The 143,782-nt window shown below is 47.9% G+C and overlaps 1 protein-coding gene across 1 annotated transcript; it reads left to right on the top strand.

Annotated features, from left to right (window-relative positions):
* The first annotated feature begins 65,560 nt into the window (after positions 1-65,560).
* FRMPD3 (FERM and PDZ domain containing 3) lies at positions 65,561-127,702 on the top strand. The gene is made up of 14 exons (XM_070290964.1): positions 65,561-65,708; positions 69,658-69,760; positions 73,142-73,187; positions 83,152-83,256; positions 87,953-88,060; positions 90,924-91,055; positions 93,012-93,131; positions 96,581-96,717; positions 97,017-97,143; positions 99,235-99,324; positions 101,365-101,544; positions 112,684-112,828; positions 121,495-122,316; positions 123,892-127,702. Exons 1-14 carry the CDS (start codon positions 65,561-65,563, stop codon positions 126,843-126,845), a joined length of 5,217 nt encoding a protein of 1,738 aa, XP_070147065.1. The 3' UTR covers positions 126,846-127,702.
* Positions 127,703-143,782: the final 16,080 nt, after the last annotated feature.

Genomic DNA, 143,782 nt, shown 5'->3' with positions numbered 1-143,782 from the left:
GTTCATGGGATTTTCTAGGCAAGAATACTGGAGTGGGCTGCCATTTCCTTCTCCAGGGAATCTTCCCGACCCAGGGATCGAACCCATATATCATGGATTGGTAGGTGGATTCTTTACCACTGAGCCATCTGGGAAGTCCCAGAGAGAGAGAGAGAGAGGTCAGATCCAAAAGGCATCAAAGGCATTGGTATAGCTGGTAAATCACCAAGGAGATTCTCTTGACTTGTTTTTGTCTTGGGCTTCCCTGGTAGCTCAGATGGTAAAACAAAACAAAACAAAATAAAAAAATCTGCCTGCAATGCGGGAGACCCAGGATCAATCCCTGAGTTGGGAAGATCCCCTGGAGAAGAGAATGGTAACCCACTCCAGTATTCTTGCCTGGAGAATTCCAGAGACAGGGGAGTCCAGTGGGCTACAGTCCATGGGGTCACAAAGAGTTAGACAGGACTGAGCAACTAACACTTTCACTGGTCCTGGTCTTTGTCGTGTCAACACCCTCCTCTTAGCCTCAGTATTTAGAGTCTTTTTGCCCCCAGGCCTCAGGGCCCTCCTGTGGTAGAATTTTACTGGAGCTAAGACAACAATGAGTTAATCAGTTAAGAATAAAGTAGATTTGCACCTGGGGCCTCCTTGCTATGGCCTGAAGGAGTGAGCAATGGGGAGTCTGGCCACAGAATCCAGTGGGGAAGACAGCTGAGCTGGAGTGCTGAGTCCTACATTGACAGGAAGGCTGTTTTAAGCTCCTAAGACCTGTGAGAGCAGAGACTCCTTTCAACCAATGGCCCTGGTAGAATCGGATTGAAAACTCCTCTCAGCACTTGGGATCATCCCAGTGGAGGTCACACCTGTGTCAGAGCATGGTGAGAGCTACCACAGCACTTTAATGCCAGCTGGAGCCCTGTTGTTACAGCTGGTATAAGGGAAATAAATGAGGATCCCACAGGTGGGTGGGAGGTTGGCTGATGGTAGAGGCCTCTGCCTGCTCATTTTCTTCCCCCATCAGCTCTCCCCTCACTGCCCAGACCACTGAATTTCATCCCTGGGTAGGTGTCTGGACCAAGTCCCCCATCCCTGGGTAGGCGGGGCATAGGGAACTGCAGATAAAGGGATAGCTGTAAGACCTGAGCCCTCTTCCTCTTACTGGTTCTTCTTGTTGGAGACAGTGATGCCTTCTAAAGAATGAATGGAGAGTAAGTCTGCGCAGGCTGCAGGCTCCAAACCACCAAGAGAACTCAGCTCTGGGGGCAGGGCCACCCAAACAGGCCTCTCTTTGCTCTGATCCAAACCCACTGGGAAAACAGGAACAGATGGCTAGATTGGTGGATGAACATGCACGCACACACACGCATGCACACACACACAGTGTAGTCTGTGTGCTAGTGGTCTCCAGCATTTTCCTGCTGGAGAATTGTGTTCTGATTTCTGATCAGTCTTCCTGTTTGAGGTAGGGGTGATGGCTGGATAGAGGGTGGCTGAGAAGTGTGCAAGCGTTGCAAGTGGAAGATGCTCGTTGAAGTGTGGGATGGGAGGAGGGAGCACGAGTCTCTGACAAGGGCAGCTGTCCCATCTATGACTCTTCATGTGGAAAAGCCCATTAAATGCAGAAAAGAAGAGGGCATGGTGGTGACAACTGGCCTAGGAGGCAACCAGGAAAGTGTCAAATCCTCTCATTTTGGAAATCCTGCTGCAATCTGCACTCACTATTTCCCAAGTTTTGTCTTTTATCACTCCATTTCCCCTTCAGTAGTCCTTCTCTTTATCTTCCCCCTTCTAACCCAGGCCCAAGCAAGTCAGTTACAGATCAATTTCCAGTTAACACAAGGGGAGACTGAGGTGCCCAGATTATTATTTTTTTCTCCTTTTTGGCCACACTGCCCACATGGGGGATCCTAGTTCCCCGACCAGAGATCAAACCTGCATCCATGCAGTGGAAGCATGGAATCTTAATGACTAGACTGCCAGGGAAGTCCCACAGATTACTTTTGAATAGGACTTGCCTTCACTTCTGTATTCAGAAGTCCGCATCTTGTGTTTGTAGGCTGGGACTTTGAAAACCAGCCCACTCACAGGGCTGGCAAGGGGGCTGTGTGTCTCACTGGCTCTGTTGCCACCATCAGTGAAATCACAGAGAATGCAGATATGATTAATAAAGTGAGTGTTGTTCCATATTCATCTCATCACCTGGAGTCAAGCTGTAATCTTTCTAATATATAGGGAAATCACTCACTGACAGAAAAAGGAAGGGGGGGGGGGTGTTTAAACAGAGCCACCAGCCTGCTGCTGCCACACAGTTTAGTGTCTGTCACCTGCAAAGTCCAAATCAGAATTGGCTGTTAGGTCTTTTTCCTTTTTTTCACTCCCCTCTCTCGAGTGGTTTCCACAGTCAGTGTAAATACAGCTTGTCCTGCTTTGGAATTCTGGGTGACTGCAGGAAATGATAAAGCCTGGTCTTTAACCTAAACTCCAGTTCCATTTCATGATTACCTTTAAAGGACATCTTCTCTTAGGAGTTTACCATCGCTTTAGATTCATCACAGCTAAAACCAAACTCAGGATCTCTTCTCCAACCTTTCCCTCCACGCTGATCCCAAGCCCCTCCCTGGATCTCTGCCTCTATTAGTGACACCATCACCCTTTGAAAAGCCCATATTCTGAGCCTTGGAATCACTTAACCCTTCCCTTTCCCATCAGTCAACCAGCATGCCTTGGCAGTTTGCCTCTCACAAATGCCTCGTGAATTCATGCCTTCTTCACTATCCCCCTTGCCACTATCATAGCCCAGGCTCTCATCACCTCACACCTGGATTCCTGCAGCAGCCTCCTGACTGATCCCTCTGCTTGCTGCACCCTCCCCTTCCTGCCAAGTGATCCTTCAACACTGCTGCCAAAGGAATCTCCTTAAAACATCTTTCATCATGTCACTTCCCTGCTCAAGAGCCTATAATAGCTCCCTTTTGCTTACGATGTCAAATAGAAACTCCTCTCCCTGGTATCCAAGGCCAGCCTTCCACAACAGCTGAGTGTCACCATATAAATCTATATTCCCTTTGACCTATTTCTTCCTGACCCCGAAGCTCCACTAGTCTTCTTACTATCCATGCCCTACTGTACCCCACTTATAGCTTACTCCTCTCTGTGTACTCATCTCCCTGCTGTTGCCCCACCTGCAGCTCCCCCCCCAACTTTTCTCCATCGCTGCACATCCTTCCGTTGCGTCCTCTAACTAAGAAGCTCAAGTCCAGCCCCTGTTGTAAAGCCTTTCTTGGTCAGTCTACCCCTCATTGGTTGCCCTCCTCTTTTTAATTATAAATTTTCCCTGATGATACAAAATAATACCAATACAGAGGGGAAACCTCTGAGAATACAGAAAAATATGGGAAAAGACATTGTCACCCACAGTTCCCCCTCTTCCATTTTGGAATTTGGACCATTTTTCTTCCACCATTTAACACTTGATTCCATCATCTCTTATTACTTCGACTTCTTGTGTCTTCCCCTTTCTCTTCAGCTAGGGGATGAGTTCTTCAGGGGCCTCTTTGATGTATACCTTGCAGGATGGTGCTGGACACACCATTAGGGGCTCAACAGACCCTCGTTTGTGGATGGGGGGAGATAAGCCGTACATCATCTAGTCTGTACCCCTCCCTCATCACCATGGGGAGAGCAGGTCCCTAGGTAGGTGGTGCTGCTATTTCCTCTTCCAGGAAAGGAATGCAACCTGAAAGAGGGGACTGCACATCCAGAGAGACAGCAAAGAGGCCGGGGTTCCTGGTACCCTGGAACTCTGCTACCTCTAATGACACTACCCCCTTGCACATTGATGGGTTTTCTCCCCTTCAGGAAGCCCCTGGCTTTAACGTGAGAGCGTTAGTTCATCCTAGTGGTCAGAATGAGTCTTTCCTAATATGTTGGCATTAAATTGTGAGGATCAATAATTGTTTACTTTGTCCACACTATCAAATTGAAATGTCTTATCCTGGCCTTGGAAGGGGGCTTTCCCTGGTGGCTCAGTGGTAAAGAATCCGCCTACTAATGCAGGAGACACGAGTTCAATCCCTGGCTTTGGCAGATCCCCTGGAGTTGGAAATGGCAACCCACTCTAGTATTCTTGCCTGGAGAAACTCGTGCACAGAGGAGTCCGGCGGGCTACAGTCCATGGGGTCACAAAGAGTTGGGCACGACTGAGAGACTGAGCATGCATGTACGGCCTTGGAAGACCATCTGCCAGTTCACTTTCCTTCCCCATCACATCTTGCTAAAGTATCTCTCATGGTTTCCCTTACAAACCCCTTCACTTGAGCTGAGCCAGCCAGAGTGCCATACCCTCAAAATCCTAATTCCCCAGTGAAAGGGTATCTGACAGTAGGTTATTTGCTACCTACTATCCCCCCACCTGGGCCCCAAGCCCTGCACAACCTGACCCCTGTACATGGAACCCTATCCCTGTTTCTCTTCACTACTGAACTTCATAACCCCATTGATCCATGCTGCCACTAACCTCAGACTCAGCGTGCAACCTCCTCAGTCCTTGTGTAATGATTTTCTATTAAAATATGTGCTTGCCATTGTATTATTATATCAAAGTGTGTTGCCCAGTTAGTTCCCATCTGAGTTCTGGGAATAGTGTTAGGCACAGTATCTACTCTGGAGCCAGCCTCACCACTTACTGTATTCCATGGTTTCGAAGACACAGTTTGAACCTTTCTGAAACTGAAATGCTTCTTGTATGCCATGGTGCAAAGTCAGCGGCATCTTTTCTTCATCAGGGAAACCTAAGAAAATGTTGTCTCTAATATCCAGAGTCAATGAAATCTGGTAGTAAGTTATTTAACCTCTCCGAGCCCCAACCCTTTTCTCTGCAGAATATGTACTTACATCAGAAGGCTGAAAGATAATATTTATATAGCACTTAGCACAGGGCCTGACGCTTTGGTGGAAGCTCAATAAATATCAGCCATTGTAATTCCCCAACTTTATAAACTGTAAACCCCTCAAGGGCAGGGACATACTTTTTCCTCTTCTAGCAGATGGTGTGATGTAAAGGATAGAAAAAGTTCCCTTTCCAAATATATCTCCTTTACTAAACTGCCAAACAGGTGAAATTTCAACATTAATCACTCCTTTGAGTTAAGGCATTATCTCTTGAAGACCTCTGTTAAAATGCAAATATGTCACTTGGGAAAGTAACACATTAATTCATTAGCATTCATGATCCCATTAGTGCAGATTAGTTTATCAGATCGACTAGATAGCACCAAGCAACCCCTGAGGGTCCTAGTAAGGGGGATAGCAAAGTACAAGACTCTAGGTGGGAGTGGAGAATTGAGGCTGACAGCCAGTTCAGAGCTTGGGCCACCTCCCACCTGCTTTTGCCTTTTAGGGTTAGTTTTTTTGGCAAGAGTGTGACTCTGATCTGCAATAAACTAGGAAGGTTCTCAGTGACAGACAGAAACAGGGGACAGAAGGAAAGATGAAGTTGGGAAGACAGTTCTGAAAGATCATCTAGTTCAGTCTCCCTTTCACGTTTTCACTTGGCTAAGTGTGCCTACATGTCTTCACCCTGGGTTCATAACATTCAATACCAGTCCAGGACCTAGAAGAGGCCTTAACCCATTGGTCTTGCAGCATCTCAGTCATCAGTCTTCGGTAACACTCCAGTTTGTCAGGGTGCCTCTGAGGGGTCCTGTGCAGAGCTGAAAACAGTCCTCTCAGGGTCCTCTAACCAGCACACAGTAGCCACTGTGCTTTTATGAACAGCTTGATATTATACAGTTCTCACCTTTGGAGAACTCTCAGAGAAAACATCTTGTTCTCAGGTAACCTACCCTTACCAGGACTGAAACAGGAAGGAAGGGAGCAGGGCACAACCTTTAGAGTGACAAAGCCATAGGACAGAACAAAAACTGGTTAGAACTAACTAGATCCAAGATGGCAGATGATATGACTTCCAGTGGTTCTTGAGCCTCATTACATGCTCACTGTAACACATTAGCATAAGCTAAGTGACACACCCACTAGCACCATGACAGTCCTGAGGCCAACCATCAAAGATCAAAAAATGGGCAGTGGACCAGTTCCTGAAAATCTCCACCCCTTCCCCTCAACAGTTGGAATATCCCTCCCCCTCAGTAGCCTATGAAATTACTCAGCCCATAGAAACTAACCACCCCAAAGTGAAGGGATAGTGCGGGAGTTTGGGATGGACATGTACACACTGCTATATTTAACATGGATAACCAACAAGGACCTACTGTATAGCACAGGGGACTCTGCTCAGTGTTATGTGGCAGCCTGGATGGGGGGGGAGTAGGGGAGAAGGCATCCATGTGTGTGTATGGCTGGGTCACTTTGCTGTGCATCTGAAGCTATCACAACCTTGTCAATTGGCTATATCCCAATACAAAAACAAGTTTAAAAAAAACTGGGTGAAATGTCAGAAAGAGAAAACCAAATATCATATATTAACATATATATATGGAATCTAGAAAGATGGTTCTGATGTACCTGTTTGCAGGGCAGCAGTAGGGATGCAAACATACAGAATAGACTTGTGGACACACTGAGAGGAGAGGGTTGGAGAAAGGAGAGAGTAGCATGGAAGCATACACAGGACCATACGTAAAATTAGACAGCCAGTGAGAATTTGCTGTGGGACACAGGGAGCTCAAATCTGGTGCTCTGTGACTAGCTAGAGGTGGGATGACGAGACAGGTGGGAGGGAAGTTCAATCATGTTGATGTATGGAAAAAACCAACACAACATTGTAAAGCAATTACCCAATTAAAAATAAATTTAAAGCAAAAAATAAATAAAAATAGAGTTTAAAAAACTAAGAAACTACATAAAATACAGAATTAAGTTAATAATAATGTAAAAATATTGGTGCATTAGTTGTAACAAATTCACCATACTAAAACCAGTTGTGAGTAACAGGAAAGTTAGGTATGAGTATATGAGAAGTCCATTCTCTTTGCAGATTTTCTGTAAATCTACAACTACTCTAAAAGTTAATTAAAAATTTAAAAAATTAATTGTCCCACATTTCAGGGCCTCTCACCTTCTGAGATGTTCCACACCTGGTGGAATGTGTCTCTCTCTAAATATAAATCCACTTCTTACCTATCACTTTGTCTCTCACTGAATTCTTACTGTGATGAGACATCAAGAACCTGAGCTTCATTAAGTCTTGAGACCAGATGTAATCTCAGTTAAAAGATCCTGGGTTCAAGTCCCAATCTGAGTTGCACAGTTTCAGGACTAAGTCACCTCTTTCCAAAGAGCTTCTTGCTACCCACTCCTCAGCTCACCATGCTGAAAACCTCTCACTTCTTTCATCAGGAGCTAGTGGAGTTTCCCTGTGGGGACTGGTCTGGTCAGGACACTTAGTAGGCCAGCAGAGGAGCAGTGTGACCAGGCAGAGCCCTCAAGTTCTCTGCACTGTCCCCATTTTCTCAAGTCTGTGCACTGTAAAGGAATGCTTGGTTTGCACATGCGTCTCACACCTGGCCCTTCTTGAGGTAGCAGGCCCAGGGGGGCTTTGTAGGATGGAGTGTGGGGGACTGGTGGTGTCAGTGAAGAACAAGGTCACAAATGTCAAATGCTTCAGGAAGGAAGGAGTGTGTCAGCATGAGAAATAGGCACGTCTTGGGGAGCCAGGCTCCTATCTATTCCCTTCATGCCAGTCACTCAGACACAGCACAAAAAAGATAAATAGTAGGTACTCGGGACTGTATGGGGCAGGAGCAGGCCAGCTGCTAAGTAACAATCACCTGTAATGTGCAACACGAGACAGCCATACCACCCAGGTCATCTGGCCAGAAATATGTTTCTTACAGCCTGGTGGTTGGTTGAGTGTAGCCATCACCACTTGGGCTAACTGTCTGGGCACTTGCTTTCCCACTATCACAGTCATTCTTTCAGGTGTAGGTGTTAGAGACTGTTGTTAAAATGCAAGTATATTATCTGAGAGGGGAAATACATCCAGTAAAACACTACTCTTGGGACTTTCCTGGTAGTAACAGTCCAGTAATTAAGACTCTGTGCTTCCATTGCAGCAGGGGGAGGGTTCGATCCCTATTTGGAGAACTAAGATCCCACAAGCTGTGCAGCTTGGCCAAAAACAAAACAAACAAAAAACCCACTCTTGCAAAGTGAAAGTGAAGTCGCTCAGTCGTGTCTGACTCTTAGTGACCCCATGGACTGTAGCCTACCAGGCTCCTCCGTCCATGGAATTTTCCAGGCAAGAGTCCTGGAGTGGGTTGCCATTTCCTTCTCCAGTACTCTTGTAAGCTGCTCTACAAAAAAGAAAAAGATTCTGTGGCTAGATCCCCCTCTTAGATCTTCACAGTGCATCTTAGCATATTAAAGGCTCTGAGAAGTCCCGCAGTAGAGAAACTACTATCCTTGTTTAAGGTTTTCAGTACATATTTGATCACAGGCCACCATCTTTCTCTTTTCCTCTTTGAATACAATCTATGAACATCCATGCAGTAGCTATGGAGGATTCAGCTTTCAGCCCTGACCTGCCATTTCACACCTGGGTGCACAAATGACTTGCTGCACCCAGGGTTCTGCAAAAATGACACCAGGCTGGGGAAATCTGGTGGTGGTGAGAGACAGTGAGAAAGCACTGGGTGCCTGGGAGAAGGTCTCAAAATGGGGAGAAAAACAAGCCAGGGGCTACCAGAGACTAGCTCCACCTACTTCCCAGTTTCACCCCCGGCCCGCCCAGCTAGATGCTCAGCTTTGAGCCAGCCAGTGAGCAGAGCAGAGTAGCTTTGGCCAGGCCAAGACCTTGCAGGGCCATTTGTGGTCATTGGCTTCTCAGCTGGGGTCTTTCCACTTTCATTCCCCGCCCGCTGCTCTCCGTTTCCTCCCTGGGCCTCTGGCACAGTTTCAATTTCTCAGACTACTAGTTGCTCCATTTCATTTGGGTCTTGTTTTTTCCTCTTCCCTTCGGTGGGACTGAAGAGGGTTTTGAGTTCTCTGCTCCCCAGAGAGGGGAGAAACAAGAGGATGGAGCGGGGTGGGAAGGAAAAGAACGTGACCTCTTCTGCCGGACCCCTGGGCGAGTATAGTCTGCATTTTGTCTGTGTTCTAAGAGCAGAATGGGCGGGCACCTCTATAGCCATTGCTGGGCCTTGAGGAGAGAGCAAGGATACTCCCAGAGGCAGAGACAATTCCTGTCTCTTATCAAGAGACTCTAGGAAGCGCTGAGGGTCAGAAAGGCAAGGGGTGCCCTCTGGGAACCAGCGGGACACAAGTGTGAAGGAGTCCAACTGCTAGCTATTGAAAGTAGCTCAGGTTGGAGAGACGGAGCCAGAGAGGGAGAGAATGTATTTGAAGTATACAGACTACACACGTATTCATGTACATGCCTGTGTGAGTGTGTATTCAGTCGCTTCAGTCATGCCCGACTCTTTGTGACCCTATGGACTGTAGCCCACCAGGCTCTTCTGTCCATGAGATTCTCCAGGCAAGAAAATTGGGGCAGGTTGCCGTGTCCTCCTCCAGCCGATCTTCCTGATCCAGGGATCAAACCTGTGTCTCCTGCAGTGCAGGCAGATTCTTTACCGTTGAGCCACCAGGGAAGCCCACATGCCTCTGTGTGTGTGAGAGAGAGAGAGAGAGAGAGAGAGTAAATCCATAGGCTTGTCAAAACTTTCCTGAGTGAGGAGGCCTAGGGGACACCTGGGCCCTTGCAGGGGCATCAGGATCACATAAGTGACTTGGCAGTAGGGAGAAGGGGTGAAATCTCTGGAGTGCAATAGCCCCTTTCATCCTCAGTGAAACAGACAAGAGGAAGCAAGGTCATTCCACTCCACGGAGGGTGCAGGAGTGTGAGTTGGCTGAGCACACACACACGCAGCTGCCCCTGGGGACTGACCGTGCAAAAGGCCTCTCAGTGGATCCATCTGAAGCCCCACCACCTCCCCCGCTGCCCACAGCCTGGATGGCTTGCTGGTATTGATAAAACCCCCTTAGGATCTGATCTTACCTAGTCTGAATGCCTCTAATGCCAGTGACTCAACCTCCTTGCTAGGCAGTTTATTCCGCTGCCTAACTGCATTAAGGTTCGGAAATGGGCTTTTTCCTCTCACTAGATTCTTTCTATTTTTAGACACGAAGACCCCAGGCTTTCCTTCTCTTCTCTCTCTCTGTCTCCCTCTCTCACGCCAGGTCACCGAGGCCTGCAGTAATAACAGTCCACATTCCTGCTCACATAGAGACCTCCAGCATTTGCTTTGAAGCCTCAAAATGCCATGACCATGCTGCAGTTTGAATACCGTAAATGGCTCTCCCCTCACCCTCTGCTCCACCACCAAGATTTCCTGTTCTCTGACTTACGTGGGCTTCAGCTGTTGCCTATCAGGGTAGCCCCTTCCATCTTTCCTTTTGACTTTGCTGTACCATCTCCCCTGCAAAGACCATCTCCACTACCCAGGCCCTGCAGAAAACCTGCCAAACTCCCCACCCCATCCCGATCACCCCCTTGGAAGCGCTGAGACTAGAACATCATGCACTAAATAAAACCCATGCCACTCTGCAGCTCCCATCCCCAACAGCCCAGGAAGTTGGAGTTAAATGGGTGAAAACCACTGTCATGGGCAAGACATCCCAGCAGTCTTACTCCACACGTATGGTCTCAGGATTTACTTACATCCTGTGTTATACTACATGCCATGGAAAACTGAAGACTGTGACATGGGTTTTGCCCTTAGGACACTTGTTCTCAACTACTTCTGGGAAAAAAAACAAAGAAATTCCAGGTGAAACATCATTTTTGCTCAACCAACAAATATTCAGTGAGTATCAGCAATGTGTCTCACTATGTTTTAGGCACAGGGGACACAATGGTGAACAGGATAGATGAAATCTCATTCCTCGTGGTATATACATTTCAGTGGGAACACGTTTGGTTTTTTAAACTTTTTATTTTGTATTGTATGCTAAGTTGCTTCAGTTCAGTTCAGTTCAGTTCAGTCGCTCAGTCGTGTCCAACTCTTTGCGACCCCATGAATCGCAGCACGCCAGTCCTCCCTGTCCATCACCAACTCCCAGAGTTCACGCAGACTCACATCCATCAAGTCAGTGATGCCATCCAGCCATCTCATCCTCGGTTGTCCCCTTCTCCTCCTGCCCCCAATCCCTCCCAGCATCAAAGTCTTTTCCAATGAGTCAACTCTTCACATGAGGTGGCCAAAGTACTGGAGTTTCAGCTTTAGCATCATTCCTTCCAAGTTGCTTCAATCATGTCTAACTCTGTGACCCCATGGACTGTATCCTCTATTCATGGAATTCTCAAGGCAAGAATACTGGAGTGGGTAGCCATTCTCTTCTTCAAGGGATCTTACCAACCCAGGGATCAAACCTCGGTCTCCTGCATTGCAGGCATATTCTTCTTTACCATCTGAGCCACCAGGGAAGCCCACTTTGTATTGGAGTATAGCTGATTAACTATGTTTCAGGTGGACAGCAAAGGGACTCAGTTATACATATGCATGTATCCATTCTCCCCCAAACTCCCCTCCAGTCCAGGCTGCCACATAACATTGAGCAGAGTTCATGTGCTATATGGGAACATTTTGAAAGCAAACAAATAAGCAAGAACTACTTGTATCAGTGAGTGCCAGGAAGGAAATTAACAGTGGCAGGGATGGGGAGTAACAGGAAAGGCATTTTTGCAGAGGTGATGTTCAAGCTCAAAATGGAATAGCTTGAGCAGAGTCCATGCTGTGTGTTTCAGACAGAGACTTCCTACCAACAGAACAAAGTGGGGAGGGCTTTCAGGAGGAGATGGGGTTTGGCTGGGTGGCATGCTTGGCACAGAGCATTGACCACTGAGAGCTGCACTTACATCCAGGTAGAGTATTCCTAATCTTTGAATCTTAGAGAGGAAGGGTCTTCAGGATTTTCCCAGATGATCTGAGTATAAAAACCTTTCTATGTCACACCTAGTAGTTTCCAGCTATAAATATTGAGGCTTTCCAGGTAAGACAAAACAGGAAGATAGCTTATCAGTGGGAGAAAATCAGGATTTATTGGAGCTAAAAGTAGAAGTTACATCGTGGAGAATAGAAAAAGATATGTGGACCAGGGCCAAATTATGGTAAAGGCTGTGAAGAGGACTTTGGACTTGATCCAGTAAGCAGTGGGTAGTTGCTGTCAGTTTTTGAGCAAGGTAAATAGTTGTGAAAAGAAGGGAAGCGAAAAGCAAAGGAGAAAAGGAAAGATATACCCATTTGAATGCAGAGTTCCAAAGAATAGCAAGAAGAGATAAGAAAGCCTTCCTCAGCGATCAATGCAAAGAGAGGAAAACAGAAGAATGGGAAAGACTAGAGATCTCTTCAAGAAAATTAGAGACACCAAGGGAACATTTCATGCAAAGATGGGCTCAATAAAGGACATAAATGGTAGGGACCAAACAGAAGCAGAAGCTATTAAGAAGAGGTGGCAAGAATACACAGAAGAACTGTACAAAAAAAGATCTTCATGACCCAGATAATCATGGTGGTGTGATCACTCACCTAGAGCCAGACATCCTGGAATGTGAAGTCAAGTGGGCCTCAGGAAGCATCACTATGAACAAAGCTACTGGAGGTGATGGAATTCCAGTGGAGCTATTTCAAATCCTAAAAGATGATGCTGTGAAAGTGCTGCACTCAGTATGCCAGCAAATTTGGAAAACTCAGCAGTGGCCACAGGACTGGAAAAGGTCAGTTTTCATCCCAATCCCAAAGAATGCTCAAACTACTGCACAATTGCACTCATCTCACACGCTAGTAAAGTAATGCTTAAAATTCTCCAAGCCAGGCTTCAGCAATACGTGAACCGTGAACTCCCTGATGTTCAAGCTGGTTTTAGAAAAGGCAGAGGAACCAGAGAACAAATTGCCAACATCCGCTGGATCATTGAAAAAGCAAGAGAGTTCCAGAAAAACATCTATTTCTTCTTTATTGACTATGCCAAAGCCTTTGACTGTGTCGATCACAATAAACTGTGGAAACTTCTGAAAGAGATGGGAATACCAGACCACCTGACCTGCCTCTTGAGAAACCTGTATGCAGGCCAGGAAGCAACAGTTAGAACTGGACATGGAACAACAGACTGGTTCCAAATAGGAAAAGGAGTACGTCGAGGCTGTATATTGTCACCCTGCTTATTTAACTTCTATGCAGAGTACATCATGAGAAATGCTGGACTGGAAGAAGCACAAGCTGGAATCAAGATTGCCGGGAGAAACATCAATAACCTCAGATATGCAGATGACACCACCCTTATGGCAGAAAGTGAAGAGGAGCTACAAAGCCTCTTGATGAAAGTGAAAGAGGAGAGTGAAAAAGTTGGCTTAAAGCTCAACATTCAGAAAACGAAAATCATGGCATCCAGTCCCATCACTTCATGGGAAATAGATGGGGAAACAGTGCAAATAGTGTCAGACTTTATTTTTGGGGGCTCCAAAATCACTGCAGATGATGATTGCAGCCATGAAATTAAAAGATGCTTACTGCTTGGAAGAAAAGTTATGACCAACCTAGATAGCATATTCAAAAGCAGAGACATTACTTTGCCGACTAAGGTCCATCTAGTCAAGGCTATGGTTTTTCCTGTGGTCATGTATGGATGTGAGAGTTGGACTGTGAAGAAGGCTGAGCGCCAAAGAATTGATGCTTTTGAACTGTGGTGTTGGAGAAGATTCTTGAGAGTCCCCTGGACTGCAAGGAGATCCAACCAGTCCATTCTAAAGGAGAGGAGTCCTGGGATTTCTTTGGAAGGAATGATGCTAAAGCTGAAACTCCAGTACTTTGGCCACCTCATGTGAAGAGTTGACTCATTGGAAAAGACTCTGATGCTGGGAGGGATTGGAGGCAGGAGGAGAAGGGACGACAGAGGATGAGATGGCTGGATGGCATCACGGACTCGATGGACAAGAGTCTGAGTGAACTCCAGGATTTGGTGATGGACAGGGAGGCCTGGCGTGCTGCGGTTTATGGGGTTAAAAGAGTTGAACATGACTGAGTGACTGAACTGAACTGAACTGAACTGAATGCAAGGAAGATAGAGGAAAAAAAGGAAAGATTCTGACAACTAGGAGTAACCAGAATCCATCCTTTTGCCCAGTACATGTGGGCTCCCCTAGTGCACATGGTTATGACCCTGGGCTCATATCTCTGCTTTGCCACTTACTGACTTTGAACTTGGGTAAGTTACTTACCTCCTCTATGCCTCAGTTTCCTCCTCTGTAGAATGGGGTTATTGTGAGGATTAAATGAATTAATCATTATGAAGTGCTTAGACTTTTTAAAAGATTGAATTATAGTTGATGTATGATTTAAGTTACAGGTATATAATGTAGTGAATCGTAATTTTTAAAGATCATAGTTCACTTATGGTTATTATAAAACATTGGCTATATTCCTGTGTTGTACAATATATGAAGTGCTTCGACCTTAGCTACTGTTATCCAAGGACGAGACTGGTATGAAGAGGTACAGTGTGGATGTTGCCATGAACCTTGAGTTATTCTGGTCACAATTTGATCAGCCCTGCATTGCCTGGGCTCAGGGCCCAATGTATACAAAGCAAACGTGGGACTTCTTCCCCAATAATCTTTTCTGTTAGCCTCGTACCAGTAGCTAAAACCATCACTGTTCTTTAGTGGTGAGTTAGAGGCTCAAGCATTTTTTAAAATACTTTTAAAAATTAATTAATTTATTTACTTTTGGCTGTACTGGGTCTTTTTTTGCTGCAATGAGCTTCCTCTAATTGAGGCAAGTGGGGGCTACTCTAGTTGCAGTGTGCAGGCTCCTCATTTCAGTGGCTTCTCGTTGCAGAGCATGGGGTCTAGAGCGTGGGTCGGTTGTGGTGCACAGGCTTAGTGGCTCCTCAGCATGTGAAATCAGCTTGGACAAGGGATCGAACCCATGTCCCCTATGCTGCCAGGCAGATTCTTATCCACTGTATTACCAAGGAAGTCCCTCAAGCATTTTTAACTAAATTAGGGTTTCTTCTTGTCTGGCTGTTAAAAAAAATCAAAACATTAGCTCATTGGCCATTGTTACCTGGAATAAAGCAGAGCTTTGAAGGAATGGGACACAAGATGGTATATTAGTTATCCTTTGCTGCTAGATAAATGGCCCAAACTGAGCCATTTAAAACAACAAAGTGATCATCTTATAGTTTCTGTGGGTCAAGAATCTGGGAGCATCTTGGCTGGGCAGTTCTAGCTCAAGGCCTCTCCTGAGGTTTTGGTCAAGCTATGGGTCAGGGCTGTAGTAGCCAAAGACTCCACTGAGGCTGAAGAATCTGCCTCCGAACTCACTCATGTGGCTGTTGGCAGACTTAGAGTTTTAGTTCCTTGTCATGCCTCTTGGCCTCTCCATTAGGTGTCTCACAACATGGCAGCTTGCTTCTTCCAGTACAGTTGATCAGAGAGAGCAGGTACGTGACCAAGGGTAGGCCAGTCCAAGGCAGATGCCACAGTCTTTTGATAACTTTATCTCGGAAGTTACATCCCATCACTTCTGCCATATTCTGTTCATTACATGTGAGCCCTGAGATCTAGCCCAAGCTCAGGGTGAGTGGATATACAGAATGTAAGTATCAGAAAGTGGAGATTATTTGGGCCATTGTAGAGGTTGCCTACCATAAATGGATGAGGATTGATGGTAGGTGATAAAAAGGCCTCAGTGAAGTGGAAACTTGGAACATCCTGGCCAATTCAGGGTCAGCATAAAATGGTTACTGGACTTAGTGGTGGCCAGAAATATTGCATACCAAAGAGGCAAAGGGAGGAGCAAAAAAGTAGCCTGGGTGGTAGCTAGGAGGTGTTTGATCCACAACTGGGGTTGCCAAATGTCCCGGGACCCTCTGCTCCAAGCCCAAATGTTTCCAGTGGTATCAGCGCCCCTGCCCTTGCCCACCAGGCCCTCTCTATGGGCGTGGCCAGGGAGAGAAGAGGGAGCTGGGACAAGGTCCAGGAAGCCCAGTGGCAGCCGAAGCAAGAGAGGGGAATGCAGGTTCAGCAACTGCATTTGTTTGCAGTGGGGAAAGTTGTTAATTTTAGCCTCACACAAGGGGCTGAAGCAGGAGGGTTTGTCATTTCTGCTGAGCTAGCCCTTGGATGCCTCCCACAGGCCACTGCAGCCATGTCAGCTCCAAGACGCTGTTTGCAGGGTGGTGAGCTTGGCTAACAGTGAAGAAGGGCTGCATGGACTGTGGGCTCCGTTGGGTGTGATGGGTCTGGGCCTTGGGTAGGGGCTCAGTCAGTAGTGGTGCGTGTAGCAACTATCTGCCAGTGCCTCCTCCTCCGTTTTGGCTTCTGTGTTCTCATCCTGGCTCTACCACTTGCTGATTTCCTGACCTAGGGCAAGTCTTTTCATTTCTCAGTGCCTCCATTTCCTCCTCTGCAAAATGGAGATGAATTGTCCCTAGCTTGCAGGGTTGCTGTGAGATGTTGTGAGCTCCTGTAGGGAAAGTAACAGTAAATGGTAGCTGCTGTTACTTATATACCTGGCTCTGACCCAGGGCACCCAACCCAAATGAGGCAGATCTCTCACAACACAAGACCCCACTTCCCAACCCAATCAGAAAACCTCTCTGAGTGTAAGTGTCTTCTTCTCGGTCAGGGCTTTACATGGATTTCTGTGGATTAGGCACACTGACCATTTCACATAGGAGGAAACTGAGGTTCAGAGAGCTGAAGTGATTTGCTCAGGGGTGCACAGCTAATAACAGGTAGCAGAGTTGGGACCATAATCCAGGTCATATTCCCAAATCTGCCCTTTTTTCTATCCTACCCACAGTTTGTTGGCCCTTAGACCAATTTCAGGACATGATGGGGATAGACAGCCAGACGAAGGAAGGCTTGGGGTACAGATCATACAACCTTTTGGAGCCCCACAAACTTGACTTTGCAGTGCAGTTTCTACTCCATCTCCACATGCCTAAGCCAGGAGTAGAGGTTCTCCTTTGTGTAGCAACACTCTCCCACCCCCACCCCCAAAATACACACACACTTTTCTACCAAATAGCTAATTTTCTTTCAAACACATTCTGAGATGAAGAAATGGGGAAGTGAATGCGGATGTGTTTTGAGGACCTGTTCGAAATGCTAAGCTCTAAGAGCACAGTCATTGTCACAGAGAGATGCACTCCCCTCATCCCTCCCCTCGTTACCAAGGGAAACCGCGGTCCCTGCGGTGGGGCCCTGAGTAAGCTCAGGATAGACTCCTCTTCTCCTTTATCTGCACTCCTGCAAAGAGGGAAGTGCTGGAAAGCTTTGGTACTTGAGGCAAGGAATACATAATGGAGAAGATTCTAGAATTGAGGCTTGGTGTGGAGAGAGAGGGAGGCAAGGTGAGGCATATGCAGATCAGAGAGGTCAAAAGAGGACAGAATAGAAAGCACAAGGATTGAGAGAATGGCTAAGGGAAAGGGAAGAGAAAATGAAGAAAGAGTGGAGTGTGAGAGATGTGAGGAATGGTGGAAAATTAAGGAATAGAGTTGCAAAATGCAGAGAAATCCTCAAAGAGTGATCTCTGCAATGGTCATACAGGATGAACACGGAGGGGCAACAGTCTCATGGGTAGAGAGTTGAGAGGCCTTGTCTGGAAGCTGCCTTTACACATGGTTTTCACTTAGGGTACATATTGTTGGGGGGGGGGCGTAGCTTGCAGAGGGCAGATGTTATTAGAGATTGATGAGAAAGTGGTTTCTCCCCCATCCACCCATTGGCCCTGCTGGCACTAATGAGCAGCATTTGTATAGTGCCTCCTATGTGCACATGAGATTGAAGAAAATCAAATAGCAGGAAGTAAAGAAAAGGGAAAAAAGCAGAAGGGTCAGTATCCAAAAGCTGTGTGTGCATGCTAAATCACTTCAGTTGTGTCCAACTGTTTGTAATCCTATGGACTATATCCTGCCAGGCTCCTCTGTTCATGAGATTTTGCAGGCAAGGATACTGGACTGGGTTGCCATTTTCTCCTCCAAGGGATCTTCCCAACCCAGAGATGGAACCCCTGTCTTTTCTGTTTTCCTGCATTGGCAGGCAGGTTATTTACCACTAGCGCCACCTGGGAAACCCCTACGAAGGCTGCAACAGGTTAAACGGTCCTGAAGGGGATAGAGGGCAGGGGAGCTGATAGAGACTTTCTGCTCAGCAGTCCGAGGAGGACACGTTGACTAAATCAAAACCTGATACAGGAGATGCCCCAAAGAGAATGGGTGTATATTCCAGAATTTTATTTTAGAGAATTATCAGGCCCACCTCCACCAAAAGTAGGGCTAGCTCTGTTACCGAATCTCTCTCTATACACACACACACACACATATCTGTGTGTGCTCCTAGAGAGGAACATTTCCTCTCCCTGTACATAGACACATTGCACACCCATGGATAACACACAGAGTGTATGTGAAAGGGATTATGCACCCTGTCTGCTATCCAGGGGACAGAGGATCTTTCATTGGCCTGTGAAGGCCATTTCATCTCAGCTCCCTTTCCCCCCTGAGCTCTGTCAAGTGTCTGCTCTGCTCTGTGGAAGAGGGGCCCCAGCTGGGAATATGTTTTTGTATTTTGCAGTTCCTTTTTCCTCTGCCCCAACCTTAGCCTGAGCTGCTATTTCCTCAACAACATCCAAAGGGGGAAGCAGTCATTGGTTTGAGAAGAATCTCTGAGCCAATGAGATGTCAGCTCAGCCATTGTTTCCAGATGCCTAAAAGAGAATTATCCATAGAAGGAGTGAAACCTCTGTTGACCAGAATATTTGAGAATGGGCAGATAATAATGCAGTTTTCTGGTGGATTGGGGATTTTTATTTTGATTCATTGTTGACATTCTCTCCAAAGTCTGAGGCCCTTTTCTTGCCTTAGAATGTAAGGCTCAGTGAACTGGATTCTGTTTGATGACTAAGGACTTTGTTTTCTAAATATCAGCCCTGATGTTTGGGGTCACAGGAAGATAGTATAGTATATCAGTCAGAACACTGATTTCTAGAAGTCAGAGGATGTGGGTTCTACTTCCGATGTAGACACCCACTAGCAGTGTGACTTTTGTCTATAGCTTATCCTATTAGAGCCTTCATTTCCTCATCTGTCAAATGGAGTTTTGTTATTTTTATAGGATGGAGAAAATATAGTTGAAAATCCTGAATCCAGACTATTTCCTGAAAATTACTTACTTGAATCTTTCCTTCATGCTGGCTTTATTTCATTATCCTTTGCCTTTTTTCCCAAACAGCCAAGTGAAGAAAATAATGTATATGATCACTGATGCATTAGAAGATTGGTCTTTTGTTGACTGAAATATCACCATTTGTCCCATTTTTTAACCCCTGAGGATACACACTATATCCACTGCACACCATTTGAACCCCTTAGCTTCCTTCCAGTTCAGTCACAAGCACCTACCCAATGCTTAGTCATCTTTCACAGTGGTGCCTTGTTGATGCCTTCATCCCTCCACCACTGGCCAAGCTGCAGGTTCAGACAGAATCCCTGCTTTGAGATCTGGACAAATATAGGGCTTGACATTCAGTGAGTGCTTAACACATGGTAGTTGCTTGTCGTAGTATCATTCTTCTTTGGGGGCTACCTAAAAACTGGAGAAGATACTAGGAATAAACATGGAATCACCAGTTCCACTGGGACTGCTAGAATTGTATTGTAGTCATAGCAAGAATAGCAGAGCTGGAAGAGACTTTACAGATGAGGAAACAAGGTCAGAGGCAGTACACCGGTGGAAAATCTAAGCACCATCCCTTCAGAGCAGATGGGGGAAAGGAAGACGGAGAGGCAAAAGCTGAAGAAGGTTGTGGTCTGGGTTCCATCTCCTCCCTGGTCCTTTCCCATCTGCCTGTTAGCTGGGACTACTTCACCTGCTTAGACCGAGGGTTGAGGATAAAGGAGGGACTGGCCTCTGGGGAAGGAACCCAGGCCTAGATGACTTGGGAGAATTTGGGGTCTTGAGAGGGGAGAGCAGGGACGAACAGGGGCACCCAGGCTAGAAAGACAACCAGAGGGCATCTAGCCAGGGATGGGGGCAGGAGGTGGTAGGGGTGGCATACACATGTCACTCCTTAAAGACATCCAGCTTCCTCCCCAGTTTTGTCCAAGGATACTGGAGGTATAGGGTGCTGGCTTTGTCCCAGGGAATCCCTTTGGGGACCCAGGAAAGAGAAAGAGCCAGCTGAGTGCCCAGGGCTCTTGGCATCCTGGCCTTGTGATTCTACAGACAGAGCTCAGTGGGGGTAGGGGCAGTACCTATTGCAGAGGGAACTGTGGGGAGAGAGGCCAGGCAACCAGCTCACCCAGGATAGGACTGTCACATAGAAATAGTCCCATCTGGATAGTTCTAGAGAAGCAAGTCTGGATAATGATAAACTATGAATTTTATGCATGAGCTGAACATTGAAAAACTTCAGCCCCAAGCTCCCGGCTAGCATCTGAGCCAAATCCCACTCGCACAGCATTTAATCAGCTTCCTGACAGATCCCAGTAAAAGAGAGATGAATTTACGAGATTGATTAGCTAATACCCAAGTATTATGCTTACTCCGTGATCCAAGAGCACCAGGCTGGGGCCTCCAGACATTCTGCCACTCAGATTTCGCAGCTGCTGTGATGGCAGGTGGGCCTGGGGGGCTGCCCCCGGAAAGGGACTGAGCTGGACTGTTCCTGCTCTCAGGCTCCCTCCCCAGCCTGGGATGCTAACCCTAATCCCCAACCTAAGATGGTTCTGGGCCTCGGGAAAGTTATTCTATTCTTGGTCCTCCATCTTCTATTATGGCCTCAGCTCGTTTGTTGCCCATCTCCACCCCATGCCAAGGATGCTCTCTCCATGTCTCTACTAATCCAAAGCATGCAAGTCCTTCAGATCTGCCTGGAGTCTCCCCTCCTCCAGGAAGCTCTCCCTGATTATCAGGGCCCTCAGTGAGCTTTCCTGTCTCCTAACTCCAAAGGTTAAGAATTGTCCAAACCACAAATACTCACAGACCGTGGTTAGAGCTAAACCAGAATGTAGCAAGTTCCATCCATTCCCACTTGTAAATCATAGATGTATTTAACCACAAAAGTCATGCATGCTCATTACAAGTAAAAAAAAAAATCCAGAGAAGCTTCTAGAAAAAAAAATTATCCCCCACTTCTGCCCCTCTAATCCCATCCCCTCAGAAAACCAATATTACCAATCTCTTCATTCTGTCTCTACACTCATACACAGCTTCTTCATTTTATCTGTAAGGAAACTGAGGCCCAGAGACATGAGGCAACTTGCCCAAGAACACACAGCTAACTAGTGGCCAGGCTTGAAGTTAAGAACCCAGGTGTTCAAGTTCCCAGTTCCCAGGGCCAGAGCTATTGTGAGTTAGTTGCCTCCTTAGAGAGTCTTTTCTCCCCAAATGAATTGTAAACTCGACTGAGGGTAAAAACAAACAAAACAAGAAAACCCAAAAAAACTCTGTTGCATTTCCCACAACACCTAGCAGAGTTTCAAGCATCTGGTCCAGGGTGTTTACTAAATGTTTGTCTCCTCGTTTTAAATCCTTTCTGAAACAAGACACAGTATAAATAAAGAAAAAAGAAAATGTTTGACTCAGTGCCTGGTTGTGCTAGACTGCAAAGCCAAGCTGTGCAATCATACCAAAGTTGATTGTTAAGATGGCTGGGAAAAAAGCAGCCAAAAACTCAAATGATTGGTGACTGTGCACAGATATCTGAAGGCAGAGACAAATACAGACACCAAGGAGCTCAAATATTTGAGTGAGCTGAGAATCTGGTTTGAGGAGAGGTGGGAGCATGCTAGAGGTGGGGAGGGAGGGCCCTAGACACCCCACTTTCTTTGGGACCTATTGCTCCCTGGGCCAGTGGCCACATTGGTGGTCTGATAAAGGCCTCCTTGGCATGGCTTCTCTCATGCTTCAAGTCTCGAGAACCTACTTTATATGGCCCTTTTACTCCTTTGTGGAGTCAGTCGTTGGATTTGTACAGATTTATTTGATATATTTGTGGGGGAGGTTTTTGATTTTGTTTTTGTTTTTCCTGGCTGCCCTGGGTCTTTGTTGCTGCACATAGGCTTTCTCTAGTTGTGGCGACTAGAATCTACTGTCTAGTTGTGGTGTGTGGGCTTCTCATTGTGGGGCTTCTTTTGTTGCAGAGCACGGATTCTAGAATGTGGGCTCAGTAGTTGTGGCACACGGGCTTAGTTGCTCTGAGGCATGTGAGATCTTCCCAGACAAGTGATTGAACCTGTGTCCCCAGCATTGGCAGGTAGGTTCTTTACCACTGAGCCACCAGCAAAGTCAGATTTGATATATTTGTTGATTGTTGATCAGGTATAAGGGTAGAAGAGGCAGGGCTGGAATGAAGGCTCTCACCCCCCAGGAGTGTCTCGCTGCCTTGGGGCACTGGGAAGGGGGTGGGGGGCAGCCTCTGGCACATCAGCTGATCTGGAGGTGGAACCTTTTGGAAAATCATAAACAAGAATTGAATTTTAGAGCTGAAACAAATTTGTAAGATCGTCTAATAACATTATTAATGCCTCACATTTATCCACCACTCCATGGTTTATGAAATGACTGGATGTGACTCATTCCCCTCATTTTACATGTAGAGAACCCTTTGCTTATTTAAGAAGACCCTGACAACTGGGTAGCAGATCGGTAATTGTCTTCAGTGTGAGAATGACATTGTGATTATGTGGGAATATTCTCATTCTTAGGAGATGAATGATGAAGTATTTAGGGGTGATGCATCATGATGTTTGAAACTTTAAACTGATACATCATTTCAAAAGATATAAATAGGGGTTGGGAATATGGGGAGTTGTTTAATGGGTATAAAAATGGATGATGGTGATGGTTGCACAGCAGTATGAATGTACTTAAAACCATTGAATTGTACACTCAAAAATGATTAAAATGGTAAGCTTTATGTGTGATATTTTACTGCAATAATAATACGTATAAATATACATACAGAGATAAAGCAAAATGGCAAAAATATTAATAAATGTTGAATCTAGGTGATGACTACAAAGGTGGTTATCATACTGTGCTTAGGGCTGCTTTAGCAGCTCTCTATAAATATTCATAATAGAACTCAATGTGAGTAGGCTTATCGAGAAATGGACACATGATTGTCAGAAGCAGCCAAAGATTGTACCAGAGAGGAGTCATGGGCCTCATGGGCACAGTACAATTTGGAACCCATGATGGAGCGGAGACAATGAATGAGTTGCTGTGTGGTTGGCCATTGTTAGTTAGTTGGCAGGTAAGATGGCAGTTTTCTACTCTGGATGTCATGTGGCGTATGTGATAGGAAAGTTGTTATGTAGAGAGTCCCTAGATTGCAACAAAGCACAGCTCAGAGTTACAGGTATCTCAGGGGCTCTGAATTACTCAGAAGCCAGCTGTCCAGTTTCTGCCTCACCCCTCCCTCTGGACCATGGGCATGCTTGTGAGTCTTCCCTGACTGATTGACACAGAGAAACAGAAGCTGTTGAAACTGTCATCAGTTCATTTTGGTTGGTTTTGTGCAATTCTTCACCACTCTTGAAATCTTATCAAAATATACATCCTCTAGGTGGGCGTCAGAATGGCTTGCTGAAAGTTAATACATAATGGCTTGGTGGTCCAAGGTTAGGTGAGAGGAGAAGTCAAAAGGAAAGACTTGTGATTCAGTCACAAGTATTCTGTCAGCCACTTGAACCTTTACTGATGAGAGAGAAGGATCTAGAAGGATCTAGTGCTGGGGAACCTTCCAGATGTTCTTGCCTGGAGTATGAAGGTGCCATCCATCTCACTGCTGGCAGGGGTTAAGGGTCAGTTCAGAACTCAACAAAGAGAGCCATTAGGGTGGGATCTGGTCCTCCCAAACAGGACAAAGTGGAATTTGTTGTTGTTGTTTTAATATTTATTTGGCTGCACTGGGTCTTCGTTGCAGTACAAGAGACCTTTAGTTGAGGCATGTGGGATCTAGTTCTTTGACCAGGGATGGAACCCATGCCCCCTGGATCAGGAGCATAGAGTTTTAACCATTGGAACACCAGGGAAGTCCTGACAAGCTGTAATTTGTAAGGGTCACATCATCCCCAGCATACAAGGATAGAAGGGCTTCTGACTGCCCCTCTCAAGCCACAAAGGAAAGGGACAGGGACTTAATTTGCATTTTCCCTTGGCCAGCATTTGCCTGGTGTCTACATTAATCACCATAATGGATAAATGCTACCAAGAGAATGGAGCAAGCCAGGGAGAGAAAGAACGATAGAGAGAGAGAGAAAGCGCTTGAGCAAGCAATAGGGCCTAGTGGCAGGGGAGCAAGGTGGTCTGGAAAAGAGCTGGCCAGAATGAATCCTCAGTGAGCTCTCACTTCAGCCTCTGGAAAATTGGATTCCCTTCCACGTCATGTTTGATGGCCATGCTCCAAAGTCATGGAGACTGAAGCTGCAAGAAATCAGGCTGTAAGCAGGGCCTGACGCAGTGTCGTCATAACAAATGAACGCGGGTGGGAGATTGGACAGAGCAGGATTGGCTAGAATGCTGGAGATGATAGATTAGTTCAGTTTCCTTCCGAACGGTACACAGAAGGAACCTGAGACTCAGCGAGGGGAAGGGACTTACCCAAGACCACCCCGCTAATTAATTAGTCCAGCCCCTGAATCCTATTCCAGTCTGCTGTGTATAAATCATAACACACGTTCTGGCAGGCAAAGCCCGCATGAACTGAGAGTTCTTTATTCTCTCAAACATCTCTGCGAGGAATTGGAAGAGGCCCGCCCCTCCTCCCTTCCTGTCTTACCCAGCGAGGCAGCCGTACTCTGGAGTCAGGCCAAGCTCCAGTAGGTCCTCACTCTGTCTCCAGCCCTCTCCCCCTCCCATGCCTTTGTCAGCAGAGACTTACTGGAAAGGCCACTCTGGAATGAAGGTAATGTCAGTGAAGTGCTTGTTAGCAGGTAGCCGCTGCCTGACTACAGGCTCAGCTATCTCCCTTGGTCCCAGGTTGAGGCCCTTGATCTCTGCTGTACCTGGCCCAACTTTTACCTTCAACTCTGAGCACAGGGTTGACCAGATTCTGCCCTGGGGCTCATATTTTTTCCCCACCTCAGCTTTCAGGAAGATCTCCTAAAGAAGGGAATGGCTACCCACTCCAGTATTCTTGACTGGAGAATTCCATGGATAGAGGAGCCTGATGGGCTACAGTCCATGGGGTCATAAAGAGTTGGACATGACTGAGCGACTAACACTTTCACTTTCACCAGCTTCCCGCCTCAGGACCCTCTGTTGAGTTGCTGGAGAGGAGGGGCCAGGAAGCAAACCTTGTGACAGGAGGTGGGACAGGCTTTTCAGAGTTACAGACCTTCCGAACAGGAAGGGACCTTGATCTGCCTCCATTGTATAGATAATGGAACTGAGGGGCGCTGTTGCAATTTAGATTCCACTTGAGAACAGAGCAAGAGGGAATGGGGTCCCCAGAGAGTTGGCTTGCATGCCAGCACCTTTGGGCAGGGAGGTTATGTGGAGGGCTCTGGGGGTGGGGAATGCAAGGGAGAGGTTGGTAAGTGAAAAAGATATGTACATTGCACAACAATATGAATGTACTCAGTGCCACTGAGCTGGACACTTAAAATGATTAAGATGATAATTTTGATGTTAGGTATTTGTTGTTGTTGTTGCTAAGTTGCTAAGTCATGTCTGACTCTTTGCTATCCCCATGGACTGTAGCCCACCAGGCTCCTCTATCTGTAGGATTTCCCCAGCGAAAAATATTGGAGTGGGTTGCCATTTCCTTCTCCAGGGGATCTTCCTCACCCAGGGATTGAACCTGCATCTCCTGCATTGGCAGGCAGCTTCTTTACCACTGAACCAACAGGAAAGCCTGATGTTATGTATACTTTACCACAATTTAAAAAATAAAAAAAAAATATATAAAGTAATTCCTAAATAAGTGTTGGTGTTAGAATAAATATAGGTTTTTGTGGGTTTGTATTGCATTAAAAATCTTGACCCTAAAGAAGATGTGGTACATATATGCAATGGCATATTACTCAGCCGTTAAAAAGAATAGAATGAAAAAACACCATTTGCAGAAACATGGATTGACCTAGAGAGTGTCATACTGAGTGAAGTAAGTCAGACAGAGAAGGAAAAATATCATATGGCATCCCTTATATGTGGAATCTAAAAAGAAATGATACAGACGAACCTACACAAAACAAAAAGAGACTCACAGACTTAGAAAATAAACTTATGGTTGCCGGGGGGAAGGGATAGTTAGGGAGTTTGAAATGGACATGTACACACTGCTATATTTTAAATGGATAACCAGCAAGGACCTACTGAACAGCACAGGGAACTCTGCTCAATGTTATGTGGCAGCCTGGATGGGAGGGGAAATTGGGGGAGAATGGATACATGTATATGTATGGAGGAATCCCTTTGCTGTTCACCTGAAACTATCACAACATTATTTGTTAATCACCTATACCCCAATACAAAATTAAAAGTTTAAAAAGTATAATAAAATTCCCAAACCAAAAATCTTGACCTCTAAAAAACCACACACACACACACATGATACCTGTATTGCTTCTATGACAGAAAAAAAAAAAAAAAAAGCACAGTAAAAACAAAAAGTTGCAAAGTTGTTTATGGGCAGAAGGACCTAGAGAATAACTCCCCCAAAAAGGAAAAGATCTATCTCCACGTCACAATGTAGCCTCCCACTGGTCTGGTAACCCCACCAGGTTCACCATCTTCCCTGTCCATAGGCCCATCCCTTTCCTTCTAACCCAGTGAGAATGGGATGCAGGCAAGGCTTTCAGCAGCTCAGTCTCCATGCACCTCAATATGGAGGAGGAGGGGAGTTATTTGTTATAGTCTGGGTTGCCATGTACAGTTGTGCAGGTTGTGAACTGCATAAAGGTGATGACTGGACAAAATAAGTAGGAGAGGAAATCCCGCTCATGCTCTGCTCCCCACATCATGTGTCCTCCTGGAGGGCTGAGTCTACCTGGATAAAGGGGTGCATTTTTCATCTGACAAAGCCATATGTTCATGGAGCTGTGTTTACCCAGAGAAAGTAGCTTTTCCTAAGCTTTATACACAAAAGCACTGAATAGACTACTTGTGGTTCTGGCTGCCATCAGCCATGGGCTCCTGTGCTCCATGGTGACCTGCCCTTGGGTTCCCAAGCTCCCCCCTGAGGCCCTTCTCCTCCCTGTGTACCCCCTGGTCCCAGGCTTTTTGTTCTTGCCAGCCACCTTCGGAGCCTGAGGGTGGGAGATCTAGTGAGGCAGGCCTCTTGGGGCCGGGGCCCGCCTCAGGAACACTCCCAGATTTCGCAGCTCTCTCAGCCCTGCATTTTCTGCTCCTGTGCTCTGCCCACCTGTTTGGCTCAGCCACCACATCTTGGATGCCCGTTCCCTTCCTGCCAGTCTGGTGCCAACTGTTTGTCTGAATCGTGACTCTGACTGCTGTGTCCCCTCTTTTCTGTGCCCTGCCCTCCCAGCTGCCCCCTCTGGAATCAGTTGTTGCAGCCAGAACACAGCCCCTCAGCCTGTAGGGCACTGATGCTGGGGCAGGTGAGGCTCACCTCCAGCACACCAGCTCACTCTTGCTCCCTGCCTGCCTGCTGATCTGGACAGAGGCCTCCTGTTGGTGCTTTTCTCTGTGGAAGAACAAGTGTACGAGGTGGGCAGGGAGGATGACGGTGGCCAGGGGCTCTCAGCTGCAGAGCTTTATCGTCACCACATAGTGCCTATCCAGATCCCAGCAGATAATCTCCCTGTCCTCCCTGTGGCAGGTCCAGGAACAGGTAGAAACCTGCGTGGTTGGGGGTGGGGTTGGGTGGGGAAGACAGCTTAGTCCTTAGGATCCAGCAGCTCCTTCTCATGATGCTTAAAGTGTCCCCTCCCCCACTTCCTGGAGGCCCAGGCCCAAGGCTCCCAAATGAGCTCCCTGGGACCTCTCAGAGACCAGGGGATTATGGGAACAGATGGGCCTGAAGTCCACTGCCCAAAGTGCTTCTGGGACAAAGAAAGGGGCCTCAGAAAGGGGCCTTGGATTAGGACCAGCTTGGGGGGTGGAGGAGGCAACAGGGAAGGAGCCCAGTTCCCTAAACCTCTCCACTCTGACAAGAGACGAGTGTCCTCTCAGCTGAGCCCCTTCAAGTGAGGACCAACAAAAGCCCTTGAATCAAGAATGTGAATGGAACAGCTAAGCCTTTTCCCTCTCTGCCTCCTCCCTCCTTCTCCAAAACCCAGAGCTGGAAGGAACCAGACAGTGGAAGAAGGGGCGGGGAAGGAAAGCAGAGGGCCTGCCATCAATCTCCTGCCCTGACAAGCTGCGTCATCGCTGGCTCCAGCTGGCTCCCCTGGGGCAAGAGGGAGGGGAGCTGGGTGCGGGTCCCTGCCAAGAGGAGCAGGGGGATTGAGATGGGGCACAGGCAGGTGCTGGGGCTTAGAACCAAGGGCCAGGGCAGAAGGAGGGGGTCTTGGCCCAGGGTGCATAGAGACCCAGCAAGCCCGGGACCTTTAGGAAATGCACAAACCAGGGCAAGTACAACTCTAGGTGGATACCAGCTGGACAGGGCCCCAGGCTTTGAAGAGTTCAACAGTAGTCCTGCTGCTGCCTCTCATGGAAATCAAAGCTGCTGGTTTTCCCAGTGCCTGCTTCAGCACCATCCTCAACCTTCCAGACTTCTCAGAGTTCTATCTGCTCCCCAGGTGTGGGAGCAAATCCCCAAGGAGATGTTTCACTAATTGGGAAGGCCAAAGATCTGGTCATCCCAAGGTGTAAGAGTTATAGAGTGGAGGGAACCCCAGATCAGTTTGCCCTTAGTCAGAAATGTCTGCTTCCTGTTTCTTCCTAGAAGAATGTTCTAATTTAGTTGTGCCAATGGGCTTAGCCAACCAAGTAATTTGGTGAGGAGAAGGGAAAGAGGCAAGCACCCTGGGATGGAAGGACTCCTTGTGCCATGGAACTTGGGTTCCTCTGCTGCTAAGGCAGGTCTTGAGGGATCTGGTTTAGGGCTGGCTGAGTCCTTGAGGAGGTCTCAACTACAGGAACTGGTCAGTTGAGATTTTCTTTGCAGGGATGGGAATCACAGGGACAGCGACACCAGACAGATGCGGGGCAGGGGAGCAGACAGAAAGATAGAGGCAGAGTAGAGAGTTCGCAAGATAGAGGCAGAGTAGAGAGTTCGCAAACAAGCAGCTCCAGTCTTCGGAGAACAATCCTGGGCCAACTTAGATGCTTACTCCTGCTCAGATGTACTAGCTGTTTAAATTTTGTTCAGTGTTAGAAATGAATATCCATCGGAATGACTGATGCTGAAGCTGAAGCTCCAATACTTTGGCCACCAATGTGAACAGCCAACTCATTGGAAGAGACTCTGATACTGGGAAAGATTGAAAGCAAGAGAAGAGGGTAACAGCGGAAGAGATGGTTGCACGGCATCACCAGCTCAATGGACATGAGTTTGAGCAAGCTCTGGGAGTTGGTGATGGGCCGGAAGCCTGGTGTGCTGCAGTCCATGGAGTTGCAAAGAGTCGGACACGACTGAGCGACTGAACCGCAACAACAAATGTTAGAAAATATGCAGGTTCCTTCCCAGGTTTATTGGGCTTACTAGGTTTGAAGTAGATGTTTTTCCTGGAACTCTTTTGCTTTTTCTACGATCCAGCAGATGTTGGCAATTTGACCTCTGGATGAGATGGTTGGATGGCATCACCGACTCAATGGACATGAGTTTGAGCAAGCTCTGGGAGTTGGTGATGGACAGGGAAGCCAGGTGTGCTGCAGTCCATGGGGTCACAGAGTCGGACACAACTGAGCTACTGAACTGAACTGACTAGGTTTGAAAAAGCATTCAAGTTCTGTGTTTGATAAGACAGGAAGCCCAGTTCGGTGAAGGAAAGGGTCAGCAAATTAACAGGTTTCATTCTGACGTAGAGTTTGCAACCTGTTCCATTCGAGCTTCTGCCTCTGAATCAGTCAGCCTGGGAAAAGCAGCTGTGAAGACAGGTCTCTGGTAGCCTCTGAGGCCCAAGGGTCTCCGGAAGCATCACCTTCTCTCAGACTCTCCCTGTGTGAAGGGCAGGAGCGCATGGAGGGAGGGGCCTAGGGGAAGGAGGACCATTCCTCCGTGGCGCCATCCTGCTTAATGGTTTTCCCACTGGAAAGTGCTCATTTGTCACATTTAGCTTCAGGAGGTGTGACAGAATGATCCATCCCTCGGGCTTGGACCTATAAAAACCGGAGAATTGGCACCTGCAATCTGCCTTTCCCTGCCTGTCTTCCCTGGCGAAGGCTAAAGCGCCAATAAAATGCTGAGTCCTGCCATGTCCGTGATGGAGTGAGCTTTTAACAGGGTAGCTTGGCCTGTCGAGCTTATTTTCTTCAGAGCTGTAGCAAACAATGAAGGGGTAAAGAGCTAGAAGGGCTGGTGGAGAAGTAGGGAGGAAGATGCTGGTGGCTGGGGGCCAGAAGAGCCCCGTGAGGCTGGAGGATGGCTGGACCTTTCCTGGGTGCCGTCTCCAGTCACCGCCTGAAGAATGGGCCCAGCTGTTCCTGACATTTCTTCTACGTGCATCTCCAGTCATTAGCTTCATGGCTAGCCATCTACTCACAAAGTGTGCTTTGAAGTTGGGCTTCCCTGGTGGTGCAGACGGTAAAGAATCCACCTGCCATGTGGGAGACCCAGGTTTGATCCCTGGGTGGGAAAGATCAGCAGCTACTCGCTCCAGTATTCTTGCCTGGAGAATCCCTTGGACAGAGGAGCCTGGCATTGCAGAGTCATACACTACCAAGCAGCTAACACACACACAGGTCCCTTTCACCCCACAATATGTTCTCCATGCTTTGTCATTATTGTTGTGAGTCTGGGCATTGTCCTCTGAAGACCTTATACAATTATTTTTTTTTGGGGGGGGGGGGTCCAAGAAAAGTTTTTATATATCAGATTCACTGGCCTTTACTTGTCAAAAGCAGGCTCATGAACAAAATAGGATCCAGGGCAAATAATGCTTGATGGGAAGGGGAGAGAAGTTACGTTTGCAATTAGGAGAAGCATAATGGGCTAGCTGAGCTGGGAGTCATAATTACTTGGGCAGGGAGGAAGGACTGGGCAGCTGAGGCGCAAATCAAACAACTGGCATCAGTTATCCGTCTAATCCAGGTCCTCCCTGCCCAAAAGATCCTTCCAAATTGCCGTGCTCCCAGACCCCTGCATTTCCAGGAAAGGCCTCCTTTCTCCTCACCCCCCACCCACCCCAAGCACCTGGTTCTCCTGAAAGAGTTCCATCTGGAGCAGTGGTTCTAAGCTTTGACTTGTGCAGAATCACTTGGGGAGCTATTAGAAGCCTTGATGCCAGGCCCCACCCCAGACTAATTACATTAGAATCTCTGAAGGGAGGCCCCAGGGCCATCCCAGGTTTTAGAAAGCTCCCTCAGGGGATTCTGTCTGGTAGCTTGCACAAACAACCGGAAACGTAAACTTGGGAATCCTGGGCCTTAGGCCTTGGTCATTTTCCCAGTCAGGCTCCAGCCTTCCAGCCTGTTCCCCAGTCCCCCTCTCTTTCCTCTGTCTACTCCTCTACTCTCTGCTTCCCCAGCAACCCCCCCCAAGTTCTGCTCACTTTCCCCACCCGGCATTACGCTCCCTTTTCTGTTGCCTTGACTGCTGCCTACCCATGCTGTCAAGGCAAGTAGCTTATCAACATCTCTTCCTAAAGGCAGTCCCAGTTCTCTCCTTAAGAGGGATCTGGTGCCAGCTGATGAGATGATTGAAATTTCACCCCAGATCCATTTGGTTTTGACAAGGACCCTGGATGGCCCCTTCATTCTGGCTCCAAGAACCACTGCAGACATGCACTCTGCTATTTCCATCCAGAGAAGCAGGGCCCACGTCTTGCAGGGGAGGCCCAAAGTTGGCACAGCATGTGTAGAGTGACTGTCTGTGTATGCACTTGAGGGAGTCTTTGTGTACTTGTGGGTGTCTAGCCCTTATGGCTAATATTCAAATTTGGCCCGTTTGCAGAGTTGACGGGACTTTCCCAAGTGCTGAGAAAAGCATCCTTGATTCATGACCTAAAAAAATAGATAGATACTGTTGCTACAAAACTACTTGAGATGAAAAAAATGCAATATTTTCTTCAGTGGATATGTATTGGGCACCATCGTCTGCCAGCCACTGGACTAGGTGTTTTTTTGGATTTGATGTTGACCCAAACCTGCATGCCTGTTGCTGGCAGTCTAGAGGCTTTTAGTCATCTTGTTTTGTTGTTTTTTTTTTTTTTAACTACTATTCCTGAACAAAAAAGCACTATTTTTAAAAAGAAAAACAAACAGGTTAAACTGAGTTAGGAATTTCCATACACTGGATATTCTCTTCAGCTCAGGGGTGGGTTTCTGCACACGGGCCTGAACAAGTTATTTCCCTTTTGTGTGTGTGAAATGGTGATGAGTGAAAAGGCACATCATGCCTTTTACAGGCCTGTCTGTGATTTTCATGTTGGACTGTAAGGGCACCTTGACTCCTATGACTTTACTTTCCAGAACTCTCGAAAATTCTCAGACATTGACTGGCTAGCTAGCAGGTTCTCAGGTATTGGTGCTCGCAGGGCACCAGGTACTAGGCTTGCTGCTTCACATGCATCGTCTCTTTCCCTCCTCACAAGGGAAAGGTGAGTAGAACGCTCATCCCCATTTTGCAAATGGCAAAATGGCTCACCTACTAGTCAATAGCAGAGCCAGGATTCAAACCCAGGACTGTGTGACCCCAGAGCCTTTCAAACCACACCCCCTTCCGATGCTACTGCCAAAGCAGGGCTGAGGCAAAGCAAGCTCCCTCAAGAGCAACGTTATCACTGTCCTCATTGTCTTGGTCATTGTCATCCTGTCATCACATCAGCTATCATTTGTCAACTGCTTTCTTTGTGCCAAGTAATTGCACTAAAAAGCTTTTAATAATAATAATAAAAGAATACTGTTGAACTGATAGCAGTTAACAGTTACTGGATTCCTGTTCTGTGGCAGGCACTGTCCTGACCAGCTTACCAGGATCACTCTAATCATTTCCTCACCAAGTTGCTGGGAGACAGAAAATCCCATTCTTAACCCTGGTTTTTTTTTGTTTGTTTGTTTGTTTATTTTACTTTACAATATTGTATTGGTTTTGCCATACATTGACTTGAACTGGCCATGAGTGTACTTAACCCTGTTTTAAAGAGGAGAAAACTGAGGCTTCGATGAGCTTGTTTATCCCATGGCCTCACAGAGTAACAGAGCTGTGGTGTGGCCTCCATCTGACCCCCAGGGCAGGAGTTCCCATCTCTTGTGTTTTCCAGTTTGGAAGCACCATCTGGCTTCTGATCATTGGAGAGCCCTCTCGGATCCATGTGCTAATTGGGAGAGGGGCTGGAGTGACAGGCCACCGTGGGTGTGAGCAGATGACCTCCTGCATGAACTGACAATCCAGACCCTTTCCATCTGGCAGCCAATGCCATGAGAAAGAGAGATCTGCCCAGAGAGGGCGTCGTGGCCAAACATTTTGTGCCACAGAACTTTGAGAAAATACATAGCTGAGACCTGTACAGGTGGAAGCCAGTTAATCAAGATGACTCTTTGTATTGTCTTCCTCCTCATTCTGAGGTTGTTTTTTTTTCTTTTTATTACCTTCAATTCTTTTTTCTTATTTACACTGTATTTTATTTATTTTTTCCTCCCTGCTTTATTGAGACTTCAGTCAGTTCAGTCGCTCAGTTGTGGGTCGACTCTTTGTGACCCCATGGACTGCAGCACGCCAGGCCTCCCTGTCCATCACCAGCTCCCAGAGTTTACTCTAACTCATGTCTATTGAGTCAGTGATGCCATCCAACCATCTCATCCTCTGTCGTCCCCTTCACCTCCTGCCTTCAGTCTTTCCCAGCATCAGGGTCTTTTCAAATGAGTCAACTCTTTGCATCAGGTGGCCAAAGTATTGGAGTTTTAGCTTTAGCATCTGTCCTTCCAATGAATACCCAGGACTGATCTACTTTAGAATGGACTGGTGGATCTCCTTGCAGTCCAAGGGACTCTCAAGAGTCTTCTCCAATACCACATTTCAAAAGCATTAATTCTTTGGCACTCAGCTTTCTTTATAGTCCAACTCTCACATCCATACATGACCACTGGCAAAACCGTAGCCTTGACTAGACAGACCTTTGTTGGCAAAGTAATGTCTCTGCTTTTTAATATGCTGTCTAGGTTGGTCATAACTTTCCTTCCAAGGAGTAAGCATCTTTTAATTTCATGGCTGCAGTCACAATCTGCAGTGATTTTTGGAGCCCCCAAAAATAAAGTCTGCCACTGTTTCCACTTAATTCTTTTTAATAACTAATTTATTTATTTATTTGGTTGTGCCACGTCTTAGTTGTGGCATGTGGGATCTAGTTCCCTGACCAGGGATCAAACTCAGGTGCCTTGCAGTGGGAACACAGAGTCTTAGCCACTAGACCACCAGGGAAGTCCCAAGGTTGGATTTTATAGACTGTATATTTTCTTTTCATTGCACTTCCAGGACACCCTGCCCACTAGCATCACTTACTGATGCCTATTCCTTCCTCCTCACCCCAACTAACCCCTGAGTCCCTTACCTCCTGTCTGCTTTCAGTGCCATTTGCTCATCATCTCATTTCATTGCTCTTTCGAAAATGCCTGCTCCTCTCTGTTCCAAATCTCTTCACTTTTCCCTGCTTTCATTTCAGCTTGAGCCACATTAATGTTGTAAAAGCACTTTGGAAAGTGGTGAGTATGGCAGGATGGTAAATAGAGTTTTATGATATTTCACTGTCATTGAGCTTGGAATCTTTGAAAACCAATGGCAATTCACAGCCCTGGCATACCTTTGTCTCTGCAGGGCCATTAACCAGCCCTAGATGAAGTTTGTGGCCACAACCCAAAATGTCGACTTCTCAGATGATGTGAAGTCACTCCAGGTAGAGTAGTATTAGCCTGAACAGCACTCCCCAATTGGCTTCCACAGTGTGTGGGATTAATAGGTACCATGGGAAGAGAAAGGTTTCCAGGTTCAAATGAGTTTGATAAATGCTGGGTTAGATAAGCTAAACTTTACTACAGGGTCTCACAGAGCCCTTAACATACTAATGAGAATCATGAATCTCCAAGAGGACATTTAGAGCCTTGCCACCAAAGTGTTGTGTGAGGACTGGCAGCTTGCTGGGAATGGAACATCTCAGGCCTCTGCCCCAGACTATCTGGGTCACAATCAACATTGTAACAAGATCCTCAGTCCATCTGTAGGCACATTAAATTTGGAGAAGTACTGATTTGGAGTCCTAGGCATTTCTTAAACTTTTTGTAAATGGAACTCCTTTATGGAGCCTCTTGGTGTTCCTTGCAGCATACTTTGGGGGAAGTGCCAAGAGTGGAAAGCCAGAGGAATTTCTCATTGTCCAGAGACTCCATGGAAAGACATTCGCCAGAGCAACAGAGACTGGGGGACTGATTCATTATACATTACCCAAAGTCTCACCTTTACAGAGTTTCAAGTCTTGTGTTATCAGATAGCCTTCCAATTACCTCCATGGCCCCAATTAACTCATTTCCTGGGGAATTTTTAAACCTTGCCTCAGCTGTGCCACTTTGTCTATTCTCTGGGCCAGATCAACCTGTTCATTTCTGAAATCCAGCAACTTCTCCAGAGTGCTAGAACTCAGGCTCTGAGCCTCCAAATAATGTGCCTGGACCCCGCTGTAGAACATTAAAAAGGCAATTTTATAGGAGCTGGGCAACTTTTCAGTCCGATGTGTTCTGTTCAGTTAAGCTGTCATTGTTTTTCTTTGGGGCCTTTAAGCTACTGTGCCAGACATCAAAATAACACTAGCTATTTTGTATTCAGATCTTGCCACTCATTTGGGGGCACAGTTAATATTTTATAAGAAAATTCTCATTTTTTGCCATTCACATTTGTGATTTTTCAAGTGTGTTGCTACATCGCATTCATAAACATGCTTTTTATTAAGTCTCAGGGCCTCATTTTTTTTCTCAGAGAAACACATCTTCAATTTTATGTTAAAAGTTAAATGGAAAATAGGCTTTGATATGTGAAGATTTGATTTCTGAGAAACTTGTCCAGGTTGCAATCATTCCGTACAATAAGGGGCTGACATGCCCAAGCTCTGGTTAGGTCATGGTGAAGCTGTCATTGAAGTTTCCTGGATGTCGTTACCAAGCACCTCCTCAGAGGCTACTTTCTCTGGCTGGCCAGGAAGTTTTGTTCAGAGTACAGGAAAAGGATGTAGTAGGACCAGCAGGATGATATGCGTGAAAGCAGAAGACACTCCCACTATTAGGCTTCTTGGGTTGGAGGGCCTGCCAACCATAGAGGTTGCTTGTTCTGGGTTTGGAACCATGATTCTGATCTCTCCCATGCACCCATATGAACAAAAGCAACAGAGTAAAGGGAAGAAACTATGGAAACACCTCCTCACATCTCTTCAGAAGATCCAAGGCTTCATTTGAATTTCCTACCTTCTCAGCGATGCTGGCAGTGCCAATTGATGGCACTGCTTGGCTTTCTAAGTAATGGGTTGGCCAAAAAGTTCATTCGAGTCTTTCGGTATGATGATTACCTGAATGAACTTTTTGGCCAAACCAATATCACTACCCATTTGTAATGTTAACAATGTAAGACACTCCTCACGATGGTGATTCTACTTGCATTTTTCCCCCTCTCTCTACTGACAACCCACAGTTGGTATATTTGAGAATTTTCCTTGCAAGAAATCCACAGGCTTTTCACGGGGTCCCCAGGCACACAGTTGTCTCTAGAGTTTATACGTGGGTGTGAATGAATAGTAGCAGCTACTGTTTCTTGAGCACTGACTATGTGCCCAGCACTGGGCTCAACATGTCACATGCATTTATTTCATTTAATCCTCCCAATACCTTATTGCGTTGTTTAGTCACTAAGTTGTGTCCAAATCTTTACAACCCCATGGACTGTAGCCTGCCAGGCTCCTCTGTCCATGGGATTTCCCAGGCATGAATACTGGAGTGGGTAGCCATTCCCTTCTCTAGAGGATCTTCCCAACCCAGGGATTAAACCTGGGGCTCCTGTGTTGCAGGCAGATTCTTTACCATCTGAGCCACTTAAGGAAACTGCCAAATACTTTATTACCTCTGTTTTAAAAATAAGAAAATTGTGGCTCATAGAAGTACATGACTTATCCAGAGGGAGTCCTACAGCTGGTAAGAGGCAGAACCTGGAGTCGAGCCCAGACCTGTTGGACCCCCAAGCTGTGTTCTTTATTTCTGAGGCTATGGGACTGGCTTTGCTGGCAGAAAGCACTGAAGAGGCCCCAAAGACTGGGGAGAGAGGAGCAAATGGGCTCCCGAGGAGGCAACAAGAAAGGACTAGGGGGTTGAGGAGAGACAGAAGCGTTTGCCTCATAATTTTGCCTAGAGCTAGTTCTGCAAACCAGGTTAGGGTGACCCTTATAGGCCACTTGGAGAGGTAATGGCAGAGCCCATTTCTGAATCCGCTTCTATACATAGAACATTCTCTCAGACAAACTCTTCCACCAGCTTGACTCCCTGTCAGGCCTTGGTTGCCTCAAGCAAGCTCCATCCCCCGGCTGGCACCTGTGCTGTTCCTTGTGCAGACAGACTCTCACCCTCTCATACAGGCCTTTCTTGACCACCCTATTGAAAATGGCAGCCACTCGCTCCCAATTCCTTGCTTCAATTTTCCTTCCAAAGCACTTTCTCACTTTCTAAAATATGATGTAATTTTACTTATTTATTTGTATATTGTCACTAGGAGGTAAGCTCCATGAGGATAGGGATTTTTTTTTTTTGCTATTTTGCTCACTGCAGTGTCCCCCCAGGTCTAGAACAATGTCTGGCAGGCAGTAGGAGCTCAATAAATGCTTGCTGAATGGGACTGTGCAGATAGCTTTCAACATGGCTCCCTACCCTGTCACAGCTACAGAAACACACAGGTCTTTTGAAATAAAACAAAAGGTGAGCAGATAAAAGAATGTGTCCCTTCATGGCTGAGAGGACATGAAATGGAATACTCCATGCACAAAATACCCACAGTTCTCACAGTCTGTGCAGTCTGTCTGCACAGTTCTCAATCTGGCTAAAACCAAGGACCCATATTCTGGACCCTTCTTACAGTTATTTAGACCTGGGCTCTTTTGACTTTGCTTGGTAACACAAAGACATCAGGCTTCCCAGGTGGTGCTAGTGGTAGAGAACCCACCTGCTAATGCAGGAGATGTAAGAGATGTGGGTTGAATCCCTGGGTTGAGATGACCCCCAAGAGAAGGAAATAACAACCCACTCCAGTATTCTTGCCTGGAAAATCCCATAGACAGAGGAGCCTGGCGGGCTATAGTCCCTAGGGTCGCAAAGAGTTGGACATGACTGAATTGACTTAGCATGCATACATGCATGCATCCACTGATTGAGAAATATATAATGACCAGAAAATCTGAATATACGATACTTTAAAAGGAATTTCATTACGACATCTGCCTCACATCAAATGGTGGTACACACACGTATGAGGTATTTTAGGATGGTGCTTAAAGGCCTAGTCTCTGGCATCTGTCAGCCAGGGTTTAATTTCCAGCACTTCTAAGTATTACCTGTGTAATCTTGAGCAAGTTGCTCAAATCTTTGCTTCAGTGTCCTTGCCTGCAAAATGGGGCTAATGATAGTACCAGGCTCGCAAGGTAGTGATGAAGATGCAATGAGATATTGCATGTCAAACTCATGTAAAGTGTCTGGAATGTAGTAAATGTTCCCCAAATGGAAATTCTTATCATCATCATCATTATCATTGTAGGTTTTTGACTGACGTATCCACAGGTTATGCTTCATAATGTATGGATGTGCATTCCTCTGGCAGTATGCTGCAGCCCAGAGGTCCTGAGCTCACAGTTCTGGGGGCCAGTGTGGTAGGCTCTAAGTCTTTTTGGCAGTCAAAGAAGAGGGGCCAGTAGCAGGATGAATAGAGACATGGTCGTGGTGAGAAGGGGAAGGTAGACAAGAGGGAGAGTGGCCCCAGGCATCATCTTGGAATGGTGGCTCAAGGTATGCCTTCAGAGAAGAAGCCAATGGAGGCCTTCCAATACTTCTGAAATCCTGATTTAGCCAAAGGTTGCTCAGGAATACAGATAAAGATAGTTATTATTGAATGTCCCTGGTAGAAGATTCAAGTTTTTATCACTCCAAGTGTTAGCTCTTCTAGAGTGGTGAGGCTGCTCTGATCCTTACCCTGCCTGGCCTTGTATTGCATAGAATGCTGAGTACCAGCTGGCGGCCCTTGAGTGGTAGGTTGGATCTGGGCGACCTGGACAGTTTCTCTGCAGTATTTCCGTCCTCAACCCCTGCCCCCAAACCAGGGCTCCAGAAAGCCATTTCCAAAATAATCTCTAGGGGTGGCGGGCCCACAAGCAACCAGCTGAGGTCCTGGGGAGAGCTGAGCTGGAAGCGGCAGTGGGTAGCCAGTGGGTCAGGAATATGTCCTTCATGGCACTTCATTACTGTGCCTTGCAGAGCAGGAAGCACAGGGCAGATACCCAGGGGGTTCACTGACTTCTGGTGGTTCAAGGGCTCAAACAAGAAGGAAGTCAAGGATGGAGCTCTGGGTTGGGGGATGGTAGAGTGGCCACCCACTGAAGCTAAACATTATTAGACAGAAACCAGTCAACCTGTGGAAAGAGCATTCACGCTGTGCCCATAGGCTGATTGATTTGATGAGGGAGTTGAGTACGTTCTGTGATTTTTTTTTGCTCAAAATGGGAAATAGAACCAATTAAACTTCATCTTCTTAGGAAAGAAGCAGGGAACCCCAGCTTTTGATTCTATTTTAAGAAGCTGATCTTTCTGGAAGGATTTAAAAAAAAAAAAAAAAAACTCCAGTGGCACTTAGCCACAGACCACAAAGAGGCTTCTTCCCAACCTTCAGGTGGAAAGCTCAAACTCTTGTGCAAATCAGGATTTTTTGTCCTCAAACAAGGATCTTAAAACGATAGCTCAGTCAGTCATGCGTAGATTGACTGCAGCCCCCTCTCCATTGCTTCTGGAAGCCTTAACTCAATTCTCATCACTGTGCAAGGAGCCCATTTGTAACTGTCCAGTCCCTTCACCAGCCTGATGGGGAGTTCTGCTCTGGGGCCTCATTTGCATAGACAAATGCAGACTGGCATCTGTCAGCTTAGCACCTCAAGCCAAGGAGCTGGATCAGTGACGCAAGGCGACGGGCAACCTTCTGGGCAAATACCTTGGATATTGGATTCAAAAATGACAGTGTCAAATTGGGGCTAATTTGCATAGGCTTATCAGGTTAATTACTACAATGTCTCCAGGAACTTGAAAATCCTTGAATTCTTATGCAACCAGAATGCTCAAAGTCTGTTGCTATGAAACTTGGAGTGTAAATTACCATGAATACCATTAATCTGTTCACTAGGAGGTTAATTTGCAATTTGTTGGCAAATCACATGTGGGTCTTACAGCAAGAGTGTGGGTGGTGTTTTTGTGCCAACGGTGGCCCCACCTGTGTCTCTGGATGTGTGTGTGTGTGTGTGTGTGTGTGTACCCACATGCACGCGTGTGGCATTGGGCTCCACACTCTGTGGGAGCTCTCATCTTGGGTTTTCTCACTGTTCCTCAGATCTCACCTGGCTCTTCTGGCAAAATCTTGGGTTCTAGAGCATGTTTTTTCAGTGTTGGAGGGCTGCTGTGTCAAGCAGTCCTCCACCCAGTGCCACCTTACAAGACATTAACTCCTCCTGAGATGGAATCGCAAAGATGTCCATTAATGCTTTAAAATCATCTGGCTTTTCTGAAATATGCTCTTTTCTGTTAATGGCTTTCAAGTTGTTTTTGCACGAAGACAGGTTGCTCCTGGCAAAGGAACTCAATCATCCAGAGGAAATGGGTGGGGAAGTTCCAGTGGGGTGGGAGATGGTGACCCAGGCCACAGTGACCTGGGGTGGAGGAGTGAAAACTGTGGAGCAGAGCTGCAAGCATAGTCCAGAGTGGCCTTGTGTTTTTGTTAATGGAGGGTGGCAGGGTTGAGAGTACAAATCTCACCCCAGCTGTAGTAGTGTTGGAACCCTATTCACGTGGAAGTAGCTCCCCAGCTAGCCTCTCAGGGCTCAAAATCCCCATTGGATGGATGCACTGGAGACTCAAATATGTTGTCTGGGAAGGAAGACCTAGTGGGACAGCAAGGCCTCACATGTTTTATGCGGACATAAAGCATCTCAGCTTTGATGCTCAAGAGGGATGTGCCAGGAAATGCTCAGTGCTTTGGGGACACCCTGAAGAGCCTAGGGGATGGAATCCCATGGATCCCTCATAGTGAGGGGCTGTTCAAAGGAGCAAGGGCATAGTGAAAGTTTGGGAAGGCTCCACAAAACAGTCCCATCCATCTACCTTACAGGTAAGCCTTAAAATAGGTCTGGGAAGGGCACAGAGAGTTTGGGATGATTCAGTTCAGTCGCTCAGTCATGTCCAACTCTTTATGACCCCATGGGCTGCAGCACGCCAGGCCTCCCTGTCCATCAGCAACTCCCAGAGCTTGCTCAAATTCATATCCACTGAGTCAGTGATGCCATCCAACCATCTCATCCTCTGTCATCCCCTTCTCCTCCTGCTTTCAATCTTTCCCAGCATCAGGGTCTTTTCAAATGAGTCAGTTCTTTGCATGAGGTGGCCAAAGTATTGGAGTTTCAGCTTCAGCATCAGTCCTTCTGATGAATATTTAGGACTGATTTCCTTTAGGATGGACTGGTTGGATCTCCTTGCAGTCCAAGGGACTCTCAAGAGTCTTCTCCCACACCACAGTTCAAAAGCATCAATTCTTCGGTGCTCAGCTTTCTTTATAGTCCAACTCTCACATCCATACAAGACTACTGGAAAAACCATAGCCTTGACTAGATGGTCCTTTGTTGGCAAAGTAATGTCTCTGCTTTTTAATATGCTGTCTAGGTTGGTCATAACTTTTCTTCCAAGGAGCAAGCATCTTTTAACTTCATGGCTACAGTCACCATCTGCAGTGATTTTCGGGCCCCCAAAATAAAGTCTGTCACTGTTTCCATTGTCTCCCCATCTATTTGCCATGAAGTGATGGTTTGGTAATGGTTTGAAGAAGTTAAGGAGCCACACAGAATCACTTAGAAGGTGTGCTGGGAGCCAGAGAATCCCCCCAAAATGTGGCTTGAACCTTTCTTTTCCCCACATCCTCATGCTCCCAGTTCATCCCACCAGCATTCACTGCATACTGATACTTGTGCCGGGCACTGGGGATCCAGGGGATGAGTCGTGCCCTCTTTTGCCTTCAGTGAGCTTATATTCTAGTGTAGGGTAGACTTTGAAATTAACTCCACCTGGGGATGCAGATGAGGCTCACAGAGGGTTTCCCAGATAAAGTGATTTGAGCTGAGTTCAGAAGGATGTGTAGGAGACTGCCAGGTAGACAAGAGGGTGGAGGGCCTTCTGATGTGGTCCCATGAACAAGGCAAGGAAATGTCATCTCCCTTAATAAAATGTCACCCAGAATCTCCACTGTTGGCACTAGAATGAAATGGTTTCCATGAGAAGAAGCATCTGTGAGATTCATCTTCCCCTGTAACACTGACCCATTGCAGGAGTCTTTTATCAGTAACACTTTACAGTATTGTTTAGACCAGGCTGATAGTTTCATATGTCAAAGGCTTAGGAGGACTTCCCTGGTGGTGCAGTGGATGTGAGTTCACCTGCCAATGCAGGGGACACAGGTTTGATCCCTGGTCTGGGAAGATTCCACATGCTACTGGGCAACTAAGCCTGTGCACCACAACTACTGAGCCTGCGTGCTGCAACTACTGAAGTCTGTGCACCTGGAACCCATGCTCCACAACAAGAGAAGCCATCACAATGAGAAGCTGGTGCCCTGCAATGAGGAGTAGCAGCCCCTTCTCACTGCAACTAGAGAAACCTGCACACAGCAATAAAGACCCAGCCCAACCAAAAGTAAAGAAATAAATATTTTTTAAAAAGCTTAGGAGATGACAAAATTCTGGGAAACCAACATGGAGAAGAGGAAGAATGAAATAGCTAACGTTTTTTGAGCAATTCCTCTGAACCAGGCATGATTCTAAATGTGTATGTACACTTATTCTCATTTTAATCCTCATAATAAGCCCATGAGGTAGACATGGTACTGTTACCACCTTTATGCCCATTTCACAGATAAGGGCCAGGGTGCTGGACTAGACAGTCGGTCCTAGATAATATCTCTCAGTCATCTTTCACTGTTGGTGTCCCTGGGGTCCTCCTTCCTAACTCGCAGCACACCTCCATGGGCCAGAGAACACCTATAGTCCCAACCACTAGCAAGTACTCTCCCAAACTGGGATACTCAGCCTTCCCTCTCCCCACAGTAAAGAGGAGTGCAGCGGAGTGGGGTGAAGGGTTCATAGGCATAGATGTCTATAGGGCCAGACCCAAAAGAGTAAATGTATTCAGTAGGGCAAGGTCTGGAGAAGAAAATGACCGTCCACTCCAATATTCTTGCCTATAATGTAGGAAGTGATCCACAATAGCTATACATATGATTATTATTAGGAGTTCCAGCCTGTTACCTAAGGAGTACCTCATTCTAGATGATTGACATGGGAGTCTCTATCCTTCACCTCGAGAGAGACCCAATGCCTTACTCAGGGGAATTCAGCCCCACCCTTGTAGGCAGAGGAAGCTAAAGGTATGCTTACCTAGCAATTAGCCAGCCTGTGTATTTGGAGAGAGAGGTACATTTCTTTCTTAATATCCCTTCACATAACAAAATCAGTGCTGACTGGTTTACAGAGCCTGTCCAGGGCTGGGGAGGGGTGACAAAGGCCTGCAGAATGGTTTCCTTCAGGCAGAAAGGAGGAAACTGAGGCAGGGAAGCTAGATCGTAAGTTCCCATCCCAGTCTACACTGAGTTCTTACTGGGGACACCCAATGTTTATAAGAAAGCTCTTGGCTTCTTGAGGCTTTTACACTCTCATCTCTCATTTTTACACCTTCCTTTCAAGCCGTGAGTCTCAACCCTGGCAGCACATTAGAATTACCTGGGCAGCTTCAAAAAATACTGGTGCTGGGGCTTGACCCTCTGAGGTTCCATGACCCCTCACAAATTCATAAGCAAAAGTGCATGTGGGTGTGTGTGTGGATATGGACTTTTCTGGGGACTTGATTGGGGCCTCAAAGAACAGTGTTGAAGATGAAAACCATAAGCATGCGGGGTCCTGTGGGAAAGAGCCATGTTCTAGGCCTGCACGGTGATCACTCTGTATCTCCATGTAGACAAGCAAGCGTTCCGAGCTTTGGTTTCCTCATGGTTTCCCCCAGCGATCAGTACTCGCACCGGCTGTTCTTCCTCAGGTAGTTGTGAAGAGGTCCTGAACGACTAAAGACTGTACCAGAAAGAGCTTTGAGGAAGCCCAACCCCCTCTCCACAGGGAAGGGCCACATACCACAAGATTAAGGAGGGTGTGGGTGGGGAGGTAATGGAGGCAGCAGGAGCAGCATGGCACATCGAGAAAAGGCCGTGCACAGTAACAAAGCAGTGCACAAATGGGAGCAAATTAATACTGGGCCCTGAGAGAACAGAACATTCGCACCGCAGGGGCAGAGCACCCATTGGAGCAGCCAGACCTGAGCAGGGAGAGGAAGTAGAAGAGCAGAGGGAGGGGAAACAGGCCAAGTGGGGGGGGGGGTGGTCTTCAAAGCTGGGGAGGCTCACCGTGGCTAAGAGCAGAAGCGATGGGGTCAGCTATGAAGGAGGCAAAGAAAATGGTGGCAGGCACCCCAGGTGGGCCTGAGGAGCAGGTAAGACTGCCCACAGCCCTTGGTGGGAGGTGGCCAGGGAGGGGCTGGGGAGTGGGAGGCAGCGAGGATGGGGGGAGACCAGTGAGGGGTACAGAATCAACACCCTGTTCAGGCTAGAGCCAAAAGGAGTGTCCCTCCAGTTTCAACACATTTGGTTTCATCCTCTGGCGAGTGGATCCAAACCTCAGGACAGAGTCACCAGGTCAGCTGCTGCTAAGTACAGAGCCAGTCCCCCCACCCCCTATTTCCTACTTTTTCTTCCTTCCTGGCAAAGCAATCAGGACCCACCTGACTGAGGCAGCAAAGGGCATTCCTCAATCCAGAAAGCCCTTGACACATCTTCATGGAGACATGGCCTGGGAAGGGGCTGGTGTGTTAGACTAGAGTGGAATCCTAGAGTAGAGTGATATTAACAATATTCTATTGCCAGACTTCTCTAGTGGTCCATCCAGTGGTTAAGACCTTGTGCTTCCACTGCAGGGGGCACGGGTTCCATCCCTGATCAGGGAGCTAAGATTCCACATACCAATGAGGCTGGAAAAACTTATTTTTTTTATATCACCTGTATGGCTGAACAGGCAAAATGGTCAGCACCCCCTACTGGGCCAAGCATTAACCCTTTAGTTACTGGATCCCTGGAGAAGGAAATGGCAAGATCCCACGGATGGAGGAGCCTGGCAGGCTGCAGTCGATAGGGCTGCAAAGAGTTGGACATGACTGAGCAACTAACAGACACTGGATCCAAAGGTAGCGGAGACAGTTGGAGGGCACTCAGGAAACTTGGGGCAGTGTTTACCCATCACTCAATCAGGAGCGTGTGATGGGGCACAGGTGTTCACTGGAGAATGTCAATCCTGATCCCAGGGCAGCTGGAATAAGTCCTGGGAGGTATAGTGGGGGTTCACAGGCAGAAAGATGCAGCTAGGAACTTGAGGGATCCTGGCGGCAAGATGCGGTGGGGGGCAATGAAGAAATCCTCTCTTTGCTTCCTAGCAAATGTGGGTCAGACACTGGCTACATTGTTGAATAGCAGCACCAAGCTTATGCACACAGTACCAACCCTTTTGCCCCTCTGATGCCCGTGCATACACAGTACCCTGCCCAGTGTCCTCCTAGTAGGGGCCCACTCTGGAGGGAACATCAGTCTATCTCCATGCCAGATCACCTAGAACCTGAGCCTGTTAAACACAAAGGGCAAATCAGCTAATCCAGTGCTCTCTTTTGACATATGGGGAAATGGAGCTCTAGGAAGGAAAAGTATAGGACCATACATCTAATTACTAATGGAGCTGGGATGAGCAGGAAGATGTCTGTGCTCCCAGCCTGGTGTATTTTCTATGTTTTCCTTTGCTTTTATTCCAAGTCTTCATTATAGTCAAGGGAAAATGCCAGAATATTCTCAGGGCCAGCCTCACACATAGGTAAACATGATGTGATCAAATATGTCTCCTCAATTGCCTGTCACTGTGCCTGAAATTTCACCATCGGTGATTCATTCCTTCAGATCTTGAAGCTTTCTGGTCTTTCAGGAGGATATAGATGGGGGATTTATTGACAATGAGCAAGGAAAGGCTTTGCAAATTGGACTCAGGTTATGTAGCTGGGGGTAGACCAGCAGCAGCCAGCTCAGGGAGGAGGATGCAGACTGGCATAGGTGTGGGAACTCGGGCTGAGATTCAGTCCAGGGCCCAGGCCACCCTGAGGGGGCAAGGAAGGAGTATTTGATACACCCACATCCAAAGCTTTTGTCACAGCCTGGCTTGGGTGCTCAGGAAGCGTTTCCCCAGGAAACTGTATTGTAACCTAGGAGGCCTGAATCACTGCTGTGTGGCCCATGCTGGGGAGAAGGGTGGGGGAGTGAAGGACAACATCAGGCTGTCTGGAGTGGTCGCAGGAACACTTTATTAAGAGGAGCAGCCTGGGTGAAATGGATGTGACCAAGAAATCTGTGAAGACACTGAGTGGAGCCTCGAGGCTGCCAAAGAAGGCTGGGTGTAGAGTTTGCGCCTCCCCCAGGGACCTGCTGACTGAAGGTGCCCTGGCCCAAGGCCAGGCTCCTTTGTATCACTGCCTCTGACTTCCATCCTGGTTTGGCCCCAGAGCTGTGGGGTGCAGCTCTGGACTCAGCCAGCCATGGTCCCCAGAGGCCTCCCTGTTCTGCATTGGTTCTGTATTGTTATATGGAAGAAGCTTTGGGGTGACGGTCTGATGGGAAGAAGGAAAGAGGCTAGCAGATTTTTCTGGAAATGGTTTGCCTGGAAAGACCCTGTGTTTCCTTAGTCTGTGTGTTTACTTGGGGTAGCAGAGGGTAGGGGAGAGTACTTTTGGAAATTTGGGGATATGTCTTGTAACTGTATTGCATAGCAAGTGTACTATTGTCTATTTTACGGCACTTGCAGGAGAGAACTGAGCAAATTTAAGACCCTCCCAGAGGCTCCACTAGTTCTGTTGTAGATTTCAGTCAGCTGGACTGAACCCAGAAGGCCTAGCTTCCGAAAGTGTAGAGCATTCACCCTGAGGGCCACTGTTGCTGTGTGACATGAGCCCTTTGCTTCCTGAAAGGGTGTCTCTGGGGGCCTCAAATGGTTTCTACCCAGATATGTCTGGTGGGCTCAGTGGAGGTAGGGGAGGGGGAGGATACTGCCATTGCCAGGAATGAGAGACCCAGAGGCAAAACTGCCACCCACCCCGCTTCCACTCAAGTCCCCCAAACAATCCCCCTGGCTTAAGACCAGGTCATCACTAACCTTGGTGTCATGGGCACTGCTGATGGAAGACGTTTTACAGAGCAGAGACTCCTGTGAGTGCAGAATCAGTGATTCGGGGAAGACGGAATTCAGTGCAATCAATTTGGGAGAGTCAGCCAGGATTTCTCTTAAGCTTTTCTTCCCAGCAGCCCCCTCCCACCTTGGAGACAAGCTAATCCTTGACATTTGTCTAGTGGCTTTATACTTTTCAAAGCTCCTTCACATCCATTATCTCCATTGAGCCTCAAGACACCCCCGTGAAGTAGGAAGGGAAGGTGTTATTATCCCTGTTTGACCAACAAGAAAACAGGTCCCAAAAGGATACATGACTCATCCAGGGTCACACAGCTATTTAGTCGAAAGAACTAGGACTTTAAATGTGTTTCCTAACTACCAGCCCTGTGTGCCTTCCACTTCCCATGTAGACTCCCCCACAGAACTGTGGAGGTGCATAGTGGAGGCAAATAAACATTTGCCAAATGAATGACTGAGTGAATAAGCAGGGCAAGGGAGGGAAGAATACAAGTTCTCGAACTGCTCTTTTTTTATGATCAGAATAGAAGGGCAAGAATACTGTGTTATTTCATCATTTTAACCAGGAAGGAAGGAATAAGAGACCTTTCTCATTTCACAGATATCACTGCCATGGCAGGGAGACTAGGGTAGTTGCTATTAAGAACCTACGGGGCTCAGTCACCCCAGAAGGCTGCCTTCCACCACGCATTCTTTAAAGAGGAGTGGGTGGTGTGGTCCCTGCCAGCAGTTCCCTAAGATCCTCCCATGGGTGTCTGAGAACACTGGCTACTTGCTCCTTTAAGGGCCTCTGCCCCTGCCACCTTTGATCTTTCTAGAATAACCCACACCTCGCAGACTCACTGGCTGTCTCCTGAATCACACCTGGAGACTACCTCCTCGACCTTTTTGTCTTCCACAAGGCCTGGCACTAGCAGGTGAATTGTCTGAGGTAAGGAGGGATGACCACTCCCGGGCACTAGCACCGTGGTCCGGATCCTACCTCTCAGGGCCTCTACCCCCCACCTCCACCAGCAGACTGGCCTGGAGTCGCCACCTGTCCCTAGTCCTGTCTGGAAAATGGGGCAAGAGGAGGTGGGGACACGGGTATTACACCTTCAAATAAGTGCTTTGCAGCAGCACAGTGGCTTTTGAGGCAGGTAGCAGTGAATTTGCCATCCTTCGTGTTTCTGAACTTGGCTTCCCACCACTTATTCCCAGCTGCTGCATTTGGGTCTACTTGCTTTGCTCCCCTGAGCCTCCGTTTTATTTTCTGTACAATGGGGAGGATGCTGAGATGAGAAGATGATTGGAAAGCACAGTGCCCGGCACTTAGTAAGTGCTCACCCAGCGGCAGCTGGATCGTCTGCCTGTCACAGTACTTGGAGCCCCCCTCCTCTGCTCCCCCGCGGGGGCCCGTCCAAGGGGGAGGATGAGGGGGGAGCTCCTGCGCAGCGAATTGCCTGCGGGTGAGAGGCAGCAGACGCCGTGTTTACCAGCTGCCTCGCTAGTTCGCCACCTCAGCTCAGCCGCGGCTCTGGGGCCGAGCCAGTCGCCTCCGTCTTTAAGATTCTGGTCACAGCAGGGGCTGGGTTTCTAAGGCAGGCGTGATCTTTCTCTTCTTAGAGACGCCGCTGCCGTTACCGTGCTACCGTCGGTGCTGGGCACAGCCGGGGGCAGCGCGAGGGGAGACAGCCAGAGGGTGGCCAGAGGGTTCCCCGGGCCGGGCAGCTGCCCAGCCCCGGCCCAAAGAGGGCCCCGACAGTAAGTACCGCCCTCCGAGCAGCCAGGTTTGAGATCGCCTAGGAAAGGACCAGAAAGTGGGGCGCCCAGCTGATGAGGCCGGTGTCTGCGGTTGGGGGAGTCGGGTGCTGGGGGTCCTCGCCGGCCACGCAGCGGCTCGGGGCGGCACTGGCATGGGTCCCTGATCCAGGGTGTGCGTCCGCCGGGCGCCAGCAGTCGATGGACGAGGAGACAGAGTTGGCGCGTCGACAACCGACATCCCTCCTCCTCCCATACTGGGTCCCCAGGGAACCCTTCGGATCGACAGGCCACCCGCGTGCCTCTTCGCGGAGCCACTCGCTATGAAACTGGAAGACAAGATGCGCGGGGCTGAGGGTTTGGATGCCGCTGGAAAAGTGGCAGCGCAAGCGGGAAGTTTTCCGCTGGAAGTGGGGGTGGCCGGCGCGGGGGGGGGGGGTGGGGGTTGGGAAGGAGAGCTGGAAACCGCGACGCACACGCCGGCGGGGGCAGGGGCGACCCTTCCGGGGGACTCGGCCCCGCCCTCCCTGCTGCCGCCCCGCCCCCAAAGCTCAGCCCCTAGGAGGGAGCCGGTTGTCTGAACTGCCGGGGAGGGTGGGGGGAGGACGAGGATGGGGACTTCAAGCCGCCCTCCTCACAGCACCTAGTCTTCCCAAGGGCGGATGCACCCAGGCTGGCCTGCCCTCTCGCGTTCAGGAAGCATTGCGAGGCTGAGAAACGAGACCACCCGAGATGATGGTTACTTGTAGAAAGCTTGGCAGGCGGGAATATGTAGGCCCGTACCTGTCACTTTTTTTTTCTTGAGGTATGTACAGTTGAGGGGTGGGGAGGATAGTGTGTGAAATCACAAAGGTGAGTTCAAGAGAACCAACGATCATAGTAGTTACTATTACTATATGCCAAGAATTGTGCTAAGCTCTTTAGGTAGTAATGAGAAGTTGTGTACAATAAGAAGTGTAGCTGGTGTTCACTCAGTGCTTTCTGTGTATGGGGACACAGTTGTTGTAAGTGCTTTACCTGTGTTTAATCTTCAGAACAACTCTGTGAGATAAAACCTGATATTTTCCCCATTTTACACATGAGGAAATTGAGGTGGTAGAAACTGACGGATGGAAAAGCCCAAGGTCCCACAGCTAGTGAGAAGCAGAGCTGGGCTTCCCACCCTGCTCCCACCATGATCTTCACTCCCCACTGTTAATGGCTAGAAATAGGATGAGAACTTGACTTTAATGAAGTGATAATACAGGCTTTGTTTTCCCCATAGCAAAGCTTGTTTATTCTGTAGATCTGAAGTCAGGGCCCAAGGTCCAAAGAGATTTGAAACAATTTCCAAATCATCCTCATTACATTCTGTGGTGAGAGGCAAACCTAGCGGGCTGTAACAGGACAGCAGATCCTATTAATATCTAAACATAACAAGGATAACAGTCATTGCTAATAGCCGTTAGTAATTGACACTTACTTTGTACCTTTCATCTTCATGTAGGTACTTTGAAGTAGGTACTCTCATGAGCCCCATTTTATAGATGAGGGAACTGAGGCTCAAGACGTTAAGTAACTTGCCACAGAGCTGGGATTCCAGCCCAGATCCCCTGGCTCCAAAGTCCAGGTTGGACCAGACCTTTGGCAGATGTGCACCAACTCTTTGAGCCATCTCCTCCCCAGCCAGTTGCCCAGGGCTCTGCTCAGCACTGGAAAAGCCCCTGATGCTGGGAAAGATTGAGGGCAGGAGGAGAAGGGGGCGACAGAGGGTGAGGCAGTTGGATGGCATCACTGACTCAATGGATATGACTTTGAGCAGACTCTGGGAGATGGTGAAGGACAGGGAAGCCTGCTGCGCTGCAGTCCGTGGGGTCTCAAAGAGTTGGACACGACTGAGCGGCTGAACAACTGCACTGTGCCCTCCGTTCCCCAGCCCTCTGTTTGCATTGATGAAAGGATTGTACATGTTGGTGGAGAAAGGGTTTCCTAAAGAACATGGAGTGTTCTGCATGGATTTGGGTTTTGTTGTTGTACTAAGTGCTGGGCCTGTAACATCAATAAGTTGTTATGCTTTATAAGTTTTATTAATTAGACAAGTGTCTGGTCTGCTGGTTTGGAGCTGTTAATCTGACATTATGGCTCTATCTGAGTACCTCTGTTCAGAATTGTTTTCTAAAAAGTTTTTAGAGCCTGATTTGCAGCGCTGAGCAGTCATCTCTCTACCTCCCAGGGAGGGAGAGGGGGCCTCTTTTTCTGGCAGGACTTCAATAACTGAGACTGTAGCTTATGTAGAAATATTGCTGTTTCTATTGATTTTTGTCCCTCCTTCCCCCAGGATGGCCCCTGTGAACTGAATGAAATGTGGCCAGGTTTGGAGGGCCTCTTCCTGGGGCACAGGTGGCCCTGCAGTCAGGATGTTTGTCATTTCATACTATTAGCCCTGTCTTGTTCACAGAACTGGCTTACCCAGACCTGCTGCCATGTGGGCATAATGGCGTTTGAGCTTTGCAGCTTTGGTCTGTCTCCATTACTATGGCTGGATTTCAGTGCATCTGCTAGTGGGCCACCCTTTCTGCCTCTTCCCATGAGAGAGGGGTCTTCCGTGTATACCTTTTGGCTGGTGTATAGATATGTGGCTGGTAACCCAGTGTTGGGCTGTGTTCCTGGTTGTGTCTGTGACCTCTTCTGAGTTCAGTGCATCATCTCAGAAGGCTACATGAAAGGGGCCACTGGGTAGCACTAGCCCTCCGCCCTCATTCCCATACCTAGAAATTAAAGACTGACTTGAATTATGCCTGATTTTTTTCTATGAGTTCTTTTTTTCATTATAGCAGCTTCAGTAGCTAGAGGTTTCCCTCTTTACTGAATCTTTTCCCTTCCTGGAATGCCCTTCTCTGCTTTGTCCATCTGCTGGACTCCTCACCTTCACCACTCAGCTTGGGGTGAGGGGGCTCTAGTGGGAGTCATAGGGTTGGAGGAAGAGCCCTCCTCTCTTTCCCATGGCATCCCCTGCTGCCCCCTGTGGTGCCAGGTGACACATGGTTTTATATTTGTGTGTTGACATACCTGCCCCCACCTCAGACTGCAGCCTACCTGAGGGGAGAGACTGGCCCTAGTTTTTCTTCAGTACCCAGCACTGTGCCTGGCACATAGGAGGTGCTCAGTAAATTTTCATTGTATGTAAGAATGAATGCTATGTAAGAGCATGTGGAGGGAGCCCCTGACTTACAACGAGGAGAATAGCTAATAAGGCTTCCCAGGTGGCACTAGTGGTAAAGAATCCACCTGCAATTCAGGAGATGCAGGTTCGATTCCTGGGTCGGGAAGATCCCCTGGAAGAGGAAATGGCAACCCACTCCAGTATTCTTGCCTGGGAAATCCCATGGACAGAGGAGCCTGATGGGCTACAGTCCATAGGGTCAAAAAGAGTCAGACACTACTGAGTGATTGAGCACATAATAGCTAATAATAATAGCTCTGCTATTATTCCTCTTACAAGAGGGCAGGTGGGAGCAGAGCTGGCATTATGATGTAACAAAGAGTCCCAGCTCTGCATATGTGAATCACTGAAAAAAATACAAATACCCTGTAATGCCAAAACCGGAACGCTTGGGGAAGGACTTTTCTGGTTAATAGAATGTTCTGGGTAACTGAGGATTAGGTTAAAGAAAAGTTATTTTTCTTACCCTTTTTGGTTCTTTCTACAATGTTTGGGTCTAGTTTTAAAGCCAGAAATAACAAGTTGAGTCTGGGGGGTCCATCACTGAAGCAGTGTTGCCAAGTAGGCAGCTTGTGGGTTCTTGGGATTCCTTAGGATCCTGTCTCCCTCAAGCCTGGTTGCACAGTTGGGTGTAATCTCCTTATCACTCCCACAGCCATTCAAACACAAGTCTACAGGCCCTTTGAGTTTTGCAGTTTTACTGCCATTCACATCCTGGAAACCAGCTAACAACGTGGAGGAGGTGCTGGCTAACTCACGCTTTATGAGATCGGCACCTGCCCTTGCCCTTAACTTTGTTAAAAATAATTTCATGTATTTATTTTTAGTTTTTGGCTATGCTGGGTCTTCACTGCTCCGCGGGCTTTTCTCTAGTTGTGGCAAGCCAGAGCTACTCTTCATTGCAGTGCACAGGCTTCTCATTGTGATGGCTTCTGTTGTTGCAGACCACAGGCTCTAGAGTGCACAGCTTCAGTAGTTGCGGCACATGGGCTCAGTAATTGCAACTTCCAGTCTCTAGAGCACAGGCTCAGCAGTGTTGCACACAGGTTTAGTTGCTCCAAGGCATGTGGGATCTTCCTGTACCAGGGATCGAACCTGTGCCTCCTGCATTGGCAGGTAGATTCTTTACCACTGAGCCACCAGGGAAGCACCTGCCCTTTACTTTTATTCTTAGGTGGAGGGTTCACCAACCTTGTTCCCCTTTCTCTGATCCCCATGGAATCTTCTCTTTGCTTTAGGAAAAACCTTCTAATTTCTTACTCACTCTCTGCAGGAAGATGCAATTAGGCAGAATAAAAGGTATCTCTTTGCCCTGAAGCTGCAGTTGGCATCTCTGGACGCCTCCAGATGGGGTAACATGAATTTACCAGGCCTCTGCTCACATAACCTCTTTTGTTGAGTTGCTTCTTGGCCTGATTTCTGCCCTGCCACCCCTCCCGCCATGGACCCGATGGACAGAGCTTGGAGCCAGTGCACAGTGGGAGAAGCCGGGGCTTGCTCCAGTTTGTTCTCTCACAAGAGGTGAGCCTGGTGCCTGCTGGGCTTGGTGCCTGGGCTTCAGCTACCACCTGCATCATCTCAGGCAAGGAGGGGGCAGATGGGCCATCTAGGCAAAACAGCGGGAAGGATGTGCCTTTCTCTGTCCAGCCACGACTAGACTGGCTCCCTAAGAGGGCACTGCGGAGAGGACGTAATGCCCCAGCAGAGCCAGACGTGAGCAAGGGAGGGAGGACAAAGTTTACCCACTGTCTCCCTGGGTCAGCTCCAGCTGCCTGCTCCCCCGGCTCACTTCTCCCCAGCGCCCCTGTACTTGGGCTGTCTCCTCTGCCTCCTGCCACAGCACCTCGCCACCCGCTTCTATCTCAGGGTCCAAATCTGGCCCCTCCTATAACCCCCAGCTGCAATTTCTCCAGAAAGCCTCCCCCTGTCATTCTGCAAATCTTCAGAGAGTGAATAAAGGTGAAATAAATAACTTCTTCCCAGGGCCCTGGCAACTCCAAGATTCTCCAGCTGTTTAATCGGAGTTAGGCTGGGACCTCTCAGGCTGGCGGCCCAGGCCATGGATGCCTGGCAGGCTCACAGAGGGGAGGGAGATGGCGCAGCCAGCCTGCCGAGGAGCAGGCCCTCGTTTGGCTTCAGGAGGTTTTGCCTGGAGCCCTATGCAGCTGGTGCCTGCCAAGCAGACCCCACAGGGCCGCTGTTGGAGTCCCAGGTCTTTGGCTGCTGGAGGTAGCTACTTATGGGGATATTCCCAGCAGCCCCTGTTCACACCTGCTCCCCCTCTCTGGCCTCCAAGCCTTGTTTACAGTTCAGCCATGGGAAGACTAGAGGCTACGATCTAAGAAAAGAGAAAGATCTGGGTGGCCAGGGACCCTCTCCCAGCTTAGTGTTCTGTGCCAGGGCTCTGCAGCCCAGCCTGGCCTCAGAGATGTATGCTCACTGAGGGGAAGAATTAAGGCCTGCTGCTCCCTTCCCTGCCAGCTCCACTTTTCCCATCATGACCATTCCCTCCCACCTTCTGGAATGTTCTCTCCATCCTATTTTCTCCTTTTGATCTCTTTCCTCAAAAATATACAGCTTTTTGTGGCTGGGGAATTGGCCCCAGTTGGGACAGTGTCCTGGGTTTTCTTCTTCAGCCTACTTCAGGTTTGCCCCTCGCTAACCCGCATCCCCACCCATGAAATGGATGCAGTCAGTGTGGCAGAATAGCAGTACCCTTCCCCAAAGAGATGGAACGCTGGAAGTCCTATAACAGAGGGCTTTCGTTACCATGTGGCCTACTGCCAGAGCCTGAGGACAGAGCTGGGAGCAGCTTGAGGGTATTTAGAGAACAGGCAAGGCACAGAAGTGGGTCTCCAAAAAGCTAAGGCAAATGAGTTGGCGGGCACAGTTTCTCTGCCAGGCTTGCCTTCTTCAGCCCTGTCTTTTCTCCTTCACTGTCTCCAAAGCCCTCCTCTTGTCTCATATCTCCGCTTCTGTCTGGGTTTCTCGGCTTCACCTCACCTCTCTTCTCCCTCCTGGCTCTGTCTGGCCCCCACGCCTGTCTTCCCCTCCACTCCTCACTTCTCCCGCACTGGCTCGGTCAGTCTCTCTCAGCCTTCCTCAGAAATACTTCATGTGTAAGTGGAGGGTGGGGGCCAGGGTGCTCTTTGGAGTGACATGACAATTCCTGCAAGCTCCCGTGAGTATTTCATAGCTCAAGTTCCCCCTCACTGCCTCTGCCAATGACAGGTGAGTGGGGGCTAAAATGCAAGGATCTCCCCACAAACTCTGCCACAGCTCAGTGGCAGCAGCTTCAGACCTTGTGACCCGTGGTGCCATATGGTACCAGCCTCACAGCTGGCACAGCCCTCACATCTGTCACTGGGCTGGCAGGGAGGGCTGAGGAGCATATCTGGGCCTATTAGACATCATGTCTGAGTTTCTTGGGTGTGTAGCCCTTGAGGGGGAGAAGTAGGGAGGGGAGGAGGCAGCTTCCCAGAGGGTCCACTGCAGCCTCCTCTCAGACGGATCATGGGGATGGTCTTTTGTGAGGTGACTCCAGGTTCCCGGGTATTTGTGGAAGGACCAACAGCTTTGGTCTTTCTACCTGCTCCCTTGTGACCTGCTAGAATGGGTGACAGGTGTCTCCATTCCAGCCCTCTGGGGAAGAACAACTGTTTGGACAATGAGAAAATGAATCCAGACACCAGCAAGTTTTCCAGAAGATGCCTCTCCAGTCTCAGCTGAGAAAGAAGTGTCAGGGCCATGAAGACCTGGAGGGAAAGAGGGCGGAAAGCCCTGGAGGCAGCCCTGGGACAGTAATCGATTGAATTGTCTGCCTAGAGGCTCGTGGAAGGAAAGTCATGCTGCCCACCCCTGGGCCTCTGGCCATTCTGAAACAAGAGTTGTTGCCCTTTAAAGAGACTTTTCTGTCCCAGGAAGGAAACAGTCATCTAATTTCCCACCCTGATACTCTTCAAAGAACTGTAGCCATTTCTTCTTAAACTGTAGCCCTCCTTGTGTGCTTGCTTTTACTCCATTCTCTCCCTCTTTTTGTCTTTGGTCAGGGATGTTGAGAGCTTTCTTCCATGGACCAGACTCCCCATTTAGAAACCTGAGGCAGAGCCAGTAGGCATTTGATAATGAATTACATGGACTAGCCAGAGGATTCTAATCCTTATGCCTCAAAACCCATCCATCAAGCCATTTATAAAATATTTATTATAGCACCCACTGTGTGCCACGTACACACTAGATGGTGGAGATACACTGTTGAACAAAAAAGACATAATCAATACTCTTATGAGGTTTACAGGCAAATAATCACAGAAATGAGGCTATAATTACTGATCCTGATGAGTATCATGAAGGAAACAGATCAGTTTACAGTGTTAGGACTATCACGGGGCAGAGTTTTCAAGGAAGACCTCCACGAGGAGGTGATATTTACATGAGACTTGAAGGAAGGATGATTGGCCACGTGAAGAATAGGGAAAGAGGTTTCCAGGAAGAAAGTAATACCAACTGGGAAGGCTTCAAGGTAGCATAGAGCTTGATCAGAAACTGAAAGGAGGCTAGTGGGACCAGATTGCTCTAGGCAAGAGTAAGAAAGATCCCTTGGAGCAGGGCACAGCAACCCACTCCTGTATTCTTGCCTGGAGAATCCCATGGACAGAGGAGCCTGGCAGGCTACAGTCCATAGGGTCACACAGAGTCGGACATGACTGAACTGACTTAGCACACACGTACAAGAGAAGTTTGGCAAGGAAGAGATCACAACAGGGCCTCATAGGCCATGGAAAAGAACTTTGGATGTTCTTCACTTGCAGTGGGAAATGTCTTCAGGGTATTAAGCAGAAGAGTGACAGGATCTGATTTGGGCTTTTGCAATATCTATAGGGAACAGGCTTAAAGGGGGGCAGCAATGTCTATAGGGAGACCAGAAAGAAGGCTGCTGCAGCAATCAAGGAGAGAGATGATGGTGGCTTGAACTGGGTGACAGTCATGGAGATTGAGAGAGTTGGTCAGATTCTGAAGGAATAGCTGCAAGCATTTACTGAGAGGTTAGAGGTGGGGGTGAGGGAAACAGAGAGACAGGACACAAGAATGACTCTGAGGTTTCTGGCTTGAGTCACTGAAGAGATGATGGTGCCATGTACTGAGATGAGGAGGGCTGAGGGAGGCCTAGGATTGAGGGGGAAAAATTTGAGTTCAGTTTTGGACATGTTAAATTTACAGTTCCCTTGAGACATGGGAGCAGAGATGTCAGAGTAGATCGTTGGAATGTAGGCGTTTGGGGGCTCACAGAAGAGGTGTGGATAGAATGGAAATTTGGGCGTTGTCTGCACATAGATTGTATTTCAAGCCAGGGGACCGATGAGATCACCTGGGAAAGAGTCTAGAGAGAAGAGAAGGCCTGGGAAGTTGGTAAGAAGGTCTGAGTTGGGAAGAATTGTGGTATCCAGTGATTTGGTGCAGGAGAAGCCCACAAAGGAGACTAAGAAATATTGGGCAGAAAGGTAGTTGGAGGGTCAGGAAACAGCAGCAGAAATCAGAGGAGGAGAGCCTCCCAAAAGGGAAGGAGTGGTCAACTGTGTCCAAGGGTGTTTAGAGGCTGAGTAAGATAAGGACTGAGAGAGAACCATGAAGGCCATTGGTGGCCTTAACAAGAGTGACTCTGTGGAGGTGAGAGATGTAGGAACCAGATTAGAGTGGATTGAGGAGCAAGTAGAAGATGAAGACATGGAGAAAATATTTGTGGAAAACTCTTGAGCAATTTTTCCATGAAAGGGAACAGGAAGTGGAGCAGTGTAAGGGGATTATGGAGTGGAACCAGGTCGTTTCTGTTAGTTTTCTTAAGGATAGATGATTTCCATCAGTATGCTAGCATGATTCTGGAGAGATGAAGAGACTGATGACTTAGGGAAGAGAGTGAATGCTCAAAGGAGGGAAGTCTTTGAGACGACGAGAGTCTTCTTTATGGTTCTAGGGCATAACCGAGCAGATCTGCCATTGACAGAGGAAACTAAAGATCCTCCATTTTAGTAGGAGGGAAAACAGAGTCATGGGTACAGATGCAGACAGGGTGGTGTATAGATTTAGTGGTGGTAAGATAAAGGAGCTCCCATTTGATGACTTATGTTTTCTCAATAACATACAGGACAAGGTCATCAGATGAGATTCATTGGGATAAATGGGGAGGTGGGGCAGATGGAGGAGAGGAGGAGCTATAAAATAGTCATCTGAGAGAGTGAGAAAGTGGTGGCCAGACAATGGAGACGGTATTGGGCTGGCCAAAAAGTTTATTCGGAGTTTTCCATGTACTGTAATGGCAAAACTCAAACAAACTTTTAACCAGCTCAATTGAATAATGTTTGTCAGTGACAGTGGGGAGTGGGGAAATGGCCTGTCAGTATTTAATGGGTACACAATTTCACTTTGGGATGATGAAAAAGTTCTGGACACAGGTGGTGATGATGGTGGTACAACAATGTAAGTGTATTTGATGCCACTGAACTATATGCTTTAAAAATTATTAAGATGGTAAATTTTATGTTAGATACATTTTCTCATAATAAAATAAAAAGTTAGAGCAGAGGGGAAGATCACATATGACTAGTAACATAAATCAATGTCACTGTGGGAACTACCCAGGATATCATAGACAGCAACGGAGAGGGAGAGGTAGAGGTGGGTGGCAGGCGTATTCCACAAGGGAGCAGGATTTGGGGCAGAAGGTGTCTCCTGGAAAGCAATGAGACACCTACCTGCCCTCTCCCACACACACACACAGGCCCTGAGGGTCTTGAGATTTGAGAGGGAAAAAAATCCAGCTTCCTGTTGAGAGGGCTTGGTGGGCAAGTGATGTCCTCAAGGAATAAAGCCAGCTTCCATTGAGAAAGAGGCAAAAGGGCACTTCCAGAGAGTCAGTGAAAGATACAGAGGAGTTTGCTGTTGACCGAGAATTCCCAAGGGCACCACAGAAGAGTTTGAAGGGAAGAGAAGGGTGGCATTAGAGGGTGAACAGATGCCCACAGGGATGAGAACCCCTGGGTTCCGAGGGATGACCAGAGTTGAATGGACTTCTCTCTGGTGGGGACTGAGGTTAACAGGCATGGGAGGCCCCCTGGGCTCGGTCTCCCATGTAGGAGGGTGGACTTAGAGGCAGGTAGGAAGTCAGTTCTGGGGCTGGAGTCTCCCACCTGTCCCCTCTGCTGTGGTGGCTTCAGGGGAGGCTGCTCTGACACACTGCACTGGCGTGGCCTTCTGTGCCCTGGCAGAGGAGCAGTCTGCTGACTCTCCCCCAACATCTCTTCATGCCCATTACTTACCCACAGGTTCTTGGCCCAAATCATGTGAGAAAATTGGCTCTGGAGTTGGACGGACCTGGGTTGACATTATAGCTACACCACGGTGTAAATAGGTGGATGTCGTGGAGTAAATTAATCTCTCTTCCCCAATCTCAGTTTCCTCATCTGTAAAATGGTGATAACATCTCCTACTCATGGGGTTGTCGTGAGGCTGGAGTGAGGCAATATGTGCATAGTACCTGGCACACCACAAGTCCTCAATAAATGGTAGCTGTTGTTTTCAGCACTGTCCTCTCTCAGTACTGTCCTCGCCTTACTCCCAGATGTTGTGTGAGACCTCAGGCTGTTCTTTGGCTGACCAGACTCTTCAGGGTAAATGGTGCCCCATCTCTCCAGATCTTTCTCTCCTTTCCCCTAATTCAGCCTTACCTGTCATTTCTTATCCTTATAGATCACTCCCTATTCTCTCCTGGGGTAAATCTGATTCAGCCAGTCAGTCATTTGTTTTCACGGCTTTCTGTATCGTTTCCCCAAGATAGCATTTGTGTTTTAACTGTGCCTTCAATGCCATAAACCAACAGAATGAAAGCACCTTGTCCCTCCCACCTGATTGTGGCCCAACCTTTGTCTGACAAAGGTGTTCTTTTATATCTTGCTCCTCAAAGTGTGGTCCTTGAACAAGCCACCTGGGCAGCACCCTGGAATTTGCTAGAATCTTAGACTTAACTCCAGACCTACTGCATCAGAATCATTCTAGTACTACCCCCAGGTGGTGCAACTACACACTCAAGGGTGAGCCACCTTGCTTAGAATAAGTGAGCCCAAGTGAAGGCTCCTTTAGCAAAACAAGGGTTTTGTGTTCAAGCTCCTGAAAAGAGGGCACCCAGAGCAGCTCCTTCACCCAGGATCTCCCATTCCTGCCACAAGGAGAAGATGGCATCTCCTGGTGTCCCAGCTGCCACGTGGGATCTCTGGAGCTTTCAGGAGAATCAGCCTTCTGTGATTGGAAGCAGAGGGCTAATTGGCCCCACGTGGCTCCACAGCCTGACAGTTTCGAAGGGAGCAACAAGACTCCCCAAGAAGCCAATAAATGTAAAGAAGAAGGAGCCAAAGGCAAGGAGGGGTGGGGAACTCAAAGCTGATGTCTGGGAGTTAAGCTGTTAACATTTCTGTCTTCCTGCCCAGAAGTTCAGGGGAAAGAGCAGCAGCTCACAATCAGTCCATCTTCTCAGTTCACCTGTCTGTCCTTCAACCACATCCTGCCTAGCAACAGTTGTCAGCATGAGCTCCAGCCACCAGCTCTTTTTTAGACAGAGATGTTGGGGGGGAGGGTGGGAGTTGGTGGTGGTGGTGGTGTAGGGGATCAGTTTAGCCCACAAAGGAACTGGAGCCAGGGTGTCCATAGGGAGCCAGGTCATCTGATAGTGGGGACAGTTGCTTGGAAAAAAAGGGGGCAGAGCGCCTCTTGGGGCTGCCACTTAGAGGCCAGGAATTGATGGGGGGAGGGCCCGGACTGTAGAAAGCGAAGTTTATCTTCAGCCCTTATTCTGTGCTCTGCCTGCCACCCCAAATGATGCCACTGGTAAGATCACCACCTCTACATCTACATGATATGTTTAACCTTCTAATGTGTTGCTGTAACTATGATCTCATTTCCTTCTCCCAATGACGCTGAGTGAATGGGATCCAAGACAGATGAATTAAGATGAGGGCTGGCCCGTCAGACTTGGCCGGGATGTGGAGAGCTGCTGGCTGCAGGGTTAGGCCAATCCTGCAATGGAGACTAAATAGCCAGAAGGTCCGGGACCCTGGGTGGGTATAGATGGGGGTGCTGGGATTGTGAGCCCTGTCCAAGAAATCTGGTTCCAGCTGAGTCCCTCATTGGCCTCCACCTTGGAGTCTGGGCTGGAGGAGAAGCAGAGACCTAGTCTGTTTGGCAACTGGGAGGTGATAATGGATGTGAAAGGACCTTTTCATTGGATGAGGTAATGGGTTTAAGAAGAAAAAAGAAATAACCACTTGGCTATAAAGTGTTGTATTCATTAGGCAGAAAAGAAAAGGCTAGACGTTTACCCAGGTCACTGACCAGAGAGGGCAAGCCTGGTGCAGGCTGAAGGGATATACCTTTGGGGACCTTGGGTAGGAACAGGACAGATTGAAGGCACTGTGTGGTTTGAAGAACAAAATGGCCAATCCCAGAAACAAAGCTGGGCAGAGGGTGGGGAGAGAGGACCATAAGCTGTGGCTGCTTCATAATTTTGTTCAGAGTTGCCCGGTTTGATGAGACCAGAAGCCAAACATCTTTCAAAGTCAAAGTGCGTATTTCCCCCAGGAGGGCAGTCACGTGGCCCGTGGACAGCTGAGCTGCTGTCATCCGTCACCACTGGCCTTCAATGTCACTCCCAAGTCTCTATGCACTGAGCAAATTTCGGAGGGACTGACTGAGCCTCAGACACTGAAAGATGCCAACCCCAGGAGGGTGGGGACAGCTGCCATTTGCACTGCAAAATGGCCTCCCAGTGTGTTAAAAGAGGGGTTTCTTCTCTGACCACAGATGCTGGGAAGACCCAAGCAGTGCAAAAAAAGGACTCCTTGCAGAATTGGGGCAGGATCTAGTGGTTGGCACCGTGGTAATGGTAAAAAATTTGCCTGTCAGTGCAGGAGACACAGGTTTGATCCCTGGTTTGGGAAGATCCCCTGGAGAAGGAAATGGCAACCCACTTCAGTATTCTTGCCTGGAGAAGTCCATGGACAGAGAAGCCTGGCAGGCTACAGTCCATGGGGTCGCCCATGGATACCCATGGGGGCACGACTGAGCACAAGGAAGAACTAATTAGGGACAGATAGTCCAGCTCTGCCAGAGACAACCCAGGGACCAAGTGCTCCAGTCACACCTGGAGACATGCCTGTGGCTGTGGGAGAAATAGCTGGGTCCCCTGTGAAAAGTTGGGGGCCACCTATGGACAGAGCTTACCCTCTTGTCTCTCTTCCCATCAGTGCCATTTTCTGACTACCCAGCATAGGTTCTACCTCCTCCAGGGAGCCCTTCAGTCCTCCACTCCCTTCTATGAACATACTATTGGGACCTTAATTATGAACTTCATATACTATTCTCATGGGCTTCCTGATGGCTCAATGGTTAAGAATCTGTCTACAATGCAGGAGACCTGGGTTTGATCCCTGGGTTGGGATGATCCCCTGGAAAAGGAGATGGCAACCCACTTCAGTATTCTTGCCTGGAGAATGCCATGGACAGAGGAGCCTGGCAGGCCACAGTCATTGCAAACAACCGGGACACGACTGAGCAACTAACACTGACTTTTCATACTATTCTGTTCTCCTGTTCAGTGTACACTCGTCTGTTCCCCCTCCCCCAACCCCAGACTGGAAGATCTTTGAAGGCAGAGATCTGTAACTTCTTGTGCCCCCTGCCCAAATCTCCAGCTGTATGAGTAGGCACTCAATAAATACTTGTTGATGGATTAACATAGTCCAAACGGTAAAGCAGAACACTTGGGTCACAAAAGGCTCTTAGCTTGTTGGCTCCCCTGGCACCAGGAGTGTCTCTTTTCATGAGTATTGGTGGTACTTCAAGGCCCAGTGGAGACTAGAGTGTCGCTAGCTTTAGAAAAAGAAAAATGCAGCAAAAGGGAGGCTGCAGTGACCAGGGGGCCCTGAGCACAGGCCACGGTATCGAGCGCTCTCATGCATGCGTGGGTCTTCCTTGTGGTGTCCCCGATTCCCACGCCACAGCCTGTGTAGCCCGTGGTGGCTGCTTCCCAAATGAGCCCTTGGCCTGCTGTTTCCTGATCTCAGCTCCCTTCAAGCCTTCAAGTGCCTGCCTGCCCCCAGGAGCAGAAATGAGAGAGGGGCCAGCCTGAGGCCACCCTCGCTGAGCCCTTGTCCTGGAAGGGTACCTCTCTAGAACACCAACTAGCCATATTCCAGCTCCCAACTAACTTTCTGTCAAAGAGTGACCATTTGTCTTACCCAGTGTGAAATGGAAGGAGCCAGTTCCTGAACTCATCTTCAGGAGCCTTGACCTAGCCCTGGCAGCCCCTTCCACCTCCCTAAGGGACAGCAGACAGAGCCCAAGTCAGCTCCGGAGCAGCCACAGTTGATGTGGTCAGATTCCAATCAGCCACGGTCCATCTTTCTTCCTGAGTTCTTCTATGAGAGAGATAAGTCTGGGACTATGAATTTCTCTTTTACACAATTACTCTAAATCTTCCCACCCTGATAGTCCTAAAGCTCCTCTCTAATTAGCAAATCTGTGTCCTGATAAACAACCTAATTGCTTACAACCATTTGCTCCTGAGGAATTTGGTGTTCTTAGTTAGTCAACAATCACTCTCCTAGTGTCAGAACCTCCCACTTCTTTTCCAAATCTTACACTAGTTTGATTAATAAGCTCCTGGCCCTCTGTATCTTGTTCAGAAGGGCCCTGCCTGGAACCTTAGTTTTTCAGAAATACACACCGAGACTAGGAAACTCAACCTCATTTATTAGGCCAGAAAGCCTCTTGGCTCTGGTCCCCTCTCTTCCACCTCCACCTGCCCTATCCTGCCTCCTGGTCATTCATTTCCCTTTTTTCCTCTTTTCTGCCCCTGAACCCAGTGCCTTCACACAGCCCAGGGTCCCCACGCCTTCACTCATTAGGGCTCTTCATTCAAATACTGAGCTCAGACCCATCCTTGCCTGCAATATGTTTCACCCCTGCCCTTGATGTTAACCCTTTGTAAAGTCCTGGCGTAATTCTGAAGCCTCAGTAAGATCTGTTACGGGCATTGGAGCGCCATCTATAACTCTCCCAAGTATCAGGGCAGCGATTTCTCTTCTCCCAGCTCACCTGGGTTCAGGTCTGCTGACAGCCTCCAGCGGTGGCTCTTCCTACTTGCCCTTGGCAGCTATTCTCCAGCTGTCCCATTAACTGAAATAAGTTGGCATTGGGACTGCCCTGGTGGTCCAGTGGTTAAGAATCTGCACTTCTGCTGCAGTGGACACGGGTTTGATCCCTGATTGGGGAACTAAGATCCCACATGCTGTTTGGTGTGGCCAAAAAGCAACAAACAGAAGTTAGCGTTATGCACAGTTGTTATAAGGGACTGGTCCCCCATGTGAGCCTGTTTGTTTTCATATGGCGTCTCAATATTTTCTTTTTATATATGACCTAAGGGATATTAAAGTTTAAAATTACACAAGGACTTCATGAAGGTGCTCCATACTCTGAAATGACTTCACATTCCTTCCCCACGGCCTTGCCTGTTTTGCAGTCCCTTCCCTCAAGGTTTTGTTTTCTCTCAGGGAGTTAATAGCCAATTCCATGGGTGATACTGGTTAACCTTCCAACAACACATTTGCTTTTAGGCTCCTTCTGAGTCCCAGTATCTTAAGGAAAGGACAGACGCTAATGTCAGGCTCCATGGCACCCATGTCCTCTGTTGGCCCTGGCCCTATAGACAAGTGGCTTCTCCTCTGTAGACTGTTCTTTCTCCAGTGTGAAATACGCATTGGTCATCCCTTCTGCTGGTGCCAGAGGATGTAGGAAGCAATGTGTGTGAACTCCCAGGCGCCATGGCCAGCACCCTTGTCAGCATCCCTCGCAGCTGCTCTAAGGCTTAGCTGCCTTTGCGTCTTCTTTTGCTCCCATCTTCCCCTCCCCCGCAGCCATGTGATGCAGAAAGAGAACACAAATGATATGGAATGTGAGCAGCTGCCAGCAGAGATGCTGCGACAAGTGGCCATTCACCGGGACCCTATCTATGGCTTTGGCTTCGTGGCTGGCAGTGAGAGGCCTGTGGTGGTGCGATCTGTGAGGCCAGGTAGGTGTCACCCACAGTGTCCCTCTGGCCCTGGCTCCCACCCCCCCAAACAGCCACACATCGTCCCAGAGAAAAGAGCACCCAAGTATACTGTGTTGCCAAGGAATTCATGAAGAGTGGGTGAAGACTTGCCCGCCGATAACTGTGTGAGGGAGCTGGTTTTTAAAGATTTATCCACACGCAACACTGAGGCTGCGGTTGATAATTTAGTAGGGTCTGGGTCTTAACAAAACTTCCCTTTGCATAGCACCTTCACAGAAGAGCCATACTGCCTTGAGTGAGACATACTGATCTGATTCAGTTCAACAAGTATGTATTGATTGCCTACTCTAAGCAAGGTTATAGGGATATACAAGACAGAGTTCCTGACCCCAGGAATCTAATCATCAGGCTGTGGAGACTAGTATACGTTCACCAAATAGGTCATCCAGTGAAGGCTGGAGTCAGGATATAGACCATAGGTGGCAGAGAAGGGGAGAGGAAGTGAAATCTCTGAAGCCACAGTGGCAATACAACACCTACCACTGATGAAGCCCCCTAGACTGTACAAATTTACATCATCTTGTTCAGTGCTTGTGGCTGTGTCCACAAGGTAAGTAATACCATTCCCATTTTACAGATGAGAAAACTGAGGCAGAGAAGAAGAGAAATGGCATGTCCAGGGTCACTCCACTAAGAAGTAGAAGAGCTAGGATTTGCACCTGTGCCTGTGTGATGCCACTGAGGGGGGTGGGGTGGGGACCAGGGCTTGAATGGGACCATGCAGGGTGGACCAAGCGTGAGCCCACCAAAACTGTGAAAGCCTGTCATTATGAATGAAATGGGAAAGGGCCTGAGCACTGTTTTGTTCCAAATCTTGCTAGGCATTGACAAGAAAAGACAGACGGAAAGGAGCTCTATTCCTGAATTGCTGGGCCTGAGGCTTTAGATGTTTACAACAGTTTCTTGCTCAGTCAAGAGGAGCAGCCGGAGTACAAACTGGTCTAGCAGAAATTTGATGAATTTTGCAATCCTCCAAGGAAAAGAAAAAGATTTTTGTAAGCTTGCTCTTCAACTGGAGGGCATAAAGTAAAAAAACAGTTCAGTACAGGAGTTTGTGGCTGACCTAAGGCTCCTGAGGTAGTCGTGCAGTTTGGCAAAAGGTTTTTGAGTCTGTGATCCAAAATCAAATTTATCCTGGGAAAGAGGGACCAGATCAAACTTAGTAACAGATCACCAGGAGACCCTGGTTTAACTTTAGAGGAGATAGAATTCACAGGGTTGCTGCAGGTGGTCTGAAAATGAAGAAGGGGTTGGAGGAGTGGAGAGAAGAAAAGCTACAAGGGAGACCACAGGAGGCCATGGGGCCAGCAGGCTGCTTGCAGGCCTGCCTCCAACCCAGGTGCCCCTCCATCCAGTGCGAGGCCACAAGAAAAGATAAGATGCATCCTATAGAGGAACAGGAGAAGGCAATGGCACCCCACTCCAGTACTCTTGCCTGGAAAATCCCATGGACGGAGGAGCCTGGTGGGCTGCAGTCCATGGGGTCGTGAAGAGTCGGACACGACTGAGCGACTTCACTTTCACTTTTCACTTTCATGCATTGGAGAAGGAAATGGCAACCCCCTCCAGTGTTCTTGCCTGGAGAATCCCAGGGACGGGGGAGTCTGGTGGGCTGCCGTCTATGGGGTCACACAGAGTCAGACACGACTGAAGCAACTTAGCAGCAGCAGCAGCATAAAGGAACAGTTAAGGCTGAACAAGCCAACAAACCATTCCATGAAAATAGTAAGTAGACTGAGCTTACCACTGCCATCAGAGAGCCAAGTTCTATGAGGACCTTCCTCCATTGAAAGGAAGGATGGAAAAAAAAAAAAGGAAGGATGGAGGGATGAATGGATGTACAGGAGAAAGGAAAGAAGGGAGGGAGGGAATAGGTAGAGTGGCCTGTACCTAAAAGATTGGCATATTTGGTAGAAGTAGATAGGAGGAATGCCTTTCCTGGTGGCTCAGTGGTAAAGAATCTACCTGGCTCAGCGGGTAAAGAACCCGCCTGCAATGCAGGAAACACGGGAGGCATGGGTTCAATCGCTGATTGGGGAATATCCCCTGGAGGAGGAAATGGCAACCCACTCCAGTATTCTTGCCTGAACAATCCCATGGACAGAGGAGCCTGGCAGGCTGCAGTCCAAAGGTCACAGGGAGTTGGGCACAACTGAGTCAATAAGCACAGTACAGCCAATGCAGGAGATGTGGGTTTGATCCTGGGTGGGGAAGATCCCCTGGAGAAGGAAATGGCAACCCACTCCAGTACTCTTGCCTAGAGAATCTCATGCACAGAGGAGCCTGGCGGGCTACAGTCCATGGCGTTACACAGAGTGGGACATGACTGAAGCGACTAAACAACAATGAATAGGAGGAATGAAATGAGTGGAAGGAACTGTCCCTTGGAAGACGTAATAAGTACCACTGATTGAATTCTTACCAACATCCATCAACTGTTTTAAATGCTCTACATCCATCATCCCATTTATCCTCCCAACATTCTTCTGCCGTTATTTTTCCATTTCTTAGATGAGGAAAGAGAGATTCAGAGAGATGAAATGTCTCCTCTGAGGTCCCACAGCCATTAAGTTGTAGATTTGAGTTGAGCGTCCCAGCCTGACTTGATGCAAAGAATGGTCTCTGCACCACCAGGCTTCCTGCTTCTGACATCCCTGTGCTGTCAGAAGAGTGGGTTGAGGGTCTTTGCAGTTGGAGTGGGGAATCCTGCTCACTGAGCATACAGGCCTCACCCTCAGCACACAGGCCCCACTCTCCAGAGCCATAGCGTGATGCTCAACTGACATGGTGACCTGGATGTTGTTCATGTTTGTCGTATTTACACAGCACACTTTTTTGCAGAAAGAGGAATAGTTGGGATCTGACTCTTTCAAGTGGACCCCAACAAGCATCCAGCCTGGGTTGAGAGTGAGACATGTCCTTACACATGTCCTATTTGGGGTTTGAGTTAAGCTGAGTTCTACTTGTCATTCTCCTTAAATATCTAAAATCCTTTTCTCCAAGGAGATCTTTGCTAAGCACCAGAGGCATCACAGCCCAGGGCGCCCCTCCAACCCACCCTTTACCACCATCAGGAAGGTAGGGCCCTCAGGCAGGTCTGCTTTCTAAACCTCAACAGTAGACATGAGAAGGAGAGAAAGCAAATTTCCAACTGCCAGTGATTTAGGGTCTGTGCCTCGTTCCTCTCATTTCTCAGACAGCAGCACATCTCTTAGGTGAAAGAAAATAAATGCCTTTTAGGCTCCTCTGGTGGCTCAGATGGTAAAGAGTTTGCCTGCAATCCAGGAGACCTGGGTTTGATCCCTGGTTTGAGAAGAGCCTTTGGAGAAGGGAATGGCTACCCACTCCAGTATTCTTGCCTGGAGAATTCCATGGACTGAGGAGCCTGGTGGACAGGCTACTGGAGTTGCAGAGTCGGACACTAACACTTTCACTTTAGGTCCTGTAGTTCATCCCCCTGTCTCCAGGGAAGTGAATGCCTACATCCTTCCAGACCAGTGAGTATGAATTATGTTCAAGTAAGAAGATTCCTCACCCCCTGCTGTCACTTGTAACCCCACAAGTAGTCTGGAAGCCATGCCTTGTGCCCAAGCAGATCCCTCCTGATGAAACTGAAGTTTGTGCTCCTCACTAGGTCCCAGCCGGGAATCACTGGTGAACCTCGCTTGAGCACCAGGCCTTTGCTACCACACCACTCCCAGCCTAAGCAGGGCCATTCCATTTACTTTCTCCAGCCCTCTGCCCTCCACTTGCTACAGGCAACAGTGGCCCAGGGCTCGAAGAGTAGCCCTGTCAGTGGCACCACTTGGCCCGCATCTCCTGCAGGCCTCAGTGCCTGCAGCCGCTCCCTCGGGCACTGGCGACTCCCTCCCACCCAGGCCTCACGCCTCTCTCCTCTCCTCCACAGGAGGCCCCTCTGAGGACAAGCTCCTGGCTGGTGACCAGATTGTGGCTATTAATGAGGAGGACGTGAGTGAAGCCCCCAGGGAGAGGTTCATAGAACTCATCAGGTAATAGGAGCCTCTTGGGCCTTGTGAGAGCTGAGCACGGCTATCCCCATCCCGCCAGCAGTGTAACTATGGCTGCCGCAGCCCTGGCTGAGAGAGGGGTCTTCCCAGGGAGAGCAACCCGAGCCAGGGCTCCTGGGTACCCAGAACTTCCGGGGCCTGAGGGCCCTCACACACTCTGGCTTAGCCTCATTCAGTGATGTGAGGAGACACAAAGAACAGCCTCCTGGCAGAGCTCACCTCACCTTCCTTCACCCAACAACTCCCCTCACCCAAGCCCTTTGGTTTTCAACTTAACTGTGCAGTGACCACTGAGAACAAGTGAGTGACCAGTGACATAGACCAAGTGAGTAAAGAACGAGAAACAAACAAGCCATTCAAACAACATTCTGAGATAAGCACAATGTGAGCAAGACATTGTTTCCCACCCGCCACTCCCTATCCGCCCCCCTCCCAAAAAAAAACCACAAGGAGAATAAAATCCAAATGCCTGGCCAGCAGGTTGAGGCATGGAACCTGCCATGTTGGATTTTGCTCACAGTGTGTGTGACCCCTTAGTGCCCTCCCCAGATGGGGGCAGGTCAGAGAGAGAAAGGAACGTGAGGAGGACCACCGCTGTCCATGGAGTCATCACACTGACTTTTCCCCTCCTTTACTTCTGTATATGGGGCTTCCCTTGTGGCTCAGTAGTAAAGAACCCACCTGCCAAAGCAGAAGATGCAGGTTCGATCCGTGGGTGGTGACGATCCCCTGAAGGAGGGCATGGCAACCCACTCCAGGATTCTTGCTGGAGAATCCCATGGACAGAGGAGCCTGGCGGGCTACAGTCCACAGGGTCTCAGAGTTGGACACGACTGAGCATCTAAACAATAACAAGCTCTGTATATACCATGCCACCACATATCACACACACACTACATACCTCTTCCCCCTGCACACCATGCCACCACACACCACATACACACACACAGCCCCGTGCATACCATACACACATAAACACAAAACACGACACCACACACACACACCATGCACTAAAAGCACGCCCATACCCACAGGTACCACATGCTCACACACACACACCTGTGCCATAGATACTCCCCCACCCCACACAACTATCACCTGCACACACACACGCACCACCCCACGCCCCCTTGCATAGACACTTTGATAAGGAGGGAGACAGTAGAAGTGAGAGAAAGGAATTAGATTCTTTCAGCTCTAAATTCTAGGGGAAAACCTCAGTTTGGGGGACCTCAGCTATCTATCCTCACATGCTTGCTCTCTTACTCTCTCTCTCTGCCTGGCGTAGTCTGCTCCATTTCTGCCTCCATCTCCTTCAACCCTTCTCCATTTGGAGTGTTTTCATTCCGCTCATCTTTCTTGTTCTTCCAAAGCCCACCTGCCTCCAGGGCCCCTCCCTCCCCTTCAAAGGCAGAGGAGTGATGCCCCCTTGCTACTCCTGGCACTGCCCCTTCCTAAAGTCCAGAGCAGGTCTTCCTCCACAGGCTCCCCTTCCAGCCCAATATCCTGGTATGTGTCTGGTCCCTAATGACCCTTAGTTTGGCTCTTCTCCAAGTTCAGTTTGTCCATTGCATTCCCCCACTCTCCACCCTTCATGGTCCACCACCATGTCACTATGGGGTGAATTCTTTCAACCCCATCAGGGCATGTTCGGGGGTTCTTTCAGGCTGACCCCTCAGAAGTCTTTGCTTTGCTTCTTGTGGATATCTTTGTACCCCGAACCAAAGTAGCCCAATTTTGTGAGACTGCTCAGAGCACCTTCTGGGTCAAGTCAGAGCTCACACATTTGATAATCTCTGGGACTGGCAGATCATTCATTCATTCAGTGAATATTTATTATATTGAGTGTCTCCTGTGCATCAGTTGTTGTTCTAGGCACTGAATATACAGCAGTGAATAAGACAGACAAAAATCCTTGCCCATTGGAGTTTACATTCTAGTGGAAGAAGACACATCATAAGCAGTAAACATGATAAATAAGTATTGCACAGTATATTAGAAGTTGATGAATGTTTTTGATAAATAGAAAGGGGGTCAGGATAAAGATCAGGAATGCTGGGAACAGGGGTACAGAGTGCAACTTTAAATAGCATGGCCAGTGTCGGCCTCAATGACGAGGTGACATTTGAAGAAAGACGTGAAGGAAATGAGGATATCAGAGAAGGCAAGAAGAACCCAGTGTAGAGGCCCTAAGGCAGGAGCGTGTGTGATGTGTTTGGGGAACATGAGAGAAGCCCACGTGTGGAGTGGGGTAAGGAAGGGGGGAGTTGTAGCTACTGCAAGGACTTTAGCTTTGTTCTACATGATATGGGGAGATGTGGCAGGGGCTGGAACAGAGGAGTCACATAATTCAATCTATACTAGTTCCCTGCCCTGGCCAAGAGACAGGACTTTCCAGGTGTTTTCCTTGGAACACAGCTCCTTCCTTACTCCAGGAGCTTCCCAGACCCAGGAGCTAACAACATCCCTGGACTCTGCCTCATTGAATATGGTACCAGTCCAAGTCCTCGAGCAGGGGCCCTGGGCTTTTCTTGAATACCCAGAATCAAGGGTGTCTTGACTCTGCTTCCTGAACACCTTTGTTCCCAGAAACATTTGAAAAAAGACCAGCAAAGAGAGGGGAAACTCCTTCAAGGCGAACTCTTTCCATTTCTTTTAGTTCTTGTAAAGGATGATGTACTATCGGGAGAGAATTTTCATACCTCACAGCTTGTTGGATCATTGGCATAATTCTTGTCTGAAGAGTTTCAAATTCTTCATCCTTTTGAATGTTTGCTATCTGGAGAGTCTTGTCTTCCATCTGTTGCTCTCTGGCTCTCTCTCTTTTTTTTTTTTTTTTTTTTGGTCCTTCAATTAAAACAAATCTGCTGAGTATGAGTCATGATGACCAAATGACCTCCTTTGGGTTTTTCCTTTGAGTTTCTCCTCTTACTTAAATACCAAATTGCCAATAATCACAGTACATGGTTCCCAGGACTCTGATTGTGCTCCCTTTGAGTTCCTTAATTCAGGTCTTTGGTTTTCCTTGCAAACTTTTTTGCCTATAGATAAAATTGCTCCTAGGGTTGGAGGATTTCTATAGAGAGAATGTGAGAAGGAATATAAAAAGAGGACCTGAAAAATGACAACCCCAGAGGTAATGATAATACCATTTTCAGAAGCCTGTGTGAACCTCTATGGATGGTGGATGTCAGCTGCCACAAATGATGGGAGGCGAGGCAGCCATGCAGATATTTAGATTGCCCTCTGTCCTAATCCATATACCTGAATGCAGCCCGGGGGAGAATTCTGGTGTTCCTTCTTGTGCTAGATGAATACCCAGTGCATGATACACGACTCTCCTGTTCCCTCTTCTCTCTGTAGGAGCGCTAAGGAATTCATCGTTCTTACAGTTCTGCACACTCATCAGGTGAGTGAGCCTCTTTGCCATCCACCCTTCCTCCTGATTGAGACAAGAGCATCCCCACATTGGAAAGTGACAGTGACGGGAGAGGGAGATGGGAGAGACTAGGACCAGCATTGTTGTGAGCCAAGGATTTAGGAGTGAACCAAAAATCGTGCCTTCTGCACATCTTGTCTATGCTCACAGCCCAGGCTTGAGGATTTTGAAGGGCTCCATAGTCCTGTGTGCTGCCCTGTGTGCTCTGCTTTCCCCACTTAAGCTACTCCACCACTGCCCCAGTTCCACACATATTTTCTACCTCTTTTTTGCTGTGTCCCATCAAAATTTACCTGTCCAGTGTCCAATTCCATTAATCCTTGCAGACTGTGGGTGCTAATCTTATTCAATCATTTATACAGGTATATACTAAATGGCCTACGGTGTATTAGACACAACCCTGTATGTGGAGGACTTACTATAAAGTTGCTGGGGAGATACAGTTGGACAAATAGGTTCATCTTTGTCTAGGTTCAGTTACTAACTGCCTACGTGACCTTGGGGGAGTCAGTTCCCTTTTCTGAACCTGTTTCCTCATCTGTGAATTGAGGGATTTAGACTAGATCAGTGTTCCCCTTGCTTGCCTGATCATAATAGTCACCAGGACTATTTATTAAAAATAGAAGTCCCTAGGCCCTTCTCAAAAGTTGGAATCAAGAGGCACTGTGTCTGTTACTAGGTCACATCCTCGTAGTAATCTTTGTGGGATCTTAGTTCTCTGACCAGAGATCAAACCTGTACCCTCTGCAGTGAAAGCATGGAGTCCTAACCACTGGACCACCAGGGAATCCCTGACTTTGTTTATACTTTTTAGTTTGATATCATTGTAGATTCACAGGAAGTTGCAAAGCTAGTACAGTGACATCCCTGGGTATCCTTTACCCTGTTTCTCCCAGTGATTACATGTTACATACCTAACAGTACTATATCAGAACTGGGACATTGACGTTGGTACAATGATGTGAATGCTTCAGTGTTACTTGGTCACATGTGTGGGTTCATGTATCAACACGGTCAAGATACTGGAGAGTTCTATTACTGAAAGGATGCCTCATGTTGCCCTTTTATGGGGCACCTACTCCCCACCCTCAATCCATGTCAACCACTAATCTGTTCTCCATTCCTGTAATTTCATCATTTCAAGAATATTATATAAATGGAATCATAAAGTATGTAACCTTTGGGGATTGGATTTTTTCACTCTGCACAATGCCCTTGAAATTCATCCAAGCCATTGCTTGTATTAATAGTTTGCTCCTTTTTTATTGCTGAGTAGTATTCCATGGTATGGATGTACTACTGTTTAGTCATCCACCCACTGAAGAACATCTTGGTTCCTTCCAGGCTTTGGCTAGCATGATATTAAAGCTGCTATAAACATTCATGTACAGGGTTTTTTGTGAGCATAAGTTTTCATTTCTCTAGGACAAATGCCCAAAAGTGTGATTGTCCAGCCATATACTAAGTGTATGTTTAGTTTATTAAGAAACTGCCAGACTGCTTTCCATGAGAGTAGACTGTGGTTCACTGCTGTATCACTAGCACCTGGAACAGTATCTGACATAGAATAGATGCTCAGTATTTGTTGGAATAAAGGAAACCTAAATCAAACTCAAGTGTCCAAACTTAGGTGCAGAATAAAGAGCCTAACATTCCCCCATCTCTGTCCCAACTCTTATCCCAGTGCCCCCAACACCTCTTTGTCACGGCCAGGGTGCTCTCCTCCTCTTCCTTGTCCATTTCTTAGTTCTCACCACCCTGTAGACTTCTATCCTTATTGTAATCCACATCTCTTGTAACACATGGCTCCTTCCTTGAATACCTGCCTTAAGACTCATGTCTTCCAAACATCTTTGCCTGACTAACCTCAATGAAAGTTTCTAGTTCATTAATTTGTTTATCAAACATTTACTAAATGCCCACTATTCTAGGCAGTCTTCCAGGCTGGGAATATAGCAGCACACAGGACAAACAGGGTTCCTACCCTTGGAGAGCTTACATTCTAGTTCTTGGCCTTGTGCCCTCTCAACCCTGCTGCTCCTGCTAAGTTGCTTCAGTCATGTCTGACTCTTTGCGACCCTGTGGATTATAGCCCACCAGGCTCTTCTGTCCATGAGGATTCTCTAGGCAAGAATACTGGAGTTGCCATTGCCTTCTGCAGGAGATCTTCCTGACCCAGGGATTGAACCGGGGTCTCCTGCATTCCAGGCAGATCCTTTACCACTGAGCCACCAGAGAAGCTCCTCTAAACCCTAGAAACATAGAAATGTATGAGAGCACATATACACAGAAGTGATAGTCAAAACAGTTAGCAGCCTATACAGGAAGGGCCTTCCAATGAGAATGTAAGCCAGCCACAGGCGGTGGAGCAGAGTCTTGCAGGCCACCTAACTGTGCCAAGTGTTAACCCTTTGTTGGTTGATCTTTTATAAAGAGATTCCAGGGGAGAGATCAGGTGGCACCCAAAAAGCTTAGGGCACAGACTACTTATCAGTCAGTGAGCAAAAATCCCTCAATGGTTTACAACAGGTATGGCCAGCCCAGCACGTCCCGACCAAATGTTAGCCTTGCAAACATGTATAGTCAGTCCTCATTATTAACAGATTCCATATTTGCAAATCTGCCCACTTCCTCAAATTTATTTGTAACTCCAAAAGCCAGACTTACAGCGTTTTCCTGGTTGTTTGCTGCCATATGCGGAGCATGAAACATTTGAGTCTCCCAGTGTACCTGTTCCCAGCTGAGGTCAGGCAAAATGATGCTCTGTCTTGTTTTAGTTGTCATGCAGAGTCGCCCTGAGGATGGAGACGGTAGGGGGCAGTGCAATGTAGTCCAGGAAACTCCAGCTCGGGGACAGTGGGATGGGGTTTGAATGCCAGCTCTGATACCTGTTAGCGGGGCGGCATCAGGCAAGTCACTTAACACTTCAGAACCTCATTTTCCCCTGGTGAAATAAAATCGAATCTACCAGGATGAATTGTTTTTAGAATTTAAGATTGTAATCTATGTGAGACACACACAATCCCCCTAGGAACAGTTGTTCAGTATTCATTAGTTCAGTGTTAACACAACTGTGAATAACAAAAATCAAGGGAGAGAATCTTCTCTCTTACACTGAAGTGAAAGCTCCTTGAAGACCGCACCCTACCCCCAGCAGACGTTACTGTTGTAGCTCCTACATCACATAACAAGGTAGCACTTGATATCTCATGGGTGCATGAAGACTGCTTCTTCTTATCAAACTCTCATGTGCAGGCTTGACAGTCTCTCAGAAGACAGTCTCCTCCTGATAGGTTCATGTTGTGGCTCAAGAATCTGTACTTTTAATAAGAGCCACAAGTAAATAATTCTGATGCTCAGTAGAATCTGGGAAACATTGAACCAGACTGTCTTTAAGGGTCCTGCCACTTGTACGTTGTATAGTTGGCAATAGTCTAATACAGTGGTTCTCTACCCTGGCTATACATTAGAACTTTCTGAGAACTCTTAAACATATTGATCCTTGGGCTCTAGCCCTGACCAATTGAATTACAAGCTGTGGGGATGGAGCCCAGGTATTGATCTTTTGAATGATTCTGATATGTAGCCAAGGTGCACGGTCTAATGTGTAGTCTTTTTCAGATGGCATTTTCTTTTTAAGAGAGTGACTCTTACCGTAGCAGACCATTGGGGAGTATTTTGAGCAGCCATAGGGATCCTTTCCCAGGGATCCTCAAACAGTATTGCATAGGTAGCCACTTATTAAGTCTATATATATTTAAGAATGTTCTTTAATCTTTGAATGATCAACTATTCCCCATGATTGACTGAATTTGCATTAATTTCAGTACCCTTAGACCTTGCCACGTCATTTGTCCTCAATAAATATTTTAAAATAAAGTACTGACTGGTGACCTAGAACAGTGCTGGCAAAGCAAGCAGACAGTCCCTTCAAATGAAACTAGTTTTCTGGTTCTGAAAACAGCCTGTACCCAGAGAGTCTCAGTCCCCTCTGCTTGAAGCCACCCGTCCAGAAAAAAGCCAAAATCATGGGAACCACTGCAGAAGAACTGGTTTTCCACAGAGCTTCTTGAGTATAGGGCCTGACAGGCAGTAGGTACTCAAGTCCTATTTGCTGGATTGATGAATTAATTTAATACTAGCCCCCGCAATCAACGACTGTCTTCTCTTCTGTGCCTCCTCTGTGCTTGGTGCTGGGGGAGACACAGTAATGCAAAATGTCACCTCTTCTTTTACAACCTAGTTGGAGGGATGAGTGATGGCTATGTGGATTCACAAAAGAGGACTACAGGAAATCCAGGGAGGGGAATGGCAAGGTTGGGAAAGGATTCAGGACTAAGGTAGAATTTGAGCTGGGTTTTGGAGATGGCATTTATTGAGCAAGAGGGACACCAGGGGGCCCTGAAGGGTGGGGATGGTGAAGAGACAGCATGACGTAGGCACAGAAACGGGAAGAAGCTGTGGGCAGAATAACTGACTAGGTGATCGATGGGGAGTGAGGGTTATGTGTGATTTGTGGGGGACCTTGAAATCCAGGGAGAGGACATGTTCCCCTGCAGGCAGTCCTGAATGCAGGAAGGAAGGACCCCCAGGTCCCTTATCAGTGGGCCCCTGGGATCAGGATGGCCCTCCATAGTCCCAGGCTCCCACAATGATTGCTATGGGAATTGCTTATAAGTAGGTTCCGGTGTCAGAGAAAATGAGGCAGCAGAAGGGGAAACCAGGAGGCTGTTAAAGCTTCTGGAACCTGAGCTCCGTGTTCTTCAAATCCTTTCACAATTATCAAAGTGGGGCCCTGTCGTACACTTAAAACATTCGGCCGTATACCTGTCTTCGGCCAAGATATGTGAACACAACCCTGAAATCTGTACGAATAGAGCCACCAAATTAAAAAATGGTCAAAGAATCACCAGCTGCTGAATTCAGCCCCGAAGGAGAAGGCAGACTCTCTCCTCTATTGCTTATTCCACCAAGCTGCTGGCTTCATATTTACTTCAAGGGGCTTGCAATGGCCCTGGAGGTGCTTAGAAATTCTAGTCCCGTGTTTCAAGCCAAAATTCATTTTTGCCAGAAAGGGTGCCTGTTGCAAAATGAGACTTCCAGCTGCTTAGAGGAAAAATGGGGTCAGTCAAAAGCTTAGATGTCCCAGCTTTAAGGTACTCAATTAATCTGTGCTTCGTGGATTAGGACATTTTCAGCAATTCCTGGGCCCTGCCCTCTCAGAGTCTGACCTTTGAAGTCTGCAATGGGCTGAGAAGTCTGTTTGTTTTGTTTTTGGCCATGCCGCTCGGCTTGTGGGTTCTTAGTCCCTGGCCAGAGACTGAACCTGTGCCCTGGCAATGACAGTGCAGAGCCCTAACTACTGGACTTCAGGGAATGCCCAAAGGAATCTGTGTTTTAATGAGCATTTCCTGGTGATTTTTAGCATCAGGTAAGGTTTAGAAACAGTGAGTGAGAGTATGCTAATAAGTTAGTGCAGGAGTCTGTGAACTTCTGTAAAGGACCATAAAGTAAATACTCTAGGCTTTGTGCTTCCCCAGGGGTTCAGCAGTAAAAAAAATTTGCCTGCAATGCAGGAGACATGTCAGGAGCTGTGGGTTCAATTCCTGGGTCAGGAAGATCCCCTGGAAAAGGAAATGCCAAGCCACCGCAGTATTCTTACCTGGGAAATCCTATGGATAGAGGAGCCTGGCAGACTGCAGTCCATGGGATCACAAATGAGTCAGACACAAATTAAGTGACTTAGCACACATGCGTGCAGACCATATGTGGTAGTACAGAAGTAGCCATAGGCAATGCAGAAATGAAGAGAATGGCTGTGTTCTAATAAAGCTGTATTTACAAAAAACACGTGGTAGACAGGAGCTGGCCCACACAGGCCCATAATCTGCTGGCCTCTGAAGTGTGTTCGTTACTCCTTCCAGGTACTACATTTGAATTTGGGCCAGGGCCTTCCCAATTCTTAATACTTCGGTTCAGATGGGCCACTCTAGTATCAAAAACTTCAGGCCCCATAGTTGTACTCTGAAGATGCTTTGGGACAGGGCAACCTTTGAGAGTCACTCATGTCACACTGCAAGGCAGGCATCATCTGTGTCAAAGCACAAGGCTAGACATGACTCCATGACATATAGCAGAGACCAGCTGGCGATGAGTGAGTCACTGTCAGTGATCGAGGCTGAAGACTGAGAATAGGATGGAGTCTTGGAAACCAACAGGCAGGGGTCAGTGAGTAATGAGGCACAAGCAAGCTGAAAATGGCCGTACAACAGACACTGGAAATGACTAAAACCCTTGAAAATACTGCCAATCCCACTTGCTGCTTTTGCTCCTATAAATATCTGAGTGTTTTTGTTGTTGTATCTCTAGGACAGGATCTAATCATGGACTTTTGGTAGAGATAGCAAAGAGGCTGTCCCCTCTGCCTATAGGGTACCAGTTAGGGTTCTTTATTTGCACAAATCCATTCACTGGGACCAAGATAGAACCAGACCATTGAACAAAAGACCAGGAATGGACTTCCAGCTTCAGTCCACTGCAGGGGATTATATAGCTAATCCAAGACTCAGAAAATCTAGGTTCTGGGTTTTGCTCCACTACTCAATTATTTTGACACTTTGAATAAACCATAGCCTCTTCCCTGGGCTCCATTTCCTATGTAAAAATGAAGGGCGGACTACATGGCCCATTCAGGTCTCTAGAGATGTCTCATTCCACACTGTACATGAGGATAGTCGAGGACGACAGATGATCACAGGGAAAAGACAGGGTGACTGTCGGGTGGAACAAAGAGTTCCTCTACCTTGTGTCTGGCACCTCCAGTGGAAATGGGACTACTGTGGAGACAAGTCAAACAGAGCTGCCTGAACAGAACTACAGATCTTTCTGCCTCGCCCCTTCCCTTGTTCCTGCCATAGCCCATGCCCCCACACCCCCCGCCCCCAGGATCTGAGCACCAAGCTATGTAACACAAAGGCATTCCTGGACTCCTGTGAACAATCGATACTATAATCACTTTCTGCAACCATCTCCAGCCCTGGATTTCCTTGTGCTGTATTGTCTGCTGCCAACAAATTGTCCCTGTGGCTCGGGATGAGAAGTCTAAGATTGCTTTAGTGCAGTGGTTCCCAACCTTAGCTGTATTTTGAAATCATTCGAAGCTTAATACCTGGGTCCTATCCTCAGGAATTTGATGTCATTGATCGGGGGCGGGGACTGGGTACTGGTGCTTTGTAAAGCTCCTCCTTCCGGTGTTTCTGCCCTCTAGCCAGGACGGAGACCCACTGCCTGAGGTTCGGCTGGACTCGGGTTGAACAGGTGGCTTTCTGCAATCTGCCCTCCGTGGGGAATGAGATTGTTGGCTCCGGAAGAGAACACAGCTGGGACCAGGGCCCAAGAGCTGATGAGGACGTTTGTTTCTGGTGTGTCTTTATCTTAGGGCCCTGCCCTCCTGTGGCTGATCTGGTAAATGAATCTCAACTACAGCATTAATGGCAGAAAATTGCTTAATGTATTGCCTTCCCAGCTGGCAGGGACCCTTCAGGTCTGGGAACACAAAGAAATGCTTGATTATAGGGCTCACAGGCTGCGTGGCAAGGCTGGTAGTGGTGGTGGTTTGAAAGAGCCCCAAACCTGATTTCCTCCTTCCTTACTGGAGAGGTCCTGTTCAGAGAGGCAGCTGGGGGCTGCGTCAGGTAGGGCCTTGTGCGTGTGTGCATGCTAAGTCATTTCAGTCGTGTCTGACTCCAGGGGATCTTCCCAACCCAGGGATCGAACCTGCGTCTCTTACGTCTCCTGCATTGATAGGCAGATTCTTTACCACTAGTGCTGCCTGGGAAGTCCAGGCCTTGTAAGCCAAGGCAAAAACTTTGGATTTTGTTCCACTGGAAGGTTTTGAACAGACAGGGTCTGACTTGCATTTAAAAAGGACGCCTCTGTCTGCTGTGTGGAAAATAGTACCAGAGACTGGAGGCCGGAGGAGGGAGACTAGTTTGGAGTCTCCTGCAAGAATACAGTTAAAACATGATGGAGGCTTGCGCCAGGATGGTAATAATGGTGCTATGATGACAAGTGAGTGGATTCTGGCTAGATTCTGAAGATAGCACCAAGAAGTTATGTTGATGGATCAGTTGTGGGAGGTGAGAAAAAGAAAGGAGTCAACTGGAAGACTGGAGATGCCATCTACTGAGATGAGGAAAAGGACTTCCCTGGTGGCTCAGATGGTAAAGAATCTGCCTGAAATGTGGGAGACCTGGGTTCAATCCCTGGGTCAGGGAAATCCCCTCGAGAAGGGCATGGCAACCCACTCAAATATTCCTGCCTGGAGAATTCCATGGACAGAGAGCCTGGCAGGCTACAGTCCATGGGGTCACACAGAGTCAGACATGACTGAGCGAAACTGTTCAAAGCCTTCCACTGGAGCAAGAGCCAAAGTTTTTCCACTTACAAAGGCCCTGGGCTTCCCAGGTGGCACTAGAGGTAAAGAATCTGCCTGCCAATGCAGGAGACATAAGAGACGCAGGTTTGATCCCTGGGTTGGGAAGATCCCCTGGAAGACGGCATGATAACCCATGCCAATATTCTTGCCTGAGAAGAGCCTGGCAGGCTACAGTCCATAAGGTCGCACAGAGTCGAACATGACCAGAATGACTTAGCATGCACGCATGGACGCACAAGGCCCTGCCTGACGCAGCCCCCAGCTCCCCACTCACTCACCTGTGGCCACACTTGGCTTCCTGACTGTTCCTCATGCACCCCAGTCCTCCTCCCACCTCAGACACTGTGTTGTTCTTTCTGTTTGGAAGGCTCTTTCTCCAGATATCCTGATGGTTGTCTCTCCCTCACTTCCTTCAGACTTGTGCTTAAATGTCACCTCCTGAAAGAGGTCTTCCCCGCCTGTCTTGTCTAAAATAACACCCCCACCACTCTCACCCTCATGACTTCAATTTGTGCTGTGGTCCCTCAGTCTGCTCATTTTGTTCTCATAGCCCTTATTTGCCTCCTAAGAGGTGTTTCTCTATTTCTTGTCTGTCTGTCTGTCCCTGCTAGGATAGGCACTCCTTGAGGCCAGAAAGTTTTGTCCATCTTATTCACTGCTAGATCCTCGTCACGTAGAACAGTGCTTGGCACCGAGTGGGCCCTCCCAAAATTTGTTACACGAATGAATAAATGCCCCAGAGACATGAGGGTGCCCCTCACTAGGACTCCTGCGTTTTCTCAAATCCACAGTGCACCCAGGAAAGACTCAGTTTCCAGCATTTGCTAACCATGCATCCTGCTGAATTTGTGGGAGTTTTCAAAAACGAGAGACCCTAGCTGATTGTTTGAGTGTCTCTACAGAGTTGGATGAACAAAGTAGTAGAAAGCCTAGAACTAGGAAGCCAGGACACCTGGGTAAAATTGCTAATATCTCTTCTGTCGAATAGTGTAGAAACTGTGGATAAATCATTTTGGCGTGCTAAGCCTCCTTTCTTCTGCATCTAAAATAACATTTTCTATGAACCTCCTTCCTAGGGGCAGGACATATCTTTGAAATGAATAAGATTATTTCCATAAATCCTTTGCAATGTTCATATTCAGATGTAATAAAAACCACCATTTAGGTATATCTCACATTGAGGAAACCAAATATATAAAATTTCAGTGTACGTTATTACCAAGAATTTTTGCAAACTCCCCTAGGCCTAGAGCATTAATAATGGGATTCAATTTACTCAAATTCGATTCATGCCCAGCTTACTCAGAACATACCAATCATCTAAGGAAGCACTTAGCACATTGTCTTGCACCTAGTAGGGAATCAATACTTATTTATTGGCTTATTGATCCACAAGGCAAAGGGGGGTACCCGTACTGAGACATCTTAACTCCATGCAGCAAATGTCAGGTTTTCTCCAAGTATGGTGAACTCATGAGCCCTCTCTGTTTTTTCCAGTCCCCCAGATCTGCCTTCATCAGTGCGGCAAAGAAGGCCAAGCTGAGATCCAATCCTGTGAAGGTCCGGTTTTCCGAGCAGGTGGCAGTTGGAGAAACAGATGCAGTAAGTGAGCTTTTGCCTCCCCCCCTCAGCCCTTGGCCAGAGTCAGCCAGGCTGTCGAAGTAGCCCTTTGGGCCAGTTGCTCATCTGCTGCTCCTCAAAGTGGACAGCATTATGAAGGGGTCAGAGGGGGGACCTTGGGGCTCTGGGTGGGGAGCGAGTGAGGGGTGTGTGGCATCCAGAGAAGCCCTGGGCATCGTGGAGAGAAGGAATACATATCTATTCACTCAGAAGCCTCATGGTACTTCAAGAAATTTCCATCTCTAGCACAGTACTCAGAACAAGTGCTCCATAAACATCATTTGGCTACTTGATAGAAACAGAAAGGAAGTAGTGGTTTTCTGAAGATGCGGCGAAATTGAGCCCTCAGCATGTTGAAGTGATCCTGCAACTCCAGGTCTCAACTAGAGAAGACTGGGCAGTGAAGGGCGAAGCAGCCTAGGGGAAATGATATAGACTTTCATTAAGTCACAGAACTTTTATTAATATTAGATGCCTGCTGTGTTCCCAGCACTACAAGGGATGCAAAATAGATATCTGTTCCCTGCCTCTGGATTCCTCTCAGTGATGTTGGGAGGACAGGCGACTCAGATTGAGACAGTATAGAATCCACCGCTGAGTGATGGGATTTTGAGGAGCACGTGGTGTTTGACCACCCATGTCATGCAGCAGCCAGTCTGGAGGGGTCGTGGCCAGCCCAGTGTCTTTCTCACTGCCTTATGAGGTTAACATGAACTGAGCTGTCTGCTGCAGATAAGCAAATGAGAAGAGGCGGGTAGAGCACATAAAGATGCGTATTAGGCGGCCATGGATGATAACTCCAAGTCCTCCAGGAGTCGGCAGAAGTTGGTGATATCCCACGGGCGCGGGTGGGAGGAGGCCAGCAGCGCTAACAGGTGCTGTGTGCTTTCGAGGCTGTCGTGGACTGGGCTCTCGGGAGGCCCATGGCATTTCTGTAGTGAAGCACAGCTGCAGCTGAGACAAGGCAGGAGGACAAGCCTGAGTGGAGAATCAGTGGGGCACCAGCACCCCTCTAGTTCTTTGAGGCAGAGCCACCCAGAGGACGGGATGGATAGAGGTCAGAGATATCTTATGACTCAATTTCCCTGACCTTTATCCCCAAACTCTGCCAAGGCCCTCCTCCCTCTCCATTTGAGGAAGACTGTGAAGCCCAAAGGACAACTGGGCCCCACTGGCTAAGCCATCTGAATAATTGGTGGCTGGGCTCCATGTCAGTCTCAGCAGAAGAGGTTGAGGAGAAGCAGGAGCCACAGAGAGGAAAGGGAGCTGTGTGGAGTCCTTGTGTATCAGCTGAGGTACAAGTCACTAAGGGTACATTTGTGTCCTGAGCCCTGAACACCCAAAGAAAATGGGACCTGAATTTGGAGAGTCTAGGTGGCGCTAGTGGTAAAGAGCCCGCCTGCCAGTGCCGGAGACATAAGAGAGATGGTTTGATCCCTGGGTCAGGAAGATCTACACACTCCAGTTTTCTTGCCTGGAGAATCCCATGGACAGAGGAGCCTGGCGGGCTACAGTCCATAGGGTCGCAAAGAGTCAGACAGGGCTGAAGAGACTTAGCACACATGATAGACAGGTTCAGCTTCTCCCATCTCAGTGAAGTGAAAGTCGCTCAGTCATGTCTAATGCTTTGCAACCCTATGAACTATACAGTCCATGGCATTCTCTAGGCCAGAATACTAGAGTGGGTAGCCTTTCCCTTCTCCAGGGGATCTTCCCAACCCAGGGATTGAACCCAGGTCTCCCACATTGCAGGTGGATTCTTTACCAGCTGAGCCACAAGGGAAGCCCAAGAATACTGGAGTGGGTAGCCTATCCCTTCTCCAGCGGATCTTCCCAACCCAGGAATCAAACTGGGATCTCCTGCATTGCAGGCAGATTCTTTACCAACTGAACTATCAACATCACAGAAAAACCCACCAAGGCCTGGTCACCCAGTGAAGAATCGTATCCCTCCTCCCCCTTCCATTCTTTCCCCCCTTTTTTCCTCCCCTTTCTTCGTCTCCCTTGTGTTCTCCCCTCCACCATGACTCGCCTCTCCATATGTCACATCTAGCCACAGGCAGAAGAAAGCCCCCACTCCAGACCAATCTAGACAGAAATGCCCCAGAGTGGCTAGAACCCACCCCAGGTTCTATTGCTCCTGGTCAGGTTAACCACGGGTGGTGGGAGGCTCTCGTTTGGGAGAGACCGAGACATCAACCTTCCCACCCTAGCTGTGCTCAGGAAATGACCCGAATTCACAACACTCCCCTCCACCACCGCTGCCACCAGCATGGACCATAGCAGCCTCCCCATTGTTTAGGTCTGGGGGGCAGGGGCAGGGTGTCCAGGCCCAGATGACTCCAGAATCCCTTTCTCTTGGTGTTCCAGACTTTATTAAGCAACAAGAACAAAAATAAATCCTGTGGGCATTCCTTGCCAACTCTATTTTTAAGCAAAATCAATTAAGTAATTATCTGAGTCCAAACCAGTGTGCTAAATAAAACCTGCCACCACAGAGCGTCATCAGCCTGGGAATCTGGGGCCTCTGGGCTTGATGGGAGCGAAGCATCTTGGGATCAGGGAGAAAACCAGGGAGTCACTTTTCCAACTTTAGATCCCATCACTCCCCATTGTGGCTTGATTCCATCAGGAAATGACCTGATGTCACAACAGTGCCACCTCCCCTTCTACCACACCCTGACCCAAGAGGACTTGCTTTATGTTTTTGTACTTGTCCATGACAGTCCCTAGATCTGGACTGTTCTTGTCTGGCTTCTCTGATAGTCCACGCCTGCCATCTCCTTTACAATCAAAATGCAATTCACCTCATCTAGGAGACCTTAACTTATACCTTTTGGTTTGTTTTGGTTTTATTGTTCTCTAGTCGATCATGTGTGTGCCACGTCACTGTAAGAGTGTAAGGCTTGGAGTTCCCTGGTGGTCTAGTGGTTAAGAATCCTTGGTCAGGGAAGATCCTACATCCCACTACTGAGCCCATACTCTGCAACAAGAGAAGCCACCACAACTAGAGAGTAGCCCCTGCTCACCAGCAACTAGAGAAAGGCTGCTTACAGCAACAAAACCCCAGCACAGCCATAAATAAATAATTTTTTTAAAACAGTATAAGGCTAGACCCTGGTCCTCTGCTTTTGCTGTACCCCCATGAGGCTTAATATAGTGCTGAGTGTTTAGCAGAGGCTCAGAGAATTCAGGACACTGCACATCTGAGGCAGCTTTTCAGGTCCTCTAGAACTGATGATGTTGGCCCAAGGAAATGGTTGGATTTCCATAATGAGTCTAATCAATAAGCACATATTAAGCACCTCCTGCTCATATGTTCAGCAGCCATTTATTGAGCACCATCTGTGTGCTGGGAACTCTGCTCAATGTCAGGGCCACAAAGATTGAATAGGACATAGTCACAGTGCTGCGTTAACTGTTTGGTTACAAAAGACACACATTCTTCAAAAAGAGCACTGGGACTTCCCTGGCAGTCTAGTGGTTAAGACTCCATGCGGCCAATGCAGGGGATGTGGTTTCAATCCCTAGTCAAGGAACTAAGATCCCACATGCCACACATTGTGGCCAAAAGATAAAAAAAATAATAAAAAAATGAATGCATAAGAAAATACTTAAGAGCACTTAGAGAGGTGTGTGAAGGACAAGGAGGTCTGGCATGCTGTAGTCCATGGGGTGGCAAAGAGTTGGACATGACTTAGCGACTGAACAACAACTGATAGGTGTGTATAAGTTGCTAAAGGAACAACGTGGGAACACCAGGTTCAAGTACCTGATGATATTAGACAGGCTTTACAGAATTCATATTTAAGCTGGGTTTTGAAGGATGAGTAGGAGTTTTCCAGGTATCAAAAGAGGGAGGCAGAGGGAACAGTCTTTATTTAATAAAGGTTTATCAAGAACCTAACATGAACCACTCTATAAATACAGAAATGCCTAAGCCAAGAAAGCTTTAAGGAGTTGTCAGGTGTTCAAAACTGGGCTTTGCAAGTGGTTCTCAATCAGGGTCAGTACTGCCCATTCTCAGAGAGCTTTTGGGAATATCTGGAGGGTGTTTGGGGTCATCCCAATGATTTGGCTTGTTATTGCATTTAGTGTCTCAGAGTCAGAGATGCTAAATGTCCTTCGGGGAGTGAGGCAGTCCTCAAATGATGAGTTACTAGAGGTGTACAGGTATGAAAAAACAGTGTGGGTACCAGGAATGATAAGACATGACTGGAGAAGTAGGCATGGACTAGGTCAGAGAAGACCTAAGGTGCTTGGATGGAGGGAGACTGGCAGGGCAAAGGCATGGAAGTGATCTCAATGTATGAAGGGCCCGGTGGAAAGGAAGGAGGCAGGAGATAGGAGCCGGTGAGTGAGGTGGGCTCCTAAGACCTCCCATCAGCCCTTCAGTGTGTGGTGGTCTCTATTGGCCAAGCCCCCTCTGAGCTGTGGAGCTTTGAGCCACAGTAGACCGTGGGTGTGCTGTGACATCAAATGAAGGGTGAGCTTTGGATATGGCCCATTGTCTTCTTGGAGAATTTGCTTTTGGTCTCTGTGTAATGTTATCTTTGATCAGTTCTTTCGTCTGTCTCTCTGTCCTTCCACGCCTTTGGCTCCCTCTCCTTCACTCACTCCTTTCTCTTCCTTTCCACTTCCCTCCTCCTAAATGAGCCCCCTCCTTGTCCTTTCACAGAAAATGATGAAGAAAGAAGCTCTCCTCCTCATCCCCAATGTCCTGAAGGTTTTCTTAGAAAATGGGCAGATCAAATCGTTCACATTTGATGGCCGGACTACTGTTAAGGTACCCCCAAAGTCTCCTCTCGCGGGTTGGTACTGTACTCTCTGGAGCACATACAGCTGCTGGTCTCAGAGTTCCTCTGAGTCTGCACAGAGCTGCTCACTGCCAGAGCAAGGTGCTCTTGGTCTTTGACCTCCTGCTCCCGGAAGTACCCGGTTGTAAAAACGTACAGTCCTTGAATGACTGTGGTGGGGGAAAGTTGCCTGCCCAACTGTGTGCTAGTGATCGTAAATGTGTGTGTGTGTGCATACAGGTACATGTGCGTGGATGTGTGTAGGCATGCGTGTGTGCACACATCTGTTAACAAACTGCTTTGTGTCATGTTACTCTGTGTCCCTCATGACTTTTAGGAGCTAAGGAGTGTGATGATCATTAAACCATTTATAAAGCAAAAGTGATTTGTATTGATACAATAACACCTATGCAAATTTACACACAGAAATCAACAAACCACCTCTCAGGAGATTAGCTCAGCCATGCCTTGCTTTTTAAATAACAACCAGCTCTTAAGCACTGAACCAAGATTGAAAAAAGTCCACCAACAGTCCCTTTGGCTATTCCTTTCACAGGAAGAGCAACTAAAGAGCTTTGATTCTTAACAGCTCAGCCAGGCATCTGGAAGTTGTAGTGATTCCCTTAGTCCTGAGGAGGAGAGGCATATACCATTAGCCACCAGGATCTACTCTGCTTTGGGACAGAAATATCTGTTCCTGCTGCTTCTGGATTCTCTCCAGAAAGAGAATGCCATCCTCAGAGTGAATGTTTCCATGCAGTTAATGCTTCCCAGAGCCTGGCAGGCTGCAGTCCATGGAGTCACAAGAGTCAGATATGACTTAGTGACTGAACAAGACTGCCAGGCAGCTACAGCACCTGCCCAGAAAACCCACTTGGCCCAGGGCTCTCCTGAGGTACCCCTGCTGGGACCAATACAACCCTATACTAAAGCAAGCTGTGGGCCAGGAAACTTTCCCTAAGAGGAGTTACCAGGTGTTCAGAATTGCCTTTGCCAGCGATTCTCAGCCTGGGTCAGCATTGCCCCCTCCCAGGTAGTTTTTGGGAATGTCTGAGGGTATGGGGGGTCATCCCCATGGTTTGGCGTGCTACTGGCATTTAGTGTCTCAGGGTCAGAGATGCCAAGTGTCCTACAAGAAATGGAATAGTCCCCAAATGATGAAGAATTGTCCTGTCCAAAGTGCTAGTAGCAGCCGAGTTGCAAAACTCTGGGCTTTATTTAACCTGTGTTGATTGAACCGAGAGTTTCTTTGGATGGCTTAGGCCTGGGTGGATTCCCCAGGGAACCTAGGACTGAAACACATTCCCAAAGCTGTCCTGAGGTGGTCTCTTGACTGTTGAAGGCTTCCATCTATGGGACAGACATTAAAACTAAGCCTCCCAGTGATGTCCAAGTGCCCTCCCAAGTCCAAGTCCAAAAAGTGGGTCTATGTGTGTCAGAATCTTCCTGTGTGTTACATCATGGACTGGTATGGCCATTGTTGATCTGTTCCCACACTGGAGCATTTACCACTCTCTTTTGCCTGAGTAGCTTCTCCCCTCACAATGGCACCACCATCGGTGCTTCCAGGTAGCCCCAGCTTTCCAAAACAATGGCGGCCCCTGGCTGGTGACCATACCCTGACTTCAGGGTGCACTGGCTGTTCATTGGAACTTGGACAGGCTGCCAAGCCACTTGTCCCGGAGAGGTACCTGAGTGAATAGACAGCCTGGCACAGGGGCCATTACACTTGTAACACAATTTGGCAATCACCAGCTTGGCCATCCACAGTCCCACTGCAGCTGAACAGCAAAGACGACCTCATTTGTCCGTGCCAGCACTCCAGCAACACTGGGGCCTCTGTGACTACTTGCATAATACAAAGAGACACTCTCAAGTACCCGCCAGTTTCCAGCCTAGCATTTGAATAGCAAACCGGCTTTCAGTGTTCACTGAGGAGGGGCTTGTTTGGCAACCCTGGCTAGAAGGGAGCTTTGCATTCCCAAGTCTGCTTCTCTCTGGCCCTTGGAGGCTTGAGCCACACTGACTCTAGGAACACACATGTTAGAGGCCGGTGTATGCCGAAGTCACAGCAGATAGATGGGAAGTGTCAGAACTGACATGTGGGCAGCCCCCACAGATCTGTTCCAGACACCCTAATATTAAAAGGAGGGCAGCAGAGCAGATGGAGCTTGGAAGTCGTCAGATTCCTGACTGTACATAGAACATGTGATGTTGTTCCTCTGCACGGACACATTTTTCAAGTTGCTAAATTGATCATCTCTAAAAGCCGGTGACAGAGATGAATATTTTGCCAGTAACTGCAAGTCATTCAATTTAGATTATGAATCCAGAAGCCATGTACCTTTGAAATCATGTAATTGTGGCCTTGGCTTTTGTTGATTCCTAAGTAAAGAGTTGCTGGACAAACCAGAGGGAACATCCTCATTTACATGAGAAGCTGAGGGAAGAACCCACACCACACATGGCACTAAGGACAGGCTCAGGAGATCATTGGTTGAATGGAGGGGGGAGGGGGAGGAAGGGCCAGGACCTTCTTTTGCCGTCTACGTGGACCAGCCAAGTTTAGGAAGACCTCCCTTCACCCCTTCTGTGTTCTCCAGGGCCCAGGCCTCTGAGCAACACTCCTAGGTCACTCTCCTCATCCTGGAGCCCTGCACCTGGGCCACCCTGAAGGCCAGTGGCTCTGTCTGGCCCACTTTCCCACCCTCAGCCTTCTCCCCAGGACTCTCTTGATGTTCAGTCCCCTTCTGCCATGTTGGGTGCAGAAGGTATCTTAGAGCTGGAAGGGATCTCTCTCTCAAGGCTCTTTTGTCTTTGGATCTCTCTCTCAAGGCTCTTTTGTCTTTACAGGATGTGATGGTGACATTACAGGACCGGCTTTCCCTGAGGTACATTGAGCACTTTGCTCTTGTCCTTGAGTATGCCGGACCAGAACAGAACCACAAGTTCCTGCTTCTCCAGGACAAGCAGCCCCTGGCTTATGTAAGTAATTCCTCTGTCACAGCTTCATAGCTTTGCAAGTGGCCTCTAGTAGACAAGAGGCCACCAGGCAATCTCTTACTGGAAAATTCATCATGATTTGCTCAGCCAGCTCCTAGAAGTCCCAGTTCTCAATCAAGGTCTGTCCCAACCACCCACAGAGGCCTTTAAAAATGTCCCTTGGGGGACTTTCCTGGAAGTCTAGAGGTTAAGACTTCACCTTCCAATATAGGGGGTATGGGTTTGATCCCTGGTCAAGGAGCTAAGATCCCACATGCCTCATGGCCAAAAAAAAATAAAATAAAATAAAAACAGAACATAATAGAAGCATATTGTAACAAATTCAATAGAGACTTTAAAAATGGTCCATAGCCAAAAAAAATTTTAAAGAAAATGTCTCTTGGGAATTCCCTGGTGGTCCAGTGGTTAGTACTCCCTGTGTTTTCACTTCTGAGGGCCCAGGTTCAATCCCTGCTTGGGGAACTAAGATCCCACAAGCCACTCAGCTCAGCCAAAATAAATAAATGAATAAATTCTGTAAAATGTCTCTTGTAACCTAAAAAAGGCATGACGGTTGTTGGTCTTGGTGGTCACTAGTAGGGAAGGCATGGAGTGGCAATTCATTGTGTGGAAGGCTGAGCTGAAGAGCAGTGTCAACTCCACCATCTCATGGAGTCCCTGCCTGCTAGACTTTTCCGCCTCCGAGAGGACATTCAGCCTTCAGATTAGGGCTGTAATATGGAAGTGTCCGCGAGTAGAGTCTAGTGAAACCCCCGAGGCCGACACATGTGGACTGGGGAGGGGCTGAGTGAAGCCAAGAATGGACAGTGTGTCACCCATGTGACACCCATGCCAAGTTCCAAAGTGGAGTAGGAGAAAGTGTCTTATCTTCCCAGCCTATGGAAAAAAGCCAGTGAAATCCAGGATTGCTGGATAACGTTTCACTAATGGTGATTCACCACAAAGAGGAAGACAGGCAACCAGGGCCAATCAGTATTCCCAGGAAGTGCAGACTTCCCTGGTGGTCCAGTGCTTAAGAGTCTGTTCTCCCAATGCAGGGGACATGGGTTCGATCCTTGGTCAGGGAACTAAGATCCCACATGCCACATGGCATGGCCAAAGAAAGAAAGAATTTCTCATTTGCTTTAAAAAAAGAATATTCTCAGAGAGGGAGAGAAGGAGTTGGAGAGGGACGGCCAGAAAGAAATGTCTAAAGGAAGCAAAGCAAAAGCTTAAATTAGACACACCAAAATGAAAGGATTTAAGAGAGGAATTCTTCAAGGGTAGTTCTCAGCCAAATGTAGTCCAGAGACTTAGGTTCCCACCTATGAAGGAAAAAAGGTGGATGTCCTGCCTGGATGGAGGCCTAATCACCTCCCTGCTCATCAGGGGAGCTTATGGATCCAATTGGTCTCTTGTTCCAAATGGGGATTTTTAAGCATTTTTATTATAAAAAAAAAATCTCAAACATACACCAAAGTAGAAGGAATTGGATAACGAATCCGCATTACCCATCTCAGCTTCAGCAGTTACTGGTATATTGCCAGCTTGTTTCAGCTATACCTCCAAATAGGATTTTAAGTCCTTGATTTGGTTGCTCATCAGCAACTTCCTCTGCCAGAGGCTGAGCCCCTCTGCAAGGCAAAGGCCCCACAGCCAGAAGAGTCAGAGAAGTTGCCGGGAGCCCTTTCTTCCTACCTTGTGTCTTGGGCCTTGGGTTGTTGATAAAAACCAAGTCATGGATCAGTGGTTTGAAAAATTCTAATCGCTTTGGGTCAGAAGGGCAAAAAAAGACTCGGCTCCTCATCACTTTCCCCAAGGGTAATTGGAATCAGCCAGGCAGAAGACAGAGTAGGAAATAGCACCTAGCTCTGCCCAGGGGGCCCTGAGCACGCTCCTGCCACCCCAGCCACTGATTCCCAATCTCTTTTCCTCCCACCTCTCACTTCCGGGATTCAGGTAGTGCAGCGGACACACTATCATGGAATGAAATGCCTCTTCCGGATAAGCTTCTTTCCCAAAGACCCCGTGGAGCTGCTGCGTCGGGATCCTGCTGCTTTCGAGTACCTGTACATCCAGGTAGAATCGGGTTTTGGGATACACAGACAAACAGATCAATGGACAAACAAGCAGGCAGGCTGCTCTGCTGTCACAATGAGGTCGCTCTGTAAATTTTACCAACCTTCAGGTAGCTCTTTCCTTTTTGGCTACCATGGTAGGTAGGGCATGGTCAAGTTGGTTGGCCTGGCAACTTGGGCTGTCTGGGGCACCAGTCTGTTTGTCTATTTGTCTAGACAGATCCCATCAACTTTCAGGAGGAAGCAACCCTGGTAACTCTGGCATCTTCACAGGATACCCTGGTTTAACAAGTGCATTTGGGTACTAGGAGGTCCCACTCCTCAGTTCTAAGCTCCAATAAGGAGACAGTTCTCAAATCAGTTCATCCAGAAACATTTGTGAAGCACTTACTCTGGGCCAGGCCCTGTGCTAGGTGCTGGCAATCAAAATGATCAAAAAACTGTCACAGATTGCTAGAGCTCAGACAGACATGTGCACAAATAAATACAAGACAGTGTGACAGGCAGTATGAGGATGGCAGGGTACAATGTCAGTAGGGGTACTCAGGAAGCAATTTGCCAACTCTTCCTGGGTGAGGCATAGTGAAGGCTTCACAGTGGAAGGGATAGATGCATGCTCTTAGCCTTGAAGGATGAATGAATGTTTGCTGGGTGCAGAGATGGATGTTTGGTTCAGGTATTTTGGCATTTCGTGACAAGATCTTGTCCACCTTGCCTTTCCCCTTTATGATGATGTGTTCAGCTGTATTCCCTTTTTATACTGAAGATAGGTTTAGTGAGGTCTAATTGACACATAGCAAACTGCACATATTTAAAATGACAATTTGATAAGTTTTTTTTTTTTTCAATTTGATAAGTTTTGACATATGTTTATATCCATGAAGCCATCACCACAATCAAGATATTAAACACATCCAACACCCCCAAAAGTCTCCTCAGTCTCCTCTGTAATCCATACCCCCATCCCCAGGCAGCCACTGACCTGCTCTCTGTCACTGTAGATTAGTTTGCATTTTCTAGAGTTTGATAGGAACGAAATCATACAGTATAAACACTTATTTTGATCTTGCTTCTTTCACTCAGCATGATTTTGAGGCCCACTCATGTTGCTGTGTGTATCAGTAATTCATTCCCTTTTATTGTTGACTACTGTTCTATGGTATGGATATACAAAAATTTGTTAACCAGTCCACCTGCTGATGGATATTTGGGTTGTCTGGTTTTGGCTACTACAAATAAAGGTTCTATGAGCATTCATATACAAGTCTTTGTATGATATATGCTTTCTTTTCTCTTGGGTGAATACCAGAGAATGGAATGACTTGATCATATGGTAGATCTATCTTTCCTTAATTTCTGGAAGGAATTCCAATACTGTTTTCCAAGGTGGCCGTGCCATTTTACATTCACACCAGGCATGTGCTAGAGTCCCAGTTTCTCTACACCCTCATCAGCACTTGGCAGTATTTTTAAATTTCCATCATTCTAATAGCGTATAGAAGTATCTCATTCTGGTTTTCATTTGCATTTCCCTAATGACTAATGATGTTGAACACCTTTTCATGTGCCTGTTTGTCATCATGCATCTCTTTTGGTGAAGTATCTATTCAAATCTTTTGCCCACTTTTTAAGTTGGGGTTGTTTGTTTACTTATTACGGAGTTTTCAAAGTTATTTGTGTATTCTAGATACAAGTTGTTTATTGGATGTGTTATTTGCAATTATTTCATCCCAGTCTCTAAACAGTGTCTTTCACAGAGCAGAAGTTTGAATTTTGATGAAGTCCAATTTGTCAATTTGGTTTATTTTATGGATTGTGCTTATGGTGTCATATTTAAGAAATCTTTGCTGAGCCCAAGTTCACAAAGATTTTGCTATTGTTTTTTTCTAAAAGCATTATCATTTTAGGCTCTGCGTTTAGGTCTATGATCCATTTTGAGTTAACTTTAGTATGTGGTACAAAGCATTGATCAAATTTCTTTTTTTTTCCATATGGATATCCAATTGTTCCAGACCATTTATTAAAAAAGAGCAGCCTTTCTTCCCATTAGTTGCCTTTGTGCCTATGTGAAAAAGCAGTTGTCTGTATATGTGTGGGGCATTTCTGAAGTCTCTATTCTATTCTGTTGATCTGCTTGTTGATCTTTATGCTACCATCACACTTTTTTGATTGCTGAGGCTTTTTATTGATTATTATCATTTTTATTGATTACTGAAGCTTTTTAACAAGTCTTAAAATCAGGTAGTGTTTGTCCTCCAAATTTGTTCTTTTTCAAAACTGTTTTGGCCATTCTAGGACCTTTGCATTTGTGTGTGAATTTTAGAATTAGCTTGTTAGTTTCTATCTCAAACCTGCTGTGCTTCTGATCGAGATTGTGTTGAATCTATACATTGGTTTGAATCTTCCAACCCATGAAGACAGTACATTTCTATATTTCTTAAGGTCTTCTCTAATTTTTCTCAACAGGGTTTTGTACTTTTCAGTGTATAGGTCTTTCACATGTTTTGACAGATTGTCCTTAATAATTTCATGTTTTTGATGCTATTATAAATGGTTTTGATTTTCAATTTTACTTTCTGATGGTTGCAAACATGTAGAAATATGGTTGGCTTTGTATATTGATTATGTTGATACTGAAATATTGATTATATCCTGCAACCTTGTTAACTCATTAGTTCTAGTAGATTTTTGTGTTGATTCTGTTGGATTTTCTACATAGATGATCATTGATGAAGCATTCCTTTTACACTCTCTCCTCTGCTGTAGTGATACCACTGTGGCTCTCTAGTCTCTTAGCTTATTCTGGTTCCACCTCAACACAGTGGGCAACTGGTCTAACCTAGGCTGATCCTTGATAGCTGGGATTCTGACCTTCAGGGTCTGAGGGTTGTCTTACCTTTGGCCATTAATTCCAGGAGATCCTTTTTAGGATAGCATAGGGAAGACTGACTCATTATTGCTTTTGATCTTCAGACACCAAGGAAAAGAATATCCGCCCCATGCCTGCCATCCGTCTCTCACTGTGGGCTTCTGGGCCAGAGCCCTATAGAGAATCCCTCCCAGTGCCTCTCTTATTTTGTTCTTATCTGAACTGGTAGAGGAGCCTCAGATGGCTGGGGGTGAACAGTGGTGAGTATAGGCAGAAAGGCAGAAAGGTCTTTTGGAACAGGAGGAAAGAAGGGGAGTAGTGCCACGTCTCACTTCTGTAATGCCCTAGACATTCTACCTGTTTGTGCCTTGCCATTGTGTGTACCTGGCACTGAGAAGGGGGCAGTCAACTACCTGCTGAATGAAGCAAATAGTGTCTCTTCCCCAAAGGGCAGAACCTTCCTCTTCCCTTTGATCTGGGATGCTTACTGACACCAGGATTCTCTTCTGGGATGTAAGGGAGTCCGTGGTGCAGTGGCTGAAAGATCTCTAACTGATGGGTTGGACTGCCCTCTCTTGCAGAGTCGGAACGATGTCATCCGAGAACGCTTTGGAATGGACCCCAAGCCGGAGATGCTTTTGGGCCTTGCTGCCCTCCACATCTATATCACTGTCTCAGCTACTCGACCTAGTCAGAAGATCTCACTCAAGAATGTGGAGTGAGTTGTGCCAGGGCCCTTCAGGAGGGGGGCACATAGCTACGCAGGGAGAAGGTACAGTGGTTGAGCTGTGCTATGCTTTTCAGGACCATGGGCCTTGGATGAGAGTGAGAACCGGACTTCCTCACAACCCCTAGACCAAGATGCCCTTGAGCTCCAGCTTCTACTTGTCTGCCTCCTGTCTTCCCTAGTCTCCATTCCTCCACCTCTGTCTCCGATTTCAGTCCGTTTCTATCTTGCCATATTCCTTTCCTGTCTCACTTTGTCTCTCTAATTTCCTACTTTTCTTCTGCTTTTAGGAAGGAGTGGGGCCTGGAACCCTTTCTTCCCCCCTCCCTCCTACAGGGCATCAAAGAAAAGACCCTCCGGAAATCTCTCTCTCAGCAGCTGAAGGCACACCAAACACATCCTTCCAGTGGCACCAAGGTATCCAGAGTCGGCCCCGGGGCCCCCTGCTGGGGCACTAGTGGCACTGGGGGACTCCTGCGTGGTTTCCCAGCAAGTCTGGTCTTCTGGGGACTCTCCCCACTGTTTTTGACCTGGATACACATCCAGCTTGACCAGATATGGACGATGATTGTGGAGAGGATTTTTCCCTAAGCCTGAGCCTCCCCCAGAGACAGCTCAGTGGCAAGTCACTGGGAAAGCCCAGGATCCACAAAGCAAAGGGACCAAGATGCAGGCAGAAAAAATTCTTGGGTTGTTTCACTGATTTAGTCATTGTTGCTGAAGCACCTGTCGTGTGGACAAGCCCCGAACCCTGAGGAGACACATTTCCCGTGGAAACGACTACTCTGTCCTCCATTAGCTTTCTAGTTCATTAGTCCTGGTACAGGGAGATAAAAGCCCAGCCCCATGGGACAAGGTCTGAGCTGGATAACAGGACTCCAGATCACTGCTGGGCACTCCAGGTCACTTTGAGGGCTCAGGTCACTGCTGTACTTTCCTTCCCTTTCTGGGGTGCCCTCTGAGGGACTCCCACTCCCTGCCTCCCCAGCCCCGAAGGCCCTTCTCTGACTTCTAAGGCTCAGTCCATTTGCCTCCTAAGAGGCAGTGGTGAGAGGCCCCAGAATCCACACGCAGATGGAGACACAGACGCAGTTGCCCTCTTATATCGCACCCATTCCCTGCATGCCCAACTAGCTTCTCTTTTAAGATGCAAATTTCCCCAGAGAGTTAAGCCATTCCTACCTTGCTGCGCATATTTAATCAGATTGTTTTCTTCCCAGTGGAGAGTTTCAGGGCTCCTAACCATCTCCTCAGCAAACATTATTTTTGAGCACCGCCGCCCCCCTCCCGCCCCCCCCCCCCAGCACTTGGGCTGGAGACATAAAGATGAAGAAAGCCAGCCGAGTCTCTGCCCTGAGTCAAGCATAGGCTGATGGGAAAACCAGAGGCAGTCACAAATCCAACCCATGCAGGTTCCCTGGAAGCTTAGAGGAGAAACAGCCAGCCCAGCCTGAAGGAGATAGAAAAGGCCAGGAATTGGTGCATTTGATGCCAGTTGTTCAGTCTCTCAGTTGTGTCCGACTCTGAGATCCCATGGACTGCAGCATGCCAGCCCTCCCTGTCCTTGAGTTGGTGATGCCATCCAATGCCAGAGATAGGTCTTAAAGGACAGATAGGAGTTTGTCTAGACGAGTTGCAGGGAGGAACATCCCCAGGCAGAGAAATCTGACATAAACCAGTAGAGAAGGTTCAAGAAACCTTCCTGGGTAGGGTGCAAGCAAGAGAAGAGGCCAGAGAGGTTGGCAGGAACCTGTTCGTGGAGGGCCTCGTGTGCTGTGAAAAGGGATTATCCTTCATCCTGTAGGCAGCAGAGAGCCATCAAAGGGTTTAATTGGGCAGCTGATGTGATTTAAGTTTTAGGCTGCTCCCTCTCACTGAAGATGTGAAGGGAAATGAGTGTTGGTACTGAAAGTAACCTGGCTGCCATGTGCAAATGGCAGACCTTGAGGCAATGACCATGGAGCAAGAGAAGAGGGATGTAGGGTGGAGAGGGAGTTAAGAGGTAGAATCAAGATGACTTGGTGACTCGCAGGTTTCTGGCCTGAATGCCCAGGGAATGCCTGGACCACTGCTGGAAATTTTTCTGCCAGAGGAAGAGCAGGGTGGGGAGTTAGGAGTGCTCAGGATAAAGGTATCGAGTTGGGGATGGCCAGCACCTAGTGGTCATCAAGGATCTCAGGAGAGAAGTATAGATGTCATGGGGTGTTGAAGTTGGGGAAATGCATTGAGATTAACCCAGGAACAAAATGAGTAAGCTCAGTTCTTCAGGAATGAGGACCTGGAGGTAGCAGGAGGGTTTTGGAAGGGAGGTGGGATGCTAAAGTCTGGCAAGAGCTGTCCAAACTGGAACCTTCCTGTGATTTTTCTCCCAAAGGTCCCGCATTGGGGCTTGCTGACTGGTCTGACTAGTGCCTATCCAAAACTGTTGAGCCTCCTTCCTGAAAACATGGGTTTGCCTTTCCTCTGCACTTCAAGTTTCTCACACTTCTGGGTGGGTTGTTTCCACAGGGCTCTGCAATTCAGGCCAAACTCCAGTATCTTCGAATTCTGAATGAACTTCCAACGTTCACGGGTGTTTTGTTCAACACTGTGGGCCTGGTAAGTGAGGCCAGTGAGAGGGTGGGAGCTCTTTAGGGGCACTTGTCCTTGGGTTGGGGGGACAGAAGGGACTCCATTAGATCTTTTGGGTGGCATTCCCTGTCAGTGAATATTTCTAAAAGACTTCCCTCCCATTCTTCCTTTTCCCTATTGGGCCCTGTGGTGTTCTGGTCCCACCTCTGGTAAAATGGTTAAAGTAGGAGGCAAAAAAAATGAATAAATAAATGAAGTAAAATGTAAAAACTTTTGGGAATTCCCTGGAAGTCCAGTGGTTAGAACATGGTGCTGTTGCTGCCAAGGCCCTGGGTTCAATCCCTGGTTGGGGAACTAAGATCCCACAGGCCATGTGGTGCAGCCAAAAAATAAAATGTAAAGGAGGAGACAATATTTATTTTCAGTATCCCTCCAGGCTCTTTTGTGCCTCCTTTTCTCAGTTTCAGGGGTCAGCAAACTTTTTTTGTAAAGGGCCAGATAAGTGAATTGCCTAGGCTTGGCAGGCAGGCCACAGGGGTCCCTGTCGCAAGCACTCAGCCCTGCCATTGTGGCACAAGAATGGCCGTCAACAAAGCCTAAACAAACGGGCCTGGCTCTGTTCCAATAGCTCTTTGTTTACGGACACTGAAACGTGAATTTCATATGATTTTTATGTGTCACAAAATATGGTTCTTTGGAATTGTTTCCAACCATTTAAGAATGTACAAAACCATTCTCAGTTCGTGGGTTGGACAAAAATTAGCAGAGGACTGGATTTGGCCTGTGGGCCAGAATTTGCCAACCCCTACCCTATTTCATTGTTCTTACCCATATTCCCTCAATCCCCCAGCCTGGATGCCCCTTGCACCAGCCCCACCCAGGGCCTTCAGTATAGGAATGCTCCTCTGAGGTAGGGCATAAGTGGTCCCCCTAAGACTGTGCCCCAGGCTAGTTTACCCTCGTGTGTTTCCGTGAAAGGAAATTCAAATCATTTGCTTACTGGATCCAGGTGTTTGTCATGCTCTGGGGAACACGCTGTCATGCTCATGGGGCACACTGACGGAAAGCCACTTATCAAAGTGTCTAGAACAGATGGAAGAGGTTCCTTGGGGTGATGCCAATGCCAGGGAATGGGCCGGCAGAGGGCTCAGGCTTGATAGCACCAAGGGGCCTGTCAGGACCACTTAAGGGAATCCAGTCCCTCAGGCACAGAGGTGACCATTTATGTACTGGGATTTGAGGGTCCTAGGAAGTCCACTGCTGAAATTCTTATAGATCATTCCTCTGGGGTGAGACTACTGTGGTCCCTATTACGTGTGTGTGCACTTAGTTGTGTCCGACTCTTTCGACCCAATAGACTGTAGCCCACCAGGCTCCTCTGTCCATGGGATTTCCCAGACAAAAGTACTGGAGTGGGTTGCCATTCCCTTCCCCAGGGGGATCTTCCTGACCCACGGGTCGAACCCATATCTCCTGCATTGCAGGTGGATTCTTTACTGTTGAGTCAACTGGGGAAGCCCATAGTGCCTATTATAGAGGGCAAATAGCTTCTTAGGGAGGGAGATCCCCCTCCAGGCTACTTTGTCAGTTTAGCTTTTAGCGCCAGGTGAGAAGTGCAGGCTGTTGGGGGGGAGGGTAAAGACCAAACACAGGATGCCACCTGTTCAGACAGAGCACCACGGGAGCCTTGAGTGGCCCAAGGCAACCAATGGGAAAATCTCTGGGGTTTAGTAGGACAAGGGCACTTCAAAGGCACCAAAACAGACCTCACCTATTTGATGATTTTGCTAGAACTAGCCCTGTTGCTGCCCACTTCACTCTCCCTGCTACTGAAGCTAATGTGTCCATTTAGACCAACGATCCAGGGCCCTGTCCTGGGAACAGGGGCATCCCAGACTATTTTCCCCTCGAGTTTGCCTTCTTGCCCTGACCCTGAGCTCCAGATATTTCCAGATCTCCCAGCAGAATCAGTCCAATGCCTGTTTTCTCTTTCCGTCTTCCACCTCTTCTGCCCCACTTCCTCTGCCCTTCTTTCTGCGAATGCTGTGCACCACGCTGGGGCCCCAGGATGAGAAGCAGTCAGCCACCACCCTCCTGGTGGGACCCCGTCACGGCATCAGCCATGTTATTGACCTCAAAACCAACCTCACCACTGTGCTGTCCGAGTTCAGCAAGATCAGCAAGATCCAGCTGTTCCGGGAGAACCAGGGCGTGGCCCGGGTGGAGACCAGCATCATGGATGCCAAGGTAAGTCCAGCTTCGAGGGGTTCCTTCCCAGGAACAGGCCTGGGGAAGAGAGGAAGAAGTAAACTTGACAAACAGTTTTAGCCCATGAGGTGAGGTTCAGTGATTCTGAAGTGGTTCAGATCCTGGGCCTTTGGGGGCTTATCTTTCTTCTTCTTTTGAACCCTCTGGGACATGCTATCTTGACCTCATTTTTTTAAAATCACCTTTGCAATTAAAATTTTGGTGTATTTATTTATTTACGGGCTGTACTGGGTCTTCACTGCTGCACGGGCTTTCCTGCATGGGCTTTCCTCTAGTTGCGATGAGTGGGGGCTACTCTTCGTTTTGGTGCACGGGCTCCTCATTGCCTCTCATTGTGGAACATGGGCTCTAGGGCACAGTAGTTGCAGCTTCTGGACTCAAGAGTACAGGCTCAGCAGTTGTGGGATCTTCCCAGATCAGAGATTCAACTGGAGTCTCCTGCATTGGCAGGCAGGTTCTTTACCACTGAGCCGCCAGGGAGGCCCTTGACCCCCTATTAAGGTCAGCCCATGCTAGGGAAGGCTAGAAAGTGTCTAATCTGCCCGTGAGAGGTTTTTAGCAATGGGCACAGAGATTGGGGAACTTGGAATTACCCCCAGGCCATCTCTTCCCAATCCTTCTCATGTCACAGCACACATAGGACTTGATATTCATGTGAGGAATTGGGGTAAATGGACCAGCCCCTGGGACTCTGGCCTCCCCAGGCCCCCCTGGCTTCCCCTGAGGCTGAAGGGATGTGTGCACACCAGTTGGGTGCCATATGTGGACACACTTGGATTCATGGAGGAGAGGAGTGTCTGAGTGTATGGACAGAACCAAGGGGTCCTGGGGGAAAGGGAGCAGGCAGAGCTTCGTCCCCATTTCACCTTCCAGAGTCAAGTTCTTCTAGGATCTTACAACCTTTCCCGTAGATCAGCTCCTTCTGACTGGCAAGCAGCTGTCGCCTGTACAGAATCTGGCAGCCGTGATCAGCCGCCCCTCTCTATGGCTCTCCTGTTTGAACACCCAGTGACCAGTGTGGATGGGGGGCAGGCCTGCCTGCCAGCTGGCGGAAGCTGTTAGAGGAGGTGCAAGTTTCCTTTCTTAATCTTAAAGGATTTCCCAGGGGGGGGATATTGTTAGCAGATTAAGAGGTGGAATGTTTGCTGTTTCTAAAAGAGCAAATTATTTATTTTTGTCTTTGTGAAACCCAGGAAGCTTTAATATGTTAATTTTTTCCACCTGTGATTCACAGGCTTTCCATTGGTTTAGGAACCTTCCTGGAGCTGGTATTTAATTGGCTTGTGGCCTCGACCAATGATTGCTGCCCTCCTCAGATGTTGTTGGGTGAAAAGCCAAACAGACAGGGAAGTGGGGGAGGAAAGACAAGACATACAGGGAAGATATGGCTTCCTGAGAAATTAAAAGGGTTTAAAACTGAGAAACGGGTTTCCAACTGAGTCTCCTCTGTTTGGCGAGTGATTCTCAACATTGGCTACACAACAGAATTTCCTTTAGAGTTTTTTTTTTTTAAATACAGATGACTGAACCCTGTTTCCAGAGTTTGTGATTTAATTGGTCAGGCTGCAGCCTGAGCATCAGGATTTCTTTCTTTTTCAGTTCCCTGGTGATTCTGTAGTACAGTCAAGTTTGAGAACCACTGACCTCTGCATCTGTGGTTCTGGGAGGAACCAGCCCCAGCAGAGTTGCTGGGTGTTGCCTGAGTGAGGAACCCTCCTCTCATTTCTAGGAGTGATCTGGCCACAGTTGTGGGCATGAATGCCACCCAGGAGGGGTCACGCTCTTTTGGGGGAGACTCACAAAGGCACATGATCTGCCTTAATCATACCACATCAGAACATGTATGGACCTCTGGAATCAGACGGACCAGGTTCAAATCTCAGCTCTGCCACTTCCTAGCTGTGTGGCCTTGAGAAAGTGTCTTAACCTTTCTGAACACTGATTTCCTCAACTGCAAAATGGAGTGCCTGTCTCCAAAGGTCGTCATTCAGGATTAAATGAGAAAATGAGGTAAAATGTCTTAGGACACTGTCTGACACAGAGTAAGTACTCAACAAATGCAACCTGTTATTTTTGCCAATGCAAAACAGCATTGAGGAAAAGTTCATATGAAGTCAATTTTGTGGTTAAGTGTGGTGTGGAATCTGGAACAAAAGAAGAGGAAGGGGTTAACCAGAACTTGCTTCCCACAGGAGAGTGTTTGAAGCTGGATCTTGAAGTGATAGGCATGGATTAGCAAGGAGAAGTGGGATGTGTTCACAGACAGAGAGCAAGCACGGAAATAAGTAAGCCATATGTGCGGGTCGATAAGCATAGTTGCTTGGCTGGAGAGGAGAATAATGAGAAAAGAGATTGGAGAGAGATTGGGGGTGGGCAGAATAAGCTGGTGAAAAGTTTCAAAGGCCAGTCTGAGGAACTGAGATTCAATGTGTTTGAATACTAGGAATCCACTGTAGGCCCTTGAAGAGAGGAATGACAAGCCAAAAGCTGACTGAGAGCAGCGTACCAGATGGATGTTTGCAAGGCTAATGCGAAGTCAGGGAGGCAGAGAGGGAAAGTAGCGCAAGTACAAGGGTAACGTGGCCAGGGCAGGGCCTGAACTGGAGGAATAGCTGTGATAATGGACAAGAGCGAGGGTGAAACATAGAATCACTAAGAGTTTGCTTGCGTATCCCCATACACATTTCTCTCTTACACACACAGTGCAGAGGTCTTATACCTACCCCTTGCTGCCTGCTGCCTGTATACCAAATGCACTGAAGCACAGTGCTGGGCAGACGGCTCACAGACGGTCCACACTATGGCTGGCTGAAGTGGTGAGACACTACATCACAGGGTAAAGAGGACATCTTGTTGGTGCATGGAGGAGGGTATGAGAAGGTTATGCTTTGCTGAGTGAGAAGCAGCAAATCGTTAGGTAGATGATACGACCGTCAAGTGGTAGATAGATCAGATTGGCTCTACTTAAAGGAACTGATAAAATGCATATGAGAAACCACGGGAGAATTCTAATTTCTATTAAAATGTTTCCATTTTGTCAAAAGGTTTATCATGTGTGGTAAGCGGAATCATACACCTCCCCTAAAATTCCCATGCCCTAAGCCCAAGATCCTGTGGATACACTATGTTATATGGCAAGGGGAATTGTGGTGATAGATGGAATTAAGATTGCCAGTCAGCTGACTTTAAAATAAATAGATTAGCCTGGATTAACCAGGTGGGCCCAGTGTCAACATAAAGGTCCTTGTAAGTAGAAGAGGGAGACAGAAGAGAAGGTCAGAGTGATGTGATGTGAGAAGGAATCAGCCCGACCTGGCTGGCCTTGAGGATGGAAGAAGGGACCATGAACCAAGGAATGTGGACAGCCTCTAGAAGCCAGAGAAGGCAAGGAAACCCATTCTCCCCTAAAGCCTCCAGAAGGGACACAGGCCTGCCTACCCTTGATTTTAGCCCATGAGACTTGTGTCAAACTTCTGATATCCAGAACTATAAGAGAATACGCATGTACTGTTTAAATCACTAAGTTTAATTTGTTACAGAAGCAACAGGAAACTAAGATTCCTTCAAATAGGAAGCTCTCATTCACTCCGTTCAAGTGTCATTTCTCTGATAAATGTTCCATCTACAACCCAACTTCTGTTAACATAAAATCTGGCACATCTGTGTTCACAGATGTCTGACATGAGCATCTCTATTTACAAGTCAGTGCACTGTGAAATGGACAGGGAAGTGTTCCTTTTTCAGGTAAACTGGCAGAATTGGTGATATACTGGTAGGAGGAAAAGAGGAAGGCTGAGGGACAAAATGATCCAGGTTTCATTAGACAGTCATTTACTATGAATTTACTGTTGCTTGGAAGGACACTAAACCCAATGGGGGATACAAAGATGAAAAAAAAAAAAAGAAAACATGGCTCCTAGCCCTCAAGAAGCTTATGTCTTGTAGGAAAGAAAGAAGTACACCTTTATATGCACACCAAAGGAGATACCTTAGAAGAGGTAGCAAGATCATGTCAGAGTGCTTGCATGCATGCCCAGTCACATCCAACTCTTTGTGACCCCATGGAGTGTAGCCCACCAGGCTCCTCTGTCCATGGGATTTCCCAGGCAAGAGTGCTGGGATGGGTTACCATTTCCTCCTCGATGCAGAGACTGAAAGTGTGTCTCTTGAGTCTGCTGTATTGGCTGCCAGGTTCTTAACATAGGAAGACCATGTTAGAATACAGAGGAGGGTAAAATTAATTTTGGCTGGGGGATTAAGGACGCTTCCAGGAGGCACTTTATATTAGCAGTATCTGTGGTTACTGAGCAATGCCTCTCCCATATATGTGCACAAGGAGGAGGATTTGGGAAGACAGTCTGGGAAGCTCTGCACTGGAGGGTGACTTCCTGGGCTCAGTAGGAGTCTCTCTGTAGGGCCAGTGTTGTGCTGGACCCAACTCACACAGGCACATAAGAGCTGATTGGGCATATATATCCCTCCCAGCTCTGCATTCAGTGAGGTCATGTTGATAACTGGAACACAGCCATGGTGAGAGTATGTATGCCGGGGAAGTTAGCAAATGCTACAAATCAGGACTTTGGAGACCTGGTTGTTCAATGTTTACCAGCACACCACTGCATGAGGTACACTGAGGAAAGACTCTTTGAACTTACTGAAGAAGGAACATGAAGTTAGAAACCCGAGTTGGCCATTTCCCCCTAGATGTGCTATTCTGGTTTGGGAATATTCTGGAAGGGCCTTAATAACTGAGACTGTCCACTTACGGCAGTCAGCTCTGACTGCACATTTGATTCACATATGGAGATTTAAAAACCACTGGCTGCCCAGACCCTTCTTTTCAAACCATTTAAAAACCAGAATTTCTGAGGATGAGGTCAGGAGTAGATAAGTTTTTAAAGCTTCCCAGGTGATTTTAATGTGCATCTGGCCTGAGAACCACTGCCTTAAAGTGATATTTTGCCTTGCCCCCGAATTGGCTGACTATTACAATTAGCCTTTCCTGGTGCTGTGGAGGCAAGAATGCAAAGGGACAGCCCCCTGGGACTCAAGGACAACTATCTTGTTCATTACTCCTCCAGGCCTCTAAATTCCCATTTTTTCCTGTTTTCAGGGATGCTAGTGTGAGCTGAGGCTCCCCCAAGGCCAGTCCCCTCCCTAGCTGGCATCCCCAAGTGCTGGATGCCTTCACACTCCCAGGGCACCCCAGGAAGTTGGTGCTAGAGCATGTCCGATGAATCCCTGCTGTACCTTCTCAGGGCTGGCCATGCCTCCAACTCCATTCTCCTCTTCTTTTCCATTTGAAGATGGCTTGGGCCTATTTAAGTGCTTCCCCAGTGGCTCACACAGTGAAGAATCCACCTGCAATGTCGGAGACCTGGGTTCAGCCCCTGGGTCAGGAAGATTCCCTGGAGAAGGGAATGGTCGCCCACTCCAGTATTCTTGCCTGGAGAATCCCATGGACAGAGAAGCCTGGCAGGCTACATCCATGGGGTTGCAAAGAGTTGGACGTGACTGTCACTTTCACTTTTTCACTAGGCCTATTTAGTTACAGTTTTCACTCAGTTTACTTGCTCTGAGTGAGGTGAACATGAGGTAGTCTGCAAATATCTTTCTCCAGGAGACAGCAGTCTGGGACTGAGATGGCTCTGGGCCATTACCATACCCCATTACCACGGAAACCTATAAGGGGGAGAAAGAAATCATCACACGAAAGTCCCAAAGGATCTCTTGTGGCCCAGTGTGTCTCCTGTTCTCATGTTTGAGCCTTATTGCTCTAGTGGTTTCTGTCGGGACAAGCATTACATTAGACGTCATGATCATTAAAATCCTATTTAAAATAAAATGTTGTTTTTGAAGGTTTCTAAGAAAACCTATCCAATCTCTCTGCTTGCCTGCCTCTGATTTGATTTTTTTTTTTTTTTTTTTACCCCTGCTGGCAAAAACTGCCTCTGTGTTCCTTTCACGAGCTACATTTGGCCCATGCTGGAGCTGATTGGGTTGTATGGGGATGCAGATGAGAGGCTGCTGATGTGCTTTGCTGAGCCAACTCAGGCTACGCTTGGCCCTCTCTGGGCATAAGATTTTGCTTCATACTGTTTTATTACTGACATTGGGCCATAGTGGGGGTAGGAGAGAAGAGGGGACATTGAAGGCAGACAGTTCAGTCAATCAGCCAGTTAGGCACTCAGCCTCTGATCTATCCATTGGCCAGGTAGCCAGCTAACCAGTCAAGATGTCAGGCTGTTAGGCATTCTGCCTGTCCTGCAGCCACCTCATCAGTCAGGGCATCAGTGAGTCAGACTGCTTGCAGCCAGCTAGTCTGTCCATCAGTCAGTCAGCCTGTGCTTTGGTCCAGTGGCCTCTCATTCTATTTGTCAGTCAATGCCATTTCCGCAAAGAAGCTCTCTCCAGCTTCTGAACCCAAAGTAGTCACCCATGCACACATTCACACCCGCCTACACACCAGTCCACTACATTCTATGTTCTGATAGGTCTCTCAACTTTCCCTTCATATTGGGTGGCCCTAGTTGTAAAGAACCCGCCTGCCAAGGCAGGATACATAGAGACAAGGGTTCAATCCCTGGCTCAGGAAGATCCCCTGGGGAAGGGAATGGCAACCCACTCCAGTATTCTTGCCTGGGGAATCCCACACATAGAGGAGCCTGGCAGGCTACAGTCCATGAGGTTGGAAAGAGTCAGATATGACTGAAATGACTTAGCGTGCACACACACTTTCCCTTCATAGTGCTTATCACACCTTGCAATCATATTCCTTTGTATGATTACTTCATTTATTTTTTTGGCTGCACTGAGAGGCTTGTGGTATCTTAGTTCCCCAACCAGGTATTGAACCGAGACCACCACAGTGAAAGTGCTGAGTCCTAGTCACTGAGGAAGTTCCCTTCATTTATGTCTTATCTTCCGATGGATTATAAGCTCCATGAGGGCAGGACCTACGCTGGCCCTGCTCTAGGATGAACGGCTGCATCTCTCAGGGGGTCGTGTGGTCCTTGAGCCATTTAGCCAGTGTGTAGTGGCTTGCTAGGTGGACAGGGCATGGGAGCATTTCAGCCAGAGGGAACGGCATAGGTTAAGGTATGAGAGGGTAAAGACACAGGGCCTGTCTAGCACCCTGTAAATGATGTGGTGTTGCTGAAGCATATGGTGAAGGACAGTGATGAGATGAGTCAGAGTTAGTGGGAGATGTGCTTGGAGCTGCAGGTTGGGTCACGAGATGCTTTGTGTGATGTTGGAAGGCAGCAGATTTTAGGTGATGAGATAGTAAAGATTTTAAGTGAGAGTTGTGTTTTAGACAGATGCTCAGGCAGCGAGATGGAGGTGAAGTGAGTAGAGACTAGAAGCAGAGAGGCCGGGACTTCCCTGGTGGTCCAGTAGTTAGGACTCTGTGCTTCCACTACAGGGGCACAGGTTTGCTCCCTGCTCAGGAACTGAGATCCCATATGCTGTGCAGCATAGCCGGAAAACGAACAAACAAAAAAAGGCAGGCCAATCAGGAGGCTATCAAAGGTCCTCAGGTTAGTGTATCCTCACCTTTTCCTAATCATGAAAATATCACAATTTGTATGGCCCACTGGAATAAACAGATGAGGCAGTTTTGGCCAGAGGCTGAGGGGCTCAGGATCTCAGCACACTTGTGACCCATTTACATGTACCTTGAGAAGATTTGGTCTTAGAGGAAGATTATGAGGGTCCAGAATGAAGCAATGGCCATGATGTCTGTGAATGCTCCAGAGGCCAGCCTAGCTTGTAGTAATGGCAAGAGGCCTTAGTAATGGCAGTAGCAGTTATCCACACCCACTCTATGTATCCTTCTGCTATTGGTGGCAGGGGGTGAGGCAGAAAGGAAGGGGATCTTGTGCTCCCCCCGCCTCACCACCCATCCCATTCCCCTCTGTCTCTACTTTGTTGTACACAAAGTTGACCATTCTGTGGTGATTGAGAAGCATGTGTTAACTGGAGGTACAAACATCTCCTCTACCCCTTCCAAACAATGATTCAAAGGTAGTGTCTCATCCCTTGTCCCTTTATCACTGGAGAATAGTCATTGCTCTTCTGGGTAAAGATGGTTCCTTTTTGTTTTTTTTCCTGATGGTGTTGAATGAGTTCCATAGGAGCATCACTGACTCACTGCCTGTGGGGCAGAATGCAAAATGCCTTACTGTGGCGTGCAGTATAATTGGATGAACAATAACTATTAAACAACTTAAGGTAGGATTCGATCCAGCACAAGACTGTGTGATATAGACCCAGCACAGTACAAGCTCTGAGATAGGAAAAGAGTTCAAGAGGGGAATGGACTAGAAATAGTGACTTTGGGATCCCTAGCTCAAAAATGAAAGATGATGCCTGAGGACTGAGCCTGAGACATCAGGTCTCAGGGAGGTTACACAAGAAGAGACCCAGAGAGAGAGAGAAAGAGACAAATGTGGTCAGAGCTTATAGAACTAAAGCACAGTGTCATCTCTCAGAAACAAGTCCAGAGAAGAATTTCAAAGGACTGTGAGATCACTGTTGACAAATGAAACAAGCTGAGAGGTGTGAATGTGAATACAGACTATTGTATTTAGTTGGAAAGTAGCTTTACTCATAGATTAGGTGGCAAACTATGAAGCAAACCTGACCCACCAGCACTTGTTTCTAGAAATAGTTTTTGGAGAAGACTGCCACAACCATTTGTTTAGCCTCCAGATTATCTATGGCTTTTTTCACATTGCAAAAGCAGAGCTGCAACACAGCTTGTGTGGCCTCCCAGGCCTAAAATATTTACTGTCTAGAGTCAGACACAACTGAGCGACTTCACTTTCACTTTTCACTTTCATGCATTGGAGAAGGAAATGGCAACCCACTCCAGTGTTCTTGCCTGGAGAATCCCAGGGACTGTGGAGCCTGGTGGGCTGCCGGCTATGGGTTGGCACGTAGTTGGACACAACTGAAGTGACTTAGCAGCAGCAGCAGCAGCCTTTTGCAGAAAAAGTTTGCCAATCCCTGGTCTATATGAACTGAAAATATTCAATGCAAGCTATGTTTCAGGATCCTGAGAGATAGCAAAAAACCGTCTGGTACAACTTTAGCTAAAAGCTGAGCTGGTTTGGATTCAGAATTGTTCCCAAGGTGATGGTCCAGCCAAATAGGGCTAGTCAAGTTGGTGACCAAGTTCCATCAAGTGTTTGTGATGTGCCTTTTTACTGCTACTGCCATGAAAGTAGAAGTGTTAGTTGCTCATTCGTGTCCAACTCTGTGACCCCATGGACTGTAGCCGACCAGGCTCCTCTGTCCATGGGGTTTCTCCAGGCAACAATATGAGAATGGGTAGCCACTCCTTTCTCCAGGGAATCTTCCTGACCCAGAGATCGGACCCAGGTCTCCTGCATTGCAGGCAGATTCTTTACTGTCTGAGCTATCAAGAAAGCCCCTCAGTTCAGTTCAGTTCAGTCGCTCAGTCGTGTCCGAGTCTTTGCGACCCCATGAATCGCAGCACGCCAGGCCTCCCTGTCCATCACCAACTCCCGGAGTTCACTCACACTTGCGTCCATCGAGTCAGTGATGCCATCCAGCCATCTCATCCTCTGTCGTCCCCTTCTCCTCCTGCCCCCAATCCCTCCCAGCATCAGAGTCTTTTCCAATGAGTCAACTCTTCACATGAGGTGGCCAAAGTACTGGAGTTTCAGCTTTAGCATCATTCCTTCCAAAGAAATCCCAGGGTTGACCTCCTTCAGAATGGACTGGTTGATCTCCTTGCAGTCCAAGGGACTCTCAAGAGTCTTCTCCAACACCGCCTAGTAGGGTCCTAATCGCCCCTCACCTGGACTGTTGCAGTAGTTTCTTCACTAGCCACAGGAGGCTCATTCCCTCCTCTTAATTCTTTTTGCTCTTAATGTTTGGTCCAGAAACCCTCAAAAGACAAGATGACTCATGACCCCATGGCTTCCTCTTCAGCTAGTGTTCAGTGGTCTTTACCTGGAGGCCACTTCACTATGGCAGGGAAAATACTCTCATGGCTGGCTTCAGTCTGACTCAAATTTATTTTCAAGCCACGCTTGAAGAATACAGATATTGGGAAGGTTTCTGGAAAAGTTGTTGATGTTTTTTGGGGGTTTTTTTGTGTTTTTTTGTTTGTTTGTTTGTTTTTTGGTATATCATTGCCAGGTCTTTGAAGTAGTTAGCTGGCTAACCCCAAGATTAATTTGACTGATTTAGGGTCAGGAACAGAAGTCAACAGAGTATGCTAGTATTTTCCAGTGTGGGTTAAATGAAACAACCCCCCCCCCCAAAAAAAAAAGCAGCCCTGCTACTATGAGATGTTCTATAAAAATAGAGTTTTTGATCAAATACTTGGGAAAAGTTACAGTATTAAAGCCCTCCTCTTGAAGTTTCACAGCGTATATTAATATATTAAAGGATCTGAGAATTCCCGTAAGTATAATTGTGTGCATAGCTTTGTTTAACTCAGTGTTTCACATACATATTTGACTAAGAAACTCTTTTAAGTGGCACAAGTTAACACTGTGAGGGCACTTTGGGAAATAGAGGGAAATGGGGGGAATAGCATGCAGGTCTGAGCAGGACTACAGACCAGAAAGATTTTGTGGCCCAGAAGACACAGTGAGGACTGGATTGCTCAGAGTGTTCCTGTCCGGGGAGCTGTTCTGGGTATCATAGCAGGTTATACAGTTGAGTAAGAGATAGTTCATGCATCTGAGGAACTTCCTGTCAAGGATCTTCCCCAAACTAGCCTAGACTCCCAGGTTCAGCCTTGTTCTCTCAGCAGGCTTGCCCATCTGCCGAGCCTCAATAAACCCAAACAGCCACACGGCAGTCATGTGATGTTATATAATTTTAGTCTGTTTCAGTAAAAGTGGTTCATTAAATGTGTAATTAAAGGTTGATTTAGTTTTGATACCTGGGGAAGAGTTGACTATAAATAAATTCTCAAATCAGAAGAAATTATCTGTCAGCCTAGGTGCCTTAATGTGGGGTTCAGAAAGGATGTTCTCATAACTATGCAAGTCATCTCGTCTTTGTTGTTGTTCTCCTGGACATGCACCTGTTCCCCTCCCTCCTGCCTCCTCACGTTTTCTCCTGTCTCTCCCCCAGCCTCTGGTGCTGTTGATGGAGTGGCCCGAAGCCACCAACTTTGCCTGCCTGATTGCGGGCTACTGCCGCCTCCTGCTGGATTCCAAGAAGATGGTCTTCTCCAGGCCCGCCAGCCAGCCTCTTCCACCTCCAATGATCAAGGCAGGTAGGGCTCAGCCTGAGTTTTCAGTGTCTCAGAGGCCCTTTGGACCCTGCAGACATGGAGGAAGGCTCACCCCTTTCTTCCAGCTCCTGGTTTACCAGGAGTCCATGATACACCACTGTGTCTCACCTGGCCCAAGCCAGTGGAAAAGACAGCTGGCCTTCATATAGGCCTGTCCCACAAAGGATGCCAGTGACAATACATTGTGTCTGAGTTGGTCAACAAGCATAACATAAAAACAGCAAACGAGCAATCCATAGAACCAGTTGGAGAATCACATGGGATCTAAGGCAAAGCTTTAGAGGTACAGTGATCTAGGAGAGATGCACAGATGTCCTGGCTCAGTTGAAAATGAAGCTAAAACCTGTCTTTTGTTCATCAGAGTGGGCACTGCCAGAGCCGCCTGGAGTAAAAGGCCATGGACGGCAGGGGCTATGCAAGCCCAGCAAGAGGCTCAGAGATAGGAGGGAGTGATCACTAGAATCAGACAGAGTCAAGGGCTGGCCCCCAACAGAAGGCTTCTCAGTGAGGCAACTCAGTGTATCACCCAGAGCTGTGCTGGTGATGCAACACATAGGGGCCTTAGGACAGATCAACCCAGTCCAGATACTACTGTCCTGAACCACAGTAGGAGGAGAGGGAGGAGACCAAAACAACAGACATTCCATGTATTACCCCCGAGGCCTGCCTTGTCCCAGCACCCAAACATCGTGGGCCGAAGTTGAGACTGACTGTCCAGGAGTTGCCTTCCTCACATGCTGACGGCTCCATCCGCTTGCCTTGCTGCTTGCCTCTTTTCTCTTTAAGGCTGTCTTGGTTTGCAGTCTGGTTACCTGTGATGCAGAGTGAGGAGTAGAAACACACTTCCGGGGGATGAACCAGCAGCCTGTGGGCTGTGTACACTCACACCCACCCTCTCACTTCATAATCTCTTCATCACGAACGTGGTGACAAGCCTGTATTTACATCTCATCACATTGTTCACAGGAATTATTATTATTTTATTTGGCTGTGCCAGGTTTTAGTTGCAGCATGCGGGATATTCCATCTTTGTGTAGCATGCAGGATCTTTTTTTTTTTTTTTAAGTTGTGGCATGTGAACTCTGAGTTATGGCATGTGGGATCTAGTCCCCTGACCAAGGATCAAACCCTTTCATTGGGAGCTCAGAGTCTCAGCCATTGGACCACCGGGGAAGCCCCTGTCCAAAGGAATTAGAAGGCAATCCACCAAACACAGATGTAGGAAAGGATCAGTGGCCTCAAGGCACATGAAGGAGGTTCTACGTAGAGAAGCATAGGACCTGACTTAGAATAGAAGGAGCCGAGGCGCTGAGCTGCCATCTGCACTATCAAACCTCTGATGGCCAAAGGATGCCAAGGCCAGCGTTAACCTTGTCAGTGTCGCCTGTGGTCTTCTTCTCTGTCATCACATCCAGTGATACCTCTTACTGAACAGCACCAAGAGGGAGAAATGGAAAAGGAAAGCCAGAAAGAAAAGCCTGGAACCCAGCTGAGGACCAGGTGTGGAAATGACGGTTGTTTAAAGGGATCCACTTTCACAAGACCCTGGGAGTGACTCTGCCAGTCCCACCCGGCCTGCCAAAGTGTTTCTGTCATCTCACCCTAGCCAGTGCTGTCCTTAAGTACTCTCCTTGCTGTGGGAACAATGGCACCAAGTAAGCGGCACAGGCTTCTGTGTCCTGGCAGTTCCACTGAGCACATTGTATGTTGCAACCCTGCTGCTATTCCAAAGGCAAATCCATTTCTCATGGAGGTGTTGCAGCCTGGAAGGAGGTTTCCAAAAACACTGGACGTGGCTTTTCGATCCTTCCCCGATTCCTGAGAGCCCCCTTGGGCCTGCGGAGTGATGGGGGCTCAGGCTGTCTCTACCATAGGGCCTCACTTATCCATGTGGGAGCCACACAGACCACAGTGGTATCCCTGACTTTTGCAGTGCTTCACCTCCCCAAGGCCTTGAGTCCACAGCAGGGCCTAGTTGTATGGCCTTTGGGACTGTCAGATGCTGGGTTCAATAGCAGCCACCCAGTGTTCTCAGCCAGTGGCACAGGGCGAGCCTCCTGGCTCTGCCTGTCAGGGGCTGGTGTGCATTTCTCCCTTGGCCCCAAGGACAGGCTAGAAAGACAGCAATGGGTACCACTGAGGAGCCCTCTGCCCAGGTTACAGTGAGGGGCCATCAGTCCTTGGAACAAAGCTGAGATGGCTTTCCCCTGTTGGCCCACACTTTCATTTCAGAACAGAAGGCCCAGTGCTGTGTTACTTAGCCAAGGCCTATAGGGAAAAGGAATCCTGCCAACTTCAGCTGGGCTTTACCTTCAGGAACCAAAGCTCCAGACCACTCAGGGCCTGGTCTCCCTGGCCTGCTGTCTATTCTTGTCCCTTGGCAGTTACTGACTGCCAACTAGCTCGATTCAGTTCTCAGCTGGCTGGGCCAAAAGGATGCTGTTAAACCCACAGCAGTAGAAAAGAGAAGTAGAAAAGGAGAAAAGAGAAAAGAGTTGAAAAGAGAAAGCACCTCCTCTCCTCTGAGACTGAATGAAAAAGGAAAATGGGGATGTGGGAAGGAAGGGTTTACCTCTTGGGTTTTGTCAGTAGTTTCCCCACAGGAGGTATTTCATTTATTCACTCAACAATTATTTCTCTAGTATTCACTATGTGCCAGGCAGTGCGGATAGAGCCAGGAGTAACAGACATGGTGCTTGTCTTCGCAGTGCAGTTAGTGCCTTTGCATTTATTTAGGGGAGATTCAGCTGACACAACAGAACAATGCCTGGGCTTGAGAAAGACTCAGACAAATCCCAGTTCTGCAGCTGTGGGAAATCCAGAGGCAGACACCTTCTCTCTCCAGCCTTGTATTCCCTTCTATCCTGGGGAAATCCATGAAAATAAGGTTTGGGGGCCCCAACTGGGACGACAGTTGGAGGAACTCACTCTACGTTTTCTCCCATGGTTATAAAGCAGTTTGGTCTAGTGAATTAAGTATTATGCTTAATGGCTACTACATAGCCCATGCATGGCTTACTGATTCTCATGAAGTTAAAACTCCATGACATGCACAGAGTGCTGAAGCTAGATTGAACGTAACAGGCTTTTTTAATGATGAGTCAGAAAGAACATGAACTTATTCCAAAGCCTCTAGGTCATTATTATAACCAGTAGTGATTATTGAACTGTAGAATATAGCAAGGCCAAGTAATAGGAGGCTAGCTAAGTCAACATCCTGCTGTGTGTGTGTATATGTGTGTAAGATATACTTGAGCATATGTAGGTAAAGAGCCCGCCTGCCAATGCAGGAGACGCAAGAGATGCGAGTTTGATCCCTGGGTCAGGAAGATCCCCTGGAGGAGGAAATAGCAATCTGTTCCAGCATGCTTTCCTGAAGAAGTCCGTGGACAGATGAGCCTGGAAGGCTACAGTCTGTGGGGTTGCAAAGGGTTGGACACAACTGAGCGCACACACACATATACTTATATAGTGATCTAGTTGGATCACCAGGGTTCCCTGGTGGCTCAGACGGCAAACAAACCGCCACCAATGCAGGAGACCTGGGTTCAGTCACTGGGTTGGGAAGATCCCCTAGAGGAGGGCATGGCGATCCACTCCAGTATTCTTGCCTGGAGAATCCCCATGGACAGAGAATCCTGGCAGGTTACAGCCCATGGGGTCGTGAAGAGTCGGACACAGCTGAGCAACTAAGCACAGCACAGTTGAATCACCATCCTATTTCTTTGCAAGCATTTAAGAGTAGCTGAGTACAGGGGGCTAGACTAGGGCATCCCTCTTGAGGAAAGCTGATGAGCAATTTATAGCAGATTCAGTCTGAGAGCCACGCTGTCCCAGCCGTCAGCATATCATAGCTGACTTTACTGGCATCTGTAACCTTCTGTCTGGAGATGTGGGCTTTTCCAGGCATACTCTCTCTGCCACACAGCCCCATGCTGCTCCTTGGATCTGCACACCACAGCACCAAGTGGCAGGCTGTGTGTCACCTGGCCTTGACAACCTGGTGCTGGGAGATGTTTCCATCTTGCAGGGAGGGAAGCCACCTTTGGACATCAGGACCTTGGCTGAGAGAAGTCACCATCTGCTTAGTGCACATGCCCCTGGGACCCACCTCTGATGGCAGCTTGTTGCCAGGCTGGCTATGCTGATTATTCATCTGCCTCACAGAGAGTTAGAACCTGGTACATGGCTGGGTCCTATGGACAGTGCCTGTGGGTAGAGACCTCCTGAACTGCTAGTTCGTGCTCCTGGCTCGCTGCTCCCCTAGAGCACTTTTTACCTAAAGCACAGAGGTCATTACATACCATTCCCCCGCTGACCCAGAGTTCCCTAGGGTCAGCCACTATGATCTAAATTGAACCCACTCAATGTGGCGTCATGACTATATATTTAGAGAGGCAGCATGTGTGTGTGTGCTCAGTTGTGTCCAACTCTTTTCAACACCATGGACTGTAGCCCACCAGGCTCCTCTGTCCAGGGAATTCTCCAGGCAAGAATACTGGAGTGCGTTGCTATGCCCTTCTCCAGGGGATCTTCCTGACACAGGGATTGAACTCATGTCTCTTGCATTGGCAGGCAGATTTTTTTAAACCTCTGAGCCACCAGGGAAGCTCTTAAATTGGCCTATTTGACCATAAAAAAGGGATTTTTTTTCTGGACTCTCAGTTCTAGTCCATATGACCTATAATGTCTAAGCTTATGCCAGTACCACAGTTTTAATTACCATTGCTTCATAGTGAGTTTTAAAATCAGGACATATGAGTCCTCCTACTTTGATCTTTTTAAGATTGTTTTGGTTATTCTGGATCTCGTGATTCCATGTGAATTTTTGAATTAGCTTGTCAGTTTCTACTTATGGCTCAGCTGGTAAAGAATCCACCTCCAATGCAGGAGACCTGAGTTTGATCCCTAGGTTGGGAAGATCCCCTGGAGATGGGAACAGCAACCCACTCCAGTATTCTTGCCTGGAGAATTCCATGGAGTTGCAAAGAGTTGGATGTGGCTGAATGACTTTCACTTCACTTCTATAAAGTCAGCTGGAATTCTGATAGGGACTGTGTTGAATCTATAGATCAACTTATAGATCAAGTATTGCTATCTTAGCAATATTAAGTCTTCCAGTCCATGAACACACAGTATCTTTCCATTTATTTAAATCTTCTTCGATTTCTTTCACAAATGTTTTGTAGTTTCCAGTATATAATTCTTGTGCTTCTTTTATTAAATTTATACCTAAGTATATTATTTTTATGCTATTGTAAATAGAATTGTTTCCTAATTTTGTTATCAGATTATTTCTTGCTACTGCATAAGCATACAATTGATCTTTGTATATGAAGCTTTTATACTGTAAGCTTGCTGATATTGGGGCTTTTTTGGTTTTGTTTTTCTCACTGCACCGTGTGGCATGCACGATCTTAGTTCCCCAGCCAGGGATGGAACCTGTGCCCCCTGCAGTGGAAGCACAGTCTTAACCACTGGACTGCCAGGGATGTCTTGCTGAGATTGTTTACTAGTTCTAATAGTTTATTAGTGGATTCCTTGGGATTTTCTATATATAAGATCTACAAATAGAGAGATTTTTACTCCTTTCTTTCCAATCTGGATGACTGTATTTCATTTCACTAATTGTCCTGGCTAGAAATCCAAGTATGGTGTTGAATAGAAGTGGTGAAAGTAGAAATCCTGGACTTTTTCCTTATTTTAGGGAGAAGCTTTCAGTCTTTCACCATCAAGTATGAAATTAACTTAGGTTTGTCACAGTTAACCTTTATCATGTTGAGGACATTTCCTTTTATTGCTATCTTGTTGAGTTTTATCGTGAAAGATGTTGGACTTTGTCAAATGATTTTTCTGTGTCTATTGAGATGATCATGTGGTTTTTGTCCTCTATTCTATTAATGTGGTATATTACATTAATTGATTTTTAAATGTTAAACAAATGCTGCATTCCTGCAATAAATCCCTCTTGGGCATGATGTGTAATTCTTGATATATGTTGCTGGATTCTGATTGCTAGTAATTTGTTGAGGACTATATTATATTTTGTATCTATATTCATAAAGAATATTGGTCTGTAGTTCTCCTGTGTGATGTTTTTGTCTGGTTTTAGTATCAAGGTAATATTGACAATCATAAAATGAGCTGTGAAGTGTCTGTTCCTTATCATTTCTTGGAAGGGTTTGCAAAGAATTACTATAAATTACTTCTTTGAGCACTTTATGAAATTCACCAGTGCAGCCATTTTGGGCTTGGACGGACTGACTGATTGACTTGATTAATTTGGGGAGAGTTAATTACTGATTCCGTTTATCTTCCTGCTGTTGGCCTATTTAGATTTTCTATCTTCTTAATTCAGTTTTGGTAATTGGTGTATTTCTAGGAATTTGTCCATTTTATCTTAGGTTATCTAATTTGTTGGCATAAGCTTATTCAAAATATTCACCTTATAAATGATTCTATTTCTGGAGAGTCAGTAGTAATGTCCTTTCTTTCACTCCTGATTTTAATAATTTGAATTATCTCTCTTTTAGCTTGGTCTGTACAGCTAACAATTTGTTGGTATTATCGATCTTTTCAAAAAACCAGCTCTTAGTTTCACTCCTGTTTCTCTGTTTTCCTGTCCTCTATACTGTTTCTTTGGCATAGTCAACAAAGCAGAAATAAATGTTTTTCTGGAACTCTCTTGCTTTTTCCATGATCCAGTGGATGTTGGCAATCTGATCTCTGGTTCCTCTGCCTTTTCTAAAAGCAGCTGGAACATCTGGAAGTTCAAGGTTCATGTAGCTGCAGCCTGGCTTGGAGAATTTTAAGCATTACTTTACTAGCATGTGAGATGAGTGCAACTGTGCGGTAGTTTGAGCATTCTTTGGCATTGCCTTTCTTTGGGATTGGAATGAAAACTGACCTTTTCCAGTCCTGTGGCCACTGCTGAGTTTTCCAAATTTGCTGACATATTGAGTGTAGCACTTTCACAGCATCATTTTTTAGGATTTAAAATAGCTCAACTGGAACTCCATCACCTCCACTAGCTTTGATACATGCATAAATATGCCTGAGTCCCTTTGCTGCCCAAGTGAAACTATCATAACATTGTTAACTGTCTATACTCCAACATAAAATAAAAAGTTTAAGAAAAAAAAATACATGGGCTTTGTAGTCTCTCAAACCTGGGCTCAAATACAGACTGCCAAGGAATTCCCAGCTGTTCCAATGGTTAAGACTCTGAGCTTTCAATTCCAAGGTCCTGGGTTCAATCTCTGGTTGGGAAACTAAGACCCCAAAAGCTGTGTAGCATAGCCAAAAAAAAAAAGAAATCCAGACTTCCATTTACAAGTCATGTGACCTTGGATAAGTCACAAAATGAATGGATCAGTTTCTTTCTCTGTAAAATGGGGATAATGATAGCACCTACCTCATTGGGTTGTTGTGAGGATTAAATGGGATCATGTATATATAGCCTTAGCCTAAGTTAGCGTTTGCCATCAGTCTGTCTGCTGATAGCAAAGGAAACTGGCATTGTCTGAGTATATTCTCACAAGTAACATGGGAAGGGGCCGCAAAAAACAGACTAAAACAGAGAAGCCATCCAGAAAGAAAGCATTTGCTATGAATAATCCTCAGATCTGCACACTTACCATTGTTAAATCACCTCTGTGAAAGTCTTCTCTGATCATTCTAGACTGAAAGCCTCTCTCTTCTCTGAACTCCTCCTGCACTTACTTTCTCTAAAATCCATTTGGTAGCGGACTTCCATGGTAGTCCAGTGGTTAAGACTCTGTGCTTCCAATGCATGGGGCATTCCATCCCTGGTCAGGGAACTAAGATCCCTCTTAAGTGAGGCATGGTCAGGAAAAAAAAAAAATACTTGACTAGAATATTTGGCCACATATACATAGAGCAGGCAGGCTAGCCCTGTATGAATACAGAGAAGTGATGTGATTTGAGGAATTGAAAAAAAAAAATGCTCCCCCTACTCTCCTCCCACATAATGTACATGCCAGCATCTCTCTCATATGCTTGACACATTCAGATGCCCCAAATTCTACTAGTAGAGCTCTATTCTTTTAGGTGCCCTCCGTTGACCATCCTCTTTGAAATACACACTCTTGGAATTGTACTACCTGTTGTACACTTTCTCACTAAAGCACTACTAACTTGTCAGTTTCATTTCCTTCTGCTAGAAGAATACAACATCACACAAGTATAACACAGGCTCTGAATAGAGTGGGGTTGGAGGCAGTGACAGTTCTGAGGGAACATGAAAGAAACCTTACCCGTACAGCTGACTCTTGGGCCAGACGCATACCCATATAAGAGTCCAGCTGTGCCCAGACACCAAGGTGCTCATCCCTACCCCACCTCACCGCATGCCTTTTCCCATTGCAGAAAAGGCCCCCCATGGGGGCCCCCATTGCCCCCATCCCTGGGGGCTCTTAGCCACCCAGGCCATTCAGTTCTACTCACTGTACTTTCAGGGTCAGCAGCAGCCTGGCTGCCCCTCCCCTCATCTCTAGCAGCCAAATCATGCTCTCTCTCAGTACCCACCACCCAGCTGGGCACCAGAGACCCAGGCCCAAGACGCCAAGTGAACTCAGCCACAGTCCTCAGCACCAGGACTCATCTCTTGATTCTCTTTCTGGGTTTAGATTACATGCACAGCGCCCACCGCCCTGTCACTGGGGGCCACCTGGGGAAAAAGGAGAGTAGTTATGTGGGCAGCGTGGGCACCAGCCCCAGGAAGTCGAGCCGCTGCACACCCCCACCTGCCGACTCTGAGCTTGTCAGCTTTTGCTACCTCCACATGCGGGAACAAAGGAAGGAACAGGAAAGCCGGATGGATGTCAATGAAAACTTAATCTTTTTTGAGGAGACCAGGCCCCGGACCAAGTCTGACCCCACGTCCAAGAGCTCTGGCCAAGGTTATGAGGCGATCCCTGATGATTTTGATGCAGCTAGCCTAGACCACGAGCCCTGTGCCAGCAGGGCCCGCTCCTACACCTTGGACAATTCCCTTGGGGCTGAAGCCCTGAACTTCTACTGTGACTCTTGCAAAGCCAAACTCCAGGAGCAGCTGGGCCCTCGCAAAGGTGGGAGGTCTGGCTCCTCTCGTGACAATATGGTGGACTTGATGTCCCTCCCACCCCCTGGGAGTGAGGAGGAGGAAGAGGAAGAAGATGAGAGCACTTCACTGTTGCCTGCCATCGCTGCCCCACCTCCTGGTTTCCGAGACAACAGTTCTGATGAGGATGACCCCAAGCGCCGGGCTGCCCAGAGCCAGGAGCAAGGACGCCACCTGCGGGGGCTCCTGTATGATGAGATTCCAGTGACACTGATTGACAGCGTGCAGACCCGGACAGTCCGAGATCATGCCCAGGAGCTAGATGATGCCCTGGTGTCCACTCTGCAGGCTCTGGAAGCCCTGGCAGCCTCAGAGGATGGACCACATCCCCCACCCCCACAGACTGCAGGTAACAGCCCGTTCCTCCTCTCTCTTGCCCCCCTTCCTTGTCCTGGCCAGGCAGGGCCAGCAGGTGACATTTCTTCTTCCCAAGCAGAGTTCAAAGTCAGCGTGGTGTGTCAGGGCAGTGGATGGCCCAGAGGCAGTTCAGATAGGGTCGGGGAAGCAATGATGCTGTGACAGGGAGCTACTGCTCAGCCCCCACTACAGGTCTGGCTCTCACCATCCCATCGCTTTGGAAATGTCTTGCGGATGGACCCCAGGGATTGGGGCCATGACAGCTACGGAGCCAGGCCAGGATGGAGGATCAGAGCAAAACTGTGAGAGAGATAGAAGACAGGCAAAGAGCATTCAGCATGCATGTGTCTGGAAGAAAAACAAAATGACCAACTAACCATGTAGGGACCTGGGATCAGAGGAGCCAGGAGCCATCACTGCTCAGGGCTAAGGGCTTTATCCCGCCTCAGAGTTTTGGCTCTCAGTCAGATGCACCCAAGTCCTGGCTCCTTCACCACTTTTCAGTGTCACCTTTGCTTTTCCAAGCCACTTAACCTTCTCTGAGCCTCACTTTCATCATCTTAAATGGATTTGAGAACAACAGTCCTATCTCATAGGGGTGTTGTGAGGATTAAATTGAGATCATTCCTGCAAAGTACATAAACACTTCCTAGTACATAGTAGGGATTCAGTAAGTCGTAGCCATTGCTATTATTATTTGGTAGGCAAGCCATACAACATGCATGCTATTCCCTGTTATAGACCCACATACATCCATCTTATAAACAAGCCCACATGTCTGACATGCACCCATAGCCACGTGTCATCCTTCCATATACATATGCCTAAAAGAGGTCAGTGCTGTAGTGAAAGGAAAGAAATAGGGAGGAAGAAGGCATATGGGAAAGCATATGAGGCACGGACAAGTGTGGACAGAAAGTGAAGCTATTGAGGTCAGAGGGAGCCTAGCTGACCAGGGTGAGCATGTGCCTTTTCTGTCTGTAAGAGCATCCTTGGTGTTGGGCAGCCCCTATGTGTTTATCCCCTAGGCCTAGCATGACTCTCTACTCAGAGTCTGGAGCTCCAAGCACTAGCTGCTCCCAGGCTAGAGGCCCATGTGGTAGCCAGAGAGAGGCCAAGGTCTGCTAAATGGTCTCAGCTGCGGGGACAGTAGGCTGGCCTGGCCAAATGAGGAATGCCAGAGAGAGGGAGCTCTCTTTGTCAGCTCTCTTCAGGACAATTAACAAAAATTTCCTAGGCTGTTGAGTCTAAAAATAGTGATGATTATTAGCATGTTATGTTGCCTGTGATTTGCATGTTAATTTGCCATCAAACTGCCCGATCTTCTCTCTGGCCTCTATTGTTTCTCTTTTGGATTCCAGCCCTTCATCACCCCTCTCCCAGCCTGCCTCTTTGTCCCCTCCCCTCCCCGCTTCACACTCTCAGCCCTGCAGGGCCCCCAGGGCTGACTGGATTTTCCCAGCTTGAAATCCTATTGACTAACCTTGACCCTCACAGACTGTCTACATATGATCGGAAAGGACTTGATCTGAGTAAGTGCTGCAGACCCCTCTTCCTGTCCCTCCAGGTCTGATTGTGCTGGCCACAATCACCCCTGAATCATCACTGGACTCGGGCCATGAGACCAACTCTTCAGAGCTCACAGACATGTCGGAGATGATGTCGGCCATGAAGCAGCACCAGAACACCACCTATTTCCTGGCCCAGCACCTCAACAAGGACAGCCTCCTGGCCCGCAAAGACCTGCCCTTCCGGATCCAGAGTTGCGCAGCCCAGGCTGTTCTCACGGCCCCTTATTCTCTCGGGCGCCCAGATCCCAATTCATCCCTCCAGCCAGTAGTTGCAGGCCAGAGTCCCGGTCCCCCTGGTGCTCGGAGGAAGCTGCCCTCATCGGAGGCCCAGCCACAGCGTGAGCGAACATACACCCTGGCAGTGCACCCAGCACTGTCCCCACAGCTGAGTGAGCCGAAGAATCTGAGCCTGCTGTCCCCAGTTCCTGAGGACAAAGGGCCTGGCCACACTAGGGCAGGCCTAGAGATGTCACTGAGGGCGGCCACGCCATCCCTTAGTGAAGAGCAGATCTCTGAGCTAAGGGAGAATCTGCCCAAGGAGGTCAGGTTGAGCCCCAAGCTTATCCTGGACCCAAAGGGCAGCGTGACCCCAGCCATCATCTCAGCTGCCCTACAGCAGGTGGTTCACACTAAGAGCCTACCTGCCCCTGCCGGAGCCTTGGGAAACACCCCCAGCAGTGGGGAGAGAAGGCTAGAGGCCAGCATGGGGAGGTCAGAGGTCAGCCTAGTAAGGCCAGAAATCAGCACAATGAGTGGCAGTGCCACTAAGAATCTGAAGTTCAAAATGAGCCCCAGTGCTCCGGAGACCTCACGCAGTTCCCAGCAGCAGCTGAGCCCAGAGGTCTCTTCCAGCTCCAGAGCACCCACAGGCAGCCGAGCTGAGAGCCTGCACCTCTCCCCACAAGAGGACAGGCTGCCTGTTCAAAATTTCCCTCCCAAAACCTATCTGTCTCGAGCGAGTCGAGAGTCAGCGGGCAAGCAAGGTACTGGGGAGGTGGCAGGCAAGGGTGGGCCCGAGGGTGCCAAGCCTTCTGTGCACAAACAGGGCACCGTCTCTGGCCATGGGGAGAAGGGGCAGCTGGAGAGCACCCCCCAAAGCAGCAAACTTGAGGAGACCAGCCTGGTCCCCCGAGTCGGCTACCCCATGATTCTGCAGAGCCCCAGTGGCCCACCACGAGGCCAGAGCCCACTGAGGCCTCAAGCCGCCAGTCGGCAGGTGAGCACTATGCCCTCCAGAAAGATCGAAACCACCCTGGATGGAGCCCACTCAGCCTCCGAAGGCCCTGCCAAGCCCAAATCTTCCCGGGGTCCTTTCCGGCTCCGTAATTTATTCTCTGCCACCTTCCCAACACGCCAGAAGAAGGAGACCGATGAGCGGCAGGCCCAGCTGCAGAAGGTGAAGCAGTATGAGCTGGAGTTCCTCGAGGAACTCCTCAAGCCGCCAAGCCAGGGGGAGCTGCCAAGCACCGAGTACCTGCAACCCCCAGCGCCAGGCCGCTGCAGCTGCCAGCTCCGCAGCAGCCCCGTGCAGCAGGGACCCGGCATGTCCCGTGAGCAGAGGCGCAGCTGCGATTGCAAGCGCATGTGCAGGGGGGCCCGCCCTCAGGCTCCCCAGACGCCAGTGCCCAGCCTCCGGGGCAAGGATCGGGACAGGGTACCCCCTACCCAGAGGCAGCCAGAGGCCGGCCCAGGCTTGAGCCTCGACACCCCAACCAGTGTCAGGCGCATCCGCTCCACCAGCCTGGAGTCCCGAGAATGCCGATCAGACCCTGAGAGTGGTGTTTCTTGCCTGACCACGTGTGCCTCCGGGGGCGAGTGTCTCGGAGCTCCCAATTACAGGAAACTGATGCGCCGCTACAGCATCAGTGAGCTGGACCAGGGTGACAGGGCCTCCCTGACCTCAGACATCTACCCGCACCCACCCCTGGGCATGCTGCCCAGGGAGGCCAAGGAGGTAGAGGCGGGCCTCCCCCTAGGCGTGGGTCCCAAAAGCAAGTCGCTAGAGTCCCCGACCTTGGGAGACCCCTCCTATGTCCATGTCGTCCCTGAGACCAAAGGGCCCCGACAGATGGCCGTGTTCTCACTGCCAGAAGAGGTGTACCGGAAGCCCGCGGAGCTGGACGAGGACAGTGAGAGCGGCAAGTGCTGCTCCATCCGCTATTGCTTCTACTACCGCAAGTGCGACATGGCAGATGACGCCAGCGATGGCAAGGACGAGCTCTCGTACTCCATCCCCATGAAGATCCTGCCCGGCATGAAGCTGGACGAGCAGGTAGTGCCCGTGGTGAGCAGGACCCTGCAGGTGCTAGATGCCGCCACCTGCAGCAGCAGCAGCCCCGAAGCATCCCGCACCCAGGAGATAGACCTGCGGGTGTCCACCTTCGAGGGAAGCCTGGCCAAGATCAATGCCCTGCGGGCCCACGCCTATGGCCTGCCCGACGGCTTCCTGGCCGCCCGGCTGGACACCAACGAGCTGCTGACGGTCCTGCGGCAGTGTGTGGCCAGTCCTGAGGCCCGTGCCCCCAAGCCCTATGTCTCCCAGATCTCTGAATACAAACTGGAGCTGGCTCTCAAGTTCAAGGAGCTCCGGGCCTCCTGCCGCCGCGTGGCCAACGTGGACAAGAGCCCCACGCACATGCTGGCAGCCATCACGGGCAGCTTCCAGGTGCTGAGCAGCCTCATTGAGACCTTCGTGCGGCTGGTATTCATCGTGCGCTCTGAGGCCCAGCGCCAGGAGCTGCTGGCCAAGGTGGAGGAGGTGGTGAGGAACTACACCTTCCTGCTGCGCGCAGCTGAGGAGTCCACTGCCCGGAACCTTAACCAGCAGCAGCAGCAGCAACAGCAGGCAGCAACAGCTATGGGGGCAGCTGGGGGCCACCCACCAGGCTCCCCAACTTCAGCGACTGTTATGAGCACATTCACCCGCTCCTTAAAGACCCTTATTAAGTAGGCCATCTGCCCAGGCCTGCCCCCCTTCTCCAACCGTGGCCCCAGGTTTGAGCTTTGTGGTCTTTGCATCTTGTGGTGAGTATATGTGTCTGCTGGGCCAGTCAGGGGCCCCCTGAGCCCTCAGTCTCCAGGGACTGAGAAGTCCCTGGATTGGAGGCTGTCCCTGAGGGCTCCAGGCAGCTGCCACCCTGGTTATCCTCGCCCCTTCCCTGGCCTCTGGGCGTCACTGTGAGGGCCACGGCCCCCCCGTCACTACGCCCGTCACAGAGCTGTATTTTCTCTCTTCTCTAGGGCTGAGACGTGACGTCAGGTCCACTTCCTGCTCCATTGTGGGAGTCAGAGGGAGGCAGGCCTGAAGCCGGAGACCCCTGGGTCTCGAGCTCCTCTTGGCACCTGTTCCCCTCCAGGGCCACGGCGGTGCCGAGCGAGCAGAGGGGAGAGGGCACACAGCCCAGATGTGCCCAAGCTCTCACTTGGCAGGAGCCACCCTGAGGGCTGGTGCCCAGGTGGTGGGTCTGCAGAAAACAGCCACTCCGGGCTGTTGGTGGCCAGCTCTATAGGCTGGCAGCCTTGGGAGCACTCGCCCCTGGGCCCAGTAGCTCCACACCAGCCATCCCCAAAGTGCCCTGTCCCTCGCTGACGGGCAGGGAAGCTCAGTCCACTAGGGAGCAGGCATCTGGGATTACCCTGCTTGTCCTGGGTAAGGTACCTGGTGACCACGTCTGCCCTGGGGAGACCCAGTGCAGGCCTCGGAGCCCGCCCTGCCCAGCCCGGCCCAGCACAGGGGCTGTCGCTGCCAGCATGCGACTCCTCTCAACATCTCTCTACCAGACAGACTGTCCTTAGGAGTCCGACTTAGCTACAGATTGGGGGTGGGGGGTGGGGGGTGGGGGGCAGGGGGTTGGGGGTGGGGGGTATCGATGACTATATCTTAAACTTCTGGAAGCTAGCGTGATATGTTAATCCTGAGTATATGCTTTTGGCTGTGTATTGACCCTGTGGATTTGTCTCTCTAAGAAAAGAAGCTGAGCGCCTTACCCGGTGCAGTCCTGCACCTCTCTCTCTCCCTTTCTCTCTCTCTCCCCTCCCCTGGAGTCATCTGGAAGGGAATTCACACTGTTTTGCATTCTTCTTGACACACATCTGCTGCCGTCACCGTCCCCCAACAGTGTTCCTGGGAGTGAAGACACGGAGTCCCTACTAATTGCCCATTGTAGGGAAAAAAGAAAGCCAATGTTTCTTCTGTATAGATTGCTTCTCATGCACCTCTCCATACTCCCCATTTCCCACATGCTCGTGCCCTGTGTCTGCCTCATTCATCGTTCCGTGAGAGGCTCATGTGAAACCTCCCGTTCTTATATGAGTTTTATAAAGATGTACACTGTGCTCAAGCCCCACCTATCCTTGGTACCCCCGAGTGTGATAAAAGACCCCCTGAGTGGCAATTCCTCCCGGCAAGGATTAGAGGAGCTCATTCTGCAAAAGCCAGCGCCCCCCCTCTTCCTTGCCTCTCCTCCCACAGGACCAAGTTGTTTAATGGGCCAGAGATGCAGCCAGGTGGGGAACCCTTGCCCCCACGACCACTGTGAGCCCACGTGCTGACATGGTCTCCCTCTTCTCCCAACCTTTTGATCCTGCCTCTTCACCACTTAGGCCCCACCTGTGTCATTCATTCCACCGCCATCCTTCACCTCTCCCTCAGCCTCATGGAGAGGACACATTTTCTAATGTCTGTATATAGTATATATACTACATAAAATATATAAATTCTATATATATACTAATTTATGTCTTGTTTTTCAAACAAGAATGATTAAATCTATTCATCTTACTATCCCAATAAGTCTTTGCAGTGCCTCTGTGTGGGAGTCCTTGTGTCCCTGAATTGTTGATTGCTGGCAACCCTCTGAATGCTGCCACTGGGCCCCTCATCTATCTGGGCCCCGGTGGACAAGGAGAGCTGAGAACCCTGCTCTTCCAGCCTCCCCTTTGCCCCTCTTAGAAGTCTCCTGTTGGTCACAGGAGTTGGATACGGTGCTCCTTTCACTTGGCCCTGCGGCCTTTGACTCCACTGGCCACTGTGGCTGCCAGCAAGGGCAGCACAGAAACACCATGTGCTCCGTGCCGGGAGCCCTGGGCAGCCCAGGAGTTGAGAGACAGAGGTTCAGGTCAGCTTTCAAGTTGCTTTGGGAAATGGGGCCTCTCCCTCTGAAACTGCTCCCAGTTACCTCAGAACTAGCCTGTAGTTAAAACTAGCCAATCCTTTGCAATGGCCTCTGGCAACTTCTAGGGACAGGGGTATTTCCATACAATAGAAGAAGCAGGACCCTAAGCAGAGATGGTTTTTCAGAGAGTTACCTAACCGGGGTAGTGATTCTATTTCTCCTATTCTGGGTCCTTGTGGTAATCACAAGTTCCACAAGTCTATGAGATACCTTTGTGCCAACTAGGAAAAGTTTCTCCCTGCTGCACCCACCTGCCATGATGAATTAGTGGGGGCAGACCTAGTCCTCTGGGTGATGGTAGGCCTTTGGACACATAGCTTGGTAATTTCAGCCCCACTTGCTTCGCTGGCCGAGTGTACATCCTATACAACTGTGTACAGTAGCCCTAAAGAGTCACTTCCTCCCAAAGCTTGGGCACAGATGCTTTTTCTCATGTTTGCAAAGGTCATGGCTAAGGTGGTTTGGAAGCCAAGCATGGAGGAGGAACCAGAGACAGCATAGTCAGGCTGGGTGGCTCTGCATTTGGGAAGCCACACAGGGTAACCTGGTGGCAGAACTCTTTGGGGAAATAGCCGCCAGGGATACATCCCATGACATCAAGGTTGGGACTCTTGAAGTCAGTCCCAGTGTGAACGGAGGCCTGCCACCACTCACAATGACCTGATTGGACAGTCCAGAAACTTGCAGTCCTGTACCACACCGGTAGCTCCTTATAGTCAGAAAGCATATCTCATTCAGTTCTATAGTCTGGGTGCACACCCACACAGTACCTGCCTGGCACATAGTAGGTGTTCAATAAATATTTGTTGAATGAATGTGTTGAATGACATGACTGCCATGAGAGAGTCCTGCCAGACCTCTGTCCCTCGTGAAAAAGGCCCTCTCTCTGGGAATGGCTAACCCTAGTCAGTGCAGTTGGACGAGGCCCAGCAGCCTGGCATCCTCCTATCAAAGATGAGGAGTCACGTCCATTACAGACTTTGCAATGGCCTCTGGTGATTTCTAGGGAGAGGGGTATTTCCGTACAATAGAAGCAGCAGGACCCTACACAGAGCTGACTTCTCTGGGTTTTCAGAGATATCTAATGGTGGGTGCTGATTCTATTTCTCCTGTTCTGGGTCCTTGTGGTAATCACAGGTCCCCACAAGTCTATGAGATACCTTTGTGCCAACTAGAAAAAGTGTACCACAGACTCAGAGCTGAGTTTCACCAGTTACTTTCCAAAAGCTTCACAAACTCCCCTGAGGCGCTCAATGGACTCCTTTTCTCCTGACCTGGGGTGGTTCTCTGCAGTAGCTGGGAGACCTGGGTGGGGGTTTGCACAGGCTTCTCCCCACCAGCACCTTCCTCACCATCTTTGGCCTGAGCTGGAGCCAGAAGCTGATCCTCTCCAGCCATCCTGTACCTGACACAAGTCCCCAGAGCCTGATGCCTGCCTTTCCAACTTCAGGCCATTCGAGGAAAATAAGTTCACGCTACTGGCATGGGCCCAGGATGCCTGTGGTGTTGGCACAGTCACATTTTTTTTTTCCAAACTGCTATCAAGACACTGTGGATCATAGGCAATTTCATCAACAATGAATTGAAAGGGCCCACCTGAGCCAGAACTTCTACTGCCAAAGGGGCAGGGGAGGATTGGCTACCAGCACTAGGAAGGGGTATGGTTTTCTGTCTTAGGATCAAATTTCTCCAAAGAGCCACTAGGATGGGAGCACTAACTCCATCCCATGCTCCATCCTGTCACGCTGGGAGCCAGACTCTGGGTGTGTGTCTTCAGAGGAAATGACCCCTGAGGGTTCAGTCTCGGGTCTGGGCAAAATGTCCTGGATTCCAGGTGGGTTTCTTGGTTTCGACGCCTTGACTTGCTGGGAGCAACCATTACATGGAAACCATGGAGGCCTGACTTCTCACAGGTACAGAACTTCTTGTTTCACTTTGGGTTTCTGCTTCCCACTCATGATCAAGGCCCACACACCACCAAGTCTGCAGGTGCTGCCCATGCTCCCAGTATCTCAGGGACACTGCCTGGTGCCCTCACTGACCTTTCCAGCTGCAGGTTCTGGACCTACCACTTAGCAGTGTGCTCACTGTGAGCTTCTTGCCCTCCCATCTGCAATGACTGTCCCCTCTGCATATTGACGCCTCATTCTAATATTCACTGCTTTGGCTGAAAGGACTATGAATGAGTTGGGAGCCTTCCACAACACAGAAAAATTTGATCCCTGCCTTTAAATGTCTGTGCGTGCACACACACACACACACACACACACACATGTGTATGAGCATCTACAATATGCTGGGTGCTATGTTAAGTACTTTACATGCATGATCTTATTGGGTTTCCCAGGTAGCACTAGTGGTAAAGAACTCACCTGCCAATGCAGTAGACACAAGAGACATGGGTTTGATCCCTGGGTCAGGAAAATCCCCTGGAGGAGGGCATGGCAACCCACTCCAGTATTCTTGCCTGGAGAATCCCATGGACAGAGGAGCTTGGTCATGGGTTACAGCCACGGAGTCACAAAGAGTCGGACACAACTGAGTGACTTAGCACACGTGCACACGTGCATGTTCTTATTTAAACTTTCTAAGATCCTTAGAGATACCACAAGCATATCCACTTTTCTTGGAGGAAACTGAAGCCTAGAGAGGTTAAGTCACTACCTTGGTCATACAGCTGGTAAGCAGTAAGCTAGCTGGTTTCCAAACTCAGACCAAGCTTTCACCTGCTACCCTGCAGTACTCAGCTTAGCACCAACTTTAAAGCCCCTCCCCCTGAAAACAGAGGCACAGGCGCAGCCACATTCATCAGAGGATGGCCTATAACTGTTGCTCAAGGTACAGGCAGCATGTGGGTCATTGGTAAGGTTGGGGTGGAAGGTGCAGGATACTGCAAGCCCAGCTGACTCTTCACCCGGCGCCCCCAGTGCCATGTGACTCTCAGAACCAGTGGAGTCATGTAAAGCAGCTGTGTCCAAAAAATCACCATCATCAAAATGAGGGGAACACCCCTCCTGCATGTTCCTCAAATGGAAATCTGAGTTTCCTATGGCTCTGACCCATACTCCTTATGCACTGGCATTTTTCTCAAAGATTTTGTAGGCAAGTACCACATGAATGATATATTCAAATTTTCAAAAATATTTATTTTACTTATTATTTATTTATTTGGCTGAAGAGGGTCGTAGTCACAGCATGCAGGATCTAGTTCCCTGACCAGGGATTGAACCACTCCCTGCATTGGGAGTGCAGAGTCTCAGCCACTGGGCCACAAGGGAAGTCCCTATCTTCAATGTTTTTATGTAAAAATTTGGAGAGGAATGAAGAAGTTGAACTTCCTGTAAAGAAAACATATCATATCATTTCAAAAGACACTCAAGATGCATGGTTGATACTTCTGGCTTCATTTCCATGTCTACTGCACCAGCGTCCAGGTTCACCCTTCTTTACCCCTAGATGTGTGTTGGTGGAAATGCTGGACATGCTCTGAGTCCATCAGATGAACTATATAGTGATGCAAGCCCCAAGGGGAGGACAGCTAAGGCTCACCTATTTCTGTGTATCTGGGCCCTGGGGGTCAGGCACCTCTTTGGGTATGAGAGACCTGGCATGACAGAGTCCCAGGAAGGGGCGCTAGGAGGAGATGGAACACATTATCAAAGTCTCCTTCTCAGCCCCAGTGTTGCCTCTGACACACTTTAGCACAGGGTCAGTCCCATGATTCAGTGGTAAAGAATCTGCCTGCAATATACAGGAGACATGAGTTCGATCCCTGGGTCGGGAAGATCCCTGGGGGAGGAAATGGCAACCCACTCCAGTATTCTTGCCTGGGGAAATCCCATGGACACAGGAGCCTGGCAAGCTACAGTTCATGGGATCGCTAAGAGCCAGACACGACTTTGCAAATAAACCACCAACCACAGCCCTGGGCACAGACTGAGGGAAGTCAGATTCTGTGCCAACCAAAATTTCTTCCTCTGCAATGAGCAGGCAAAGCAGGGTAGCCATGTGCGTAAGGTGAGCAGTTCCCCCTGGAATCAGGGCTCGGTTCTATTTTCAGCGCAGCTGCTGACTTGTCATCTGATGGGGTACAAATCATTTCTTCTCTTTGGATCTCTTCTCTAAAATGAAGATGACTGAGTCTTCAGCCTCCCTCGGCAGCTGGGAGGATTAATGAGGTGGTGCTGAAAAAACAGCTGTAAAAAGTCCTAGCTATAGAGCTTAACAAGTGCAAATCGAACTGCTCCGTTTGCAGCCAGTCCACAGAAACTAATTAAGCTTGTACCAAGAGCCTGGCACTAGGAAATTGGGTGTCTGTTTCCTTCAAATATCCATTATTTTCCGACAAAAATCACCTTCCCCTCAAAAAGGCATGTGTGAGGTCCCTGCCCTCTCAGGCCTTTCTTTTGAAATTGGAAAGCCCACCTGCTCCCTCAGTAGACAACCCCATCCTGGGACCCAAGGCTCCCTGTCAGACAGACCCAAAGCTCTTTTCAGCCATTGGCCAGTACCCCAGCTGGTTTCTCTGACACCTTCCTCTCCTCTCCATTCTTATCCTCTTTGTTTAAAGCAGCTATAATTCAAGGAAACTTGAGCTTCTCATTTTTTATGTTTTTCAACATTCAGGCTTAGTTCACAGGAAACAACTTTCCATTTCAACTTCTTAGCCAGCTTCTCAGGGACAGCTTCAGTTCTTGCTGCAGCGCCTGTGTTTAGCTCCTGTGCATCCCACTCCCACCTTTGAAGTTTGCCAACCTATGGCAGTGGGCCAAGGGCAGCAGGGGAAATGATTTTTGAAGACCCATGGGGGCAGGGGGTGGGGAGGCAGTTCAGCTCCCAGATCACAGCAAGACAGCTTAGAAGGCAAAGCTGGCTTTGTTCCCACCCCCTGGTTCTTTCCCTACCCCTGTTCTCCCTTGCCAGGACACTCTGGGCCCTCAAGCATTCCTCTGGCTTGTCAATGCCCTGCTGCCGCTAAGTCGCTTCAGTTGTGTCCGACTCTGTGTGACCCCATAGACGGCAGCCCACCAGCCTCCCCTGTCCCTGGGATTCTCTAGGCAAGAACACTGGAGTGGGTTGCCATTTCCTTCTCCAATGCATGAAAGCGAAAAGTGAAAGTGAAGTCACTCAGTCGTGTCTGACTCTTAGTGACCCCATGGACTGCAGCCCACCAGGCTCCTCCATCCATGGGATTTTCCAGGCAAGAGTCCTGGAGTGGGGTGCCATCGCCTTCTCCGGTCAATGCCCGACATGGTAATAACCCTCTAGGCCTTCCCCCCCCCTACAAAATGACCTCTTCCTCCTTTTCCTCTCCCCACATAAAAACTAGTATTACAGGCCTATGTTTGGTTTCGGAGCCATCTGATTAACACTCAAATCAATTTATACCATGCCTCACGGCTTCCTACAAAGCTAGCTTTAGTCATATCCAGTGCAGGATGCAATGAATGTGATATTTGAATTTGTATGCATGCCTGTGACCTAGGTAACATGGCCATTGGAAATCCCTTCTCTCAGTTATGGCATTATGCCAGTGGGGATGGTCTAAGCACTGAGGTAAACAGAGTTCTCTTTGCCTTCTCTAGAATCCTAATCATTCAGTCCCTCAGCCTGTCTACTTGTAAACTCAGACACCCACCCATCTCTCCCTACCTCATATAAAAAATATTGGGGTGAGGGGGAAAGCCACACAGCTTGTGAGATCTGAGTTCCCCATCCAGGGACTGAACTCATGCCCCCATCAGTGGAAATCAGAGTTCTAACCACTGGACAACCAGGGAATTTCCCTCATATAAATTTGAAGGTAAATCTGCAGTATGGGCAAGCTGTTTGCAGATTCTTGTTTCCTAGTACAATAGGAAATGGTACATTTCCTATAAATTCCTGCTTCCTAGTACAATTTAGAGGAAAAAGGGGGAGAATGCCATATGGCAATGGCATGATTCTTGGCCCCCAAGGACAGGAGAATTGGTAGGAAACCGAGACAAGGACAAGCATTCCTGCCCCTTTCCTAGCCTGGCACAGCAGGAATGTACAATGCCTCCAGGGACCTGGAAAAATTCAAAGAACTGAGTCGAAAACAGGCAGATGTTCCCCCTGCTGAACAATGGAAGAGGCTTTGATCTGACTTGCGTTTCTGCAGCCCTGAGCCCATGCTAGCTTGGCTCTGTAACAGAGCGGCACTAGGAGCCAGGAGATTTGGGTTCTACTTGCAGCTCTTTCAAGAACTAGTTGTGTGACCTTGGGCATTCACTTCCTTCCTCTGAGTATCAGTGTCTTGCTATACATTAATAAAAGGAATGGGTTGAACTAGAGGGTCTATTAGCTTTAAAAGAGCACATTTTCCCTACATTCTTTCATATAAGCATTTTTTTAGACAAAGACAAGTTCTTCTAGCATCACCCAAACATTCCCCAGGTCAATAATTAAACTGGGAGAACTCCCCAACTCATAAAATTTAAGCACCAGAACAGACCACAGAGCCAGCTTAGCCCTGCTGCTTTCATTTAATCCCCTTCTGTCAAGGGGGATAAAATCTCCCGTTTCTTAAATCCCCAGATGATTCTCACTCTTGGAATACTGACCTTGTACAGTAAAGCCTACATTCACATGAAACCAACTCACAAGAACCCTAGAGAGTGAAATCCATCTAAAGGGTTGAGGCAAACCCTAAGGTAAAGCAGCAAACTTGGCTTTATGAGATAAATCTTCTGGAACAGGACTGCGTTTTGTTTGTCTGTTTGTTTTTGTTGGTTTGGCCTTGCTGTATGACTTGTGGGGTCTTACTTCCCCGAGCAGGAATAAACTGGAATAAACTTAGCAATGAAAGCACAAAGTCCTAACCATTGAAGTGCCAGGGAAGTCCCAGAACTGGATTTAAGATAGACTTCTGTTGGACTTTCCCAGTGATCCAGTGGGTAAGATTCCACCTTTTTCCAGTAGTCATGTATGGATGTGATTTGGATGATGAAGGAGGCTGAGAGCCAAAAAAACTGATGCTTTTGAACTGTGGTGCTGGCGAAGATTCTTGAGAGCCCCTTGGACTGCAAGGAGATCAAACCAGTTCATCCTAAAGGAAATCAACCCTGAATATTCATTGGAAGGACTGATGCTGAAGCTCCAATACTTTGGCCACCTGATGTGAAGTGCCCACTCATTAGAAAAGATCCTGATGCTGGGAAAGATTGAATGCAAAAGGAGAAGGGGATGACAGAGGATGAGATGGTTGGATGGCATCACTGACTCAATGGATGAGTTTGAGCAAACTTTGGGAGATGGTGAAGGACAGGGAAACCTGGCATGCTGCCGTCCATGGGGTTGCAAAGAGTCAGACATGACTTAGCGACTGAACAACAATGCAGGGGATACAGGTTTGATCCCTGGTCAGGGAACTAAGATCCCACATGCTACAGGGTGCAGCCAAACACTAGAGGAAAAGAAAAAGTAAACCTAAAGATAAACTGTTGAGAATTCCTTGGCAGTCTAGTGGTTAGCCCTCTGAACTCTCAATGCTGAGAACCCCAGTTCAATCCCTGGACAGGGAACTAAAAATCCCATAAGGCACCTGGGGGGAAAAAAAAAAAAAAAGAAGATAGACTTCTGTTAATAAAACCATGACTTACATTTATGCCCTTTGCTCTTTCAAAGGACTCCTAAAGTGAATCCTTTTGAAAAGCTGTTACTACTCACCTCCTAATATATCTTCGGCATCAGTTCAGATTTTCAGTTCAAATTCTTAAATCTTTAAAATGCATCCACTCTAAGGGTCTGTGCCAAGGGCTATGAGAGATGCATGGTCTCTGGCCTCAAAGAGCTTGTGTGCTCACTGAAGACACAGAGAACATAAGTTGGGAGTTCAGGGCCCACAGAAGGGCTAACTCTTGAGAGCTGGTGTGCTCAGCGTGGGCTCAGCACATCAGGCTGTCTCTATAGATGTAATGTGCTTTGTGGTGGCCTTTGAAAGCCCTCTGGTGTTCTGACAAAAGAGAGATAGCCACCTGCCATCACCCTGGCACTGAGTTAGGAGTTGGCTGAAAACGTGAAGGTGAGGATATGAACAATGAGAGGCCACACTGACCTCGAGAGGGAAGAATCAGAACATAGGCAGAAAAGAGAAAATAGCTTGAAAGAAATGCTAATACCCAGAAGGAGCAGGAAAGTTTGCTTGAAGATGACAAGGAAGTCCAGCTGGTCAAAGTCACTGCTTGAAGTGGCAGGACCAGAAAAGCCTCTACTGAAACTCCTTCCTTATATTCCTGCAGGGGATGGGAGGAGAGAACCAGAACTCTCTCTCTCTGCCTGCTGTTAAAGGAGTCATTTACGAATCTGTAAAGCTTCTCAAAGAAAAGGTCATGTTTTATTCATTTCTGTAATCCACAGGCTGAGCACTGTTATCTTGCCCATAGTTGCTGCCCAAGAAATTGCTGCAGAAGAAATGACTGAATAAATGGATAAATTTAGACCCTCCTATAATGCTACAGTCTTCCCAGGTGGCGCTAGTGGTAAAGAACATGCCTGCCAGTGCAGGAGACATAAGAAACAAGGGTTTGATCCCTGGGGTCGCGAAGATCCCCTGAAGAAGGAAATGGCAACTCACTCCAGTATTCTTGCCTGGAGGATCCCATGGACAGAGGAGCCTGATGGGTTACAGTCTATGGTATTGCAAGAGTCAGACACAACTGAAGTGACTTAGGATGGATAATGCCTGCTTCCCTGGTGGCTCAGACAGTAAAGAATCTGCCTCCAAGGCAGTGAGACAGGGGTTTGATCCCTGGGTCTGGAAGATCCCCTGGAGAAGGGCATGGCTACCCACTCCAGTATTCTTGCCTGGAAAACTCCATGGACAGAGGGGCCTGGCAGGCTATAGTCCTTAGGGTCACAAAGCATTGGACACAACTGAGCCACTAACACTTTCACTTTTATAAGGTCTGGAGAAAGGGGTGGCAGAGGATGAGATTGTTAGATAGCATCACTGACTGAAAGGACATGAATCTGAGTAAACTCTGGGAGATAGTGGAGGACAGAGAAGCCTGGCAACAACAACATAAAGCCTGGAATCTCAGAAGGAAGCAAAACCAGACCTGCCCTATAGAGGAGGGAGGGGACTCTCAACAAGGAAGGTGCTTACAAAATTCTCCCACTAGCCCTGAGCTTTGGAGTTAGTTGGAAGTATGAAACAGGCAAGAGGACATTTCTCAGCCCTTTCTAGAACAAAATAGTTTAAGTTCTCCCCTCCCCTTCTCTCCTATTTGGGGACCAGGACTCCAGTCCTTTACCCTTGTGAAGTTGCTCAGTCGTGTCCAACTCTTTGCGACCCCGTGGACTGTAGCCTACTGGGCTTCTCCGTCCATGGGATTCTCCAGGCAAGAGTACTGGAGTGGGTTGCCATTTCCTTCTCCAGGGGATCTTCCCTACCCAGGGATTGATCCTGGGTCTCCCGCATTGTGGGCAGACACTTTAACCTCTGAGCCACCAGGGAAGCCTTTATCCTTAGCACCCTGAAACTGGCATTCAAAACCCTCCACAACCTGGTTGTGTATAACTCAGTGTCAACCAGAGAAACAGACCCAGTAGGAGGTATATATTAAGGGATTTCTTACAAGGAATTGGTTTATACCATTTCAGGGGCTGGCTGGACAAGTCTGAAGTTTGTGGGCGGGTCATCAGGAGGCAGAGATTAGAATTCTACTAGGGGAATACCATTTTCCTCAGGGAAACTGAAATTGTCCTCTTGAGATATTTCAACTGATTGAATCAGACCCACCCAAATTGTCTAGGAAAATCTCCTTTACTTAAAGACAGTCATTAGAAATATAAATCACATCTACCAAACACTGTCACAGCAACCCAGATTAGTGTTTGATACAATAACTAAGACCACTGCCTAGAAAAGTTGATACATAAAACTGACCATCATAAGCTTCTGAGTTGGTTTCTTGCCTGAGCTCCCAACATACCTTCCCTTACTTCACCTCCCCATCTGTGCATTTACCTGCCCCAAGGCCCTTGATAAACCTGAGACAGGAAAGGGGAAGGGCACAACCTTTAAAAGAATGACTTAGATGTTGAGAACACAATATAAACTGGTTAGAAGTAAGTAGGCCCAAGATGGTAGAAGAGTCAACTTCCACTAGAAGAGCTTGAACCTCATTAAATGCTCATTGTATACATCAACTTTCCTAAATGACACACCTGGGAATTCTCTGGCAGTTCAGTGTTTAGGACTCTGCATGGAGGAGAGATCCTCCAGGAAGATCCCCTGGAGGAGGGCATGGCAATCCACTCCAGTATTCTTGCCTGGAGAATCCCGTGGATAGAGGAGCCTAGAGGGCTACAGTCTAGGATTGCAAAGAGTCGAACACAACTGAAGCGACTTAGCACACACACACAATTCCACTGCAGGGGGCATGGGTTAGATCCCTAGACAGGGGAGTAAAATCCCGCATACCATGTGGTGTGCCAAAAAAAAAAAAAAAAAAAGACACACCCACCAGCGCCATGACAGTTCTGAGGCTAGCCATTAAAGACTAAAAAGTGGATGGTGACCCAGTTCCCTGGAAATCTCTGCCCCTTTCCCCAAATAGTTGGACTAATCCTAATCCTCCCACTCATTAGCTATGAAATTACCCAGCCCATAAAAACTAACCACCCCAAGGATGAGGGAAAGGGTTAGTTAGGGGGTTTGGGATTGACATGTACACATTGCTATATTTAAAATGGATAACCAACAAGGTCCTACTGTATAGCACAGGGAACTCTCTTCAATGTTGTGTGGCAGCCTGGATGGGAGGGGTGTTTGGGGGAGAATGGATACATGTATCAGAGAAGGCAATGGCACCCCACTCCAGTACTCTTGCCTGGAAAATCCCATGGATGGAGGAGCCTGGTAGGCTGCAGTCCATGGAGTTGCTAAGACTTGGACACAACTGAGCGACTTCACTTTCACTTTTCACTTTCCTGCATTGGAAAAGGAAATGGCAACCCATTCCAGTGTTCTTGCCTGGAGAATCCCAGGGACGGGAGAACCTGGTGGGCTGCCATCTCTGGGGTCGCACAGAGTCGGACACGACTGAAGCGACTTAGCAGCAGCAGCAGCAGCAGGATACATGTATATGTATGGCTGAGTCCCTTTGCTATCCACTTGAAATTATCACAGCACTGTTAATCGGCTGTATTCCAATATAAAATAAAATATTAAAAAAAAAACTAACCATCCCATATTTCAGGGTCTCTCACTTTCTGAGATGGCCCTCTGTGGAATGTGTTTCTCCCAAGGCCTCTCTCACTTTCTGAGACAGACTGCATTCTGTCTGTGGCATGTATATTGTTAAGTAAAACAGCTTTCATTTTACTATGCCTTGCTCTTGAATTCTTTCCTGCATGAAGCCAAGAACCCACAGTTCATGGCCCATCCCAGGGACTCACCTCAGACCTGGGACATGACCATCCTTTTTTGCCATGCAACAAACCTCTCTAATCTTAAGAGACCCATTTCCTTCAAGACTCTTCCTACATCTTCTCAACTTGACTGCATTTCTCACACCCCTGCCCCCCATATTTAACCTTATTTCTGTATCTGTCTTGCATGCTAAGAAGAAAAGATTGTGTACTGTTTGCATTTCCGCCCTCCATATAGAAGCCCTGACATATAGAAGGAACTCAGCATATTTCTTTGGAATAATATCAAACTTACAGAACTCATCACCATTTACATATAACTCAGCACACTCTTTTCTAAATTTCATATTTTAGGATCCTTATGCCAGCCTCACATACATTGTTCCTATTCTGATGACCTAATTTCCAGTAGTCATGCCCAGATATGAGAGCTAGACCATAAAGAAGGCTGAGCACCTTTGATTGATGCTTTAGAACTAGGTGCTGGAGAAGACTCTTGAGAGTCCCTTGGACAGCAAGGAGATCAAACCAGTCAATCCTAAAGAAAATCAACTCTGAATATTCATTGGAAGGACTAATGCTGAAGCTCCAATACTTTGGCCACCTGATGTGAAGAGTCAACTCATTGGAGAAGACTCATGCTGGGAAAGATTGAAAGCAGGAGGAGAAGAGGGTGGCAGAGGATGAGATGGTTGGATGGCATCACCAACTCAATGGACATGAGTCTGAGAAAATTCAGGGAGAGGGTGAAGGACAGGGAAGCCTGGTATGCTGTGTCCACGGGGTCACAAAGAGGCAGACATGACTGAGCAACTGAACAACAAATTTGGCCATGTTCATCCATCCCTAAAGGTCTGTGGACATTTTTTCCTAGATGACTTTAATTCAAGTCTCCTTTAAACTTTCTCCTCAGGATCACCTTACCTAAGATAAGGACTAAGACTCCCATCCCCCATGCCCTAAGGTTGTTTACCTTCTTAGAGAGAGAAAAATTGAATAAAGATAACAGCATTTTCCCCACACACATTTATATTCTGGAATTCTCTGATTAGGTGACTTAGTTTTTGCCCTAATGGGATCATTATTAGTTTTAATCCAATGAGCCCAGGGTTCTTTGATCGTTTATATGGAGAGAAGATCCCTTGTGTTCATAAAGTTCTCCAAGGGGTCCATGACATCGAAAAGGTTGAGATTTACATCTCTCATCCCTCTTCTTAAACCCTAAAGCTACTGGCCCAATTAAGGACATTACTAACTTACCCTCCCAAGCTGGTTTGCCTGCCTCCAATCTTCTCTTCCCTATTATTAACCCACACAGTTAAATTTGCTAAAAGCACAATTATGATCATGTCATTCCCTTATTCCAGAATAGTAAATGGCTTCCCATCACCTGCAGAATAAAATCAATATGGTACGTGATATGCCAGTCAAGGCAGGCTACTTACCTTACCTCAACACCTCTACTTCCTCACCTTTTCTTCCTGTCAGGGGAGAACCACCTCCTTCCAATCATTGTCTGCTGTCAGCAAAAAAAAATAATCAACAGTCTACCTAAGAAAGAATGAAAAATTGTATTCAAGCCAACCTGAGGATTGTAATCTGCGAGACAGTCTTTCAGACAGCACTAAGGACTGTTCTGCCCATCAGAGGTCAAAGCACTGTTACATAAGTTTTTGAGACATTTGTTGTTCAGTTGTCTAGTCAGGGATTCCCTGGTGGCTCAGATGGTAAAGAGTCTGCCTGCAATGTGGAAGACCCAGGTTTAATCCCTGGGTCAGGAAGATCCCCTGGAGAAAGAAATGGCAACCCACTCCAGTATTCTTGCCTGGAAAATCCCATGGATGGAGGAGGCTGACAGGCTACAGTTTATGGGGTCACAAAGAGTTGGACACCACTGAGCAACTTCACTTTGGTCGCCCAGTCATAGCTGACTTTTTGTGATCCCATGGACTGCAGCACACCAGGCCTCCCTGACCTGAGACATAGAGTTATACATCCAATCACAGTTTGATTGACAGCTTACATAATCCTGATCTGTGTATACAAAGTGAGTGGTGGGTCATCATGACCCATCACAAGAATGAGAAGGAAGTTTATCTTCTAGAGAGGTCTGGTTAATAATAATAATACACACTAAAAGAGAAGGAGGAGGCCCAGATGGGCAGAGAAGAATTTTGTCTTGACACAAAATATGAATTTTATTTCATCACTGCCAAAACCCTGCCCATCCTTGGAGGCCTAGCTTGTGTGCTTTCACTGCCAGAAAAACTCAGGATATCCCAGGTAGAGGAGACATTTTTTACCACTGAGTCTGCATTATCACTTTGTTTGGGTTGGATGTCTAGTTGTACCTTTTTTCTCTGCATCCTGAGTACAAGACATTTCCTAGTCTTTCTTGCAGGTAGATGTGACTTGCAACTAAGCTCTTGCCATGTGACTAAGCTCATTCCAAAGGGATGTGATGGAAAATGAAATGAGCAACTCGAGAACTCGAGAACTCGAGTGCCAAAGCAGTAGACGTAAGAGACACAAGTTTGATCCCTGGGTTGGGAAGATCCCGTGGAGGAGGGCATGGCAACTCACTCCAGTATTCTTGCCTGGAGAATCCCATGGACAGAGGAGCCTGGTAGGCTACAGTCCACAGGGTTGCAAAGAGTCGGACACAACTGAGCGACTTCACCTTGACTAGATGGACTCTTGTTGACAAAGTAATGTCTCTGCTTTTGAATATACTATCTAGGTTTGTCATAACTTTTCTTCCAAGGAGTAAGTGTTTTTTTAATTTCATGGCTGCAGTCACCATCTGCAGTGATTTTGGAGCCCCCCAAAAATAAAGTCTGACACTGTTTCTACTGTTTCCCCATCTATTTCCCATGAAGTGATGGGACCAGATGCCATGATCTTCATTTTCTGAATGTTGAGCTTTAAGCCAACTTTTTCGCTCTCCTCTTGCACTTTCATCAAGAGGCTTTTTAGTTCCTCTTCACTTTCTGCCATAAGGGTGGTGTCATCTGCATATCTGAGGTTATTGATATTTCTCCCAGCAATCTTGATTCCAGCTTGTGTTTCTTCCAGTCCAGCGTTTCTCATGATGTACTCTGCATATAAGTTAAATAAGCAGGGTGACAATATACAGCCTTGACGTACTCCTTTTCCTATTTGGAACCAGTCTGTTGTTCCATGTCCAGTTCTAACTGTTGCTTCCTGACCTGCATACAGGTTTCTCAAGAGGCAGGTCAGGTGGTCTGGTATTCCCATCTCTTTCAGAATTTTCCACAGTTGATTGTGATCCACACAGTCAAAGGCTTGTTGCTTA

The sequence above is a fragment of the Ovis canadensis genome, chromosome X (genome assembly GCF_042477335.2).
Source record: "Ovis canadensis isolate MfBH-ARS-UI-01 breed Bighorn chromosome X, ARS-UI_OviCan_v2, whole genome shotgun sequence".
Taxonomy (NCBI): domain Eukaryota; kingdom Metazoa; phylum Chordata; class Mammalia; order Artiodactyla; family Bovidae; genus Ovis; species Ovis canadensis.
Note: the sequence above shows the minus strand (reverse complement) of the source record. Positions and strands in the feature narration are given on the sequence as shown.

What these genes read in the sequence shown, in the direction of transcription:
- FRMPD3 (XM_070290964.1), top strand. Translation starts at nt 65,561, where the DNA reads ATGCAGAAAGAGAACACAAATGATATGGAATGTGAGCAGCTGCCAGCA. An exon ending in CAGTTCTGCACACTCATCAG is followed by an intron (nt 73,188 to 83,151) that starts GTGAGTGAGCCT and finishes TGTTTTTTCCAG; the next exon opens with TCCCCCAGATCTGCCTTCAT. An exon ending in TCGAGTACCTGTACATCCAG is followed by an intron (nt 93,132 to 96,580) that starts GTAGAATCGGGT and finishes CCTCTCTTGCAG; the next exon opens with AGTCGGAACGATGTCATCCG.